Genomic DNA, 144,179 nt, shown 5'->3' with positions numbered 1-144,179 from the left:
GCTTCATAAACTTCACTTTTTTGTTCAAAACTTTTGTTATACATTTAAACATATATTAAATAGCATCTAATGTAAAATTGTTTTATACGAAGTTTCTACAGCAAGATAATTTTAAACAACAAAAACTAACAACTATATTTTTAAATTTTGTTGTGTTTTTTAAAGCTAGCTTCAATGTGTACAGGCCGCATGCCCACCCAAAAGTATGCAAACGCAAAAGAAAAAACACAAAAAAAAAGACTCAAAGCAAAACGGTTTAACGGGATTATGCATGGTAATTCGCATAATCGAGGAAATGTTGCCAACACCAACAGAGCGCGCAGGTCACAACAAACACGCGCCCAAAATAGAAAGCGTCGCAACATCGAATCATCAAGAGATGTCCCAGCGCCGTGTAATCTCGAGAAAACAGAGAAAAGTTATCTGATGCCCTCATTGCCGATTCTCTGTGTTCTCGATGCTTTCTACAGATGGAAGCCGCCGACCCGTTATCGTGCGCCCGACAACATCTCAGCTGTGCGCATCTGACAACGGAGCGCTTTCAAATGTCACCGCCGCGATTGATTGATGACTTTTCAGCAGATAGCCGATCGGCGGCGCGAGATCAAACGAATTGTCCCCGGGCGAAACGGCAAGTTCGCTGCAGCGTACCAGCGTTCAGAACACTCGAGGTCCTGCGATGAGGGCAAGAAGCAGCGCGCCATCTCTAAAGAAGCAAAGCAGGTGCGCGTGAACTTTTGACCCTTTCATTTTGTTTTCCGTTCTACCTGCGGTCGGCATTCTCCCAGCTCAACTGCACGCTGGTGATTAATGCGCACGAAATTTTTTTCGAAGGGTGATTTCTAGATCGGTTTCGGCGTGAAAAATTAAACTAGGGTTGAGAAAAAGCTTGCAGGTTTAAGCATCGTGTTTGATTAGTGTGAGTATTTGCTAATTGCTGCTTCCGATTGGGTGAAAGCTTATAGCGTGTTTATGTTTTGGTTACCGTTAATAGCTTGTTGCAAGTTGTTTTTAAGTACTTGTATGTGAAAGAAGAAATTAATCATTATTATTTTCACAACGGTTTATGTGTAGATGTCTTAAACAACCATAGTTTTGGTTTACAAACGTTTCTCGCTTACGCGATGATCACAAGCAAATAAACTAATAAGTACCAGTGGATAAACACTGTATATAGTCTAGCTATAGACCATCGCGTTAGCGAGAAACATTTGTAAAGCAATAAACTCAGTAGAAATTTTGTTTTAATCATATTCATTTAGGCTCCTTTTGTAAGTAGCTCTCTAAATTGTCTAACTCTCAAAATAAATAGGGTTATACATAACTTTATTAGTCAATTTTAAAAAATAAAAATATTTTTCTAGAAAACGTCTTCAATTATTTTTATATAAAAAAACTGATAACTTTATCATTTTATTTTGCTTTATGACTTTCAAATAACTTTCATTTTTCAATATCACTCAAAAAATGTTCAGCTTACTTAAAAATGTTAAATTTTGAGTTATAAATAAAACATAGAATAATTTTAAAGTTGTACTTATGCTTTTAGCCAACTACTTTTATTACACAGAGAATTTAAACCATCAGTGATTTTGAAAAATGCTAGACAATATATCTAGCTATGTAAATTGTACACCTTCTGGTAATTTAAAGATAAAATAATGAGAAAATGATTTGAGCAATGCACTTAAAGCTCGTTCATCGGTATCAAAATAAGCTTTCAACAAAAGTGTTAAACGTTTCAACTTTTGATCAGCGACCGCTGTGTTTATTGAAAAACAGTTTGTAGGATAAGATTAAAAGTGTCTTAAAACAAAGTCCACTGACACTAGTGCTAATCATTTTCCTTGCTCTTAGGCCGAACCGTGAAATTCGGGTCAGCTTCAAAAGGCTGAATTTATAAATAGAACGTTTGTGCTAAACTACCTCAATGCCGTAATAATCAACTGAAGTTTTTTGTACAAATTTTCATAACGTAATAATACACTCGAAAACATATTCAATATTAATATTACGGTTTACAATCTACGTTTCGAATAAAAGTTTCAGTTACAGTATTTTTTTTTTAAGAATCTTATTTTTTGTTTTAATTACTACATAAAAATTAACTTCAAAAGTTTGTATGGTCGGAATTATGTTTTTTATTTAATTCAATTCGAAAAACTAACTTAAGTTTTCGATTTGTTTTGTTTCAAAGTTATATAAAATGTAAGTAAGTTTAAATAATTTTATACTAAATGCTTTTTGTTTAGTTTATCTTAAAAACTAAGTTACCTGTGAACTGGTACTAAAACAAGTAAAAATACATATATATATATATATATATATAACTTACAATTAAAGTACCTTGCTAAACCTAAACAGATTACATACGAAGTTTAAAATTTTGTTCACTTAAACAAAAATTTTTCGACTAAAATAAGTATGCCGAAAGATGTATATGCATAAACGTATTTTATAAATTTTTATGACTTTTTGTTTAATTTTTATTTTTTATAAGAATTTTTTTTTCAAGCAAACTTATTTTTTTTACTTCTTTGTTAAGTTTTTTAAATATGTTACCGAGTCTTAATAAACTAACTTTTTCAGCTATAACCTAAGACTTAACATTAGTTTGTAATAGCTCAGTTAGTATAGCTTGTTAATTTAAAATGTGTTTGAGTTCTTAAGAAACAACTATTGCAGTAATATGCATTTATTTTTTTAAATAACATCAATATTATGACCTATGGTTACATGACAATTCAAGTTCTGAAAATTCAAACTCAAACAACTCAAATTTCTATTTAAAAAAAAGTTTTTAGGCCACATCTCAAAAACAAGTTAGTATTTGAAAAACAATTTCATTTTGGTCTAAAAAGATAGGTTATAATGGTTTTAAAAACATCTGAAAATCTATTTATAAAAACTGAAAAATAATAAGTATATATTTTAGTAAGTTTTAAAACTTATTCTAGCTATATTTAAAAAATTGTTTAAACTCGAAAAAAATAAGCAAAAATATTCTTGTAGATCTAATTAGTTAAACTATAATGGTAGAATGTTGATTTTTTTAATTTTATTCTAATACTCACCAAAAGTATAATTATTAATAGCACAGCATTATTAAAATTTTAACTATTGGAATTTTAATTGTCTTAACTTGGATGGTTGTGCACTCGAAACCAATATATGAAGTGTTAGAAAAAAAATAAAAGTTGAAAATATCTTATTTCTATCGACATCCTAAATTAAAAGTCCAGGATTCTATCTATAAAAGTTATGAAAATAGTAATTGCTTTATCTTTTATAATCCATTGACTTCAATATTTGTTTTATCAACGATATAGTGATAAAAAACTCAAGTTTAGCAAACGTTTTTTTTTACATACACAGTTTTAAAATTGTTTTTATTTGAGTAGTTCAATTTCTTCAAAACAGTTCTTATCGAAACATCAGTCTAGCGGTGTCGACTTTCAACGATGATATCAGTTACAGAATAAAAGAGCGAAAACTATTTCTTTTTTATTCTTCACCAAAAGCCATTACCAACTTCTAAGTCAACCCAGAAAGTGGGACGTTTTACATGTGAAAAAATCTCCACCGAGACTACATTAAGTGAGTGGAGGTCTAATTTTCAGGTCTTACTTTACGTTTTATCATTTCATTTTCTCAGCAATATTTTTTTTAACTATAACCTCAATGACTTTGTGCTTTTTTTATACAGCTAAATTTTGGATTATGCAAAGTCAACAAAATAAGTTTGAAAGCCAAAAGTCGTATTCTACAAATCTTTTACATCAGAAATATACGGTATTATAGACATATTTGAGCTTTTTACTAGAACTCTAAGACTTTATTAAGCTGATTGTGAGAAAACCATTTGCAAATTTTAATATAAAACTAACTCTGTATAATACTTAAAATTTAGAAAACCTTTTTACAGCGCTAGTACTTTTAAATTTCAATATTTTTATAAAATGTCTTACAGCAAAGCAAATATTCATTTAATTCAATCAAACTTTCTTACTCTTACCGATACTAATTTCAAAAACACTCCACCTTGTAATTCATTGTAAACTTTTATATTTTTCTAACATATCAAACAACTAACTTTTGAAGTCGGAGTTGCCGTGGCGCGGCTTGGTCATCATGACGTCATCGTTCTTCACCCACGGGTACACGGGGAAGTCCTTGTTCATCGGGTGCCCCATTGCCACGTGACCGCCGCCGATGACGTCACCCATCTTGCCGTCCACCGCCGCGCCGTACGGCTGCAGGCTCCGCGGGTAGCCGCTCGAGTCGAACATCAGCGCGGGGTCGGCGGGCGAGATGGCGGGGTGGCCGGGGTACCAAGGGCTCTGGTGGGGCATCACGGGGTAGGAGGCGGAGTGGTCGATGGGAGGGGGGTAGGCGATCGGGTCGCACCTCATCTGCTGTCCGAACATCTCGCTCTTGTTCGACCCGTTGTGCTGATCGAATCTTTGGCCGTTGGCGGGGCGAAAGTTTGCCGCGGAAGGGGAAATTTCCTCGACGTCGCCGACGCCATGTTGCTGGCTGAGAGTGCCGCTGTCGTGATTGGTCGCCGGGCTGACGTTGGCGCTGGCCGACGGGGGCGGCTGGAAGTAGCCGTTCTGGTGGAACTGGTCCGCGGCGTTCGTGGACGGTCTGGTTTGCGGAGGGGGGTAGTGGGGCAGGGAGGCCAGGTTGGCGTGGATCGGGAAGTCGTGGCTTTTTGTGACCGGGTTGTAGAACGTTGTGGAGTGGTTCGACATTGTTTTGCTGCTTTTTTATTTTATGCTGTAGGATTTTATTATTAGTTTTATGTATAAAAGCATGTTAATTACTGAACAAAAAGGTTAAAGCTTGAAATTATTTTAACTGATTTTTCCAACTTTCAAGAAAGTTTCTAAAAGGATGCTAAAAAAAGTACACTTACTAAAGAAAAGTTTGTACAAGAAATCTAAGCTTAAAAACCGTTTTGTTCATTGCTTTTTTCGACTCTTTTCGAAACACAATAAAAATTAAAGCAACACAATAAGTTTAAGGGTGAAGATTTTAAAAAATCTATGAAAAGTTTTAGTTTGTTGATTCTAAAGTTATCTGCAAAACTTTTAAGAATGAAAAAGTATTTTCTATTGAAAACTTAGAAAGTAAAAGGAATATTTTACACCTTTGAAGTATTTTTTACTTTTTTTTACACTAAATAACTTCGACAACTAACAAATTCTAAGGATAAATTACTAAATTTAAATTAAAGTAATAAGCATACAGAAATATTTAACATTTTAAAGGAAAATAGTTAAAAAGTTATAGTGTAAAATGAGAGTGAAATAATTTCGAAAACGTGGTTAATTTTTTATATTACCATTAAAATCACTTGATATGCGTTTTATTGTTCTGCTTGTTACGACTCATTAAATTGCACTACTATTCAAAGCACAGTGTATTGTCGCAAAACCTTGTATGACACAATAACAGTACAACTCAAGTCAACCGATTAAAATCTATAATAAGTCGAGCCACACCAAGTGCTGAGAAATGAAACTCTTATAAATAATTTAGCATCTTTTGTGTTCATACCTTTTGTTTTGTGTACACAACTGAATCAACTATTTTTACTCGTTTATGTATAATTGAATACGTAATTATATACTTTTTTAGCCAATTTATTAATACAGATGAGATGAAAAACTCTCAGCATCTAAATTGTAAAAGACAAAACATTTTGAACGGGTAAAAAATAAAGAAAGACTTCTTTAGTTACTACAAGAGTTAAAGTAGGTATACTTTTTTGTTTATCTTTCGTTGAAAAAACTAAAAGAAAACTAACTGAAATATTTAAAACTTTTAAAAGTTACTTTTCATTTATAAATGCACAAAACTAATGAAAAAATTAAACTGTCTAGCCTGCATTTATCTATTAGTTGTGACTTATAAAAAAAATTATTGATTGAAAAGTATATTTTTAAAGCTATGTGTTTATAATGTAAGGATTTTAGTAGACATTTTGCTAAAGTTAAAAGTTTTTGTTTGACTTTATCAATTTTTAAGTGCGGTAATAAATAGTAACTATGTTATTTTAGTAAAACAAAAAAACACCTGTAAGTAGCACGGATGTAAAAAATACTATATTTCTGTAAAATAATTCTTAACAATAATAAAATGTATAGGTACACTTTAGAGATTTTTTATACAAAATATAGATATTTTAATAAAGTTGTATACTAAACAATGTATAACATTAAAAAGACTACTTAGCTAATTTCGTTATATTATTTGTTATACTTATAAGCTTTTGAGATACTATTTAAAATATTTTTTACTAATAAACAACAATGTAAGACTACTACATCAGACAATATTTTTAACTTATTTAGTTTTTTACGGTCATTTAAAATACCTATCAATGTTTGTAAGCACCAATGCATTAAATTGTACTCTAACTATTGTTACTTTAACTTTAAAATAAATTAAAGATTTTAACTATAAATAAAACTTATTTGTTTTGCAAAACAACCTTTGTTTCATTAGAATATTTTGTTGTTGTTAAACATATATTTTATTGTGAATTTACTTATCAGAGGTAAAGGACTAACTTATCTTTAGTTTTGGAGGTGTTATTATTTTAAGTAAACACATTTTTATAAAGAACTATACTTAAGTAACTTTTGCTAACTATTCAAAATGTTTTTTTTATTTAGATCAAAATAACTTAAAACTCAGTTTAATAACGAAAGGTCTAAAAGGTAAGGATTGTTAAGCAATGTTTAATTTAAACATGCGCCGCCATTTTTTAAATTCAAACTAACTAAAATGCTGTAGGCCATTTTGTGTTATGCGCGTAAAATCATATTTGTTTACAAAGAGTTCATTAATCATCTTTAATTTACATTTAAATGCATAGTTTAATTGAAAGAGTCTTTATAGTCTATTTGTTTTATATTGTAACTAACAATGTTCTATAAGGAATTGTTTTAGAAACACTTTTTTTTTATTGTAATTAATATTATTTTTCTAGTTTGTTGTGTTTATTATCTAGCTTTTTTTAACTTACAAAATATAAATTGATATTTTTTATATATAGATAATTTTTTTTTTAAGTTAACTCATGTTAATAAATTTTTTGATGTATTATATTTATAATCTTCAGCTTTTAAATTTTTCTGAGTTTTTTAGATAACCTTAACAGAACTTTCCATTAATTTTACAAAAAGAAACAATCAATTTTTTTTAATAAACAACTTTTTTTACAAGAATTTCTTATTTACTAAATAAAATAAACCCATAGGTAAAACATAAAAGTTAAAAACTTTTACTTCTTCGGTATTTTGCTTTACTTTAAATCAATACTTAAGTTATTTTTACTACAACTTATTAAATTCGCATTAAAATTATGTACTGAAATTTTAATCCTATCAAAAATGTTCGGTGTTTGTTAGAGAAACAAAGTTTTCTGTTATACATATACAAACTTAAATTATTTTTAAACTGTTACTAAAGATTATTTTTCCGCAACTTCATACTATTATATCTACTGTTAAAAACTTACATGTTTTTTTTTGAGACATAATACATTACAGTGATAGTTTTTGGACTTTAAAAAGCTTAGCTTTAGTAGCATTTTAATCTAGGAAATTTCAAAGATAGTGTTCAGTTTAGAAAGTTTTTTTAAAGTGTTTATATAATTAAACTATTTAAGTATGCAAGTTCAATAACATAACATGTTTTTTATCTGAATGAATTCATACATGAAGAAAGTTTTTTATTTAGTAAAGGACTTTAGTATAATGATCTGTTATATATAAGTATAAATGAAACCAATTTCAAATTTTATTTCTTTTGTCATCTGCCTAACTCTTTTATTAGTTAGTTCAAGTTAAAAAGTATATTTCTAATTAGTATGGCAAAAAAGTTGACACTATCTTCTTAAGTATAAAAAAAAGTATACACCTTTTAATGTTTTTAGCTACTTAAAGTCAAAAAAACTTATTAAGTAAAACAAGAAAGGTCTTAACTAAACTAAAATTTTTAGTTTTTTTTTATCATAAAGACCTTTGTGGATAAGGTGACTACATTTAAGCTGTTTATATTTTGTATGTTTTGTATTTCAAAAAAGAGGTACTAGTCTTATTTAAGTATAAAATAGAATCGTAAATTTACAAAAGCTTTCGTCATATACGTGACCTCAAACGCTATTTATAAACTATCTTAAAAGGTTATCAGCTCCCATAATACATAGAAGCTGTAAGTTATTTTGGATTTGGTATTACCTAGAAGAGTTTCTTAAACAATTTTCAGTTGTGCACAAAATGTGCATAGAAATGGTTATACGGTGCACAAAAAATATTGTTATAAAAAATTGTTTAAAAAGCTTCGTATTCTTTTTTTAATTTGTTTATCCTGCTTTTTCATTCATATTTTTTAGCATAACTCATAATTTCAGTTTAGCATAAATTACCATTAAACCAAAATAACAGATTTTCATTAATATGTATCAATCATCTTGTTTTTAGATAACAATCATCAAAAAAGTTTACGGACTGCATTTATAATTCAAAAAGATTTAGAGACCAATTAGTTAAAATACAGCTTTGTTTTAGCCATGCTACTCATTCTAAATAACAGTTTTATAAAGTTTGTTACTTATATTTTATTTAAAACGGTGAGAAAACAAAAAAAAACTTACTTATAAAACAAAAACTAACATTTACTTTTAAACAAATACGCTTGAAACTCACTGATTAAAACGTAATAAAAACTCAACTTATTCTTAAAATTACCTAAAGTTATTAAATACAATTTAAAAGGTAGAAAATACTAACATTTTTAAGGTATGTCTCAAAAGGTTCACCTCGTCAACCAAACGCGTGCTTTTACCTTTGGTGAAACCAAGGAAAAAAATTGTGTCTTTGAGAGTGGTGCTTTCTCTTTTTTCGCTCGTCTTTCTATAAATGTTTAAACTAAACAAAAGTCGATGTACATGTAAAAACAAACCAACTGTAAAAAAAAGTAATTAACTAACAAAAACTTTGTACAAAATATAAGTAGTTTCAAAAATTTTCGATTTTCTTCTTTTTTTTTACATATGTTATACCATACTAAAATTGACAAAAACTAATTTAAAGTACCATGAAACTATAATTGTTTATCGATTATTTAATATAAACACCTTTTATTAGCATTCACAGTTTTTTTACCGCTTATTTAAATCTTTTTGGCAAAGAATTATGTTAAAACTGGCCTGGTCAATAAGAGCTTTTCAAAATAACTTTAGAATTTAGATAGTGCATTAAAAAAACTTATGAGCGAAACAAGATTTATCTTATTTGCTCAACAAAAGCTTTAATTAAAAAAAAAAGTTTAATACTAGCATGAAAAACATTAAAAATATTAATCAAAATGTTCAGTAGTAACAGAAAAACATTAAAATTATCTTTCTATTTGCTTGTACGTACCAAAAATGAACAATATATTTGTATAAAAATAACAAAAAGTTTTAAGTCCAATTAAAATTGTAGTCTTTTAATAAACGTAAAGAGCTTTACATTTGTGTTCATAAAAGTCGAAATTTTTTAAGAAGTTTTGAGAAAAAATCAAGATTTTTGAAACTAAGATATGTTTGATTGGAAGCCAAAAGTTAGACGTTTCGCAATGGCTTTTGTTTTCAAACACTCAAGCGGTTGATGTATCACTAGGAAGCCTGACGTTTAAAAATTAGCCGTAAGAAGATTACAAAGCAGCACATAGTATTTGACTGATGACCTGGTTTGAACAAAAAGATGCATCTGCAACTAAAATTACGAGTTTTAGAATGACTACAATAACAGGAAACTTAAAACGAAATAATCGGCGGTTCTTAATTGTTTAATGCGTTTATTTACTGAGTAGTTTCGATACAGCTTATTTAGCATTTTTGTAGGCGAACTTTAAGCTAAATCGATGTTAAACTTAGTTTTGTTATACAAATATATTTGCATATAGTTTTCAGTAACACTAATTTCTGTTTAACTTTAGCGATCTTGTACTCTAAATTACTAGGAGATTTTAAATGACTATCTAATATCATTTTATTACAACAAATTAAAGTTTTGCATTATTCAAGTATAGGATAAAAACTTATTGAATTTTTAACCGTAACAAAAACATAAACTAAACTGCTTTGGTTGGGATGGCAGGTATTGAAAAGTCTGAATTTTTTTAAATCTATTGCAATTTATTTAATACTTTATGTACTCCTTATTATATTACTAACAAGTTACATGCATTTTTTTAAGTTTTTTCATAATCAAAATTGCATTAAACTTCACTTTGATAAACGCTTAGTAAAAGTGTTTAAAATTTAAAGCTATTTTAGACTTAAAAACTACTGATTTTTTAGTTTCTTTAATTTTAATTAAACTACTCTTATGCTTACTTATAATAGAAAAACTTAAAGTTAAGGTCGAAGTATTTTTTATTAAAAAACATATTTAATTCTAACCTAAACATATTTCTTAAAAAATTTTTTTTTAGTTCTACGAGAACTTTCTAGCAGTTAAAGAGTTTGAAAAAATTCAATAATTTTATAGAAATTATGTTTTATTTAAACTTTGTATAACTTTTTAAAACCTTGTTATCAAAATAACTTTCGTTTGTTTATTTTTTGGTAAACTTTAAAATATAAAACTATCAATTTTCAAAAAAAAAGTTTGTTTGCATAAGTCAAATACAGAAAGTATAGTTTTCTTACTTTTTAAAAGTCAATGCCAATTTCGTCCTTTTAGAACTTAACTCTTTGAAAACTGTTAAATTGAAAAAATATGTTTTTAAATATTTTTTTAAATTTTGTTTTACTATTAAAAGTAGGGCTTTAAATTTTTTATAGCTGAAAATTATTTAAATTAATTGTATTAAAACTTCCAATAAGCAGTAATAAACACTAACTACCACTAAACAAACAGGTGAGTCATTTTATTTTTTTGTATTACTGTAATCGTTAAAACTTTAGTAAATCTAAAACATTTTATTACAACACATTAAAGTTTTGTATTATCCAAGTATGGGATAAGAAACTTATTGATTATTTAAGCATAGTAACAAAAACTTAAACTAAACTATTTCGGTTAAGATGGCAGGTATTAAAAATACTCGAAAATTTTTGAATTCTATTGCTTTCTATTTAACATTGTATGTACTCCTTATTACAATACAAACAAATTGCATGCATTTTTTTTTAAGTTTTCTCATTTTTAAAATCGCATTAAACTTGGCTTTGATAAACTCTTAGTAAATGTTTTTTCAAGTTTGAAGCTATTTTAGACTTAAAAACTATTGATTTTATAATTACTTTAATTTTAATCAAACTATTTTTATTCTTACTTCTAACTAGAAAAATTTAAAGTTAAGTACGAAGTTTTTTTAATAAAAAAACTTAATTCTAACCTAAAAATGTTTGTTATAAAATACATTGTAGTTCTACGAAAACTTTCTAGCAGTTATAGAGTTTGTAAAAATTCTACGATTATGTAATATTATGTTTTTTTTTTCAAGTTCGTATAACTATTTAAAACTCTATTTTAAAAATAGCTTTTGTTTATTTATTTTTGGTAAACTTAAAGAAATAAAATTATCAATTCTCAAAACAAAGTTTGTTTGTGTAAGTCAAATATATAAAGCTTTTTTTTTATACTTTTTAAAAGTTAATGCCAATTTCGTTCTTTTAGAACTTAACTCATTGAAAAATGTCAAAACAAAAAAATCTATATATAAAAAGTATTTTCTGTATTGAAAATTTTCTTTAACTATTTAAATAAGGCTATATATATTTTACAGTCTAAAACTATTAGATTTAATTATATTAAAGCTTTCAATAAGTATAATAAACACTAACTACCACTAAATAAATGGGTGAACCATTACTTTTTATATATTACCATTGAAACTTTAGTAAATCTAAAACAATAAGTCAGTTTAAATTTAGATTAACTTACACCAAACAAAATTTATTTAATTAATAAGTTGATTTGTAGTGTGATATTTAATCCACTAAAATGTTATTCCAACTGCAATTTTTTTTTTTGAAGATTTTCAAAAACATTGTGCTTAAGCACAAAATAAAGTACAATATAACTTTATCAAAAGTTAATTTAAAAAGTTGCTAAAGGATAAACACATAAGACACTTATGCATTTTTAACATAACACCTGAAAAAGTTAAGCTATGACTGAAAGTTCAGTTGTACAACGTATATAAAAAGTATTTTGTCGACAAGATTTCTTAAGCAAGCCTTTGATTAGAGTAATCACCAAACTAAAACACGCAAAAAAAAGCTCAACAACAAAAAAGCTCAACAACAAAAACGCTTCAGCAACAAAAACAAAACTTTGCAACAAAAACGGCTTAGCAACACTCGCAACAAAGCGGCTGTCAAATTAGCGGCTAATAAACGTTTGTCGCAATCAAGCTCGAAACCCCTGCGGCATGACACATCTCGCTCACCTGGTCGCTAAATATAGCATCAGAGTGCCGACATCAAAAAGAGTTGCCCTTTTTTTGAATGAGTGATGAACTTTTTTTGTATGAGTGGTGAACTCGCAAGGTATTTTAGGAAGATTTTTAGCGAGACTGACTGCGAATTTAAAAAAAAGTTTTGTTTGTGTTTCGGTAAGATTTACAATTGTTACATTTTGTTTTGTATTTGAACGAAAAAAACAAGGTTATTTTTACATCCATCTTTTATTAATTAAGTGTATGTGAAAAGTGTTAAAATTTGGTGTTAAATTTAATAACTTTAACAGAAGAATTACTAATTTATATTTACTGCAAAGTAGTAAAACATTACGTGTTATGATACGAATATACTTACAACGAAAAGCTATTATACCAGACTCTCTTAATTTAACTGAAACTTTCTTTTAGACAGCAAAACATCTTCAACAAGCACTTATTTTTAGCGCATCAAACATTTATTCATTTTAATCGACTAACTATCGCGTAATTCGAACACAAAAATAAAAAGCTCAATTCGAACGCTAATTGGCCGAAATCATGTTAAAGCCATTATCTCACGCTGTCGACCCGTTTGTAAGCAGTTGTCAGTTTCTTGATAATTTTCAACTTTGCAAGCGTGGTTTCTTGACAGGATTAGCTTTATTGCTGCTGGGCTGCGGCCGCTCATCGCTAATTTTTATCTCACAAAATCTGCGGTTTGGTTGTTTACGCATACACACACGCGAGATTATATTTTTGATATTTTTCAGCAAAAACTTGCAAAGCTAGGCGAAGTTTGTGTACGGTTTTTTTTTTTTTTTGCTATGTATTTTATGTAAATCCGTAAAGTTTTTAGATAGCAATCTGAAGATAAATAATCAGTAAAGTGTTTAAGTTTTAGCGAGTGTTTTTTGTAAGTTGACATTTTGAATTAGTAATCGACAAATTTTTAGTGTTAAATGTGCACTGCACCGTATAAATAATACGACGATATCTTAAGCCAACTTGATTGTTGATATTTTGTTTACAATTTTTAAGTAAAATTCGTAGAAGTTTACAAAATGAACAGCAGTTTTTTTAATTAGTTTTTTATCTTTATGAGCAGTTCATATTTTTATACAAACATTACTATTATCAACTTTTATTCGTTAACAACTGAAACAGTTTTTTATATGTTTTTACAACTCATTAATTTGAAACAAGCTTTTATAAGTTAAGCTTTAAATAAACATTGAAAAATAAAAACTACCCTATTCATCATCATTATACTTGTGTACTAAATACTTAATTTATCATTAAACTATACGACTAGTGATCTTCAGAAAGACTAATTTAAGTTAAATTTGTTAGAAAAAAAAGCTGATGGGTTCATATATAAGTTTTTTTTTAATTTGTGAGACCACAGTTTAATTTAAATTTTAATTATAATAAAAAAAATCTGCTCATACCGACCAAATATGTTAAAGAATCGGGTTTAGATACAAAAGGTTGTTTTAGGTTTTGTTGCTAATACAAAAACAAAAAGTGCTTAATTCCAAAACAGTTGAAATCTAAAAAAATAAGCGCGATCGGTAACTGATGATAACAGCCTTTTGTTTCGCCTATAAATAAAAGCTATTGCTGCTTCTACATTTGCCCTGAGTGACAAAAATTGCTTCAATTAAGTTTCAATTTTATGCCAACTTGTCCGAATGCAGAGAATTTTTTTAGTTCTAAACTTGTGGCTGGATAAAGCATACATTTCCTTTACTACTTGCTTCTTATCGTAGCACTTCAATTTGTAATTGAGCGTTAATTCGCGGCCAAGATCAAATTTCTGTGTCGCTCACATTCACCTTTAATTAAATTACGCTTGTAAAATGTCACTTAATCAAGAATTCGATTAATAACCGTTTAAAAGCGAGATTTAAAGATAAAATATTTTTGTAAGAGCAAGGTTTAGTACCAGAAAATTAATTAATGTCACAAACACCAACTGAATTAATGCCTGAAAGTATAAAAAAGCAGTAAAATAAACTTGTTTTACCTTCATATGCTGCTTTAAAATGTTGATGAATATTTATAAAAGAAAAATATAATGTAGTAGTAATTGTAATAATAATGACAATAATTTATAGCTATTATTTGTCGTTAAACAAAAGTACTAGTTGTTAAGAAAACTCTATTAAGTTAAAAAAGAATGAAAAAATAATCGGTTTACAGTTACGCTTTTGTTGACTAAAAAGTAGTCGTTTTTTTTTTTGTTTGTTTAAACTACTTCAAATAACACGATAATGTTGCTTAAGAGACTCAAATAACAAGTTTTTATGTTAATTATTTTTAAATAACTCAGTTTTCCAAAATTTGCAAAATAGTTAGATTTCCTTTAGTTGCTATCTATTTTATCAAACTTTATTTTATCAAAATTTGTTAGTTTACTAACATAATGTCAGTTACTAAAATATAAACGCACCAAAGTTAACTTTTAAGATTTTTTAATAAAAAATTATTTCTTGAGAACTAATAGTTATTTTAGTATACGAAGCAATTAATGTATAAAACTTTTGTTTTAGTTTATTAAAGTTACAAAAGAACTAATTGAGTCGTAATCAAAACAGTCGATTACAGTTATATTATTTTAAAGATTATTGTAAAACTTTGTTGTGTAAAATTTTGACTCTTTTTTTTTTATAAAGTACTTATCTCGACTACATAAATAAATAAAAGACTAAGTAGGTTTGGGAAGCTTTGCGTAACTATTATTATAGGTTTTAATTTATTTTTTTACAATTGATCAATTAACTAATTTGCATTGATGTTTCTAATAAATAATTTATAAAGTCTACTTACATCTATGCTGCAATTACTTACATGTACTACAATAAAAGTTAAAACAATTAAAATAATTAACTTTAGAACAAAATAAACTAAATTAACGTTACAAAAATGAAAGTAAACAAACTCTTATGTTTTTATATTATCAAAAATTTAGAAAATTTAAATTGACTTGGCTTGATAAAAATTTTGTACTACGTTGATCCTTATTAAAATAAAAAAATCATTTAGTTGATTTTAAACCGCATGGAAGAAATATTTAGCTTGCTTTCAATTAAAATTATTATGAAGTTTTTGATGTAGAGTATTAGATACGTAACTTTTCAAAACGATTAAACATGTTATAAATGTTAAACATGTTTAAATAGTCGTAATAGTAAAATAATAAAAAAATAGTCGTAGCTTGTTAGTAGTTTAGTTTTTATATTTTTAGAAGAATTTGTAAGAAATAAAGAAAGTATGAAAAAATCTACAGTCTGCTAGAAACTCCACTTATTCACATCCTTTAGATTTTTATTATTACAGTGATTTTTTTTTACTTTGTTACTAGTTTATAACTGTGTAGAATTAAAGACTTTCATCAAAATTTTGTACCTGCTATGAAGAACTTTATCTATCAAAACGTATTACAAGTTTTTACTCTTTTATTTCAAATTCAAAATAATTTATACTTTTAAGCTAGAAATATAAAAGAGCTCTAAAAATGTTAAATTTTAAAATAAGAAGGGACATATTTGTTTTAGTTTAATATGTTGTGAGTTTTATGAGTTTTAAAATCTGCTTAAGTATTTTTTGCTAGTTTATTCTGTATAAAGAATGCGAAGAATAAAAGTTAAGATAATTTTGTTATATAACTTCGATTACGTGACTATAAATATAAATAACTTGACAATTTTTTAGTAAGAGTATTTATTAAATACTGTAATTAATTTTTATCTTTATTTTTGTTTTAAAAGTAGTGAGTATGCATATGTATAAGCTTTATTGCCCAGATTTTTTAGAGCAAAATGTTTTAGAATTTTTAAGACTTTTTAGAACGCTTTTGTTAAAATTAAAATAAATTACAAACAAACCAGATAAAGTTGAACAAACAAAATGTTTTCAGAATTGAAACATATTATAAGAATATATTTATGTTAACAGACTTAGTATATACTTCTATATAATTTGGTAGTAAAATACTTTTAAAAAGAGTATTTTCTACTAAAACAGAGGACTTGACTTTAAAATAATAAGTAATAAAATATATTAAGTGTTTACAGTCACACACAGCTATGTACGTTTATATTATTAACACGATACTTAATTAAATACAAGTTTCAAAAACTTCTTGTTTTATTTGTGTTTCAACAGTTGACAACTATTTGAAACACATTCTAAAAAGCCTTCTGTAGCTGTGAAAATTTTTCGCACAGCAAGTTCATCACCTACCCACCTAATTATTTTGCAATCTTTTGAATCGAATACTTTTGCAGCCGTCATTTCGCCAGGGTGAACTTCGGACGAAGCTAGACACAAAAGATTATGGAACAGGTCAACAACAGGTTGACGCATTTATTTCTGCGCCAGGCATCGTAAAACTGCAAAATCAATAATTGCAGCTGTTTTAAAGCTATAGTAACTAGAAAGCTAAAGTAACAAATTAAAGCAAACTTTTTTTTCATATTTTACATTTTAGTAAATTTCATAACTTATTCTTTATCACTTTTGTTTTAATAAACTTACTACAATCTTAAAATACGTATTTTTTAATCTAATATGTATTAATTATTCGAATACCTTATTTGTAAAAATAAAACAGTTCATAATAATATTTTTAAATATTAACTTAACTTCTTTAATCTTTTTCAATAACAATCAATTAAGATGTTCTTAAGTGAACTTTTAGCTAAAAGGTTTAAAAATATATAAAATACTTTTAGTATAAAATAATTTTCTTCTATAACTTTGCCTTTTATTTAATATTAAGATTTAGTGAATACCATTTTGTGTATTAACATTTCTTAAAAGTTTAAAACATAAGTTCTTCAAAGTACAACAACTTTAAAACTTATTACATTATCTTTTTAAATTGATAAAACTTATAAAAAAAAATTTTTAGAGAAATACTTTAATTTAGTGTCTCATTTGTAAAATAATAAAAAAGTTTTGTTTAATGCATGCTTTGTTAAAAAAACGAGAGTTGTAAAATAGTAGGCTAATTTTTTTAGAGAAATAATTACATATTTTAAGTTTGTGGTTGTAATATAAATTATAGATCAAAGGTTAAAGTGATAAAATTGAAATGATTTTTGTTTTAATTATTTTTGATATCTTCAGAATGAGAAAATTATATATTATAACCATTTTTAAAGTTTATTAACCTTTAAGATTTAAAAAATCTTACTGCCGGGGATTTTTTGATAGTTATTTATAATTTACGGCACTGATTACTATCCTTTCTCCGCGCTGCGACGGGGGTTTTTCGCTGATGAACGGCATGTTTTAATTATCTGATTTCGCTAACTAGACAGTTTCTATACTAAGGTATATGACGTAACAATTACTAAAATATTGTTTACCCTTATTTTAATTAGTTTCAAAGTCATTTTGAGTATTAAAACTATTATGGTAAAACTTAATTTACCCACAAACCAAACTAAAAACCTTCCTATTGTTCAAGTGCAGCTAATTTATATTTTAAAAGCGAAACTTTCTTATTAGTTTTACTTATACAATAAGTTATATAATACAAAAATGAACATAATCTTTTAGTATGCATAGTTTAATCCGTGCTAGGATCTATAAAGCAAGTCAAATCTTCAAGAAGTTTTTAGTTTATATCAGTTGAGCATTGTTAACGTGAATGATTTTATAAATTTAGCTAGACTGCTACCCGTTAGACTCAAAATATAAAAACTGTGCTTTTTAGGGTATTTTTTAATTATTAGAGTTGTGATTAATGAAATAAGTTTATAATATTTCAAGAATAATTTTTTTCAAATGTTCGAAATAAACATTTTTTATTCAGGGTTAAGGAAATATTTAACTAAGATGAAACTTATTAAATAAAATATTTATAAATAAAATTGACGGAGGAAGTGGACTGTTCTGTTTGGTTATTTTAAAAAAGTTGATTGAAGTATAGAAAACTTAAACTTTTTTTAAGGTAGAAAACCATCAGACTTTCTCATTTCTCTACAACACTTATTGTTTTTGAAGGTCAAGCAAGCAAGTTGTCATCATCTGTAATTCTACCTGCCTCTTTAAAATTAATATTAAAGTACCCAAAATATAAAAGACTATCAATTTTACTGAAAAAAAGCCTTAGGTGACACTGTCATTTGGCAAACACTTACAAGGTTAAAATCTCAGCACTAAAAACAGGGTTCGTGCGCGTCAGGCTAAATCAGGCTAAGTCAGGCTAAATCAGTTTTTTCATTTAAAAATTTGAGAATATCAGTTTTTCTCAGTTCAAATGCTTAATAATTTTTGATTAAAAAAATTGAAAAATCTTTTTAAGAATAAATTGAGATGTGAATTTATTTCTAAATAAAGATTTAGTTATTAAATTCAAAATCAGTCTGTATTTGTAAAAATAAATGCTTAAAACCTTTTGTTGAAGCTCTGAAAGATTTTTAAGAACATTCAATATTTGTTTTGAGTAGATTATATTTAAGTTGTCATAATTATGAAAATTCACAAAAAAATACAGTTTAAACATCACAGTTTAGTTCAACAACTTGGCTATTTGTTTGAATTTGTTTACATCAGCTATGTTTTTCAAAGCTTAGTTGGTTAAACTGTTTTAATTTCTAATTTAAAGGCTTTATACCAAATACTTTTTAGGTTAAAACTCTTAGCAGTTTATTCATATATTTTACGGTTTGTTTAAAGTTATCAGAGATATTCACAACACTAAAACTTAGCTTTAAGATATAAGTACTAAGTTTTGTGGGAGTACAAATTTTAGGTACAATTCATATTTCTATACAAGAACAAAGTATTTAAGGTTTTTTTTTTAGTTTAAGTGTAAGCTTTTTAAATCTGGTATGACATCAACAATCACTATATTAATTTAGAGTTTAGGATTTACAATTATGTATCAACTTTAAGTACTAGCCAAAATACTATAAAAAATAATTTTTTACTTATTTTTAATACTCTTGTAAGCATTTCATTTTAGATTTTAATAAAACACGACAATGCACATTGTTTTATTATAAGTCTTCTGTTTATAATGTTTTTACTTAGTGCTTAACTAGATTAAAAAATTGTATTAAGTAATATATATTAAATTTTTACACTAGTAATAGACTAGATATAAAACGTATTTTAAAACTTGTCATTGAACTTGTTATGTTAAGGGGATGGGGGTCAATCACCTTTTTCACAATTTAGTCTTATTTTATTGAGTTGTAACTAAGCTATGAGTTGCTTTCAGCAGATTTTTAAAGCTCAAAATATTTTTGAGATAAAGCTAGTTGAAGTCGGAGACTACAATAGTACTAATCATGACCCCCCAATACCTAAAATGACTTCTAAAGGGGATTTCTTTTACTTTGAAAAAATGTCAGGCTAAATTGGTCTCAGTCAGGCTAAATGAAAAAAATTTCGCGCACGAACCCTGCAAAAACCACAAAGCATGGGAAAATCATAATGCTCAAATCCCCAAGCAAGTATTTGCTGACTGCAATATCAATAATCCTATTGTGTGGTCACTTCCACCAGTGTGAATTCACAATCAGCTGAACAAATTTAAATAAAAAATTGTCTTAGAAAATAATTTGTTAAAAAAGTATTTTGAAAACAGCATAAACTAAAATTTTTTTTAATTAATATTAACACTTATTTTCAAAAAATAAAAAATAATAACTAAGAAAAAAAAAATTATCAAATTTTGTGAGTAATATCTTGTTAACACAATCCTCAAAAAAAAAAATTGAAATAATATTTTAAATTTACCTCTAACTTGTAATAAAGAAAATTAAACAAATAATAAAATCAGCTATCTTAAATTCTAACACAGTAAGAAAACTAAAATAATTAAAATAAATATTATTTATAACTTAAATCTACTCTAATAATATTTTAACAGTCACTCTTTCATTAACCAGACATTTATAAAATAAAAAGACCCAGCACAATCTGGTGTACATGTAAACACATCAAATTTCACTGCACATAAAACATACATTTAAAAGTACTCTAGATCTTCTCCTCTAGATATAATAAAATAATTTACATTTGAAACTATCAGGGTTGCCAAAAAACATTGAAACCTAGATAAACCTGGAATTTGACAATTTAGGCTAAAAAACCTGGAAAAAACATTGAAATTAAGAAAGTTTGAAAAAAAACCTGGAATCGGAAAAAAAATCAATTAAAAATTCTTGAATTTTTAACAACTTTAACATGGTAAGTAGTAACATTTTAATTTGGCTCAAAAAATATATCTCATAGATAAAATATTTTTGTCATTATCAAAATGTTTTTTTATTTAAAAACACACTTAAAGAAGCTTCACAGTATCTTTTCAATGTTTTTATACTATTTAAGGGCATGGGGGGTCCACCTTGATTTTTACTAGTTGATCTCACTCTATAGAGTTTTATCTGAGCTATCAGAAATTTTTAACTGCTTGAAAAAATTCAAAGTAATTATTGGAAATGAGCAATCAAAGTTGGTGACCTCAATAGTTTCCTAATGGAAGGCACAAACTAAAAACGCAAAAAAAAAAGACCATTTCCCTAAAAATCTATCTCCTTCATTTTTTAAGCAATCTTCTTCAAATTTTCACAGCAAGTGTATTATTAGACTTTTAAAAGATTAAATGCAGGAATTTAAAAATTTTGCAAAATAGATTTTTTATTAAAAAAAAATTACTTAAATTTCAAAGTTTTTTTAATCTAAAATTTTTATTTTTTAATATTTTTTAAATTCCATCAATCAAAGTCTTTTAAACTATAAAAGGAACGTTTCCTAAAAGTTTGAGGTCTCTAACTCAAAAAATGAAGAAGAAGATAGATTTGCAGTCGATACAATTGTATAAGATTTTTTTTTAATTACAATATCTCAAATGTTACATAAAATTTCTTAATTCTATTAAAACTGGCTTGTAGTTTGTACTTCAAGCTTTTATATAAGATCCAATGTTATTTTTAGTAATAAATATGTCGAACTCCCCTATGCCCTTAACATAGTTTCTCACCTTAAACTTAACTTTAAATTAAAAATAGACCAAAAAATGTGTACTTTCAAAAACCTGGAAGAAATTTTGAACTATCTTTTTGCCAACCTTGAACTATCTTTTTTTAAGTTTTCAAAAGTTTCTGGGACATTAGGCCAAGTCTTGTTCCTATGTCTTTCATTTATAAAATTTAACTTCATTGAAACCTTGTATTGTGCAAATGAACACCAGATAAGGTCAATGGATTGGCATAAAAAAATATTTTAGGTCATTGAGCTGCACACCATTTGCTTGGAAACACTGTTTTGAACAAATAAAGTTGATACATTTGTATCCAAAACTTTAAAAAAATATATAATTCAAAATTTAAATAAGATTGTGAAATTTTTGATTTCATGTACTTTTTATCACTTTTTGTAGTTTTTATTGAATTTCCTGTTTTATTTTTCAAAAAACAAGAACTAAAAAACTAAAATTTTCTTTGAATCGTTATAAACTGTTCACAATGTGTCTGTGTTATAATTAGCCACATGTGAAAAATCTTTAAGCTTAAAACTCCAAGGTTGCATTTTTTGGATTCCATACATTTTCATACATTTTACATTGGGGTGGTTTTTAGAAAATTTGTTGGAGCCAAGGTGAAAGTTTCTACATACTGTATAAAATTTTGCACAGGGTATTTGTATGATATTTCCAAAAGATAAAAGCTTTCCCAGTGAGAAAATCTAAAGTAGCTGTAAAAATAAGCACCCTAGTACATATATATATAGTTTATTTCCAATATTTAAATTTAAAAAGAACATATGTTTCATAAAAACTATAAAATTATTTTTATTATTCAGCTCTTAATTTGAGTTTAATAGCACTGTGGTTTACACTCATACAAAAATTACACAAAAAGCTATGTTATGTCTACTGTAATTTAATTTAGAATTATTGACAATTTCGCATCATTATAGGAAAAAAAGCAATACTATTAAAAAAAAATTTTAAGGCCAAGGAAGGTCCAAAAAATTTTCTTACAAATTTTTACACCAGTTCTTGTTTTAACACTTAAAATATGATATTATTCCATAAAATTAAAAGGAAAACAATTAACTTTTGAGATGTAACCAGTTTTATATAAAAATTCAGTACAAATATATAGAATAATATTTTTCTATGGCTGATATTCTCATATTAAAAATAAATTACTGAACTATTTTATTTATTTTTTAGTTGTTTCTTCCTGATTTTGGGAATTATTTTTTAAATATTAAGAACAGCTTACATGAAGAATTTTTTTTAAACAAAAACTAAAAAAAAATTATTACAAAAATAAAAGAAATTGTTTATTTTTTATTATAAGAAAAAAAAAATTGACAGACTTTCAATATTTGTTAAAGATGAGACTAAGAAACTTTTAAAACAGTTGCTCAAAAACTTAAGGAGCTATCTTTTTAGAGAAATATTCTATTTTAACCTTATTAGTCACCTCCTATAAAGATCCTAATGACTTCACTAACTTTGATAACTAAGATATCTCAAAAATTACTTTGAATATCTAAATACAGTAAAAAACAGATGGTAGCTTATTTTTTTATAGAATGATAAGGCTAATTTTTGAAAGAATTATTTACCCTCCCTTTGGCATTAACTCTAAATGCATACAAATGATCAACTTTTAATTTTGTTTTTCAGTTTTTTTGCAAGAATTAGAGTTATTTTGTTTACTTATAAATTGTTTTATAAAGTTTGATAATCACCATTCTACCAAAGGCTCTTTGTTTTTGCACATAAAGCTATTTCTATCAATTTTTTATTCAGATCCTTACATTTTTCACAGGACATAATTTCAAATATAAGTATGAAAACCTGCCCACAAGACCGCCTTTCCCAGCTGGAAAGCCTCGAACTTTCAATAGAAGATGAGATGAGTGCAGATGACTACCTGGAGCTGTTGAGCTTATACCTGCTCACCAAAGACCCCATTCAGTTTGATCTTCTGTGGCATAGGATTCCAAAATCCTTGTGTTCCCGCTCTGAATTTCTTCACATCAAAGACGTTCACAACATGTTAGAATCTCTAAATTTCGCAAGTGTGTTTAGTTTTTTAAAGTTATCTGATTTTTTATTTTTATCCCTCTTTAGAATTTTACAGATTTTTATGACAGTTAAATTGTATTGTTAAAAAACTTGGCTATTATTTAAACAGCATGTTTATTAATTTTGCCTAGTTTAGTTCAATTTGTTACTCACAGAAACCTTTGATAGGTTGATTTTTCATACAAACATAGGCATTTTACACTCTTTTTTTTTTTTTTAAGGTATAAAAAAAATTAAATAATATTTATGATACAAATAACTTTGACTTGGTGCATGAACTTAGTTGTTGTATTAAGCTCTTTACACTCGATTGTACTTATCTTATTATATCTTGTTTTCATTTAGAAAGTGTTTGATAATTAGTATTTTTCATAATTTTATGGTTTCAGAAATTTCTCCTGTAATTGACTCTACCAACTGGCCAGGACCGTGTAAAGAAAACATGCTGAAGTTGAAGATGAGTTCTAAACACAATGCCTTAAAACTAGCTGCTACAGCATATAGCTGCATTGAAAAGCAATATTTAGCTGATATGATAGGTTAGTGTTGACTATCACACTTTAATTTTTATTTAATTTTAGGATGAGATCAAATTATTTTAATACAATTTTTGTACTTAACAAAAATACTTTTTACTTCTATAATTGCTTTTGTTTAATTTGTTTAAATTAATTTTGGCATAAAAGTTTATGTAAGTATTGTATATTTTTGAACTTTGAGATTAGGGTGAAAATTATAATAAATTTTAATTTTGCTTCTAAAGTTCTTCTGTAGGTGTTTATTTATTAAAATTGAAATAAAACGTTAATCTTTATTTTTCACACTACTTGTTTCAGGTGTTGACGTGAATGACTTGTCGAGCCTTCTAAGTGAGGACGAATCCACGAGTTGGCAGTCTTCGGAATGCGGAAGCTACCTGACTCCGGTTCAGAATCAACACAGCAGTTCTGAGAACACGCAGAAAAAATTCAAAGAAACGTTGAGCCATTTCGCCGATGTCATGCATTCTCTTCAGACGTAGTTTTTTTTTTTTGCATTTGAGATTTGTTTTTGATTGAGGTAGTTTTTATTTAACAGTAGCTGGATGTTAAAAAGTGTCGTGTAATCTTTAACGTAAAAAAAGTACCAACAATATCATAAAATTATTGCTTTATCTCTTTTAATATTCACTTGTTTTTTTTTTCTTTTAGATAAAAATGACTAATTAATACGGTTTTAAATATTTTTTATACTATTTATTATCTTAATTTTTAGTTTGAATTTCGTTTAGTAATAAATTTTTTATGTCATGGTTGCAAAATGTTTATCTCAAAATATTTTTGTGATGAATCTGCACTACTGATACTGATATTAAAAATTTTATATCAACTTTTTCTGTTTACTAAGATATATTATCTTGCAATTATTGTTTTAATATATTATAGAAAAACATAAATTAATATTTTTTTACTTTTTGTTCTGAAAAGTACGTTGACTGTTTGTTTTGTAAAATCAATTTTTTTAATTCAACGGGTTTTTATAGTACAGAATAATATTTTTTTTGTAATGATAGGTGTTCTTAGTAAACATTAATCTGACAGAATAAAAATAACAATACGGGTCAAAGAGATCAGTAGTTTTTACAGATTGTATTAAAAAATTTTTAAGTGCTATCAATTTTTTTTTTATAATTAATTTTTATTTTAGACCTCTTTTTTTGTACGCATATAGTCGAGCTTATACGTATGTTTTTTTTTTAATCGTTAATATTAAGTTTTTTACCCTTGGTGACCTTAGGGCTTCGATCAGCGATTCTTAACCTGGGGTAATTTTTCTTTATTACATATAGTGTAAATTAATGTTTATTAATTGTCTATTTAGTTTATAAGTTGTTTAACTGTATTTTTTTATAAGGTTAATAAACTCTTTAATGTTTACGATTCATTATATTTAATAAGCTTTAAGTAAAAAAAGTTTTTTTTTTCCCCTCAAAACTAAACACTATTTTGTACATTGGAGGTAAATTTAGTAATAACCTTCCAAAAAGGGGTAAAGCATGAAAAAGTGGTTAAGAACCACTGGCTTAGATTATCATAACTTTATGAAAACATAGAAAAAGATCAAATTTAAGTATAATAAAGCATAAAGTTCTAAAATAACAACTTTTATTTGTAATGCTTGTTACATGTTTAAAAAAAAATTAGTAAATAAGTATTAATTTTATTCCTCATCCATAAGTTATAAACTCAGTAATGGACAAGTTTCAGTTTTTTTTAGTAATTTAACTTTAATCACCTAAAAAATATATAATTTTTTAAGAAAAATCCTAAACAATTAAACTACAACAACATTTTTTTAATAATTCCGTTTAAAAGATGACCAGAATAATTTTGTAAACAATATAAAACTTTCAAATTATGTTTTAATTTAATAAAACTTTTGAATACATTCCTTAAAAAATTTTAATTGCATTTAAGAAGCTACTTAAATTGTTTTAAACGAAATGACTACTTTAACCTGTACTTTTCTCAACATAATTATGAACACGGAAGTTAGATTTGACAGTTAAAATGCGGATAACAGTTTAACTTCCTACTTCTATATTTCTACTATATACTACTATATTTCTAAAACTGAAAATAAGACAGATATAAATGTAAAGAGCATTCTGAAAACCACTAGCCAGTTTAAAAACGTAACATATTAATGCATAAATGCTATCAGAAAAACTTTACTAGTATGAGTTTAATTCTGCTACAACACCGACTTTTCCCATTAACAAAATTTGATGGCGGGGTAAAATAATGAACGAAAAAAAAAGATCAACAGTGAATCAAAATGGTTTAGTGCTCTATTGACTGCTTACACTAGCTGCTGCCGAAGCTTGATCCACAGAAAGTCTACGGATTGGTTGGAGTGCAAGACATTGAGTTCATCTCAGCCTTTCTATCGTCTTGCTCCCAACAAACATAGTTTTTCTAACGAACTTGCTTCAAATTTTAACTCAAGTAGCTTTAATATGTCAGCATGTATTTGAAGTTTCTGTTTTTGATGGTTATGATATGTTTTCAGTTACTTTATAAAGGCCGAGGATGTCGTTTGTTAAACTCATCAGCATAATAAAGTCTTTTTTTCTAGGTTAAAAAAAATGTTTTCAGTGTTAGGCCTGTATAAGTAGCAGAAATTATGTGTCATTATGTCAACAGTGGAAATTTTATTTACGGTGCTATGATATTATTAAACTGAGTTTTTGTATCACCTGAACTTGTACAACCAATCTTCTTTGAACAAAATACAGCTAAATAAAACACAAGAGGTCTCAGAGTTACTAAAAAAATCTTTTTTTTTTCACAATAGTGCGACCAAATCATAAATGATCTATTTAAATTTTTTTGCATCACTTTCACAGCCCTAAATCTGAAAATTTAAAAGTAGTTTCCATGTTTTTACTGTATTTGTAACTGTTTAAAAGCTTTAGATGGAAAAACTGAATTAGCAAGTATATTTTAACTCTATCAGAAATATAATAAAGTAATTTCAATGAGTCCTAGCCCCTTTTGAAGCTGCTTCTTTATTTTTTGATTAAATCATAGTAACATAACAGAGAAATCAGTAGTAAAACATTTTTTATCAGATCTTTAACAAACCTCGTAATAAGATCCGACGAATTTAAATCAATAAAAAGTTTAAATAAATTAAACAGCGATCTTTAAGTAATATATATTATTTCTTTTAAATGCGGATAAACAAACTAACATAAAAAAATTAAATCAAAAACTTCTCTTAGATTATTTACATATAAAGTTCTATAATCAGTATTAAACATATTAACTTATCAAAATAAACGCATTAAACATGTACTTAAAACATGTATTGTATTGGCAATGCTTTAAAAGTATGATTTGTTTAAAAAAAAGTGAAATTTTATAATTATTAGTTATTTACCTTCTTTGTATGTTATCAACTAAAGATAACAATCAAAATTAATATAGATTTACACTTTTTTGAAACTCATCAAAAGATAAAAACTTTAAAGTTACAAAGTTGTAAAAAAATCAAGCTTTTTAATAAATTAAAAGTTGCTTTTATAAATATACGAAAAAAATGGAATTTATGAATTACACGTGCTATTGATTTACTGCTTATAATAATGAGTTTTTTTACACACAAACACTAATTCTTAAAAGTTTAATTTAGTTTATTATCTCGAAAAATTTACTTCAACATGTTAAGATAATAAACTTACTAGATTTCAAACTTATAAGTTTTTAAGTTATAAGTTTTGTTTTTTCAACTTGAATATTTGTTATCGTTTTTAAATAATAAATAACTACATCAATAAATGAGCGACATACTGAAAAATATGGGAACGGGTCAAATATGCACGAAGACACTTTTACACGAAGGGAAGTTTTTGTAGAACACCTTTTCGCACGAAGACACTTAAAAATAGCTTAAATATATAACTTAAAGAAAAACAAAAAAGAAAAAAAATATAAAACGACCGAGGGTATGGGGTAACAGTGGTAATAAAAACAAAATAAATAAAAATTAATATTAAAAATAAAAATAAAATTATAATACAAATTTCCAACCCGTGCAAAACTGTCTAATGGGAAAATTAAAATACGGCAGAAGTTCTAAAAATGGCAATTCTGGAAAAAGCGTTGATTCAGTTGCTGTTTGATGAAAACTATAAAACTTCGTACAAAACTCATGGCCATCAGGTTTTAACGAGTTTTACAAATATTTTTTTGAGTTTTACGAAAAGAATTTTGAACTGCAAGCATAGTAAAGAACGTATCTGATTTTAAAGTAGACGATTTAATTAAACTTGGGTTAAAATCAAAATGCTAAATGACAGTATCTTTTACTGGAGAATGCCATGGTTACACATTAGTCGATGTACGCGATGATTTAGTTAAACTTTATAATCCTAACGGTAGGACATTCTTAAATTCTAAAAAGTTAATTTTAGAAAAAGTAGGCTGGCTTCTTATTTTTTACTTAAAAAAAACCTAAAAATAAAACCTCTAATTAAACTTAAGGATACTTGGTTGAATGATAGCTGGTCTACAAGGAAAATTAAAGGTAAATACATAAAGTAATAAGATTTGATAGTTAACGAAGATGAAACAGATGTCCTCGAGAAAGTAATATAGTCGGATAAGTTCTCGAGTGATAAATGTACTCGAGAAAGCAAATAGGAGAATGGGACACGTTCAAAGTCCACCCGCGATCAAAATCCACACGCGTACAAAATTCACCCGATCAAAATCCACCCAGTCAGATTCGAGAACCGCTTACCGATCGAGGTTTTGGTTAGGGGTAACAGTAATAGTGAAAAACAAATAAATTATAAATAAATAAAATGCAAAAACATAAAAAAAAAAATAAACAAAGAAAATATTTTAAAAAATTGGGTGGATTTTGAACGCCGGTGGATTTGATATATAGTATACCAGGAGAATAGATATTATATATTCTATTTTTGATTCGGGTATGGTTAAAAAATGCAATGCAGCTGATATTTGTCCAAATTCGATTAAAGCGAACTTGAATCGTAGAAAATACACAATAATGATTGAAATTGAAGACTGTACCAAAACTGAAGGTCGTGAAATCTGCTTAGAGTACATAAAAAATGGTGGATACAAATTTCTTTTTCGGTTAGCTGCTTCTAAACAGTGCGTTATGGACAAAAATAATTTTCGCGTAGAGCTTACTCTTTTTATAAAAAACATTTACCAAGATGTGTTTAAGTTATTATATACTTTATATTATTTAATATAAATATTTGTAAAAGTATAAATACTTGCATTTATGTAGTGATCCAACAAATCCTAAAACTTTTGTTTATCATTGGCTTATTTAGGTGCTTTAAGAGTCCATTTCCATATATGGTCATTGTTGTCTAGCGACGAGTAACTGCCGCAAGCGTAAAATATTCTCTTAAGTTATATAATACTTATTTCTTTTACTTTATTTCTTTACTTTGTTTAATAAACTATTTACAAGTTCACTATGGAAAATTTCAAAATAGCTTAGTTTTTTTAAACATTTGGTAGGCCAGCGGTTTATGACCACTCTTGTTGTTAAATCTAGGTAAGAAGATAGTTCAGGGTTGCCAAATGTTTTTTTGCAAATTTTCTCCAAGTTTTAAAAACTTCCTCAAGGTTTTTAAAAGTACACAAGTTTTGGGTCTTTTTTAGTTTAAAGTTAAGTTTAAGGTGAGAAACTGTGTTAAATAGTATAAAAACATTGAAAAAAGACTATAAAGCTTACTAAATGTGTTTTTTAAATAAAATAAATTTTTAATGATGACGAAAAATTTTTATTTATATGATAGATATTTGTGTCAAATCGAAACTTTACCAATTAACATGTTGAAATTTGTTAAATAAAAATTCCATTTTTTTAGGTTTCCAGGTTTTTTTGCAACACTGTTAGTTTTTTTTGCAGAAGTTTTTATTTTTGTCAAAAAAATTGTCGCGCACAATATTTTTATGTGGGCTAGGTCCAGCCCGCGGGCCTTATATTTTTTTACTTCGCTTACGATTATGTACTAGGATTTTGATAATTTGTTATAATGAAATAGTTTATTGATTTTCAGCTAAGATATCCTTGTTATAGAAATTGGGTTGAAAATACAATGCTTGCAGGTGTAATTTAGGTTGCAACTAAATTTTTAATGATAACATAAAAATAAAGTACTAAATAAAGATATGATAGAAAGAGGAAACGTTTCAAAATACACGAAGACATTTTTGAACGAAGGGTCAAACATACTCGAAGGAACACTTTTGCTCGAAGAAACTTTTGCACAAAGAGCCATTTTTGCACTTTTGTAAAACATAAACTTTGCATGTATTATAATCTGGAACTAGAAAAATAATTATACAACTTTAACTTTAAAGCATCCTACTAACTACTTAAGCAAATTAGTCTGTTTAAATGATATTTTTAATAAGCTGTATATTCAAAAATATATATAAAGGATTGTCATTACTTTAGGTGAAATATTTTTTTCTGAAATCTTTAAAACAATCTTAGTAAATCTGGCTTTGTCATAAAATGTATTGTTCTGACTTTTCAGTGTAATTAAGATTGACTATAAAATTGTTTATAAAATACTTAAAAACAGTTAGACCAGGGGATTGTTTTTTTTTTGGTAACACTATTTTTTATGTTTAGTTATAAATGGTTTCTGAAATAGTTTTTAATGAAATACTTATAAATTTGAAGTAATGAATAATAAAGTATTAAATAATTTGTTTATTATGGTGTAAGTAGTATTAAAAAAAATAATATTTAATTAATAGTAATGTTTTTTTAGTAATCCATAAATACTTAAAGTTTAATTTTCTCAAAAAAGTATTTTAAAAAGAGTGTCTTGCTCAATAAGCTAACCAGGATAAGTAAATAAATTAGAACAATTTTAAAAGTCATGTAGAAAATAGTGTAAGTAAAAATTAGCAATTGGTTAAAACTTCAGTATAAAACAAAACAAATAATATTTTTGAAACAAGTACTAAAGAACTTTTAGCTAAGTTATATATGTAAAGTTTGCTAGTATTGTTAACTGTAGGTTTAAGTTCAAATTTAAAACAAAAACAAGTCACCAGTATCATACAAGAACTAAAAAATCCGAAGTAACTAAGTTAAAAATTTACAACTTTTGATTGAAAACTTAAATACTAGTTTATTTAGGTTTAACTAATTCAAATTTTAAAACTCGAAAGGTCAATTTAAGAGTTTACTGTTTTTTTTTATTAGTGTCTTCAAAACATTAAACTACATTTTAAAAAGTTGAGATATCACTACGTTATTGTCGTGGTCGATTAGTTGAAATAACATGGTAAAAATTTTGTAAACTAAAACTTAAAAAAAAGTATTAAAATACATAGTTCATCCAAAAATTTTTTTGGGAATCAGGTTTAATACGACCTTGATGTTATTACAATACATTGAAAAGAATTAAAGTCTACTCTCTACAGATAAATTTTCATCGAAAGAATAACAAGCCTACATTAATTCAAAAGCTGAGCTGTAGACTGAACTAAAGAATTCAATAAAGCTAGAATTCAAAACAAATTTCAAACTGCAAAATATTTATATCAATCTGACTCGATACCACAGAGTTTGGACATCTTTACAGTGTATTTTACACTGACTAAAAAAGCAACTGAAATAACATTAGAACAATTTAAATAAACTTTCACACATACCTTTACTAAACTAAAACTAATTCAATATTTGTTGATTATGATCAATTAACACAGTTTCATTTTGATATTCATATATACTATGTTGGCCTTTAACAGAATGTATAATACGACTGATAAAAATAAAGTATTAAGAAAGTATAAAATAAAGCGTATAATAACAATATTTTCTACGCATAAAAATGGTTTTCTTAGTAAGATACAAATATCTTCTATTTTGACTAAATCGAAACTATTACTACCAGTTGCGTGACGTGGCCTTTTTGTTAGGAGTAGATGCAGATTAACAATTTCAAAATAAAAAATCCCCTAGTTTGAAACTTATGATAAAAATAAGGTACTATGAAGAATATACTTTTTAAGAAAAAAACTTTAGGAAATTTGTTTAAATAAATCTTAAATCAAAAAAAAAACTCTTTCGTAACAGCTAACATTAAAATCCAAAACAGTTTTTGTAATAGCTCAAAAATAAATTGACATAAATAAACAAGTCTATAAAAATTTTAGTTTGATAATAAATAAAGTTAAAGCTTAAAATAATTGAATAAGTTTCCAAAAATTATAAATTATTCCAATTCTATAACATTTGAATTTTATAATTATAGAGTCTAAACCTAATACATTGTAAATGACTAGTTATTACTCGTCCAATGATTTGATCCCTGAATGTTTACAGTATCATTTACTAAAATAAGTAAAGTATCTTAGGATTATTTGTTTATTTAAAGGCAAACTTGTTTAACAAGATTGTTAGTTTAAAAAAAATTAAGTATATTATATAGTTAAAAAATAACATTTTTATTTTTATTTTATTACAACTATAAAAAGCTGACCTGTTTTAAACGATTTTTAACTAGATTTACTATTCTCTACAGTTTTGAGCTTAGTAAGTATATGGCTATATATAAAGAAACAAAAGAATTTTTAGTGATTTAGGTTTTAGATAAAAATAAGTTTAGACGTGTTTTGAAATTAAATCGTTTAAAAAAAACTTTTTATATTTTACTATACTTTTACGAAAACATTTTTAATAATCTAAGTGCGTTTGCGACAGTAACGCAAGTAAACTTAAAAGACTCGAGTCGTACAACTACAAACTTCAATTAATTTTACCGAAATAACGTTAGACATAAAAACTTTAATCTGATTATTTTTAGTTTGAAAATTACACAACTTATGCAAAACATAACATTTTAAGCACAATGTACTAATGTAATCTTATGCAAAGAATTTTTTTTCTTTTATTAACGTTTACTACACACAAAAAATGTTGGTAAAACAAGTTATTTAAAGCATTGGAAATTTTAATATCTAGAACTGTTAGCCACTTTCGAAAACTTTAAATACTTTAAAATTCCGTAGTAAAATTTGATTTTAAAAAAACGTACTTGAAAACTTACTTCTGTTGTTATTTAAATTAAACTCCTAAAGTTAATTTTCTATACTATTGTTTTTATTGTTACCGTAATCGTTACAAACAAACATTATTATATTGTTAACCCAATATAAAGAATAGTCTGAAAATAAGAACTTAATACTTTCAAATAATTATTATTGTTTTAAGTAAACATCTAAAACCAGTTAAAATATTTTGCTCGCTGAAAACTTGCATTCAGGTTGTCAACATAGTTCTAATTTATATAACAGGAGTTCAAATGTATGTTATTATTTTAATTATGGAAATAATATCAGTTCACCTAAATCAAATTGTTTAATCCAAGTAAACAAACGCACAATCCACTTTGAAACTTAATGGAAATCCGAAATGTTCATATAATCTCTCGATTTTTTCAATTAGAGAAATGAAAAAAAGTCCATACGAATGCTTATAAAGACCTCAACTTTAATAAATACTTTTTTTCTTAGCAGCTAGTAAACATAAGTCGTAACAACAGCGGTGTTTATCAAGAAAATGATTTTGAAACTCAGTCAAGATATTTTTAATCATTATGTTTTCACTTTTATATTTTGCTGCGCTCGACATTTAAATAATAACGCTTCGTTTCTACTGCTTTTATTTTAGTTTATGTTTTCATGTCATGTATAAGTTTTTAACACTAGCAGATTTAATTTTCGCTAAAAAAAAAAACAATGAAAAATATTTCTCAACTTTCAATGAACTCAACCAGCTCTAACTTGATCGATCCCGATTTCAACCTTACTGTACCTGATTGCAACCTGGTCTCACCTTCCACCTTCGACACGACAGTACTCCCCACCCTCCACTTCCTCATATTCGTTGTTGGCGTGCTCGGCAACGGTTTGGTCCTCCTAGTGGTGGGCAGGAGCGTTTTAGGTAGGAACAAGTACGGTTCGAAGGCGTCCGTTACCAACGTGCTGGTGTTCAACTTGGCGCTGGCCGATCTCATCTTCGTCGCCACGCTGCCGTTTCACGCCGTTGAGAAGATCAAGGTGAACAGGTTCGTTGGGGATTTGTTTTCTTTTGATTACTGAAACATTTCCTTTTTGCATAAACATCCGTAAGAGTTTTGTATATTTTCCATAAGATTGATCACTTTTAAAATTATTTGATGCAGTTTTTGGAGTAACTTTTAAAGTAAAATTTTAACAGATAAATGTTTTTATTTTTTTTCATAATCATAAATAAAAAGGAGAAAGACAGAAAGGTAGTTAAAGCATACTCTATTTCTTAGTTTAGAAAAATTGTAAGTTTTAACAAAAACACTAAATATAATAAATGCAGCAAATAATCAAAATAAGGTGAACAGGTTCGTTGGGGATTTGGTGATAAAATATTTTTTTATCAATTTTTTTACTTTAACAGTTGCATACGTAAAAGCTTTTACAAGTTTAAGTTTATTGAACAAAAGAGGAAACAAAAAAATAAAAAACTAATAATCTAAGGACTGTCGTGTACGAAAAAATCTCTCAGTCATAACTTGAAATAGATTATTTGTTTAGTAGTAGCTTTTAAAGTAAACAGCTTTTATAAACTTTGCTAATTGCGATCATCATTTTACAAGGTAGAACTAGTTTTAAAGTATCAAAAACATACTTATTTGCTAGGTTTCTAAAATTTTAAGTATTATAAAAATATTTACCATTCAATACTAGATTAAGTTATGAAAAGTATTAGAAACACTACTTGTTTTTTTATAAAACTGATAGAGATTTTTTGTAGATTGTTGCGACAAAAAAAAAATTTTTTTTAACAAAAAGAAAAAAGAGTGAATTAACCTTTTAAATAAACTGATATCAAGTAGAAAAAAATTTCAAAAATGTAACTTTTTATACAACTTCAGTTTTGTCGAGTTTTGATAGCATTTTAATCTTGAAATAAAATAATTAAATAACGGCCTTATGTTTCAAGTCAACAACTATGTCGTTAATAATTAAACATAACAATTAAAATATGAATTAATAATAATATAATAATGTAAATAACATGTTGTGTATAAACAAAACTCTACATTCAACAACGGTTATTAAAGGAGACTGTTACAACAAGTTTTTATTGAAAAATTTTACAAAGAAACAGTAATAAGTTTAGACACCTACCATAATCGAAGTATATGAACAAAGTTGTATATTCTTGAAACAAAAAAAAATTATATAAACCAAAGAGTTATGACAAAACATAAAAACTCAATATAAATTAATAACTTAAAATTTAAATAAGTATAAAGCTTATAATAGCTTAAATAAGTAAAAAAAATTACATTTATAAATGGAACAATAAAGTGTATAAAGTGTTAAGAAACAATTTCCTGCATTGCAACACTTTGAAAAACAAAACCAAATTTTATTAAAAGTATACTTAAAAACAATAAAGATAATACTGAATACTTATTTTTAAAAAGTACTGAAAAAACTGATTTTAGAATTTTTAAACCAATAAACAAGTTATTTTTAAAAAATTAAAGAAACAAGTTTCGACAAAAACTTCACAAATTATTACTGACATGACGTGATTCTAGCGGTAAAATTGTTTTTCTCCTTTTAAACTTTTATTGAACATTAAATTACTTCCAACTTCATGCTTTCTGAAATTTTTAAATTAGTTTACAGAAACTTTCATAAAATTTTCAATTCAATTAAATACTTCCTTTTTATTGTATGTTAATTTTCTTACTTATAATACTTACTTTAAATAACTTAAAAGTTAAATTTCTCTAAAAACATTGTAAAATTTAGATTTTTTTTAGTTTTCAAAAATTTCAAAAATTAAATCTTTTCAGCTATACATGATAGGAATATCTAACAAATTGAATAATTTTTTGGTGTTTTGATCTATTAGGCTTAAGATACACATTATATCTTTAATAAAACTCTCGAAAAAAACTATAAGTTATGCCTTTTTTTAATGTTTAAAAGGTTTTCGCTGTATAAATCAAAAATTCCTAAAATAACTGTAAAAACTATTTAAGTTAATTAAACATCATCATTTTCTTTCACTAAAAACTTTCAACTAACTTAGTTTAAATAAGTTATTTCTTAAAACAGCAAGTTTGTAAAATTTCTAGGAACGTTTATTTATATCACTTGAAGTTTGATATATCATCAAAAATTTCTTTTTAAAAACAAATGGTTATATGTTCTTAAGACGTAAATATGAATATATTTTCATTTATTCTGAAAATAATTTACTACTTGAACTTAACCTTTTTACAACGATACTAGGGTTTCTAAATAAATATAAGTTTAATATTTTTACGAAAAATTGACAAAAATAAAGAAACAATACTACGAAAATCTTTATATAAAGCTCAACATAGAAAAACTTGTTTATGTATTTAAAACTTATAATGTTTCTTAATTAATTTTAAGTAAGTTTTAAAATGAACTAAAGTTGAATAGAATTTTTTGAGAAAAAATACAAACAAATTTAAAAATAATATTTTATAAAGTTACCATTCCGTAACTGTTACCTACTGCATTATCACATTAAGAAAATTTATTGCAAAATACTTTAAAACGGTTTTTATTCAATCTATAAGATAGAAGTTTGCGATTCTTTTAAATCGAAGCTGTTAAGAGAAAGCTGTGTATTAATAAAATCAATAAGTTCGATTTTAAACAACTTAAATGTTTACTGCGCATCGAAAGCAGCGAGCAATATTATTCTTTATATTTCAATTTTCATCAAGACTTGGACGTATTGTCACTGTAAAAATATAAGTGAGCTTAATTCTTATAAAACAATTATAATGGCCTCAGCGTAGAATAAATTAAGGTATATTGCTAGCTACTTACTAATTAAATGTTTTTCAATAGTTTTTGAATACGTTGTAATTTTTTTGTATTTAAAAACTTAGTTTTTCAACTTATAAAAATAAATTAGGTTAAAAGTAGCTTCTAACGTTTGTTTACTATATACTAATAAAAAGTTTAAATATATTTTTAACTATATTAAGTTAACTTGTGTATTTACGCCAATCGTAAAAACTTTAGTCTTAATTAACTTCTACAAGCCAATGAAAATTAGTTTCTATGGAAATAATTCTTTTTTAATATTTTTCTAATAGAAACCACTACAAGTTGTAAATTAGTCGTACTTCGTTATTGATGTTTAAAAAAAACTTTATAACAAACATATTTTAATGAAAATCATACAAAATAATTACTAAGTTAAACATTTTAAATACTAAATTTTAAGTTGCAAAGTTTTAACTAACAAATAAAAAAACAAATCATTATGCTTAAAAGTAGTACAGAGTGTTTATAAAAAAATCATAATTGGATTTAAGTTTTTAGCTGTAGACTAATAGGTAAAAATAAATGCTTGCTAAAAAAAATATAAAAAATAACAAAAGCGCTAAGACAACTGATATTTAATAAATTATAAAAAAAACTCTACTTCAATGCGGTAGAAATTTAAACTGCTTCAAATTTCCAAGATCTCATGTTAAAACCAAGTCATAAAGAAATTTATTAAATTAGTTGTTGAAACAGGTTTAACAAAAGAACTGACTTAAAATGAAGTTTCACGCAGTTAAGAATAATTATTTCGATCGATATTCTTGAAAAGATATTCCGTTTGAACAAGATTCGCTCAGCGGTGATGGTAACTGTGTGAATTTTGCAATAATAATAATTTTTTAACTACAACCTTCCGCACAGATGGATATTCGGGATGGTGGGCTGCAAGCTGGTGTCCTACCTCACCCTGGTCAACATGTACGGGTCGGTGTTCTTCCTGGTCGCCATGTCCATCGACAGGTTCCTTGCCGTGGTGATGGCGGTGCGGGCGAGGCAGGTGAGGAACTACAGGAACGCGTTCTTGTGCTGCTTGTTCGTGTGGGTGGCCGCCGTCTCCATCGCTTCGGAGGCGCTCGTACTGAGGAACGTCGAGGAGGTTGGATAAAAAAAATGTTTTGGTTGAATAAGTAGCACTTGACAGACATGGTGAAAAGCACTGTGCTTAGCGTTGAAAAATTCCCGGCAGTAGGATTTAGCATAGCTTTAGTAATATCTTCAAGCACTAAACACAGTGCTTTTTACCAAGTCTGGTGATTTGTGTTTTGTTTTAGTGCGTCAAAGTATTGGTTCAATAGATGAAGCGCTTGAACTGAAATATTTTGAGAACTAGTTACTTTGTAGTTTGTTTTCTAGATAATTTTATGATTGAATTTTTATGAGATTTAATCGTAATGATTAGCTTTGTAGGTTATCTAAATTTAAAAATATTCTAAAACTTTAGTGAGAAAAAATGTGTGTTTTTTTATATGTAAACACGTTGAGTTGTTAGTTAAATTGATGTAGCACTTGGACTAAAATACTAACAATATTTTTAGAACTTTTGTTTTTTTATTCAGAGAATTTATGTTAAAGTTTCAATTAATGGTTAAATAAATCCTGTTAGTTATATTTTGCTGGCAAGAAAGGTTTTTTTTTTAACTTAACATTAGCATTTAGATTACGGACTCTATAGACGCTTGCATAATGGATTTTAAAACTAATTTTTTTCAAAATATTTAATGTTCTTATTTTTAAAATAGTTTAAATTAACTTGATATTTACTTTTTTTGCTAGCTATTACGAAAAAAGTTTTCTCGTTATTTGATAGTGTATTTAAATACAAAGTATAAGTTTTACAATTTTAAATGTGTAAACTTTTGAAAACTTAAGCTGAAGATTTTCAAATGTTTATATCTCAACTTACAAACAACTCATTAATCAATAATTTTCCAAACAAACAGCAAAGAGGCTGTTTGCAGTAAAGGGTCAGAAACTAAACTTTAAGAACGGTTATTATAACAGTCAAATAAAATGCAATAATTCTGTTTTATTTAAAAGAAAAGCTATAATGTGTAATTTTACTGAATAATAAGTTCATATAATCCAGGGCTAAATTTTTGACTTTAAACGTTTTAAAAACAACTTGTTTTTGTAAGTAGAGTAGATTTTTTAAATTAAAACGTTTTACTTAAATTTAGCTATTTTGGTAAATATCATATTTTTTGGCTTTGAAATTTTCTTTTAAATCTAAATGTAGAAATGAAGAACAATTGAAAATTATAAAAATATGATGAAAATTTTAATTGATTTAACGGAAAAAATCTGATACAAACGCATTATAATATAGTTTTATTTGTATATTGATAGGAAAAACTGAAATTTAACTATAGAATAAAGTAAAACAGTATTATTGCAAAATCTTCCTGTAAAGTACAAACTAGCCTTTATAAAAAAAACAATTTGTAAAGTTGTTTTAAAGTTTAATTTTTTTTAGCATAGAACAAAAATGTTTTATCAAAAGTAAATAATAAATGCTTATTTATGAAAAAAAATATTTTACATATTTCCAAACTCAAAGTAAGTTTTTCAACAGGAAGCATTAACATTAATTTAAACTAATAACGGGCTTTTACTACTTCTACCGTTAGCACTAGTTTAAATTCAAACAAGATTATTCAAAACTTTCACAGTTAAAATTTGCGTGGAACTCGAATGAAATAATTTCATTTCCGAAGCCTTTTGTTTTTTTCTGCTCTGTTATCAGCTTTGTAAATCTATTATAATGCAATTTCTGCCGCATGTTAAACTTTGCTAAGACATTGAGTTTAGTGAAATATTTATTTTTTATTTTTTATATATTTTTTGTAAATTGAAAATATTTCTTTAAAAATGTTTCGTTTATATTCTTCTATGAAAAAATTCACTAATCTTTATGAGCTAATATCACATGGTTATATAATTCAGCAGTATAGTGAAATTAAACATTGCCTAAATAATCAGTTGGATATTTTTCAGTTTCTTAAAAGTGGACAGAACTTTTCTATATATTCATTAACACGTCAGTATCTGTTATTAGTCTACTGCAGTTGATTTACAAAAATTAAATAAACAACAAAAAATAGTTTTGTGCTAAAAAACAAATTTAGAAATATGAGTCTTTTCAACTGAAAATAAATATGCTTTTCGTTTCTCACCAAGTTCACGATCTAATGAAAAAAAAAAAATGGTTGAGTATATTTAAAGTCAAAATTTTGGCTATTTCAAATAAAAGAACTTATAGCTATAAACAAAACTTAACTACTGAACATTTACCAGAAAAAGTAGTCGTAAACTAAATCAATAGTTTCAAAAATACATAGCAAAATCTGAAATGTGCATTAAACAATGTGGTACTTAGGGATTATAAACAATTTTTCATAGATAAACTATAAAACAAAAGTATATGAGAAGTTTGCTCTTGACTGTTTATATTGATAAAAAACTATTCAGTCTTTTAATACTTTTTATACGTCAAAAATTTTAAAATACACGAAAGTTCAATACGTGCTTATTCGATAGTTTACAAACTATTCAAGACAAAGTTATTGCTTTTTAATAATTGAATTCTTTGAAAACTTAGTTTTATTACAAGTATATATTACACTTTGGTATGAATTACTTCAAAGACTGAAAATTTAATAGTTGTTATGTGACATTTAACACTATGAAAATAAAATTGAACACAATAGTTTGACATATTAGCAATTTACATACTCTATACGATTTTATTTTAACTTTCTTCCCAATCCAATAAACTGAACGATATTCAACGTTGATTTTTAATATTAGTTTGTAGTTATATAAAATCTAGTGATACAATAAAAACTGTACTGAACTGATGTTTTTTAAAAACCGCTGATTAATAATACATAACTGGTATGCCAACATACATACACTTAGAATAATTCTTTATGAATAAATTATTTTCTGAAACTCCATTTTATAACCTTACATAAAATCTGTCAAAATTTTATTTTCCAATATATTTTTTTCTTAAATAAACAACTGCTTATATAAAATACTGTTCAATCACAACTTTAAAAATCCAAATAGTTTTGTAACATTATTTAGAGTACATAAAAAATTGTTGTATTTATAAGGGTTATACTCAAAATTTTTAAAATTTGAAGTAATATCAACTATGATGTTTTTGGTTTATGAAAATGATAAACACTAAGATATTCTTGTGTTTATGAAACTCTTTTTCATTCTGAATAAATCCCACAATGTTGGTAAAAACAAACATTTACTTCTTATAGCTTCAACTTCAATATGTTCAAATTTTAACTACACTTTTAATAGTACTTTAGGCTATTTTTTCAATGTTTTACACATTAAATTCTGGTTTCAAAAGTGATTTTTTAGAAAAAGAAAGTATACAAATAATTAAGTCATTTTTATCTAAGAGAAAATCTTATATTACAAAATTTTTTGTGTTAAAGTTGTTTGAGATGACTTTAACAATTTAAAACAAAATAAAAACTTTATATTTACTTTTTGATAAAATTAACGACTTGCTTATTATAACTTTTACTGAAGAACAAATTACATATGCCTAACAACTTTAAATAATTTTTACAAAAAAAATACGAGCAAAGATCGAATAATAAAAAACTTTAACTAGATTTTGCAAATCTGCAACACAATATTTTTTATCAATATTCAGTTTAAACGCACATAATATGTCGGTCAAAAAGTATATTATATTATAAATGTATTTTAAAACACAATCGTTACAAAACAAATAAAACAAAAATAATTAACTTTTTTTTTAATTAAAAGATGATAATATACAATAGTTCATTCATAACCAAAAAACAAAGATAAAAATAACTAATATAAAATTCACTAATATACTACCAAACATGCCCTGCCCACTAAGTTTTATTTTAAAACTTTTTATTTTATATACTTTAACTTATTTTGTTTGAGATAAAAGAAAACAGTTTTTTGATCCAACTCAATTCAGCTGCGGTATGAAGTGCACTTTTTGCCAATAAAATAAGCTTTTTATTTTGTAAAATTTAGACTGAACTCAATTATATCAAAAGTATCTAATGTATGACAAAAAAACTCTCAGATCCATCCGGATTGCGGGCTGAGGTGCACGTGGCAGTTCTATGACGTCACGTGGATGAACGTCCACCTGTTCGCCAGGCTCTTCATCGGCTTCTTCATTCCCATCCTCATCATCTGCACCTGCTACCTGGTCATCTTCGTCAAGCTGCAGAGGAGAGCTTCGAACAGCGAGATGTCGCTGGGAGCCACCATACTGTCCAAGAAGCAGAACAGGGTAGGTTGTCGTTGAAGTTGCTTTCAGTCAATAAAATTAACAATAAACTTTAGGGACACATTCAAAATCCACCCAGTCAAATTTAAGAACGGCTTACCGATCGAAGGTAAGGGTTAGGGGTAACAATAACAATAAAATCAAAAAAAAAAGCAAAAAAAAATAAATATATAAATAAAGAAAATATAAAAAGATCAGGTGGATTTTAAACGCTGGTGGATTTTGATGGTATACCAAAATTTAGTACCGATTTATAATAACAAGTTATATGAATTAAATTGCAGCGTGTTAACTTATTTTCAATTTATTTTATTAAACAGAATTATTATAGGATAGAGAGCAATTTCAAATTGACTTAAAACACTTCAGATTAAAAAGCTTGAATGAATTAGAATTTTTAATAAATAGCAATCGTTAATTTTTCTTTAGTAATATTGTAAATAAATAGAACTGTATGTTTTATGGACTAATTTTCAAAGTTACCTAGAAACTATAACTAAAGTTAATTCGGACCAATTATTCATAACATGTTATGAAGATAGAATCGAAGGGTATCAAATTAACTATAGAGACAGTAAACTTTGTTTTAGTCTTTTTTGTTAAGTAAAAATATAAAAAACAACATTCGGTGTTTTTGAAAAGCATTTTAATAATCGTAAAACTTTTCTTAAACTGTTTCAAACAGAATTGTGTTTTAATTTTATTTTTTCAGCTTTTAAAACATCAAAACCAGACTTAATCCAAAAGCTTAAATCATATACCGATCATTTACTAAAGTATGAAGTAAATCTCTAAACGAGTGGTATAAAACTTTATTTTAGTACTATATTGTACAAACATTTATTTGGTATTAAAATGCTGCTTGTTTTATCATAAGTAAGGCTTAATTTAATATAACTAATGCATCTAAAAAAATTGAGCTTCTGTTCTTAGAACTACTTACATTTATTAAACACTTCGTCAATGGCGCTATCTATAGTACATAGAAACGTCATTAGTTTTGTTAAACCAATTACCTTTCAATTTTTATTTTTATAAAACTAAATCTAAAATTTAAACTTAAAATACATTAACATATTGAATTAACTTTCTTTTAATGCATAAAACCTTCTTTATACCTCTCAATTATTAAAACTATTTATTTTTTTATGATTGTTTTTAAGGTTACTAAAATAATAACAGCAGTCTGTAATGCGTTCATCGTCTGTTGGTTACTTAACGTTACTAAAGAATATAGTAAAGTTAAAAATGAGTGTTGTACCAGTTATTCTTAGGACTAAATTAAACATGTTTTTTTTTTTAATTTTGTTACTTAATTATACGTTTTTAAACTAAGGTTATACTTTCAAAAAGTAATCTTAACAATATTTAAAATAATAGTTGTAATGTACTATGCAAATCAAAATCAACGGAGTTCTTAATAGGTGTTAGTACTTTAAAGAAAAGCACACGTTTTTATCTTCTTATTTAAGAGCACTTAAATTATTAAAAACTCCGTCGAATTCGCTGTTTATAGAACATGGAAACTTCGTTACTTTTAATAATCAAACACTTTTCAAATTCAACTTTTTATAAAAATAAACCTATAACTTTATTTTTGTGAAACTATATTTTATTTTTTAGCTTAAAATAGATTAATATAACAATTTACTTAAGTTTAATAAATATGTAAATTTTTAAACACATTAATTATTAAAACAATTTATTTTATTATTATTGTTTTATAGGTCACTAAAATGATAACAGCAGTTTGTAGTGCGTTCATCGTCTGTTGGTTACCCAACGTAATTGTCAACAGTTTATTTATGGCTAAATTCAAGCTCAACTTAAGCGTTAGTTTATACATATTAAGTATTTTGTTCTTTTTATTGGAATCTAAAAAAATTGTTTAACGTTCAATTTCAGCTATTAAAGATTTTCAATAAAATGTTTGTGCATTTATATTCAGCAAAATTTTTTCATAAAAGTTAAATGATTTTTGTAAGTATAAGCTAAGAGTACTTCTATATATTTTTTAAATTACAACAAAAATAGGAAGCTCATACTTTTTTTAAGTGGTAATTTACTTAAAATTTATTCAAAAATTTTTTGTTAAATATTTTTTTTATTGTAAGAAATTTATATTAATACATAAAATATTCTTTAAACAAGTTTGAGTAGTAACTATTACAATTTAATACTTGTATAGCTTAAGTTTAATGTATTACTTTAGTTTCCATAACTATTTGTTAACCATCAGTTTTTTATATTACTTAAAAAAATATTAAACCACTAAAATGGATTTTTAAATAAAAACGATACGTTTGCACCTTCCAAAGCTTGTTTGTGGACGTAGACATACGCCGAGTAGTCCAAGAGTTTTGTCTAACTCTTCTAGATGAAGTTTCAGACGTTCAAAAAAAATTTTATATTAATTGTGCATACAAAACAGTAACAAATTTAGTCATTTTTTTCGGTCGAAGATTTTACTTGAAATCATAAAACAAAAACTGTAGAATGTGTAAAAAGGTGTAATTTTAGATTAGTGCTTTTCTTAAGTAAAACTGCATACTAGACAATAAAAAAGATAAACAAATTTTAATATTTGATAACAAAAGGTCTATTTTGTAATTTTTTTTGAAAACAAATTACCTTGAAGGACTTAGATAAGTGTTAAGTTTACTAAAATTATCCCTATTATTACCTGCCTACTAAATTTGACTATAACTCAATTTGTTGTCTAAAATTCATTGGTTAAAACAAATAATGCAACTTACTTATTTAAATTTTGTATAAGCTTCAAGTTGGTTTGATTGCTACCTTTGTTGACTAAAAATTATTTGTCAAATTTAAGTTTATGCATATCAAAACCTCTATTCAGAATTTTTCCTAACAACTGTAGCCTAAAAAAAAATAATTTATAAATAAAAGTTAACTTTTGATTTTTTATGGTTGTTGCTGTTTAGTTTAGTATTTTGCGTCAAAAACTTTTATTTTTGCACCTTTTTTAATTACATTTTTTCTAATTCTGATTTTTTTTCTTTATCTTTATTTTAAAAACTGCCTTACTGTTTAACAATGAACCGATATGCAAAAAAAACCAATCCATAAAAAAACTATTTACAATCTTTAAAAACCTTAAAAGTAATACTCCATGACTTTTCAAAAGTTTGTTGAAAGAAAAAATAAGCGACAATTACAACTAACATAAAAAGTTACGATTAGGCAAAAAATAAAAAACATATCACAACATTTTAGTGAACAACTCCAATAATAAAGTATTGTTTACAAAGAAAAAAATATATATTTATTTGTTAAAAGTTTAACTTCATATTTATTGTAGAGAGACTGATTCTGTATTTCAGTCCTTAATCCACTAATAAGCTTCTTTTTCTTGAAATTTAACATTTAAACGTAGCTACATGAAGTTTATATCATTAATATAAGATTTTAAACTTAATGTGTATTTAGATAACTTATTTTTTTTGTCTTTATATACAGGATAAAACAATCAATTTAAACTTTAAAACATTTCGTTTCACTTTCTAATAACATGATAGATAGTTGCTTGACACACTGCAACATTGGTCGTAATTTCTTTCCAACGTTGCATATAAGCCTATATAGATTTAACGCGCTCTTACTTTACATTTTTTGTTATTTCGTACTTTACTGTCCTTGAAATATAAGCTGTTTAAAACAGAAAAATATCTTTTTTGGAAATTGTTTGTCTCATATTTTTTCTCTACGAAGCTTTTTATTTGACTGCGGAATTTTCTATAATGATTTTTACAAATTTTTGATAACAAACATAGAAAAAACTTGCCGTGGACAAAACTTTAAACTGTGTCCGAGTGGTGTGCGTCTCGATAACCGAAAGTTTTTTTTTTTGTACACTAGGTTCTAGGACTAATTACTATGAGCGCTTTTATTTGTTTTCCAACTAAAAATAACATTTAAAAAAATTACATTTAGACCATAATTTATTTTGAAGTACAAAGATAAATAAAATGTTACCTTTTCTTTTATCAATTTTGCTTCTTTTAAAGATTTTAAAAACCTTTATTTAATTAATAGTAAAAATTTTATATTCTTACTTCAATTTTCATAAATATTAGTTTTTCACCAAACATATGTTTAATATAATTACTAAAAATTTACTTTGTTTTAAGAAGTCGAAGTGTAGTATCAAAGTTATTGATATTACTACTTGATAAGTTTAAAAAATTCTAGTCTCAAAAACTTTTTAAGAATTAAGCAAACTTTACAACATTGTTTAATTTAGTTTATGAATTTTAGTTTTAGCTTTGTAATACAACTTTCTGTTTTAGTAACTGTATAAACTTAAATGCCCAGCAAATTTAAATGAAAACTGTCTTGATTATTTGACGTTAAAGCTTTTGACATGTATTGATTTATGAAATTTAATCAAAGAACAGTACTTTGAATTAAGCAGTAATTATAAATTATAGATAAATATCAAAGTTTCAAAAGTGAATTAGTTGTATGTTAATTCTAAGATAAACACTCAATCCATAAAGGGCTAATTTTAAAACAAAAGTAAAAAAATATTTTTTATCAAAATATAGTACAAAAACTTAGATAGCGTTCTTAAAAATCGTTGCATAAAACATTAATTTTTTGTTTAGTTAAAAATAACGTTGCATAAACTGTTTAATATAGTTTTTAACTGATTGTTTTTCAAAGTATCATTTTACGTAAATGACAAAATTTATTAGTTTTTTATATCAAAAAAAAACAAAAAAATTATATCTTTTTTTTTCTCATTCTAGAATTTTGCTACGATTAGCCTAGTTTGCGGATTTTCTAATTCTGCGATCAATCCAATCCTGTACGCATTTATGAAATCTGATGTAAGAGCGGAAATCAGAAAAATTGTAAGTTGTTTTTGTGTTAGTTCATTTTATATAGTTTGTTAGTTATTAATAAAATGTCTTGTTCCAAATTCTTTTTATTATTAAAAATTAATGCAGTATACTAAGCTGTAACTTAAAAAATATATGTATAACGTTTTACATTCTAGTCAGTATATAAATAGCAAGTTTTACAGATATTTATCAAAAATTTCTATAACATAAAACAATTACTTTAAAGAATTAATTTTAGTGTAATGTAGTACATAACGTTTAGATCTTGTAAATTAAGATTATAAATTTTTGCGATTTAAAGTAAAATACTTTTTTAACTACAACTTATGTAATCATCTGTAACAAACAAACGTCTATAAGTTGTCTTTTTTAAAAATAAAAAACATAAAAAATTAAGTTTAATATTTTTTGGAGAATCGAAAAAAATTTCACAGTGTCGACTTTTTAATTAAGTTTACTTGCTTGGTAACAAGGTTATGCTTCAAATAAAAATCAATATTTACTTCATGGATCATAATCTTGTTTGCAGAATGTATAAAATATTTGTGATTTTTCAATCTTTAAGCAAAAAAAGGGAAAAACTTGTTGAGTAATAGTAACCATAAACCCGTGGAACATTTAAATTTCTAATGCGCACTATTTCTGAAATTTAAAAACTAAAATTTTCCGTAAACTAAAACAATGATGTGTTTATGTTATAAAGCTAACATGGTGATTTTTCAAAAACAGATCATTAACATTTTTTTTTGCTAAACGTTGTAAAATAACTAACCGACCAAAAACTAAAATTCTAGTGAAATTTAAACTATCTTTAAAATCATAACTGTAGATGTGTTTTATACATTTATTTAATTGTTTAAAACTAGCTAAAAATCGATTAAAAAATCTATGAGAAAAAAGAAAGATTGATTAACATTTTATGAAAAGTACACTGGTTTTTGCTTAAATTGATCTCTTTTTTGCTTAACCGGCTATACTTAAGATTAATCTTATTAGTATCATAACCTCTGTTGTAACTTTGAGTTTTTTCGCGTTTGAAAATCCTGTTACAACAATCATAAGCGAGTACGGTGAAGCTATCTTTTTATAAAAAGATAATAAAGTTTTTGATGTTGTATTTGGTATTTTATAACTATTCTTTAAACAAGTATGTCAACTTTTGTTAACATAAGCTAAAATTTAATAAGGTTTATACCCTGCAAAAAAATATTTAACAGAAAAAACTTAGTTTAAATTAATTAAATTAACTTTATTTGAAAGTATAAAATTAAAACGACTATAAACATTTTTAAAAACTTCGTTTTTTTGTAATTTTTTAAATTTAATAAAACTAGATATCAAATATTTTTGTTTCGTGCACTATTTATAATTATTTAGTTACATTATGCTAAAAAATAATTTAAATTTTATACTACTACTCGCAGGTGGCTGCAAAAAGTAATTGTTATACATTCACAAAAAATTTAATTTATATATATACATATAGTCTGTACGGCAAACTTTAGTTTTTACTAAACAAAAAAAAAAAAACAACAATTTTGCATAGGAAAGTTTTTTTTTTCCAATTTTAACGAATATTAAATATAATCAAATTATACATTACTGTCGGAACACAGTCATAAGGAAATAATAACAATAAAATTCATTTAAGTTTATTCTTAGCGATCATAAATAATACTAAAATTTTAAGCCTAACTTTTTTATGTATACTAGTTCTACCTAATTTTATTTATTTTAAGAAAAATTTTTGTTAAAATTTTTATTTTTGTAAACATTACATCGTCTTTATATACCAGTCGCAACATAAAACTAAACTCACTAAGACACTTATTATTGATTTTTAATTTTTGAGCAAATGTTTGATATAAACCATTTTACTTTTTATAAATATTTTATCTAGTTAAGCTTTCTTTAAGTTTAACAAAACTAACAAAGCCTTATAAGCTTCTTACATTAGTTGTAATTAAACTTTTTTAGTTTATTTTTAGTTTATACTTTTTGACATTTTAATTTATAAATTTTGTTGATTATTTACATAGTACTGGAAAGGTTTTATCAAGTTTTTTATTGTAGGTAAAAGCAAGTTTTTAAATCTTAAAATTAAAAAAAAATTTACTGACTTTGTATAGAGAGAAAACAATATGATAATTTTAATATTTTAAAAGTTTAATAGTGACTTATCACTTTAACCTTACAGATATTTCAAATTTTTTTAAATTTTAGAAGTTCCTTTTTTGCTTTAACCTTAAAAGAACTTAAAAAGATACATAAATATAATAATTTTGAAACTAGGTGTCTATTTTTTTAAATTAAGTGCTTTATAAAAATAGTATTTTAAATATTTTAGTTCGATACAGTTTACATTATGACGTTATTTAAAAACAAAACAAATTTAAAAACGTATTTTTTTTAAATTATGTTTTTAACTATTAACAAAAATTACTTTAACAGTATATTATCATACTACAATAAAGTATTTTGTATGTGCATTCTTTTATTTTTTAAGCTATTACAAACTCTATAGAAAACAATTATCATGTGGTAGAACAAAAAATACATAAAAAAATACGCATATTAAGATAATTTTAAACAATATTTTTAAACAGTTAAATGTTTGTTTTACGAGTAGGTTGTTAAAAATTACATGATAAGTTTTAAAAAACTTTTATAAAGTAAAGCTATTTTAGAATACATAAAGTTATTTTCGTCAATGTAGGTTTGTATACATGTGTAAAAATATATGTGGTAAAATTATTTAGAAAATTATCAATAAAGTATTCTTGCAGCAATTTAGGTTTACATAAACAAAACATTAATAAAAGTAAAAAAAACCTATGTTAATGTGCTTTTTATAAATTATTCGGATTATTTTGGTTAAAAAAAAAACAAAGTAGATTTTTGTAGAAGTTTAGATTAAAAAAAGCTTTTTTGATATTCTACAGACAATTAAGTATATCGATCGTTTTTACTTAATCTTTATTTTGTTTATTCGGTGAAAGGAAACAATCCAAAAGAATTTTTAAATTGAATGCATTATAGCACATAAAACTATCAAAACAGCCGTCTAGTATTTTGAAGAAAATAATCAATGTGATTGTATATTTAGGTTTTGAGTTTTCAAAACTAAACTAAACTTTTCGCAGTTATAGTTTTACTTAGTGAAGTATTTTTTATAGAGTAGTTTAATCAAAAGTTGTTTATTAAAACTTGATATCGTTTGTTTTTTGCGATAGGTGAACGAGTATTTCAACAAGTTTTGTGGAGTGACAGTCAAAGTAGCTGCAGGTCAAGACGAACAACTGCGACGCCTCAACACGGGACAAAGCTTCAAACTTAACGAAAAAGTAAAGTAGGTTTAAAAACAAAAATCTATACAATTTTAGTTTACTTTAACTACTCGGTAAAACCGTCGCTGTTTTTTACATTTTTTAGTATTTTTGTTTTTTTGAAAACTGATTTAAACTGATAAAGTATGTTTTTAGACATGTAGATTTACATTTCTTCTGTTTAAAATGACAGTTTTTGATAAACAGAAAATAAATAAAACTGTATTATTTTTAAATTTATGATGTTTTACTTCCACAGTTTCAAAAAATTACAACTAAAACTTTATGTTCACATACTTTCTTAAATTTGTTTTCGGTTAAAAAAACAAGTAAATAAAGAAAAAGTTTATAATAAACTAGTAAAACTTTAATAAGTTTGCATTCGTACGTAAAACATGACGACGCCTAAGTTCTGCTTAATCTGTCGACCGATTGAGCGGAAAAAAAGTGATAAAGTTAAGCACACTCAAAATATTATTTTAATAAGCTCTCTATAAGGAGCTATTGTTTGTCGCATTTTAAGCGTTTAGTTTAAACTTTCTAAAATTTTTGAATATTTTAAAGCCAAATTTTTTCAAAATGTAATTTTCTACATTTTACAAGTGAAAATTGTATAGCTTGCAACATCAAATATATTTAATATAACTTAAAAGGATACCGTGTATTATAAACTATAACTTATGCTCTTCTTAGATAATTATTTTTTGATGTTTAACGTAAAAGAGCTTTTTATCATTTTTTAGATTATTGAACTGCTTTCAAACTTTTAAATTAAAATTTTAATTTACAAAAATCAACAATGATGATACAGTGTAAATAATAAGTAAATATTAACATTTTATTTTTTAATATTTTCACAAAACATAAAAAAAAACACTCAGGCCTAATAGAAAAACAAAACCTTCAATATCAGATGCTCAGACAACGCTCACTGCACTTACAGAATTTAATGAAGGATAGTCAGTAACTTCTGTGAATAATCGTCGCTAAAATTTTATATACCAAGTCTATAACTGAAGTAGCAGAACCAGGAGCAGATAGCGCACCGGCCGCAGTCAAGACCAGGTCTAACCTTCCGCAGCAAGCCAACAAAAAAGGCAGAGCATCAGACTCACAGGGAAATGATAAAGATGGAATAAAAACGTACACTCGCAGGTGTATACACAACTACGTTCGTGATACTACGAGGACCACCTCTCAATCACTTTTGTAGCTTGAATTGTGTAGCTTAATGTATCTTGAAGAATATGATAACATTTACTCTTATGGATAATACAAAAAAATACAACTAACTTTTTTTTTTACATTAGAGAACAATGAATTTTACAAAATAACGAATTGTTTGATAAATATGTATTTACTTTAATGTTAAAAACTTATGTTAGAAAATATTTGTTTCAGTATCAACTATAATCTTTTTTCAATAGGCGAAAACTTTATTTTTCAACTAATAGTTTATCTGAAATATTTTAGTTTTTGAGTTAATGTAAAAAAAAAACAATTAGGCATATTTAAAATCAAATCTTATTGAGCTTTAATTTTTTTATTTTCGTTACACAAACAACAAAAAATATGCTAGTTTACTACTTTATTTATAACCGGTTTTGATTAAAAATAAAACCTGAACTTGGAAAATATTAATAAAATATTAATTTAATTTCTAACCGTTTTTTTTCACCTAAACCAGTCATAAATAAAATACTTAATTTTCATGTTTATTATTATATAAACAAGCTCTTTATTAAAAGATTGAGTAAGATTCCATAATAAACACAAAAAATTTTCATTACGATTAAATATATATATAATTTTTTCAAGATGTAACGTTAAAAGGCGTTAAATCCTGGAGATCCTGATAAGCTAAGCTTATCGGAATATATACCACAGATGTTCTTGTGCTAAAACTTTATTTCAACTAACGGCGTTTCACTGCTCTCAAATAAACTTAAGAACAGATCTACGGAGTCTCAAAAGCTTTTATTTTTAGAGCTTTTTGAGACTCTGTAGATCTGTTCTTAAATTTATTTGAGAGCAGTGAAACGCCGTTAGTTGAAATAAAGTTTTAGCTCAAGAACATCTGTGGTATAATTTTTACATTATTATAATTATACAATTTTCATTAGACTAAAAAGTACGTTAAATATGCTAAAGAACTGCTTGTATTCTCAAAAATTACTAAGGGTAACATAACAAAACAACTGTTATTGAACGGTAAAAAAGCGCTCAAAAAGTTTGGTCTAAGGACCCGGTGTACGAAAAACCCTTCGGTTATCGACGCGTACACCACATGTTTTTACAGTTTCTTACGAGCTACTCCACACAATTTTTTTTATCATCTAAAGTTCTTAATATTTAAATTTTTATCAATAAAGCAATCAATTAAACGAAATTAAAGAAAAGAAAACTAAACGAAATATAACTGAATGTTGTGTTTGAAAATTCACTTAAAAACTTGTTTAATACTATAAAAAGTTAAAAAAATATTTACAACTTTAAATTAATTTATAAAGGATATAAACAATACTAATAGCAAACATGTGAATACTTGAATGATAGGTTACAACTTTTTTAAAGTAAGTAGAAATATAATAAGCTGAAATATTTTTATGTTAAATTTTATCAGTATTTTGTGCTAAAAATGTATTTTTTTTTCATTAATAATTTTATTTGAACTGTAAAAACAATTTTACATTTGAGTTGATAAATAAAATATTGTGTAATTTCTTGTAATTTTTAAAAGTGAACTCTACCATATCTAAACTTAACTTTTATAAATGAAAATTTAAAGTCGATTTCTGTAACATTTTTGCACCTTATATAAAAAAAAATTAGAATGATTAAAAATAATAACAACAACAAATTTTTTTCTATTTCCAAATGTACTTTTTTATATTTTGAATACTTGTCTAAGTCTAATACTGTAATAATCAAAAGAAAACAATACTTTCAAAAATGGAAAAGAAGAACTGTTTTTTTTTTAGAAAAAGAGAGTTTTAATCATAACTATGCTTGAAACAGTTATCTCAGCTAATTCTAAATACTTAACTTTCTGTTAAAGTATATACATCTGTAACTTTTTTTTACATAGGCATGCTAAAAAAAACAAAAAAGGAAAAAGTTTTTAAGTACTCTGAGATTAACTGAAAACAGTAATCTTAAAAAATAATCTAAAGAGCAACCAGATAAAAAATGCTGCATTTTAGACTGAACCACTGTTATTGTAACCAAACAAACCAGTTTTTGAAGAAAAAAAAATTTTGGGTAATAAATGACAAATTCTATTAACTCCTTAAACAAAAGTAGATAGACTAGTAGCAATGATCACTGACGACCTTGTTAATCACTATTTAATAGATGACTTTAAAGTTCATCCTGGAGCTTTCAAATATGACTTATACTTTTCAAACACAATGGTAGCTTAGTCCATAACTTACTACCCCGGTAGGACAGCGTTTTATGACCTATTTGGCTGTTCAATCTAAGTAGGAAACAAAATTGTTTCTGAAGACCTCGTATGATAATAAGCTAGTAACAAGTTATTGTTAAATTTAAACTTAAACAGACCTAAATCATATAGATACAGACTTTCAACATCTACTTTTTTTCTAAATTCCCTTACATTAACATCATATTTTTTATAATGCATCCATCTAAGTGCCCTGTTTATCAGAACTTTGATATCATTAATACACTCTTTATTTTCTCTTCCCAGCACAACAAGCCATATCTAACATTGCTCATAAGCAAAAAAAATAAAGGTCAAAATATAGATTTCACTTTTAAGAAGTGTCGCCTTTAAATAATATACCCAATGTTTGTTGTAATTTTGTTTTTATACTTTCTATGTGTTCTAATTGTTTAAAATTCCTGTCTATAATTTTTCAAAACTTTTATAGCTATATGTCTTTGTTTTAACTGTTTTATCTATTTTTACATTAGGGTTTATATTTTTCTAAAAACAATTTTTTGATTGATATTGAATCATGCTTTTGGTTTTATTAAGGTTTAGTTCGAGTTTATTTACCATAAATCAATCTGATAACTTTTCCAGTTATGTATTAAAGCTTTTACTATCATTTAAGCATGTGTTTTTTGTGAATGTTTTGTATAGCATAGTGTCATCTGCAAAGTTGAGGACGCTAATACTAGTGTTATTCTGTAAGTCGTTTACATCTTTTAGGAATAGCAACGGCCCTAACACTGTGCTGTGTGGTACCCCAACTTCACTTTTTTCACAGTTTGACTCATATCCTCCAAAACTTACAAACTGTTTCCGTCCATCTGGATATGAACTAATTAGAAGATGCATGTTTCCTCTCACACCATAACATTCAAATTTCCTTTGTAAGATATTTCAATCTACACTATCAAGTATTTTTCGTAAATCCAAAAAGACTGCACAAACTGCACTTTCTTTATCAAAGTTGGACAGAACCCATTAAAAATTCTGACAAAACTAAAATAGTGGGATATCCCACTCTAAAATCAAACTGAGAACTATGTAAAACATTGTTGTCAGAAAAAAACTGTAGATACGATAATAGATTACTTTTTAAATTATTTTATTTAAATCAGATAAAAGTGAAATTGGTCTATAATATTCTGGTAAGGTTTTTAATACTGATTTTAAAATTGGTATAACTTTTGCAAGTTTTAGGGTACTTGGATAAACACCTTCATAAAATGCTTGGTTAATTAATTTGCTTAGTATTGGAGATATAAAATTGTTTACTTTCTTAACGATCTTTACAGATATACTATTCTCACCACTGGCTTGCATCTAAACTATTACTAATATTTAAAACTTCAGTATTTGTAACATCAAACAAAAACAAATTATTACTAACATTTCTCAGATTGTCAGTTAAACCTAGGGGGCTACCTTTTTTTGGTGATGTTTGCTTTTCAAAATGTTAATTTTGTTTACTATATCTATTATTTTTGTGTAATATTATTTATCCACATCTAGTCTATGTATAAAATAGTTGTCTTTCTTCTGTCTTTTACTGATGTTGTTTATTACTTTCAAAATTTTAGATGTATTTTTGTATAAATTTTCTAAAATATAAGCCTGATTTTTTAACAAGTTTTCTTTATAAAATGACATAATAACTTGAGGTTTATAATGCTTATTATAATTTTACATGGCCTAGCTTTTAAATGAAGCATTTAAATTTTAATCATCAATAAACACTTAAGTTAGCTTCAATGAAAGGTTGTAAACAAAAATTGCAAACGTTTTAATGAAACAAACCTTTGTAAATCTAAGGGTTCTAAATGTTTTATTTATTAACTTTTAGATAAATCAAACTTTTATGCATCTAGTTTTCTATGATGACTCTGCTTAAAATTAAATCGTTATTTATCGAGCCTATAATTCCAAATTCTTGATACCTAATGTTTCTTTTTGTAAACTTTTCACTTTTTCTCTGATCTCGACTCTATATTTAATATACACATGTTTGAATAAATTAATTGTTTTTATTTCAGTAGGTGGTTCAAAAACGACATTTTGTTCTTAGTTGAATTAAAAAAAATCTGATTTTAAAAGTTATCTTAGTTTGATTTAAATTTATAAGGGTCAACTTTAATATTATGTGTTTAATCTACAAGTTGTTATTATTAGGATACGAACATATCACTCTTTATGAGTTACGTAATATAATTTTTGTCAAAATTTTAAAAAAACTGTACATATCTTATATTTTTTAAAATAAATTTATTGTAAAGTTCACAATCTTTTACAGCTACGGTGTTTTTTCTTTTTTTTTCACTTAATTGCATCGTCAATTTAAATAAAACTTCTAAAAAATATTCCTTTGTAACACTTTCAAGCTTAAATAAGCAGTAAATAATAAAAAAAATTAAGAAGTTATGCAACTCTATTTTTTATATTTTAAGCTAGGTAAATATGTTGCATTTTAATATTTATTTGTGCATTACAAATGCGCTATGATTGACTTAAAGACTTAGCTAAAAACATGTTAAAAGAAATCAAAAGTATATAAATAAATAATACTTACAAACTTTAAACATTTTGTAGTTTTTCATCTTTATTTAAGTCCTGACTTCTTGTGAAATTAATAGAAAATATGGTAAATTAATAAACAAACAATGTGGTAAAATTTTAACTTTTATTCCTTTTTAACTTTTTCTTAAAACGTTTTATGGTATACTTTCAAAAAATACGTTTAGAGTTTTTTTTTTACTCTTAAGCTGTGATAATAGGCTGTTATCATAAAATAAAACTGTTTAGAGTAAGTAATAACTATTAAAAAATTAGTGATAACATAAAAAGTACTTTATAAAAAGGCTTAGTTTAGTTATTCTAGTAAAAGTAATACAGAAAAGGTATGTTCTATGAGCGAATACATAATAATCTAAATAAACTTATTTATTGCACGACTAAAAATCTGCTCCAAAAGTTTGGTCTAAGGACCTGGTTTACGAAAAAACTTTCGGTTGTCGAATCTAACACCATAGTTTCAGTTTAATGTCTTGTCCAGGAGGTCAATATATGTAAAAATACAACGTAAAATTAAACTCTATATTAACTCACAATTAGTAAGTTAAAACTTAACGTAGTTGGTAATGCGAATATATTTCAAACTTAAAAACTCTATCTGTAAGACTGTCAAGAAGTTAATCACTGAAAATTTTAGTGAAGTTTTCTATCCTTCATTAAATTCTGTAACTGCGGTGAGCGTTGTCTGAGCATTTGATATTGAAGGTTTTGTTTTTCTTTTCGACCTGAGTATTTTTTTTAAGCTTTATGAAAATGTTTAGAAATGAAACATTAATATTTATTTATTATTTACACTTTATCAAAATTGACTTTTTGTATTTATGACTTTTTGTTATTTTAAAACTTTAATTTAAAGTTTGAAAGCAGTTCAATAATCTAACAAATGTTAAAAAATTCGTTTACACTAAACAACTAAACAAAATTATCTAAGAAGAGCATAAGTTATAGTTTGTAATACATGGTATTGTTTAATGTTATAATAAACATGTTTAATGTTGTAAGCTATAAAATTTTCACTTGTAAAATGCAGTTATAAAAGAGAAAATTGCATTTTGAAAAAATTTGGCTTTAAAGTATTCAAGAACTTTAGAAATTTAAAACTAAACACTTAAAATGTTACAAATAATAGTTCTGAAACGTTTGTTCCGGGAGAGCTATACAAAAATAATATCTGGAGATTGCTTAACGTTTCACTTTTTTTTCGCTCAACTGGGAAACTTGTTAAGCAGAACTTGCCGTCGTCATGTTTTACGTAGAAAAGCAAACTTATTAAAGTTTTACTTGTTTATTAAAAACTTTTTACTAATTTACTTGTTTTATTAACCGAAACCAAAATTAAGAAAGTATGTGAACAAAAAGTTTTAGTAGTATTTTTTACGAAACTGTATAAATTAAATATCATAAGTTTAAAAAAAAATAAAGTTTTATTAATTTTCTACTTATCAAAAACTGTCATTTTAAACAGAAAAAATGTAAATCTACATGTCTGAAAACATACTTTATCAGTTTAAATCAGTTTTTAGAAAAACAAAAGTACTAAAAACAGTAAAATGCAGCGTCAGTTTTACCGTGTAGTTAAAGTAAACTAAAAACGTATAGATTTTTGTTTTTAAACCTACTTTACTTTTTCGTTAAGTTTGAAGCTTTGTCCCGTGTTGAGGCGTCGCAGTTGTTCGTCTTGACCTGCAGCTACTTTGACTGTCACTCCACAAAACTTGTTGAAATACTCGTTCACCTATCGAAAACACACGATACTTATTTTTATAAATAGCTCTTGATTAAACTACTTTATAAAAAATAATTCACCAAGTAAAACTATAACTGCGAAAAGTTTAGTTTAGTTTTGAAAACTCAAAAACTAAATATACAATCACATTGATTATTTTCTTCAAAATACTAGACGGCTGTTTTGATAGTTTTATGTGCTATAATGCATTCAATTTAAAATTATTTTAGATTCTTTGTTTTCAGAGATCAATCAAAAAAAAAGATAAAGTAAAAGCGATCAATATACTTAATTGTCTGTAGACTATTAATAAAGCTTTTTTAAATCTAATCTTCTACAAAAATCTACGTTTAGTTTTTTCAGCTAAATAATCCGAATAATTTATAAAAAGCACATCAATATAGGTGTTTTTTTAACTTTAATTAATGTTTTGTTTATGTTAACCTAAATTGCTGCAAGAATACTTTAAAGATAGTTTTCTAAATAATTTACCACATAAATTTTTACACATGTATACGAACTTACATTGACGAAAATAACTTTATGTATTCTAAAATAGCTTCAATTATAAAAATCCTTTAAAACTTATCATGTACTTTTTTAACAACCTACTCGTAAAACAAACATTTAACTGTTTAAAAATCTTATTTAAATTCATCTTAATTGTTTTATGTATTTTTCTTCTACCACATGGTAGTTGTTTTCTATGGAGTTTATGATTACTTAAAAGATATAAGAATATAAAAGCACATACAAATTACTTTATTGTAGTACAATAATCTACTGTTAAAGTAATTTTTGTTAATAATTGAAAACATAACTTTGTAAAAGTATGTTTTTTAAATACGTTTTATTTTTAAATAATGTCATAATGTAAACTGTATCGGACTAAAATATTTTAAAAACTACTTTTATGAAGCAGTTTATTAAAATGATAAACAAATAGTTTCAAATTTATTGTATTTATGTTTTTTTTATATTCTTTCAAGGTTATAATTATAAAATAATTCTAAAACTTAAAAAAATTCAAACTATCTGTTGTGCTAAGAAGATAAGTGACTAATAAATTTTGAAAATATTAAATCGAATATTGTTTTCTTTTTTTACAAAGTCAGTAATAATGTTTTAAATTTTAAAAAAACTTGCTTTTATCTATAATAAAAAACTTAATAAAACCTTTTCAGAACTATGTAAATATTCAACAAACATTATAAAGTAAAATGTCAAAAAGTATAAACTAAAAATAAACTAAAAAAGTTTAATTACAACTAATGTAAGAAGCTTTTAAGGCTTTGTTAGTTTTGTTAAACTTAAAGAAAGCTTAACTAGAAAAAATATTTTTAAAAAGTAAAATGGTTTATATCAAACATTGCTCAAAAGATAAAAATCAATAACAAGTGTCTTAGTAAGTTTAGTTTTTTGTTGCGACTAAATATAAAGACGATGTAATGTTTACAAAAACAAAAATTTATACAAAATTTTTCATAAAATTAATAAAATTAGGTAGAACTAGTATACATAAAAAAATTAGGCTTAAAATTTTAGTATTATTTATGATCGCTAAGAATAAACTTAAATGAAATTTTTTGTTTTTATTTCCTTATGACTGTGTTCCGACAGTAATGTATAATTTAATTATATTTAATATTCGTTAAAATTGGAAAAAAAAAACTTTCCTATGCAAAGTTGTTGTGTTTTTTTGTTTAGTAAAAACTAAAGTTTGCCGTACAGACTATATAAATATAAATTATATTTTTTGTGAATGCATAAGAATTATTTTTTCATACATTTGCAGCCACCTGCAAGTAGAAGTATAAAATTTAAATTATTTTTTAGTATAATGTAACTAAGTGATTCTAAATAATGCACGAAACAAAAATGTTTGATATCTAGTTTTATTAAATTTAAAAAATTACAAAAAATCAAAGTTTTTAAAAATGTTCATAGTCGTTTTAATTTTAAACTTTTAAATAAAGTTAATTTAATTAAATTAAACTAAGTTTTTTCTTTAAATATTTTTTGCAGGGTATAAACCTTATTAAGTTTTAGCTTATTTTAACAAAAGTTGACATACTTGTTTAAATAATAGTTATAAAATACCAAATACAACATCAAAAACTTTATTATCTTTTTATAAAAAGATAGCTTCACCGTACTCGCTTCTAATTGTTGTAAAAGGATTTTCAAACGCGAAAAAACTCAAAGTTACAACAGAGGTTATGATACTAATAAGATTAATCTTAAGTATAGCAGGGTAAACAAAAAAGAGATCAATTTAAGCAAAAACCAGTGTACTTTTCATAAAATGTTAATCAATCTTTCTTTTTTTTCATAGCTTTTTAAATCGATTTTTAGCTAATTTTAAACATGCGTATTGCTATTTTTTTAACAATTAAATAAATGTACAAAACATTTATAGTTTTGATTTTAAAGATAGTTTAAATTTCACGTAGAATTTTAGTTTATGGTCGGTTAGTTACTTTAAAACATTTAGCAAAAAAAAATGTTAATGATCTGTTTTTGAAAAATCACCATGTTAGCTTTATAACATAAACACATCATTGTTTTAATTTACGAAAACTTTTATTCTTTAAATTTTAGAAAAAGTGCGCATTAGAAATTTAAATGTTCCACGGGTTTATGGTTACAATTACCCAACAAGTTTTTCCTTTTTTTTGCTTAAAGATTGAAAAATCACAAATACTTTATACATTCTGCAAACAAGATTATGATCCATGAAGTAAATATTGATTTTTTATTTGAAGCATAACCTTGTTACCAAGCTAGTAAACTTAATTAAAAAGTCGACAATATGAAGTTTTTTGACTCGCCTAAAAATATTAAACTTAATTTTTTATGTTTTTTATTATTAAAAAAGACAACTTATAGACGTTTGTTTGTTACAGATGATTACATAAGTTGTAGTTAAAAAAGTATTTTACTTTAAATCGCAAAAATTTATATTCTTAAAATACAAGATCTAAACGTTATGTACTACATTACACTAAAATTAACTCTTTATAGTAATTGTTTTAGGTTATAGAAATTTTTGATAAATATCTTTACAACTTAGCTATTTATATACTGACTACAATGTAAAATGTTATACATATATATTTAAAGTTACAGCTTAGTATACTGCATTAATTTTTTTTTATAAAAAGAATTTGAAACAATACATTTTATAATTAACTAACAAACTATATATAATGAACTAACACAAGAACAACTTACAATTTTTCTGATTTCCGCTCTTACATCGGATTTCATAAACGCGTACAGGATGGGGTTAATCGCCGAATTAGAAAATCCGCAAACTAAGCTAATCGTAGCAAAATTCTAGAATGAGAAAAAAAAAGATATAATTTTTTTGTTTTTTTTTCAATATAAAAAGCTGATAAATTTTATCGTTTAAGTAAAATGATACTTTGAAAAACAATCAGTTAAAAACTATATTAAACAGTTTATGCAACGTTATTTTTAACTAAACAAAAAATTAATGTTTTATGCAACGATTTTTAAGAACGCTATCTAAGTTTTTGTATTATATTTTGAAAAAAAATATTTTTTTACTTGAGTTTTAAAATTAGCCATTTATGGATTGAGTGTTTATCTTAGAATTAACATACAACTAATTCACTTTTGAAACTTTGATATTTATCTATAATTTATAATTACTGCTTAATTCAAAGTACTGTTCTTTGATTAAATTTCATAAATCAATACATGTCAAAAGCTTTAACGTCAAATAATCAAGACAGTTTTCATTTAAATTTGCTAGGCATTTAAGTTTATACAGTTACTAAAACAGAAAGTTGTATTACAAAGCTAAACTTAACATTCATAAACTAAATTAAACAATGTTGTAAAGTTTGCTTAATTCTTAAAAAGTGTTTGAGACTAGAATTTATTAAACTTATCAAGTAGTAATATCAATAACTTTGAGACTACACTTCGACTTCTTAAAACAAAGTAAATTTTTAGTAATAATATTAAACATATGTTTAGTGAAAAACTAATATTTATGAAAATTGAAGTAAGAACATAAAATTTTTACTATTAATTAAATAAAGGTTTTTAAAATCTTTAAAAGAAGAAAAATTGATAAAAGAAAAGGTAACATTTTATTTATCTTTGTACTTCAAAATAAATTATGGTCTAAATGTAATTTTTTTAAATGTTATTTTTAGTTGGAAAACAAATAAAAGCGCTCATAGTAATTAGTCCTAGGACCTAGTGTACAAAAAAAAACTTTCGGTTATCGAGACGCACACCACTCGGACACAGTTTAAAGTTTTGTCCACGACAAGTTTTTTCTATGTTTGTTATCAAAAACTTGTAAAAATCCTTATAGAAAATTCGCAGTCAAATAAAAAGCTTCGTTGAGAAAAAATATTAGACAAACAGTTTCCAAAAAAGATATTTTTCTGTTTTAAAAAGCTTATATTTCAAGGACAGTAAAGTACGAAATAACAAAAAATGTAAAGTAAGAGCGCGTTAAATCTATATAGGCTTACATGCAACGTTGGAAAGAAATTACGACCAATGTTGCAGTGTGTCAAGCAACTATCTATCATGTTATTAGAAAGTTAAACGAAATGTTTTAAAGTTTAAATTGATTGTTTTATCCTGTATATAAAGACAAAAAATAAGTTATCTAAATACACATTAAGTTTAAAAGCTTATATTAATGATATAAACTTCATGTAGCTACGTTTAAATGTTAAATTTCAAGAAAAAGAAGCTTATTAGTGGATTAAGGACTGAAATACAGAATCAGTCTCTCTACAATAAATATAAAGTTAAACTTTTAACAAATAATTATATATTTTTTTCTTTGTAAACAATACTTTATTATTGGAGTTGTTCACTAAAATGTTGTGATATGTTTTTTATTTTTTGCCTAATCGTAACTTTTTATGTTAGTTGTAATTGTCGCTTATTTTTTCTTTCAACAAACTTTTGAAAAGTCATGGAGTATTACTTAAAGGTTTTTAAAGATTGTAAATAGTTTTTTTATGGATTGGTTTTTTTTGCATATCGGTTCATTGTTAAACAGTAAGGCAATTTTTAAAATAAAGAGAAAGAAAAAAAATCAGAACTAGAAAAGATGTAATTAAAAAAGGTGCAAAAATAAAAGTTTTTGACGCAAAATACTAAACTAAACAGCAACAACCATAAAAAATCAAAAGTTAACTTTTATTTATAAATTATTTTTTTTTTAGGCTACAGTTGTTAGGAAAAATTCTGAAAAGAGGTTTTGATATGCATAAACTTAAATTTGACAAATAATTTTTAGTCAACAAAGGTAGCAATCAAACCAACTTGAAGCTTATACAAAATTTAAATAAGTAAATTGCATTATTTGTTTTAACCAATGAATTTTAGACAACAAATTGAGTTATAGTCAAATTTAGTAGGCAGGTAATAATAGGGATAATTTTAGTAAACTTAACACTTATCTAAGTCCTTCAAGGTAATTTGTTTTCAAAAAAAAAAAAATAGACCTTTTGTTATCAAATATTAAAATTTGTTTATCTTTTTAATTGTCTAGTATGCAGATTTACTTAAGAAAAGCACTAATCTAAAATTACACCTTTTTACACATTCTACAGTTTTTGTTTTATGATTTCAAGCAAGATCTTCGACCGAAAATAATGACTAAATTTGTTACTGTTTTGTATGCACAATTAATATAAATTTTTTTTTGAACGTCTGAAACTTCATCTAGAAGAGTTAGACAAAACTCTTGGACTACTCGGCGTATGTCTACGTCCACAAACAAGCTTTGGAAGGTGCAAACGTTTTTTATATAGAAATCCACTTTAGTGGTTTACTAATTTTTTAAGTAATATAAAAAACTGATGGTTAACAAATAGTTATGGAAACCAAAGTAATACATTAAACTTAAGCTATACAAGTTTTAAATTGTAATAGTTACTACTCAAACTTGTTTAAAGAATATTTTATGTATTAATATAAATTTCTTACAATAAAAAAAAAATATTTAACAAAAAATGTTTGAATAAATTTCAAGTAAGTTACCACTTAAAAAAAGTATGAGCTTCCTATTTTTGTTGTAATTCAAAAAACATATAGAAGTACTCTTAGCTTATACTTACAAAAATCATTTAACTTTTATGAAAAAATTTTGCTGAATATAAATGCTCAAACATTTTATTGAAAATCTTTAATAGCTGAAATTGAACGTTAAACAATTTTTTTAAGATTGCAATAAAAAGAACAAAATACTTAATATGTCTAAACTAACGCTTAAGTTGAGCTTGACTTTAGCCATAAATAAACTGTTGACAATTACGTTGGGTAACCAACAGACGATGAACGCACTACAAACTGCTGTTATCATTTTAGTGACCTATAAAACAATAATAATAAAATAAATTGTTTTAATAATTAATGTGTTTAAAAATTTACATATCTATTAAACTTAAGTAAATTGTTATATTAATCTATTCTAAGCTAAAAAACAAAAAATAGTTTCAAAAAAATAAAGTTATAGGTTTATTTTTATAAAAAGTTGAATTTGAAAAGTGTTTGATTATTAAAAGTAACAAAGTTTCCATGTTCTATAAACAGCGAATTCGACGGAGTTTTTAATAATTTAAGTGCTCTTAAATAAGAAGATAAAAACGTGTGCTTTTCTTTAAAGTACTAACACCTATTAAGAACTCCGTTGATTTTGATTTGCATAGTATATTACAACTATTATTTCAAATATTGTTAAGATTACTTTTTGAAAAAGTCTAACTTTAGTTTAAAAACGTATAATTAAGTAACAAAAAAAAAACATGTTTAATTTAGTCCTAAGAATAACTTGTACAACATTCATTTTTAACTTTACTATATTCTTTAGTAACGTTAAGTAACCAACAGACGATGAACGCATTACAGACTGCTGTTATTATTTTAGTAACCTTAAAAACAATCATAAAAAATTAATAATTTTAATAATTGAGAGGTATAAAGAAGGTTTTATGCATTAAAAGAAAGTTAATTCAATATGTTAATGTATTTTAAGTTTAAATTTTAGATTTAGTTTTATAAAAACCAAAATTGAAAGGTAATTGATTTAACAAAACTAATGACGTTTCTATGTACTATAGATAGCGCCATTAACGAAGTGTTTAATAAATGTAAGTAGTTCTAAGAACAGAAGCTCAATTGTTTGAGATGCATTAGTTATATCAAATTAAGCCTTACTTATGATAAAACAAGCAGCAATTTAATACCAAATAAATGTTTGTACAATATAGTACTAAAATAAAGTTTTATACTACTCGTTTATAAATTTACTTCATACTTTAGTAAATGATCGGTATATGATTTAAGCTTTTTGATTAAGTCTGGTTTTGATGTTTTGAAAGCTGAAAAAATAAAATTAAAACACAATTCTGTTTGAAACAGTTTAAGAAAAGTTTTACGATTATTTAAATGCTTTTCAAAAACACCGAATGTCGTTTTTTATATTTTTACTTAACAAAAAAGACTAAAACAAAGTTTACTGTCTATATAGTTAATTTGATACCCTTCGATTCTATCTTCATAATATGTTATGAATAATTGGTCCGAATTAACTTTAGTTATAGTTTCTAGGTAACTTTGAAAATAAGTCAATAAAACATACAGTTCTATTTATTTACAATATTACTAAAGAAAAATTAACGATTGCTATTTATTAAAAATTCTAGTTCATTCAGCTTTCTAAACTGAAGTGTTTTAAGTCAATTTGAAATTGATCTCTATCCTATAATAATTCTGTTTAATAAAATAAATTGAAAATAAGTTAACACGCTGCAATTTAATTCATATAACTTGTTATTATAAATCGGTACTAAATTTTGGTATACCATCAAAATCCACCAGCGTTTAAAATCCACCTGATCTTTTTATATTTTCTTTATTTATATATATATTTTTTTGCTTTTTTTTTTGACTTTATTGTTATTGTTACCCCTAACCCTTACCTTCGATCGGATAAAGTTTATTGTTAATTTTAGTGACTGAAAGCAACTTTAACGCTAACCTACCCTGTTCTGCTTCTTGGACAGTATGGTGGCTCCCAGCGACATCTCGCTGTTCGAAGCTCTCCTCTGCAGCTTGACGAATATGACCAGGTAGCAGGTGCAGATGATGAGGATGGGAATGAAGAAGCCGATGAAGAGCCTGGCGAACAGGTGGACGTTCATCCACGTGACGTCATAGAACTGCCACGTGCACCTCAGCCCGCAATCCGGATGGATCTGAGAGTTTTTTATTTTGAATTAATTTTTTTTGATATAATTGTGTTCAGTCTTTATTTTACAAAATAAAAAGCTAATTTTATTGGCAAAAAGCGCTTTTCCTATCGCAGCTGAATTGAGTTGGATCAAAAAACTGTTTCTTTTTCTTAAACAAAATAAGTTAAAGTATATAAAATAAAAAGTTTTAAAACAAAACTTAGTGGGCAGGGCATGTTTGGTAGCATATTAGTGAAATTTAAATTAGTCATTTTTATCTTTGTTTTTTGGTTATGAATGAACTATTGTATATTATCATCTTTTAATTAAAAAAAAAATATTAATTTTTGTTTTATTTGTTTTGTAACGATTGTGTTTTAAAATACATTTATAATATAATATACTTTTTGACTGAGATATTGTGTGCGTTTAAACTGAATATTGATAAAAAATGTTGTGTTGCAGATTTGCAAAATCTAGTTAAAGATTCTTATTATTCGATCTTTGCTCGTATTTTTTTGTAATTTTTTTTTAAGTTGTTAGGCATATGTAATTTGTTCTTCAGTAAAAGTTATAAGATGCAAGTCGTTAATTTTATCAAAAAGTAAATATAAAGTTTTTATTTCGTTTTAAAATGTTAAATTTATCTCAAACAAATTTATAACAAAAAAATTTGTAATATAAGATTTTCTAACTGATAAAAATGACTTAATTATTTGTATACTTTCTTTTTATTAAAAATCACTTTTGAAACCAGAACTTAATGTGTAAAACATTGAAAAAATAGCCTAAAGTACTATTAAAAGTGTAGTTAAAATTTGAACATAAAGAAGTTGAAGCTATAAGAAGTAAATGTTTGTTTTTACCAAAATTGAGGGATTTATTCAGAAAGAAAAAGAGTTTCATAAACACAAGAATATCTTAGTGTTTATCATTTTTTTAAACTAAAAACATCATAGTTGATAGTTACTTCAGATTTTTAAATTTTGAGTATAACCCTTATAAGTACAACAATTTTTTATGTACTCTAAATACTATTACAAAACTGTTTGGATTTTTAAAGTTGTGATTGAACAGTTCATTATATAAGCAGTTGTTTATGTAAGAAAAAATTTACTTGAAAAAAAAATTTTTCGACAGATTTTATGTAAGATTATAAAATGGAATTTCAGAAAATAATTTATTCATAAAGGATTAATCTAAGTGTATGTATGTTGGCATACCAGTTATGTATTATTAATGAGCGGTTTTTAACAAACAACAGTTCAATACAGTTTTTATTGTATCACTAGATTTTATATAACTACAAACTAATATTAAAAAGCAACGCTGAATATCGTTTAGTTTAATGGATTGGGAAGAAAGTTAAAATAAAATCGTATAGAGTATGTAAATTGCGAATATGTCAAACTATTGTGTTCTATTTTTTTTATAGTGTTAAATGTCACATAACAACTTTTAAATTATGCAGTCTTAAAAGTAATTCATACCCAAGTGTAATATACTTGTAATAAAACTAAGTTTTTCAAAGAATTCAATTATTAAAAAGCAATAACTTTGCCTTGAATAGTTTGTAAACTATCGAATAAGCACGTATTGAACTTTCGTGAATGTAAAAATTTTTGACGTATAAAACGTATTAAAAGACTGAATAGTTTTTTATCAATATAAACAGTCAAAAGTAAACTTCTCATATACTTTTGTTTTATAGTTTCTTTATGAAAAATTGTTAATAATCCCTAAGTACCACATTGTTTAATGCACATTTCAGATTTTGCTATGTATTTTTGAAACTATTGATTTAGTTTACGACTACTTTTTCTGGTAAATGTTCAGTAGTTAAATTTTTTTATAGCTATAAATTCTTTTATTTGAACTAGCCAAAATTTTAATTTTAAATATACTCAACAATGTTCCTAAATGTTTTTTTTTACATTAGGTCGTGAACTTAGTGAGGAATGAAAAGCATTTTTATTCTCAATTGAAAGTACTCATATTTCTAAATTTTATTTATAGCACAAAACTATTTTTTTTTCATAGTTGTTTATTTAATTTTTGTAAATCAACTGCAGTAGACTAACAAAAGATACTGACATGATAATGAATATATAGAAAAGTTCTGTCCACTCTTAAGAAACTGAAAAATATCGAACTGATTATTTTTGCAAGTTTTAATTTCACTATACTGCTGAATTATATAACCATGTGATATTAGCTCATAGAGATTAGCTAATTTTTTCATAGAAGAATATAAACGAAATATTTTTAAAGAAACATTATTCAATTTACACAAAATAAAAACTTTATGAAAAGTAATATTTCACTAAAGTCAATGTCTGAACAAAGTTTAACATGCGGCAGAAATTGCATTATAATAGATTTACAAAGCTGATAACAGAGCAGAGAAAAACAAAAGGCTTCGGAAATGCAATTATTTCATTCGAGTTCCACGCAAATTTTAACTGTGAAAGTTTTGAATAATCTTGTTTGAATTTAAACTAGTGCTAACGGTAGAAGTAGTAAAAGCCCGTTATTAGTTTAAATTAATGTTAATGCTTCCTGTTGAAAAACTTACTTTGAGTTTGCGAATATGTAAACAATTTTTTCATAAATAAGCATTTATTATTTACTTTTGATAAAACATTTTTGTTCTATGCTAAAAAAAATTAAACTTTAAAACAAATTTACAAATTGTTTTTTTTATAAAGGCTAGTTTGTACTTTACAGGAAGATTTTGCAATAATACTGTTTTACTTTATACTATAGTTAAATTTCAGTTTTTCCTATCAATATCCAAAGAAAACTATATTGTAATGCGTTTGTATCAGATTTTTTCCGTTAAATCAATTGAAATTTTCATCATATTTTTATAATTTTCAATTGTTCTTCATTTCTACATTTAGATTTATTAAAAAATTTCAAAGCCAAAATATTTACCCGAATAGCTAAAATTAAGTAAAACATTTTAATTAAAAATTCTACTCTATTATAAAATAAAAACTGTTTTTTAAACTTTTAAAGTTAAAAATTTAGCCCTGGAATATATTTACTTATGTATACAGTAAAACTAAACATTTAAGCTTTTCTTTAAATAAAACATAATTATTGGAATTTAGTTTAATTTTATAATAACCGTACTTAAAGTTTAGTTTCTGACCCTTTGCTGCAAACAGCCTCGCTACTTTGCTGTTTGTTGGAAAAATTATTGATTAATGAGTTTGTAAGTTGAGATATAAATATTTGAAAATCTTCAGCTTAAGTTTTTATAGTTTTACACATTTAAAATTGTAAAACTAATACTTTGTATTTAAATACACTATCAAATAACGAGAAGAAGCTTTTTTTTCGTAATAGCTAGCAAAAAAAGTAAATATCAAGTTAGTTTTAACTACTTTAAAGAATTAGAACATTAAATATTTTGGAAGTAGTTAGTTTAAAATGCTTCATGCAAGCGCTTTAGAGTCAGTAATTCAAATGCTATTGTTGAATTAAAAAAAAACTTTCTTGCCAGCAAAATATAACTAAACAGGATTTATTTAATTACTAATTGAAACTTTAACATAAATTTTTGAATAAAAACACAAAAGTTCTAAAAATATTATTAGTATTTTAAACCAAGTGCTACATCTATTTAACTAACAACTCAACGTGTTTAAGTAAAAAAGCAAACATTTGTTCTCACTAAAGTTTTTAAATATTTTTAGAAGTAGACAATCTACAAAGCTAATCATTACGATTAAATCTCATAAAAATTCAATCATAAAATTATCTAGAAAAAAAACTACAAAGTAACTAGTTCTCAAAATTTTTCAGTTCAAGCGCTTCATCTAATGAACCAATACTTTAACGCACTAAAACAAAACACAAAACACCAGACTTGGTAAAAAGCACTGTGTTTAGTGCTTAAAAACATTACTAAAGCTATGCTAAATCCTACTGCCGGGAATTTTTCAACGCTAAGCACAGTGTTTTTCACCATGTCTGTCAAGTGCTACTTATTCAACCAAAACATTTTTTTTATCCAACCTCCTCGACGTTCCTCAGTACGAGCGCCTCCGAAGCGATGGAGACGGCGGCCACCCACACGAACAAGCAGCACAAGAACGCGTTCCTGTAGTTCCTCACCTGCCTCGCCCGCACCGCCATCACCACGGCAAGGAACCTGTCGATGGACATGGCCACCAGGAAGAACACCGACCCGTACATGTTGACCAGGGTGAGGAAGGACACCAGCTTGCAGCCCACCATCCCGAATATCCATCTGTGTGGAAGGTTGTAATTAAAAATATGTATTGCAAAATTACTGAGTCTCACCGCTGAGCGAATCTTATTCAAATGGAATATTGATCGAAATAAATATTCTTGAGTTATTTCTTTTATTTAACCTGTTTCAACTATTAAATTAAGTAATAATTTTGTTTTAAATTGGTTTTTACATTAGATCTTGAAAAATTAAAGCAGTTTAAGTTTTTTACCGCATTGAAGTAGATTTTTTACAATTTATTAAATATCAGTGGTCAGAGCGCTTTTGTTGCTTTTTATGTTTTTGTTAGCAAGCATTTATCTTTACCTATTAGTCTACAGCTAAAAACTTAAATCCAATTTTGATTTTTTTATAAACACTGTGTACTACTTTTAAGCATAATGATTTTATTTGTTATTTAAAACTTTGCAACTTAAAATTTAGTATTTAAAATGTTTTACTTCGTAATTATTTTGTATGACTTTCATTAAAGTATGTTTGTTATAAAGTTTTTTTTAAACATCAATAACGAAGTACGACTAATTTACAACTTATAGTGGTTTCTATTAGAAAATTATTAAAAAAGAATTATTTTCATAGAAACTAATTTTCATTGGCTCGTAGAAATTAATTAAGACTAAAGTTTTTACGATTGGCGTAAATATACAAGTTAACTTAATATAGTTAAAAAGATATTTAAACTTTTTTATTAGTATATAGTAAACAAATATTAAGCATCTACTTTTAAACTAATATATTTTTATAAGTTGAAAATATAAGTTTTTAAATACAAAAAAATTTAAAACATATTCAAAAACTATAGAAAAACATTTAATTAGTAAGAAGCTAGCAATATACCTTAATTTATTCTACGCTGAGGCCATTATAATTGTTTTATAAGAATTAAGCTCACTTATATTTTTACAGTGACAATATGTCCAAGTCTTGATGAAAATTGAAATATAAAGAATAATATTGCTCGCTGCTTTCGATGCGCAGTAAACATTTAAGTTGTTTAAAATCGAACTTATTGATTTTATTAATACACAGCTTTCTCTTAACAGCTTCGATTTAAAAGAATCGCAAACTTTTATCTTATAGTTTGAATAAAAACCGTTTTAATGTATTTTGCAATAAATTTTCTTAATGTGATAATGCAGTAGGTAACAGTTACGGAATGGTAACTTTATAAAATATTATTTTTTAAATTTATTTGTATTATTTCTCAAAACATTCTATTTCACTTTAGTTCATTTTAAAACTTACTTAAAATAAATTGGGAAACATTATAATCTTTAAATACATAAACAAGTTTTTCTATGTTGAGCTTTATATAAAGATTTTCGTAGTATTGTTTCTTTATTTTTGTAAATTTTTCGTAAAAGTATTAAACTTATGCTTATTTAGAAACTCTAGTATCGTTGTAAAAACGTTAAGTTCAAGTAGTAAATTATTTTCAGAATTAATGAAAATATATTTATATTTACGTCTTAAGAATATATAACCATTTGTTTTTAAAAAGAAATTTTTGATCATAAGTTAAACTTCAAGTGATATAAATAAACGTTCATAGAAATTTTCAAAGTAACTGTTTTAAGAAATAACTTTTTTAAACTAAGTTAGTTGAAAGATTTTAGTGAAAGAAAAATTATGATGTTAAATTAACTTAAATAGTTTTTACAATTATTTTTGGCATTTTTTATTTATACAATGAAAAACTTTTAATCATTAAAAAGAGGCATAACTTATAGTTTTTTCTCAAGAAATTTATTAAAGATATAATGTGTAACTTAAGGCTAGTAGATCAAAACACCAAAAAATTATTCAATTTGTTAGATATTTCTATTATGTATAGCTAATAAGATTGTATTTATGGATTTTTTAAAAACAAAAAAATTTCAGTTTTTACAATCTTTTAAGGGAAACTTAAATTTTAAGTTATTTAAAGTAAGTATTATAAGTAACAAAATTAATAGACAAGAAAAAAGAAATAGCTAATGAAATTTGAAATTTTATGAAAGTTTCTGTAAACTAATTAAAAAAAATTCAGAAAACATGAAGTTGGAAGTAATTTAATGTTCAATAAAAGTTTAAAAGGAGAAAAAGAATTTTACCGTTAGAATCACGTCATGTTAGTAACAATTTGTGGATTTTTTGTAGTAACTTTTTTTTTAATGTAATAAAAATAACTTGTTTATTGGTTTAAAAATACTAAAAGCAACTTTTTCAGTACTTCTTAAAAAATAAGTATTCATTAGTGTCTTTATTATTTATTATTTTTAAGTATACTTAGTTTTATTTTTCAAAGTTTTGCAATGCAGGAAATTGTTCCTTAATACTTTATATACTTTATCGTTGCAGTTATAAATGTATTTTTTTTACTTATTTGAGCTAATATACACTTTAGACTTATTCAAATTTTAAGTTATTAGTTTATATTAAGTTTTTATGTTTTTGCATAACTCTTTGGTTAATATAAGTTTTTTTTTTGTTTCAAGAATATACAACTTTGTTCATATACTTCGAGTATGGTAAGTTTCTAAACTTATTACTGTTTCCTTGTAAAATGTTTCAATAAAAATTTGTTGTAACAGTCTTCTTTAAAAACCGTTGTTGAATGTAGAGTTTTGTTTATACACAACATGTTATTTATATCATTATATTATTATTAATTCATATTTTAATTGTTATGTTTGATTATTTTGACATAGTTGTTGACTTAAAACATAAGGCCATTATCTAATTATTTTATTTCAACATTAAAATCCTATTAAAACTCGACAAAACTGAAGTTGTATAAAAAGTTACATTTTTGAAACTTTTTTCTACTTGATATCAATTTATTTAAAAGGTGCTTTCACTCTTTTTTCTTTTTGTTAATAAAAATATTTTTTTTGTTGCAACAATCTACAAAAAATCTTTATCAGTTTTATATAAAAACAAGTAGCGTTTCTAATACTTTTCATAACTTAATCAAGTATTGAATGAATATTATTTCATGATACTTAAAATTTTAGAAACCTAGCAAATAAGTATGCTTTTACTACTTTAAAACTAGTTTTACCTTGTAAAATAATGATCGCAATTAGCCAAGTTTATAAAAGCTGTTTAGTTTAAAAGCTACTACTAAACAAATAATCTATTTCAAGTTATGACTGAGAGATTTTTTCGTACACGATAGTCCTTAGATTACTAATTTTTATTTTTTTATTTCCTTTTTTGTTAAATAAACTTCAACTTAAACTTGAAAAAACTTTTACGTATGCAACTGTTAAAGTAAAAAAATCGATAAAAAAATATTTTATCACCAAATCCCCAACGAACCTGTTCACCTTGATCTTCTCAACGGCGTGAAACGGCAGCGTGGCGACGAAGATGAGATCGGCCAGCGCCAAGTTGAACACCATCACGTTGGTAACGGACGCCTTCGAACCGTACTTTTTCCTACCTAAAACGCTCCTGCCCACCACTAGGAGAACCAACCCGTTGCCGAGCACGCCAACAACGAATATGAGGAAGTGGAGGGTGGGGAGTAATGTCGTGTCGAAGGTGGAGGGGGAAATCAGGTTGCAGTCAGGTACAGTAAGGTTGAAATCGGGATCGATCAGGTTGAAGCTGGTTGAGTTTTCTGAAAGTTGAGAAATGTTTTTCATTGTTTTTTTCAAGTGAAAATTAAATCTGCTATTTTTATAAAGTTGTAATTGACATAAATAAATATTTAAAATAATGCAGCTAAAATTAAGTTTTAGTAAATAATTTTCGAACTCAACATTATATAAAAGTAAAAACAAAGTGGTTAAAATTGTATTGACTGAAATTTAAAATATATTTTGATAAACACTGCTGTTGTTACGAGTTATGTTTACTAGCTGCTAAGAAAAAAGTATTTATAATAGTTGAGGTTTTTATAAGCATTCGTATGGACTTTTTTTTTACTTCTCTAATTGAAAAAATCGAGAGATTATATGAACATTTCGGATTTCCATTAACTTTCAGAGTGGATTGTGCGTTTGTTTACTTGGGTTAAATAATTTGATATAGGTGAACTGATATGATTTCCATAATCTAAATAATAACATACATTTAAACTACTGTTTTATAAAATAAAACTATATTGACAACCTAAGTATAAGTTTTCAGCGAGCAAAATATTTTAACTGGTTTCAGATGTTTACTTAAAACAGCAAAAATTGTTTAAAATATTAAGTTCTTATTTTCAGATTCGTGTTTATATTGGTTTAACAATATAATCACGTTTGTTTGTAACGATTACGGTAACCATAAAAACTAATAGTGTAAAAAATTAACTTTAGCAGTTTAATTTAAGAAACAACAGAAGTATATTTTCAAGTACATTTTTTAGAAAACCAAATTTTACAACAAAAATTTAAAGTATTTAAAGTTTTCGAAATGGCTAATAGTTCTAGCTATTTCAATTTCCAATGCTTTAAATAACTTGTTTTACCAACATTTTTTGTGTGTAGTAAACGAGAATAAAAGAAAAAAAAAAAGTTGCATAAGATCACATTAGTATATTGTGCTCGAAATTTTATGTTTTGCATAAGTTGTGTAATGTTCAAACTAAAAACAATCAGATTAAAGTTTTCATGTCTAACGTTATTTCGGTAAAATTAATTGAAGTTTGAAGTTGTACGACTCGAGTCTTTTAAGTTTACTTGCGTTACTATCGCAAACGCACTTAGCTTATTAAAAGTGGCTTCGTGAAAATATAGTAAAAGATAAAAAGGTTTTTTGAATGATTTTATATAAATACACGTCAAAACTCATTTTTATTTTAAACCTAAATCACTAAAAACTCTTATGTTTCTTTATATACAGCCTTATACTTACTATGCACAAAACTGTAGAGAATAGTAAATCTGGTTACAAATCGACTAAGACATGTCAGCTTCTTATAGTTGTATTAAAAATAAAAAATAAAAATGTTATTTTTTAACTGTATAATAAACTAAATTTTTTTAAACTAACAATCTTGTTAAATAAGGTTGCCTTTAAATAAACAAATCATCCTAAGATACTTTAATTATTTTAGTAAATAATACTGTGAACATTCAGGGATCAAATTTTTAGACAAGTAATAACAAGTCATTTACAATGTATTTGGTTTTGACTCCATAAATGTAAAGTTTTAATGTTATAGAATTGCATAAATTTATAATTTTTGGAAGTTTATTCAAGTATTTTAAGCTTTAAATTTATTTATTATCAAACTAAAAATTTTATAGACTTGTTTACTTATGTCAATTTATTTTTGAGCTGTTACAAAAAATGTTTTGGATTTTAATTTTAGCTGTTCAGAAAGAGTATATACAGGTATAAACAGGTATAAAAATTTTCTTAAATATATATATCTTTTTCTTTGATTTAAGATTTGTTCAAACAAATCTAATAAAGTCTTTTTTTTAATATTTATTTTCTTTATACTACCTTATTTTTATCATTAGTTTCAAACTAGGTTTTTTTTTTTTTAGAAAATTTGAATCTGCATCACCCCCTAACAAAAAGGCCACTGGACGCCACTGTTAGTAATAGTTTTTATTTAGTCAAAATAGAAGATATTTATACCTTACTAAGAAAACTATTTTTACACGTAGAAAATATCGTTATTATACGCTTCAATTTATACTTTGTTAATACTTCATTTTTATGAGTCGTATTATACATCCTGTTAAAGGAAAGTTTCATAAAAGGCCAACAAAGTAAACATGAATATCAAAATGAAACTGTGTTAAGTGATCATAATCAACAAATAATTATATTAGTTTTAATTTAGTAAAACAACGAGAGGTGTGTGTGAAAGTTTATTTAAATTATTGTATTGTTATTTCAGTTGCCCTTTTAGTCGGTTTAAAATACGCTTGTAAAGATGCCCAAACTCTGTGGTAGCGAGTCAGATTGATATAAATTTTTTGCAGTTTGAATTTTGTTTTGAATTCTATTTTTATTGAATTCTTTAGTTCAGTCTACAGCTCAGCTTTTGATTTAATGTGGGCTTGTTATTCACTCGATGAAAATTGATCTATAGAGAGTAAACTTTTATTCTTTTTAATGTATTGTAATAACATTAAGGTCATATTAAACCTGATTCCCACAAATATTTTTGGATGAGTTTTGTATTTTAATACTTTTTTTTTAAGTTTTAGTTCACAAAATTTTTACCATGTTATTTCAACTAATCGACCACGACAATAACGTAGTGATATCTCAACTTTTTAAAATGTAGTTTAATGTTTTGAAGACACTAATAAAAAAAAACAGTAAACTCTTAAATTGACCTTTCGAGTTTTAAAATTTGAATTAGTTAAACCTAAATAAACTAGTATTTAAGTTTTCAATCAAAAGTTGTAAATTTTTAACTTAGTTACTTAGGGTTATTTAGTTTTGTATAATAGTAGTAACTTGTTTTTGTTTTAAATTTGAACTTAAACCTACAGTTAACAATACTTGCAAACTTTACATATATTACTTAACTAAAAGTTTTTTAGTACTTGTTTCAAAAATATTATTTGCTTTGTTTTATATTGAAGTTTTAACCAATTGCTAATTTTTACTTACACTATTTTCTACATGACTTTTAAAATTGTTCTAATCTATTTACTTATCCTGGTTAGCTTTTTGAGCAAGACACTCTTTTAAAAATATTTATTTTGAGAAAATTAAACTTTAAGCTTTTATAGATTACTAAATAAACATTATTATTAATTAAATATTATTTCTATTAATACTAATCACACCATAATAAACAAATTATTGAATACTTGATTATTCATTACTTCAATTTTATAAGTATTTCATTAAAAACTGTTTTAGAAACCATCTATAACTAAACATAAAAAATAGTGTTACCAAAAAAAAGAACACTCCCCTGGTCCAACTGTTTTTTAAGTGTCTTATAAACAATTTTATAATCAATCTTAATTAAACTGAAAAGTCAGAACAATACATTTTTAGATTTATGACAAATCCAGATTTAATAAGATTGTTTCAAAGATTTAAGGAAAAAATATTTCACCTAAAGTAATGACAATCCTTTATATGTTTTTTTTGAACACAAAGCTGATTAAAAGTATCATCATACACACTAATTTGCTTAAGTAGTTAGTAGGGTGCTATGAAGTTAAAGTTGTATAAATATTTTTTTTTCAATTTCAGATTAGAATAGATGTAAATTTTATTTTTTACAAAAGTGCAGAAATGGCCCTTTGTACAAAAGTTTCTTCGTGCAAAAGTGTCCCTTCAAGTATGTTTGACCCTTCGTTCAAAAATGTCTTCGTGTATTTTTAAACGTTTCCCTTTTCTATCATACCTTTATTTAGTACTTTATTATAATGTTATCATAAAAAATTTAGTTACAAGCCAAATTACACCTGCAAGCATTATATTTTCAACCCAATTTCTATAACAAGGATATATTTGGTGAAAATTAGTAAACTATTTCATTATAACGAATTATCAAAATCCTAGTACATAATCGTAAGCTAAATAGAAAATATACAGCCCGCGGGCTGGACCTAGCCCACATAAAAATTTTGTGCCCGAATAATTTTTTTCTAGAATAAAAGCTTCTGCAAAACAACTAACAGTGTTGCAGAAAAAACCGGGAAACCTAAAAAAATTTAAGTTTTACTTAACAATTTCAACATGTTAAGTAGTAAAATTTCAATTTGACACAAAATCTATCATATAGATAAAACTTTTTTTTCATCATAAAAAAAATATTTTATTACAAAAACATATTTAAAGTAGCTTAATAGTATCTTTTCAATGTTTTTATACTATTTAACAAAGTTTTTTTACCTTAAACTTAACTCTAAACTAAAAAAGACCCAAAACTTGTGTACTTTTAAAAACCTTAAGGATGTTTTTGAAACCTGGAGAAAATTTGCAAAAAACATTTGGCAACCCTGAATTATCTTCTTCCTAGATTTAACAACAAGAGTGGTCATAAACCGCTCGCCTACCAAGGGAGTAAATTATGGAATGAGCTACCATTATGTTTAAAAAAACAAAGCTATTTTGAAATTTTCCAGAGTGAACTTGTAAATAGTTTATTAAAGAAAGTAAAAGAAATAAGTATTATATAACTTAAGAGAATATTTTACGCTTGCGGCAGTTGCTCGTCGCTAGACAACAATGACCATATATGGAAATGAACTCTTAAAGCACCTGAATAAGCCAATGAGAAACAAAAGTTTTAGGATCTATTAGGTCACTACATAAATGCAAGTAGTCATACTTTTACAAATAGTTATATCAAATAATATAAAATAAACAATAATTTAAACACATCTTGGTAAATGTTTTTTATAAAAAGAGTAAGCTCTACGCGAAAATTATTTTTGTCCATAACGCACTGTTTAGAAGCAGCTAACCGAAAAAGAAATTTGTATCCACCATTTTTTATGTACTCTAAGCAGATTTCACGACCTTCAGTTTTGGTGCAGTCTTCAATTTCAATCACTATTGTGTATTTTCCACGATTCAAGTTCGCTTTAATCGAATTTGGACAAATATTAGCTGCATAGCATTTTTAACCATACCCGAATCAAAAATAGAACATAAAATATCTATTCTCCTGGTATACTATATATCAAATCCACCAGCGTTCAAACTTTACCTAATTTTTAAAATTATTTTCTTTGTTTATTAATTTGTTTTATATGTTTTTTGCATTTTATTTATTTATTATTTATTTGTTTTTCACTATCACTAATACCCCTAACCCTTAATCTCGATCGGTAAGCGGTTCTCGAATCTGACTGGGTGGATTTTGATCGGGTGAATTTTGAATGCGGGTGGATTTTGATCGCGGGAGGATTTTAAACGTGTCCCATTCTCCTATCTGCTTTCTCGAGTACATTTATAAGGACATCTGTTTCATCTTCGTTAACTATCAAATCTTAATATTTTATGTATTTACCTTTAATTTTCCTTGTAGACCAGCTATCATTCAACCAAGTATCCTTAAGCTTAACTAGAGATTTGATTTCTAGGTTATTTTTAAGTTAGAAATAATATTCCTGTCTACATTATCTAAAAAAATATTTAGAGAAAAAGAATGCCCTACCGTGAAGGCTGTAAAGTATTACTAAATCATCGCGTACATCGACTATTGTGTAACCATGGCATTCTCCAGTAAAAGATACTGTCAATTCAGATTTTGATTTTAACCCGCGTTTGATTAAATCGTCTACTTTAAAATCAGATACGTTTTTTACTATGCTTGCACTTCAAAATTCTTTTCGTAAAAATCAAAAAAAAATATTTGTAAAACTCGTTAAAACCTGATGGCCATGAGTTTCGTACGAAGTTTTATAGTTTTCATCAAACAGCAACTGAATCAACGCTTTTTCCAGAATTGCCATTTTTAAAGCTTCTGCCGTATTTTAATTTTCCCAGAAGACAGTTTTGCACGGGTTGGAAATTTGTATTATAATTTTCTTTTTATTTTTAATATTAATTTTTATTTATTTTGTTTTTATTACTACTGTTACCCCTAACCTTCGGTCGTTTTTTCTTTTTTTCTTTTTCTGTAAGTTATATTATTTAAATAAGTTACTATTTGTGTTAAATAAGTTATATTTCTTCGTGCTAAATTGTGTTCTACGAAAACTTCCCTTCGTGTAAAAGTGTCTTCGTGCATATTTGACCCGTTCCTATATTTTTCAATATGGTGCTCGTTAACTACTGTAGTTATTTATTATTTAAAAACGATGACAAATATTCAAATTGAAAAATACCTACAACTTAAAAACTGATAAGTTGAAATCTAGTAAGTTTATTATCTTAACATGTTGAAGTATTTAACAAAGAATTTAACAGAGAATTTAGCATGCCAGAAAAATAAAAAAGTTACAGATGTAAATACTTCAACAGAAAATTAAGTATCTAGAATAAGCTGTGATAACTGTTTTAAGCATACTTATGATAAAAAATCTCCTTTTCTAAGACAAACAAAAATCTTCTTTTATATATTTGCAAATATTGTTTGCTTTATTACAGTATTAGACTCAGACAAGTATTCAAAATACAAAAAAATTATTTAAAAAAGAAGGATATTTGTTGTTGTTATTATTTTTATTTATTATTTTTTTTTATATAAGTTGCGTAAATGCTCAGTACTCGACTCTAAGTTTTCATCTATAAAAGTTAAGTTTAGTTATGGTAGAATTCACTTTTATAAAACTACAAGAAAATTACACAACAGTTTATTTATCTATTCAACTGTAATATTGTTTTAACAGTTAAAATAAAATTATCAAAGAAAATATAAAAATTATATTTTTAGCACAAAATGCTGATTAAATTTAACGTAAAAATATTTCAGCTTATAACATTTTTACCTAATCTAAAAAAATTGTAACCTATCATTGAAGTATTCACATGTTTGCTATTAGTAGTTTTTATCTCCTTTAATAAATTAATTTAAAGTTGTATATATTTTTTTAGTTCTAATGTTATTAAAAAAGTTTTAAGTACATTTTTAAACACATATTTAGTTAATTTTCGTTTAGTTTTCTTTCATTACTTTTAATTGATTGTATTATTGATAAAGATTTAAATTTTTAGAAATTTATATGATTAAAAAAAAATCATGTGGAGTAGCTCGTAAGAAACTGTAAAAACATGTGGTGTACAACTCGATAACCGAAGGGTTTTTCGTACACCGGGTCCTTAGACCAAACTTTTTGAGCGCTTTTTTTACCGTTCAATATTAGTTATTTTGCTTTGTTAAACTTAGTAATTGTTTTAAAATACAAACAGTACTTTGGCATATTTAAAATACTTTTCAGTCTAATGAAAATTTTATAGTTATAATAATGTTTTAATTATATATAATTATAATTATAATGAAAATAGTTTGTGTTAATTATGGAATCTTACTCAATCTCTTAATAAAGGGCTTGTTTATAAAGTAATAAACATGAAAATTAAGTATTTTATTTATAACTGGTTTCGGTGAAAAAAAAAACCGGTAAAATTATTTTATTAATATTTTCCAAGTTCAAATTTTATTTTTCATCAAAACCGGTTATAAATAAAATAGTAAACTAGCAAGTTTTTATTGTTTATGTAACGAAAATAAAAAAATTAAAGCTTAATAACATTTGATTTTAAATATGCCTAATTGTTTTTTTACATTAATTCAAAAACTAAAATATTTCAGATAAACTATTAGTTGAAAAATTAAGTTTTTGCTTAATGAAAAAAGATTATAGTTGATACTGAAACAAATATTTTCGAACATAAGTTTTTAGCATTAAAGTAAATACATATTTATTAAAATATTCGTTGTTTTGTAAAATTCATTGTTCTCTAATGTACAAAAAAAGTTAGTTTAGTATTTTTTTGTATTATCCATAAGAGTAAATGTTATCATATTCTTCAAGATACATTAAGCTACATAATTCAAGCTACAAAAGTGATTGAGAGGTGGTCCTCGTAGTATCACGAACGTAGTTGTGTATACACCTGCGAGTGTACGTTTTTGTTTCATCATTATCATTTCCCTGTAAGTCTGATGCTCTGCCTTTTTTGTTGGCTTGCTGCGGAAGGTTAAACCTGGTCTTGACTGCGGCCGGTGCGCTATCTGCTCCTGGTTCTGCTACTTCAGTTATAGACTTGGTATATAAAATTTTAGCGACGATTATTCACAGAAGTTACTGACTATCCTTCATTAAATTCTGTAAGTACAGTGAGCGTTGTCTGAGCATCTGATATTGAAGGTTTTGTTTTTCTATTAGACCTGAGTGTTTTTTTTAAAGTTTTGTGAAAATATTAAAAAATAAAATGTTAATATTTAATTATTATTTACACTTTATCATCATTCTTGATTTTTGTTAATTAAAATTTTAATTAAAAAGTTTGAAAGCAGTTCAATAATCTAAAAAATGATAAAAAGCTCTTTTACGTTAAATATCAAAAAATAATTATCGAAGAAGAGCATAAGTTATAGTTTATAATACATGGTATCCTTTTAAGTTATATTAAATATATTTGATGTTGTAAGCTATACAATCTTCACTTGTAAAATGTGGAAAATTACATTTTGAAAAAATTTGGCTTTAAAATATTCAAAAATTTCAGAAAGTTTAAACTAAACGCTTGAAATGCGACAAACAATAGCTCCTTATAGAGAGCTTATTAAAATAATATTTTGAGTGTGCTTAACGTTATCACTTTTTTTCCGCTCAATCGGTCGACATATTAAGCAGAACTTAGGCGTCGTCATGTTTTACGTACGAATGCAAATTTATTAAAGTTTTACTAGTTTATGATAAACTTTTTCCTTTTTTACTTGTTTTTTTAACCGAAAACAAATTTAAGAAAGTATGTGAACATAAAGTTTTAGTTGTAATTTTTTGAAACTGTGTAATTTAAACATCATGAGTTTAAAAATAATACAGTTTTGTTAATTTTCTGTTTATCAAAAACTGTCATTTTAAACACAAAAAATGTAAATCTACATGTCTAAAAACATACTTTATCAGTTTAAATCAGTTTTTAAAAAAACAAAAATACTAAAAAATGTAAAAAACAACGACGGTTTTACCGAGTAGTTAAAGTAAACTAAAATGTATAAATTCTAGTTTTTAAACCTACTTTACTTTTTCATTAAGTTTGAAGCTTTTTCCCGTGTTGAGGCGTCGCAGTTGTTCGTCTTGACCTGCAGCTACTTTGACTGTCACTCCACAAAACTTGTTGAAATACTCGTTCACCTATCGCAAAAAACAAACGATACTTATTTTTAATAAATAGCTCTTGATTAAACTACTCTATAAAAAATATTTCACCAAGTAAAACTATAACTGCGAAAAGTTTAGTTTAGTTTTGAAAACTCAAAAACTAAATATACAATCACATTGATTATTTTCTTCAAAATACTAGACGGCTGTTTTGATAGTTTTATGTGCTATAATGCATTCAATTTAAAATTTTATTTAGATTCTTTGTTTTCAGAGATCAATCAAAAATAAAGTAAAAGCGATCAATACACTTAATTGTCTGTAGACTATTAATAAAGCTTTTTTGAATCTAAACTTTTACAAAAATCTACGTTTATTTTTTTTTAGCTAAATAATCCGAATAATTTATAAAAAACACATTAATATAGGTTTTTTTTTACTTTTATTAATGTTTTGTTTATGTTAACCTAAATTGCTGCAAGAATACTTTATTGATAATTTTCTAAATAATTTTACCACATATATTTTTACACATGTGTACAAACTTACATTGACGAAAATAACTTTATGTATTCTAAAATAGCTTTACTTTATAAAAGTTTTTTAAAACTTATCATGTACTTTTTTAACAACCTACTCGTAAAACAAACATTTAACTGTTTAAAGATATTGTTTAAATTTATCTTAAAATGCGTATTTTTTTATGTATTTTTTGTTCTACCACATGATAATTGTTTTCTATAGAGTTTGTAATAGCTTAAAAATAAAAGAATGCACATACAAAATACTTTATTGTAGTATGATAATATACTAATAAAAGTAATTTTTGTTCATAGTTAAAAACATAATTTAAAAAAATCATGTTTTTAAATAATGTCATAATGTAAACTGTATCGAACTAAAATATTTAAAAAACTATTTTTATAAAGCAGTTGATTTTAAAAAATAGACACCTAGTTTCATAATTATTATATTTATGTATATTTTTAAGTTCTTTTAAGGTTAAAGCAAAAAAGGAAATTCTAAAATTTAAAAAATTTTGAAATATCTGTAGTGTTAAAGTTATAAGTCACTATTAAACTTTAAAATATTAAAATTAATATATTGTTTTTTCTCTATACAAAGTCAGTAATTTTTTTTTAAATTTTAAGATTTAAAAAGTTGCTTTTACCTACAATAAAAAAACTTGATAAAACCTTTCCAGTACTATGTAAATAATCAACCAACTTTATAAAATAAAATGTCCAAAAGTATAAACTAAAAATAAACTAAAAAAGTTTAATTACAACTAATGTAAGAAGCTTTAAAGGCTTTGTTAGTTTTGTTAAACTTAAAAAAAGCTTAACTAGAAAAAATATTTATAAAAAGTAAAATGGTTTATATCAAACATTTGCTCAAAAGATAAAAATCAATAATAAGTGTCTTAGTGAGTTTAGTTTTATGTTGCAACTGGTGTATAAAAACGATGTAATGTTTACAAAAATAAAAATTTATACAAAATTTTTCATAAAATTAATAAAATTAGGTAAAACTAGTATACGTAAAAAAAATTAGGCTTAAAATTATAGTATTATTTATGATCGCTAAGAATAAACTTAAATGAAATTTATTGTTTTTATTTCCTTATGACTATGTTCCGACAGTAATGTATAATTTAATTATATTTAATATTAGTTAAAATTGAAAAAAAAAATTTTCTTATGCAAAATTGTTGTGTTTTTTGTTTAGTAAAAACTAAAGTTTGCCGTACAGACTATATAAATATAAATTATATTTTTTGTGAATGCATAACAATTACTTTTTTTTTACATTTGCAGCCACCTGCGAGTAGCAGTATAAATTTTAAATTATTTTTTAGTATAATGTAACTAAGTAACTCTAAATAGTGCACGAAATAAAAATGTTTGATATCTAGTTTTATTAAATTTAAAAAAACAAAACTTTTAAAAATATTCATAGTCGTTTTAATATTAGACTTTTAAATAAATCTTACTTAAACTAAAGTTTTTCTTAAATACTTTTCGCAGGTTATAAACCTTATTAAGTTTTAGCTTATGTTAACAAAAGTTGACATACTTGATTAAATAATAGTTATAAAATACCAAATACAACGTCAAAAACTTTATTATCTTTTTATAAAAAGATAGCTTCACCGTACTCGCTTCTAATTGTTGTAACAGGATTTTCAAACGCGAAAAAATTCAAAGTTACAACAAAGGTTATAATACTAATAAGATTAATCTTAAGTATAGCCGGGTAAGCAAAAAAGAGATCAATTTAAGCAAAAACCAGTGTACTTTTCATAAAATGTTAATCAATCTTTCTTTTTTTTTCATAGCTTTTTAAATCAATTTTTAGCTAGTTTTAAACATGCGTTCTGCTTTTTTTTTAACAATTAAATAAATGTATAAAACATTCATATTTTAGATTTTAAAGATACTTTAATTTTCACGTAGAATTTTAGTTTCTGGTCGGTAAGTTACTTTACAACACTTAGCAAAAAAAAGTTAATGATCTGTTTTTGAATAAGCACCATGTTAACTTTAAAACATAAACACATCATTGTTTTAGTTTACGAAAACTTTTATTTTTTTAATTTTAGAAAAAATGCACATTAGAATTTTTTCAAATGTTTCACGGGTTTATGGTTACTATTACTCAACAAGTTTTTCTTTTTTTTTTGCTTAACGATTGAAAAATCACAAATATTTTATACATTCTGCAAACAAGATTATGATCCATGAAGTAAATATTGATTTTTTATTTGAAGCATAACCTTGTTACCAAGCTAGTAAACTTAATTAAAAAGTCGACACTGTGAAGCCTTATGACTCGCCAAAAAATATTAAACTTAATTTTTTATGTTTTTTATTATTAAAAAAGACAACTTATAGACGTTTGTTTGTTACAGATGATTACATAAGTTGTAGTTAAAAAAGTATTTTACTTTAAATCGTAAAAATTATATTCTTAAAATACAAGATCTAAACGTAATGTACTACATTAAACTAAAATTAACTCTTTATAGTAATTGTTTTAGGTTATAGAAATATTTGATATTTATCTTTATAACTTAGCTATTTATATACTGACTACAATGTAAAATGTTATAAATATATTTTTCAAATTACAGCTTAGTATACTTCATTATTACTTTCTAATAAAAAGAATTTGAAACAAGACATTTTATTAATAACTAACAAACTATACAAAATGAACTAACACAAGAACAACTAACAATTTTTCTGATTTCCGCTCTTACATCAGATTTCATAAACGCGTACAGGATTGGATTGATCGCCGAATTAGAAAATCCGCAAACTAAGCTAATCGTAGCAAAACTCTAGAATGAGAAAAAAAAAGATATAATTTTTTTGTTTTTTTTTCGATATAAAAAGCTGATAAATTTTATCGTTTAAGTAAAATGATACTTTGAAAAACAATCAGTTAAAAACTATATTAAACAGTTTATGCAACGTTATTTTTAACTAAACAAAAAATTAATGTTTTATGCAACGATTTTTAAGAACGCTATCTAAGTTTTTGTATTATATTTTGAAAAAAAATATTTTTTTACTTGAGTTTTAAAATTAGCCATTTATGGATTGAGTGTTTATCTTAGAATTAACATACAATTAATTCACTTTTGAAACTTTGATATTTATCTATAATTTATAATTACTGCTTAATTCAAAGTACTGTTCTTTGATTAAATTTCATAAATCAATACATGTCAAAAACTTTAACGTCAAATAATCAAGACAGTTTTCATTTAAATTTGCTGGGCATTTAAGTTTATACAGTTACTAAAACAGAAAGTTGTATTACAAAGCTAAACTTAAAATTCATAAACTAAATTAAACAATGTTGTAAAGTTTGCTTAATTCTTAAAAAGTGTTTGAGACTAGAATTTATTAAACTTATCAAGTAGTAATATCAATAACTTTGAGACTACACTTCGACTTCTTAAAACAAAGTAAATTTTTAGTAATAATATTAAACATATGTTTAGTGAAAAACTAATATTTATGAAAATTGAAGTAAGAACATAAAATTTTTACTATTAATTAAATAAAGGTTTTTAAAATCTTTAAAAGAAGAAAAATTGATAAAAGAAAAGGTAACATTTTATTTATCTTTGTACTTCAAAATAAATTATGGTCTAAATGTAATTTTTTTAAATGTTATTTTTAGTTGGAAAACAAATAAAAGCGCTCATAGTAATTAGTCCTAGGACCTAGTGTACAAAAAAAAAACTTTCGGTTATCGAGACGCACACCACTCGGACACAGTTTAAAGTTTTGTCCACGACAAGTTTGTTCTATGTTTGTTATCAAAAAATTGTAAAAATCCTTATAGAAAATTCCGCAGTCAAATAAAAAGCTTCGTTGAGAAAAAATATTAGACAAACAGTTTCCAAAAAAGATATTTTTCTGTTTTAAAAAGCTTATATTTCAAGGACAGTAAAGTACGAAATAACAAAAAATGTAAAGTAAGAGCGCGTTAAATCTATATAGGCTTACATGCAACGTTGGAAAGAAATTACGACCAATGTTGCAGTGTGTCAAGCAACTATCTATCATGTTATTAGAAAGTTAAACGAAATGTTTTAAAGTTTAAATTGATTGTTTTATCCTGTATATAAAGACAAAAAATAAGTTATCTAAATACACATTAAGTTTAAAAGCTTATATTAATGATATAAACTTCATGTAGCTACGTTTAAATGTTAAATTTCAAGAAAAAGAAGCTTATTAGTGGATTAAGGACTGAAATACAGAATCAGTCTCTCTACAATAAATATAAAGTTAAACTTTTAACAAATAATTATATATTTTTTTCTTTGTAAACAATACTTTATTATTGGAGTTGTTCACTAAAATGTTGTGATATGTTTTTTATTTTTTGCCAAATCGTAACTTTTTATGTTAGTTGTAATTGTCGCTTATTTTTTCTTTCAACAAACTTTTGAAAAGTCATGGAGTATTACTTTTAAGGTTTTTAAAGATTGTAAATAGTTTTTTTATGGATTGTTTTTTTTTGCATATCGGTTCATTGTTAAACAGTAAGGCAGTTTTTAAAATAAAGAGAAAGAAAAAAAATCAGAACTAGAAAAGATGTAATTAAAAAAGGTGCAAAAATAAAAGTTTTTGACGCAAAATACTAAACTAAACAGCAACAACCATAAAAAATCAAAAGTTAACTTTTATTTATAAATTTTTTTTTTTTTAGGCTACAGTTGTTAGGAAAAATTCTGAAAAGAGGTTTTGATATGCATAAACTTAAATTTGACAAATAATTTTTAGTCAACAAAGGTAGCAATCAAACCAACTTGAAGCTTATACAAAATTTAAATAAGTAAATTGCATTATTTTTTTTAACCAATGAATTTTAGACAATGAATTGAGTTATAGTCAAATTTAGTAGGCAGGTAATAATAGGGATAATTTTAGTAAATTTAACACTTATCTAAGTCCTTCAAGGTAATTTGTTTTCAAAAAAAAAAAAAAAATAGACCTTTTGTTATCAAATATTAAAATTTGTTTATCTTTTTAATTGTCTAGTATGCAGATTTACTTAAGAAAAGCACAAATCTAAAATTACACCTTTTTACACATTCTACAGTTTTTGTTTTATGATTTCAAGCAAAATCTTCGACCGAAAATAATGACTAAATTTGTTACTGTTTTGTATGCACAATTAATATAAATTTTTTTTTGAACGTCTGAAACTTCATCTAGAAGAGTTAGACAAAACTCTTGGACTACTCGGCGTATGTCTACGTCCACAAACAAGCTTTGGAAGGTGCAAACGTTTTTTATATAGAAATCCATTTTAGTGGTTTACTAATTTTTTAAGTAATATAAAAAACTGATGGTTAACAAATAGTTATGGAAACCAAAGTAATACATTAAACTTAAGCTATACAAGTTTTAAATTGTAATAGTTACTACTCAAACTTGTTTAAAGAATATTTTATGTATTAATATAAATTTCTTACAATAAAAAAAAAATATTTAACAAAAAATGTTTGAATAAATTTCAAGTAAGTTACCACTTAAAAAAAGTATGAGCTTCCTATTTTTGTTGTAATTCAAAAAACATATAGAAGTACTCTTAGCTTATACTTACAAAAATCATTTAACTTTTATGAAAAAATTTTGCTGATTATAAATGCTCAAACATTTTATTGAAAATCTTTAATAGCTGAAATTGAACGTTAAACAATTTTTTTAAGATTGCAATAAAAAGAACAAAATACTTAATATGTATAAACTAACGCTTAAGTTGAGCTTGACTTTAGCCATAAATAAACTGTTGACAATTACGTTGGGTAACCAACAGACGATGAACGCACTACAAACTGCTGTTATCATTTTAGTGACCTATAAAACAATAATAATAAAATAAATTGTTTTAATAATTAATGTGTTTAAAAATTTACATATCTATTAAACTTAAGTAAATTGTTATATTAATCTATTCTAAGCTAAAAAACAAAAAATAGTTTCAAAAAAATAAAGTTATAGGTTTATTTTTATAAAAAGTTGAATTTGAAAAGTGTTTGATTATTAAAAGTAACAAAGTTTCCATGTTCTATAAACAGCGAATTCGACGGAGTTTTTAATAATTTAAGTGCTCTTAAATAAGAAGATAAAAACATGTGCTTTTCTTTAAAGTACTAACACCTATTAAGAACTCCGTTGATTTTGATTTGCATAGTATATTACAACTATTATTTCAAATATTGTTAAGATTACTTTTTGAAAGTCTAACTTTAGTTTAAAAACGTATAATTAAGTAACAAAAAAAAAAAAACATGTTTAATTTAGTCCTAAGAATAACTTGTACAACATTCATTTTTAACTTTACTATATTCTTTAGTAACCAACAGATGATGAACGCATTACAGACTGCTGTTATTATTTTAGTAACCTTAAAAACAATCATAAAAAAATAAATAATTTTAATAATTGAGAGGTATAAAGAAGGTTTTATGCATTAAAAGAAAGTTAATTCAATATGTTAATGTATTTTAAGTTTAAATTTTAGATTTAGTTTTATAAAAACCAAAATTGAAAGGTAATTGATTTAACAAAACTAATGACGTTTCTATGTACTATAGATAGCGCCATTGACGAAGTGTTTAATAAATGTAAGTAGTTCTAAGAACAGAAGCTCAATTGTTTGAGATGCATTAGTTATATCAAATTAAGCCTTACTTATGATAAAACAAGCAGCAATTTAATACCAAATAAATGTTTGTACAATATAGTACTAAAATAAAGTTTTATACTACTCGTTTATAAATTTACTTCATACTTTAGTAAATGATCGGTATATGATTTAAGCTTTTTGATTAAGTCTGGTTTTGATGTTTTGAAAGCTGAAAAAATAAAATTAAAACACAATTCTGTTTGAAACAGTTTAAGAAAAGTTTTACGATTATTAAAATGCTTTTCAAAAACACCGAATGTTGTTTTTTATATTTTTACTTAACAAAAAAGACTAAAACAAAGTTTACTGTCTATATAGTTAATTTGATACCCTTCGATTCTATCTTCATAATATGTTATGAATAATTGGTCCGAATTAACTTTAGTTATAGTTTCTAGGTAACTTTGAAAATAAGTCAATAAAACATACAGTTCTATTTATTTACAATATTACTAAAGAAAATTAACGATTGCTATTTATTAAAAATTCTAATTCATTCAGCTTTCTAAACTGAAGTGTTTTAAGTCAATTTGAAATTGATCTCTATCCTATAATAATTCTGTTTAATAAAATAAATTGAAAATAAGTTAACATGCTGCAATTTAATTCATATAACTTGTTATTATAAATCGGTACTAAATTTTGGTATACCATCAAAATCCACCAGCGTTTAAAATCCACCCGATATTTTTATATTTTCTTTATTTATATATATATTTTTTTGCTTTTTTTTTTGACTTTATTGTTATTGTTACCCCTAACCCTTACCTTCGATCGGTAAGCGGTTCTTGAATTTGACTGGGTGGATTTTGAATGTGTCCCTAAAGTTTATTGTTAATTTTAGTGACTGAAAGCAACTTTAACGCGAACCTACCCTGTTCTGCTTCTTGGACAGTATGGTGGCTCCCAGCGACATCTCGCTGTTCGAAGCTCTCCTCTGCAGCTTGACGAATATGACCAGGTAGCAGGTGCAGATGATGAGGATGGGAATGAAGAAGCCGATGAAGAGCCTGGCGAACAGGTGGACGTTCATCCACGTGACGTCATAGAACTGCCACGTGCACCTCAGCCCGCAATCCGGATGGATCTGAGAGTTTTTTATTTTGAATTAATTTTTTTTGATATAATTGTGTTCAGTCTTTATTTTACAAATTAAAAAGCTAATTTTATTGGCAAAAAGCGCTTTTCCTATCGCAGCTGAATTGAGTTGGATCAAAAAACTGTTTTTTTTTCTTAAACAAAATAAGTTAAAGTATATAAAATAAAAAGTTTTAAAACAAAACTTAGTGGGCAGGGCATGTTTGGTAGCATATTAGTGAAATTTAAATTAGTTATTTTTATCTTTGTTTTTTGGTTATGAATGAACTATTGTATATTATCATCTTTTAATTAAAAAAAAAATATTAATTTTTGTTTTATTTGTTTTGTAACGATTGTGTTTTAAAATACATTTATAATATAATATACTTTTTGACTGAGATATTGTGTGCGTTTAAACTGAATATTGATAAAAAATGTTATGTTGCAGATTTGCAAAATCTAGTTAAAGATTCTTATTATTCGATCTTTGCTCGTATTTTTTTGTAAATTTTTTTTAAGTTGTTAGGCATATGTAATTTGTTCTTCAGTAAAAGTTATAAGATGCAAGTCGTTAATTTTATCAAAAAGTAAATATAAAGTTTTTATTTCGTTTTAAAATGTTAAATTTATCTCAAACAAATTTATAACAAAAAAATTTGTAATATAAGATTTTCTAACTGATAAAAATGACTTAATTATTTGTATACTTTCTTTTTATTAAAAATCACTTTTGAAACCAGAACTTAATGTGTAAAACATTGAAAAATAGCCTAAAGTACTATTAAAAGTGTAGTTAAAATTTGAACATAAAGAAGTTGAAGCTATAAGAAGTAAATGTTTGTTTTTACCAAAATTGAGGGATTTATTCAGAAAGAAAAAGAGTTTCTTAAACACAAGAATATCTTAGTGTTTATCATTTTTATAAACTAAAAACATCATAGTTGATAGTTACTTCAGATTTTTAAATTTTGAGTATAACCCTTATAAGTACAACAATTTTTTATGTACTCTAAATACTATTACAAAACTGTTTGGATTTTTAAAGTTGTGATTGAACAGTATTTTATATAAGCAGTTGTTTATGTCAGAAAAAAATTTATTTGAAAAAAAAAGTTGACAGACTTTAAGTAAGATTATAAAATGGAATTTCAGAAAATAATTTATTCATAAAGAATTAATCTAAGTGTATGTATGTTGGCATACCAGTTATGTATTATTAATGAGCGGTTTTTAACAAACAACAGTTCAATACAGTTTTTATTGTATCACTAGATTTTATATAACTACAAACTAATATTAAAAAGCAACGTTGAACATCGTTTAGTTTAATGGATTGGGAAGAAAGTTAAAAAAAATCGTATAGAGTATGTGAATTGCTAACATGTCAAACTATTGTGTTCTATTTATTTTTATAGTGTTAAATGTCACATAAAAACTTTTAAATGTTGCAGTCTTTGAGGTAATTCATACCCAAGTGTAATATACTTGTAATAAAACTAACTTTTTCAAAGAGTTCAATTATTAAAAAGCAATAACTTTGCCTTGAATAGTTTGTAAACTAACGAATAAGCACGTATTGAACTTTCGTGAATGTAAAAATTTTTGACGTATAAAACGTATTAAAAGACTGAATAGTTTTTTATCAATATAAACAGTCAAAAGTAAACTTCTCATATACTTTTGTTTTATAGTTTCTTTATGAAAAATTGTTTATAATCCCTAAGTACCACATTGTTTAATGCACATTTCAGATTTTGCTATGTATTTTTGAAACTATTGATTTAGTTTACGACTACTTTTTCTGGTAAATGTTCAGTAGTTAAATTTTGTTTATAGCTATAAGTTCTTTTATTTGAACTAGCCAAAATTTAACTTTAAATATACTCAACAATGTTCCTAAAGGTTTTTTTTTACATTAGATCGTGAACTTAGTGAGGAATGAAAAGCATGTTTATTCTCAATTAAAAATACTCATATTTCTAAATTTGTTTTATAGCACAAAACTATTTTTTTTCATAGTTGTTTATTTATTTTTTGTAAATCAACTGCAGTAGACTAATAAAAGATACTGACATGATAATGAATATATAGAAAAGTTCTGTCCACTCTTAAGAAACTGAAAAATATCGAACTGATTATTTTTGCAAGGTTTAATTTCACTATACTGCTGAATTATATAACCATGTGATATTAGCTCATAGAGATTAGCTAATTTTTTCATAGAAGAATATAAACGAAACATTTTTAAAGAAATATTTTCAATTTACACAAAATACATAAAAAATAAAAAATAAATATTTCACTAAACTCAATGTCTGAACAAAGTTTAACATGCGGCAGAAATTTCATTAGAATAGATTTACAAAGCTGATAACAGAGCAGAGAAAAATAAAAGGACTTCGGAAATGCAATTATTTCATTCGAGTTCCACGCAAATTTTAACTGTGAAAGTTTTGAATAATCTTGTTTGAATTTAAACTAGTGCTAACGGTAGAAGTAGTAAAAGCCCGTTATTAGTTTAAATTAATGTTAATGCTTCCTGTTGAAAAACTTACTTTTAGTTTGGAAATATGTAAACTATTTTTTCATAAATAAGCATTTATTATTTACTTTTGATAAAACATTTTTGTTCTATGCTAAAAAAAATTAAACGTTAAAACAACCTTACAAACGTTTATTTTTATAAAGGCTAGTTTGTACTTTGCAGGAAGATTTTTCAATAAATACTGTTTTACTGTATTCTATAGTTTAATTTCGGTATTTCCTATCAAAATATAAAGAAAACTATGTTATAATGCGTTTGAATCAGATTTTTTCCGTTAAATCAATTAAAATTTTCATAATTTTTTTATAATTTTCAATTGTTCTCCATTTCTAATTTAGGATTATTAGAAAATTTCAATGCCAAAAAGTATGATATTTACTAGCTAAAACTAAATAAAACGTTTTATTTTTAAAATCTACTCTACTTACAAAAAAAAAACTGTTTTTAAAACGTTTAAAGTCAAAATTTTAGCCCTGGAATATATCAACTTATGTATTTAGTAAAATTACACATTTAAGCTTTTCTTTTTAATAAAACAGAATTATTGGATTTTAGTTGAATGTTATAATAACCGTTCTTAAAGTTTAGTTTCTGACCCTTTGCTGCAAACAGCCTCGCTACTTGGCTGTTTGTTTGAAAAATTATTGATTAATGAGTTTGTAAGTTGAGATATAAACATTTGAAATTCTTCAGCTTAAGTTTCCATAAGTTTACACATTTTAAACTGTAAAACTTATAATTTGTATTTAAATACACTATCAAATAACGAAAAACTTTTTTCGTAATAGCTAGCAAAAAATAGTAAACATCAAGTTAGTTTTAACTACTTTAAAAAATTTGAACATTAAATATTTTGGAAGTAGTTAGTTTTAAAATCCTTCATGCAAGCGCTCTAGAGTCAGTTAATTCAAATGCTAATGTTGAGTTAAAAAAAAAACTTTCTTGCCAGCAAAATATAACTAAACAGGATTTATTTAACTAATAATTGAAACTTTAACATAAATTTTCTGAATAAAAAAACAAAAGTTCTAAAAACATTTTAGTCCGAGTGCTACATCTATTTAACTAACAACTTAAAGTGTTTAAATTAAAAAAACACATCACAATCTCACTTAAATGTAAAAAAAAAATTAATTAGATAGTCTACAAAGCTGTGCAATGCGATTAAACCTAATTAGAATTTAATCATAAATCTATCAGAAAAAAAAATTACAAAGTAACTAGTTCTCAAAGTCTTTCAGTTCATGCGCTTCATCTATCGAACCAATACTTTAACGCATTAAAACTAGTGATGTATCGGACCCACAATTTCGGACCCGGATCCGGACTTTTTTTTTTTAATTAGGATCCGGCCGGACTTGGATCCGGACTTTTTTTTCAAATTAGAATCCGGCCGGAACCAGATCCGGATTTTTTTTTCAAATTAAAATCCGGCCGGATCCGGAACCGGATTCTAAATACTTTAAGTTATTTGTAATGTAAGTAGTATAAAAACTACTATGTACGATAATGCAGTTTTATATAAATAACTACTAACTAAGTATAATTGTGTGAAGTTTATCTTATATGTGTTATACCTAACTGTATACTTTTAAATTTTGAAAAATTATAGTTTAAAAAAAATTTAGACTAAAAGTAATAATGTGCTGCTAAAATAATTAAATAATAAGAAAGTTTATGATATGTTATTAAGGTCTAGTTAAGATTAACAGTTAAAAATTGTAGCTGGTATGTTTGCTAATTTTTTGAACAATATTTACATTTAGATTTTATTAAAATTGAAAGAACAAAAAAAACTTGAAATTGAAAGAACAGTAAAAAAAACTTCGAATTGAAAGAACAATAAAAAACACTAAAATATCTTTTTTTCTAAACTTATAAACTTTCCATGATTTTCGGCAATCAGAATATTACCTAGTTTTAGCTAATATCAGGGTTGCCACTCTTTGATTCAAAAAACTAACCTGAGTGATTATAAACTTTCCTGAGTCAGAATGAGGTTTTGGAAAACCAAAAAAATAATTACTTTAAGCTAATAATCAGTAGAACAGCTAGCCACAAGATTGAACATTTTAAGTAATGTTTACAACTAAGGCTATAGAGGGGTTATGCACTTTTTTACAAGTTAATCTTATATAATAGAATACTATGTTAGATACCAGATGCTTTTTATAGCGTTACAAAATTTAAAGTAGTTTTTGAGATATAAGCGGTCAAAGCCGGAGAGTTCCATAGGGACCTAATGGAATGCGCAGACTAAAAACGCGGAAATATCCATTTCACTAAAAATATATTTCCTCCTAGGTTTTTTAAGCTAGGTACCTCAAATTTCCAAAAAAAATTCCTTCACAGTTTAAAAGCTTTTGAGTGTTTAAATTTCAAATAATTGAATTTTACAAATTTAAGGTCTAAAATTCAAAAAAAAACACCTTTTTTTGAAAAAAGGGAATTGTTTCTCAAAATAAAATAATTTCCTACTATCTAATGATTTAAAATTTAGTAAAGAGTAAACTATGAAAATTTGAATAAGATTGCTTAAAAACTGTAGGAGGAGATAGATTTTTTATGAAATGGGTTTTTTTTTTGCCTTTTTAGTTTGCACCTTCTAAAGGAAGCTATTGAGCTGGCCGGCTTTGACCCCTTGTATCTCAAAGACTACTTTGAATTTTTTTAAGCTGTAAAAATTATTTGGTAGCTAAGATTAAAATCTATTAAATAAGATCAACTTGTAAAAATCAAGGTGGACCCCCCTATAGCCTTACCAATCTAAAATCGATTAAAATCAAGTTCTTGAACAAAACTAACAAGAAAATTACAACATATTGAAATCTGGATCATCTCAAACTCATTCAAAATCTGAAATAAAACTAGCCTAAGTTTTTCATAAAATCTTAAAACTAGCCTGAGTTTTTATAAAAAACTAAACTAGCCTGAGGCAGCCTTAGATTTTAAAAAATTCCCAAAAATTTTCAAACTAGCAGGGTTGACACTGTTTAAGTCAAAAAAGAAACTAGCTAGAGTGAGTATAAACTAGCCTGAGTATAAAATTACTTTAATCTAATAATCAGTAGAAGAGCTAGCCATAAGGTTGACAATTTGGTAGTAAAGCTTTTAATTTTACAACATAGGTAAAGAGTTGCATTTCTGAAATATTTGTTTCAGACTTTAAATGTAAACAAATGTAAATTAGTCACGTGTACAAATTGAGCCAATCACGATAGTTGTTTAATTTTCGAACGTATTTTCTGACGAAATTATTATCTTTTTAATTTACACAGGGTTTGTTTTTGAAAAAATACTTTTCTGTATGTTCTTTTTTACTAACTAGATCCGAATCGGCCGGATCTCTGTTAGGATCCGGCCGGACCTGGATCCGGACTTCTTTTTTTTCAAATTAGGATCCGGCCGGACCCGGATCCGGACTTTTTTTTCAAATTAGAATCCGGCCGAAACTGGATCCGGATTTTTTTTTTCATGTCAAGATCCGGCCGGATCCGGATATCAGACATAAATGGCAATTTCCGGCCGGATCCGGACCCGGATAGTGAGTCCGGTACATCACTAATTAAAACAAAACACAAAACATAAGACTTGGTAAAAAGCACTGTGTTTAGTGCTTAAAAATTCCATTTAAGATATTCATAATCCTACTGCCGGCGATTTTTCAACGCTACGCACAGTGCTTTTCACCATGTCTGTCAAGTGCTACTTATTCAAACCAAAACATTTTATCCAACCTCCTCGACGTTCCTCAGTACGAGCGCCTCCGAAGCGATGGAGACGGCGGCCACCCACACGAACAAGCAGCACAAGAACGCGTTCCTGTAGTTCCTCACCTGCCTCGCCCGCACCGCCATCACCACGGCAAGGAACCTGTCGATGGACATGGCCACCAGGAAGAACACCGACCCGTACATGTTGACCAGGGTGAGGAAGGACACCAGCTTGCAGCCCACCATCCCGAATATCCATCTGTGCGGAAGATTGTAATTAGAAATATGTATTGCAAAATTACTGAGTCTCACCGCTGAGCGAATCTTATTCAAATGGAATATCGATCGAAATAAATATTCTTGAGTTAGTTCTTTTATTAAACCTGTTTCAACTATTAAATTAAGTAATAATTTTGTTTTAAATTGGTTTTTACATTAGATCTTGAAAAATTAAAGCAGTTTAAGTTTTTTACCGCATTGAAGTAGATTTTTTACAATTTATTAAATATCAGTGGTCAGAGCGCTTTTGTTGCTTTTTATGTTTTTGTTAGCAAGCATTTATTTTTACCTATTAGTCTACAGCTAAAAACTTAAATCCAATTTTGATTTTTTTATAAACACTGTGTACTACTTTTAAGCATAATGATTTTATTTGTTATTTAAAACTTTGCAACTTAAAATTTAGTATTTAAAATGTTTTACTTCGTAATTATTTTGTATGACTTTCATTAAAGTATGTTTGTTATAAAGTTTTTTTTAAACATCAATAACGAAGTACGACTAATTTACAACTTATAGTGGTTTCTATTAGAAAATTATTAAAAAAGAATTATTTCCATAGAAACTAATTTTCATTGGCTCGTAGAAATTAATTAAGACTAAAGTTTTTACGATTGGCGTAAATATACAAGTTAACTTAATATAGTTAAAAATATATTTAAACTTTTTTATTAGTATATAGTAAACAAATATTAAGCATCTAATTTTAAACTAATATATTTTTATAAGTTGAAAATATAAGTTTTTAAATACAAAAAAATTTAAAACATATTCAAAAACTATAGAAAAACATTTAATTAGTAAGAAGCTAGCAATATACCTTAATTTATTCTACGCTGAGGCCATTATAATTGTTTTATAAGAATTAAGCTCACTTATATTTTTACAGTGACAATATGTCCAAGTCTTGATGAAAATTGAAATATAAAGAATAATATTGCTCGCTGCTTTCGATGCGCAGTAAACATTTAAGTTGTTTAAAATCGAACTTATTGATTTTATTAATACACAGCTTTCTCTTAACAGCTTCGATTTAAAAGAATCGCAAACTTTTATCTTATAGTTTGAATAAAAACCGTTTTAATGTATTTTGCAATAAATTTTCTTAATGTGATAATGCAGTAGGTAACAGTTACGGAATGGTAACTTTATAAAATATTATTTTTTAAATTTATTTGTATTATTTCTCAAAACATTCTATTTCACTTTAGTTCATTTTAAAACTTACTTAAAATAAATTGGGAAACATTATAATCTTTAAATACATAAACAAGTTTTTCTATGTTGAGCTTTATATAAAGATTTTCGTAGTATTGTTTCTTTATTTTTGTAAATTTTTCGTAAAAGTATTAAACTTATGCTTATTTAGAAACTCTAGTATCGTTGTAAAAACGTAGTAAATTATTTTCAGAATTAATGAAAATATATTTATATTTACGTCTTAAGAATATATAACCATTTGTTTTTAAAAAGAAATTTTTGATCATAAGTTAAACTTCAAGTGATATAAATAAACGTTCATAGAAATTTTCAAAGTAACTGTTTTAAGAAATAACTTATTTAAACTAAGTTAGTTGAAAGATTTTAGTGAAAGAAAAATTATGATGTTAAATTAACTTAAATAGTTTTTACAATTATTTTTGGCATTTTTTATTTATACAATGAAAAACTTTTAATCATTAAAAAGAGGCATAACTTATAGTTTTTTCTCAAGAAATTTATTAAAGATATAATGTGTAACTTAAGGCTAGTAGATCACAACACCAAAAAATTATTCAATTTGTTAGATATTTCTATTATGTATAGCTAATAAGATTGTATTTATGGATTTTTTAAAAACAAAAAAATTTCAGTATTACAATCTTTTAAGGGAAACTTAACTTTTAAGTTATTTAAAGTAAGTATTATAAGTAACAAAATTAACAGACAAGAAAAAAGAAATAGCTAATGAAATTTGAAATTTTATGAAAGTTTCTGTAAACTAATTAAAAAAAATTCAGAAAACATGAAGTTGGAAGTAATTTAATGTTCAATAAAAGTTTAAAAGGAGAAAAAGAATTTTACCGTTAGAATCACGTCATGTTAGTAACAATTTGTGGATTTTTTGTAGTAACTTTTTTTTTAATGTAATAAAAATAACTTGTTTATTGGTTTTAAAATACTAAAAGCAACTTTTTCAGTACTTCTTAAAAAATAAGTATTCATTAGTGTCTTTATTATTTATTGATTTTAAGTATACTTAGTTTTATTTTTCAAAGTTTTGCAATGCAGGAAATTGTTCCTTAATACTTTATATACTTTATCGTTGCAGTTATAAATGTATTTTTTTTACTTATTTGAGCTAATATACACTTTAGACTTATTCAAATTTTAAGTTATTAGTTTATATTAAGTTTTTATGTTTTTGCATAACTCTTTGGTTAATATAAGTTTTTTTTTTTGTTTCAAGAATATACAACTTTGTTCATATACTTCGAGTATGGTAAGTTTCTAAACTTATTACTGTTTCCTTGTAAAATGTTTCAATAAAAATTTGTTGTAACAGTCTTCTTTAAAAACCGTTGTTGATTGTAGAGTTTTGTTTATACACAACATGTTATTTATATCATTATATTATTATTAATTCATATTTTAATTGTTATGTTTGATTATTTTGACATAGTTGTTGACTTAAAACATAAGGCCATTATCTAATTATTTTATTTCAACATTAAAATCCTATTAAAACTCGACAAAACTGAAGTTGTATAAAAAGTTACATTTTTGAAACTTTTTTCTACTTGATATCAATTTATTTAAAAGGTGCTTTCACTCTTTTTTCTTTTTGTTAATAAAAATATTTTTTTTGTTGCAACAATCTACAAAAAATCTTTATCAGTTTTATATAAAAACAAGTAGCGTTTCTAATACTTTTCATAACTTAATCAAGTATTGAATGAATATTATTTCATGATACTTAAAATTTTAGAAACCTAGCAAATAAGTATGCTTTTACTACTTTAAAACTAGTTTTACCTTGTAAAATAATGATCGCAATTAGCCAAGTTTATAAAAGCTGTTTAGTTTAAAAGCTACTACTAAACAAATAATCTATTTCAAGTTATGACTGAGAGATTTTTTCGTACACGATAGTCCTTAGATTACTAATTTTTATTTTTTTATTTCCTTTTTTGTTAAATAAACTTCAACTTAAACTTGAAAAAACCTTTACGTATGCAACTGTTAAAGTAAAAAAATCGATAAAAAAATATTTTATCACCAAATCCCCAACGAACCTGTTCACCTTGATCTTCTCAACGGCGTGAAACGGCAGCGTGGCGACGAAGATGAGATCGGCCAGCGCCAAGTTGAACACCAGCACGTTGGTAACGGACGCCTTCGAACCGTACTTGTTCCTACCTAAAACGCTCCTGCCCACCACTAGGAGAACCAACCCGTTGCCGAGCACGCCAACAACGAATATGAGGAAGTGGAGGGTGGGGAGTAATGTCGTGTCGAAGGTGGAGGGGGAAATCAGGTTGCAGTCAGGTACAGTAAGGTTGAAATCGGGATCGATCAGGTTGAAGCTGGTTGAGTTTTCTGAAAGTTGAGAAATGTTTTTCATTGTTTTTTTCAAGTGAAAATTAAATCTGCTATTTTTATAAAGTTGTAATTGACATAAATAAATATTTAAAATAATGCAGCTAAAATTAAGTTTTAGTAAATAATTTTCGAACTCAACATTATATAAAAGTAAAAACAAAGTGGTTAAAATTGTATTGACTGAAATTTAAAATATATTTTGATAAACACTGCTGTTGTTACGAGTTATGTTTACTAGCTGCTAAGAAAAAAGTATTTATAATAGTTGAGGTTTTTATAAGCATTCGTATGGACTTTTTTTTTACTTCTCTAATTGAAAAAATCGAGAGATTATATGAACATTTCGGATTTCCATTAAGTTTCAGAGTGGATTGTGCGTTTGTTTACTTGGGTTAAATAATTTGATATAGGTGAACTGATATGATTTCCATAATCTAAATAATAACATACATTTAAACTACTGTTTTATAAAATAGAACTATATTGACAACCTAAGTATAAGTTTTCAGCGAGCAAAATATTTTAACTGGTTTCAGATGTTTACTTAAAACAGCAAAAATTGTTTAAAGTATTAAGTTCTTATTTTCAGATTCGTGTTTATATTGGTTTAACAATATAATCACGTTTATTTGTAACGATTACGGTAACCATAAAAATTAATAGTGTAAAAAATTAACTTTAGGAGTTTAATTTAAGAAACAACAGAAGTATATTTTCAAGTACGTTTTTTAGAAAACCAAATTTTACAACAAAAATTTAAAGTATTTAAAGTTTTCGAAATGGCTAATAGTTCTAGCTATTTCAATTTCCAATGCTTTAAATAACTTGTTTTACCAACATTTTTTGTGTGTAGTAAACGAGAATAAAAGAAAAAAAATTCTTTGCATAAGATATCATTAGTATATTGTGCTCGAAATTTTATGTTTTGCATAAGTTGTGTAATGTTCAAACTAAAAACAATCAGATTAAAGTTTTCATGTCTAACGTTATTTCGGTAAAATTAATTGAAGTTTTAAGTTGTACGACTCGAGTCTTTTAAGTTTACTTGCGTTACTATCGCAAACGCACTTAGCTTATTAAAAGTGGCTTCGTGAAAATATAGTAAAAGATAAAAAGGTTTTTTGAATGATTTTATATAAATACACGTCAAAACTCATTTTTATTTTAAACCTAAATCACTAAAAACTCTTATGTTTCTTTATATACAGCCTTATACTTACTATGCACAAAACTGTAGAGAATAGTAAATCTGGTTACAAATCGACTAAGACATGTCAGCTTCTTATAGTTGTATTAAAAATAAAAAATAAAAATGTTATTTTTTAACTATATAATAAACTTAATTTTTTTAAACTAACAATCTTGTTAAATAAGGTTGCCTTTAAATAAACAAATCATCCTAAGATACTTTACTTATATTAGTAAATAATACTGTGAACATTCAGGGATCAAATTTTTAGACAAGTAATAACAAGTCATTTACAATGTATTTGGTTTTGACTCCATAAATGTAAAGTTTTAATGTTATACAATTGCATAAATTTATAATTTTTGGAAGTTTATTCAAGTATTTTAAGCTTTAAATTTATTTATTATCAAACTAAAAATTTTATAGACTTGTTTACTTATGTCAATTTATTTTTGAGCTGTTACAAAAACTGTTTTGGATTTTAATTTTAGCTGTTAAGAAAGAGTATATACAGGTATAAACAGGTATAAAAATTTTCTTAAATATATATATTTTTTTCTTTGATTTAAGACTTGTTCAAACAAATCTAATAAAGTCTTTTTTTTAATATTTATTTTCTTTATACTACCTTATTTTTATCATTAGTTTTAAACTAGGTTTTTTTTTTTTTAGAAAATTTGAATCTGCATCACCCCCTAACAAAAAGGCCACTGGACGCCACTGTTAGTAATAGTTTTTATTTAGTCAAAATAGAAGATATTTATACCTTACTAAGAAAACCATTTTTATACGTAGAAAATATTGTTATTATACGCTTCAATTTATACTTTGTTAATACTTTATTTTTATGAGTCGTATTATACATCCTGTTAAAGGAAAGTTTCATAAAAGGCCAACAAAGTAAACATGAATATCAAAATGAAACTGTGTTAAGTGATCATAATCAACAAATACTTATATTAGTTTTAATTTAGTAAAACAACGAGAGGTGTGTGTGAAAGTTTATTTAAATTATTGTATTGTTATTTCAGTTGCCCTTTTAGTCGGTTTAAAATACGCTTGTAAAGATGCCCAAACTCTGTGGTAGCGAGTCAGATTGATATAAATTTTTTGCAGTTTGAATTTTGTTTTGAATTCTATTTTTATTGAATTCTTTAGTTCAGTCTACAGCTCAGCTTTTGATTTAATGTGGGCTTGTTATTCACTCGATGAAAATTGATCTATAGAGAGTAAACTTTTATTCTTTTTAATGTATTGTAATAACATTAAGGTCATATTAAACCTGATTCCCACAAATATTTTTGGATGAGTTTTGTATTTTAATACTTTTTTTTTAAGTTTTAGTTCACAAAATTTTTACCATGTTATTTCAACTAATCGACCACGACAATAACGTAGTGATATCTCAACTTTTTAAAATGTAGTTTAATGTTTTGAAGACACTAATAAAAAAAAACAGTAAACTCTTAAATTGACCTTTCGAGTTTTAAAATTTGAATTAGTTAAACCTAAATAAACTAGTATTTAAGATTTTAATCAAAAGTTGTAAATTTTTAACTTATTTACTTAGGGTTATTTAGTTTTGTATAATAGTAGTAACTTGTTTTTGTTTTAAATTTGAACTTAAACCTACAGTTAACAATACTTGCAAACTTTACATATATTACTTAACTAAAAGTTTTTTAGTACTTGTTTCAAAAATATTATTTGCTTTGTTTTATATTGAAGTTTTAACCAATTGCTAATTTTTACTTACACTATTTTCTACATGACTTTTAAAATTGTTCTAATTTATTTACTTATCGTGGTTAGCTTATTGAGCAAGACACTCTTTTTAAAATATTTATTTTGAGAAAATTAAACTTTAAGTTTTTATAGATTACTAAATAAACATTATTATTAATTAAATATTATTTCTATTAATACTAATCACACCATAATAAACAAACTATTGAATACTTGATTATTCATTACTTCAATTTTATAAGTATTTCATTAAAAACTGTTTTAGAAACCATCTATAACTAAACATAAAAAATAGTGTTACCAAAAAAAAGAACACTCCCCTGGTCCAACTGTTTTTTAAGGGTCTTATAAACAATTTTATAATCAATCTTAATTAAACTGAAAAGTCAGAACAATACATTTTTAGATTTATGACAAATCCAGATTTAATAAGATTGTTTCAAAGATTTAAGGAAAAAATATTTCACCTAAAGTAATGACAATCCTTTATATGTTTTTTTTGAACACAAAGCTGATTAAAAGTATCATCATACACACTAATTTGCTTAAGTAGTTAGTAGGGTGCTATGAAGTTAAAGTTGTATAAATATTTTTTTTTCAATTTCAGATTAGAATAGATGTAAATTTTATTTTTTACAAAAGTGCAGAAATGGCCCTTTGTACAAAAGTTTTTTCGTGCAAAAGTGTCCCTTCAAGTATGTTTGACCCTTCGTTCAAAAATGTCTTCGTGTATTTTTAAACGTTTCCCTTTTCTATCATACCTTTATTTAGTATTTTATTATAATGTTATCATAAAAAATTAAGTTACAAGCCAAATTACACCTGCAAGCATTATATTTTCAACCCAATTTCTATAACAAGGATATATTTGGTGAAAATTAGTAAACTATTTCATTATAACGAATTATCAAAATCCTAGTACATAATCGTAAGCTAAATAGAAAATATACAGCCCGCGGGCTGGAGCTAGCCCACATAAAAATTTTGTGCCCGAATAATTTTTTTCTAGAATAAAAGCTTCTGCAAAACAACTAACAGTGTTGCAGAAAAAACCGGGAAACCTAAAAAAATTTAAGTTTTACTTAACAATTTCAACATGTTAAGTAGTAAAATTTCAATTTGACACAAAATCTATCATATAGATAAAACTTTTTTTTCATCATAAAAAAAATATTTTATTACAAAAACATATTTAAAGTAGCTTAATAGTATCTTTTCAATGTTTTTATACTATTTAACAAAGTTTTTTTACCTTAAACTTAACTCTAAACTAAAAAAGACCCAAAACTTGTGTACTTTTAAAAACCTTAAGGATGTTTTTGAAACCTGGAGAAAATTTGCAAAAAACATTTGGCAACCCTGAATTATCTTCTTCCTAGATTTAACAACAAGAGTGGTCATAAACCGCTCGCCTACCAAGGGAGTAAATTATGGAATGAGCTACCATTATGTTTAAAAAAACAAAGCTATTTTGAAATTTTCCAGAGTGAACTTGTAAATAGTTTATTAAAGAAAGTAAAAGAAATAAGTATTATATAACTTAAGAGAATATTTTACGCTTGCGGCAGTTGCTCGTCGCTAGACAACAATGACCATATATGGAAATGAACTCTTAAAGCACCTGAATAAGCCAATGAGAAACAAAAGTTTTAGGATCTATTAGGTCACTACATAAATGCAAGTAGTCATACTTTTACAAATAGTTATATCAAATAATATAAAATAAACAATAATTTAAACACATCTTGGTAAATGTTTTTTATAAAAAGAGTAAGCTCTACGCGAAAATTATTTTTGTCCATAACGCACTGTTTAGAAGCAGCTAACCGAAAAAGAAATTTGTATCCACCATTTTTTATGTACTCTAAGCAGATTTCACGACCTTCAGTTTTGGTGCAGTCTTCAATTTCAATCACTATTGTGTATTTTCCACGATTCAAGTTCGCTTTAATCGAATTTGGACAAATATTAGCTGCATAGCATTTTTAACCATACCCGGAATCAAAAATAGAACATAAAATATCTATTCTCCTGGTATACTATATATCAAATCCACCCGCGTTCAAACTTTACCTAATTTTTAAAATTATTTTCTTTGTTTATTAATTTGTTTTATATGTTTTTTGCATTTTATTTATTTATTATTTATTTGTTTTTCACTATCACTAATACCCCTAACCCTTAATCTCGATCGGTAAGCGGTTCTCGAATCTGACTGGGTGGATTTTGATCGGGTGAATTTTGAATGCGGGTGGATTTTGATCGCGGGAGGATTTTAAACGTGTCCCATTCTCCTATCTGCTTTCTCGAGTACATTTATAAGGACATCTGTTTCATCTTCGTTAACTATCAAATCTTAATATTTTATGTATTTACCTTTAATTTTCCTTGTAGACTAGCTATCATTCAACCAAGTATCCTTAAGCTTAACTAGAGATTTGATTTCTAGGTTATTTTTAAGTTAGAAATAATATTCCTGTCTACATTATCTAAAAAAATATTTAGAGAAAAAGAATGTCCTACCGTGAAGGCTGTAAAGTATTACTAAATCATCGCGTACATCGACTAATGTGTAACCATGGCATTCTCCAGTAAAAGATACTGTCAATTCAGATTTTGATTTTAACCCGCGTTTGATTAAATCGTCTACTTTAAAATCAGATACGTTTTTTACTATGCTTGCAGTTCAAAATTCTTTTCGTAAAAATCAAAAAAAATATTTGTAAAACTCGTTAAAACCTGATGGCCATGAGTTTCGTACGAAGTTTTATAGTTTTCATCAAACAGCAACTGAATCAACGCTTTTTCCAGAATTGCCATTTTTAAAGCTTCTGCCGTATTTTGATTTTCCCAGAAGACAGTTTTGCACGGGTTGGAAATTTGTATTATAATTTTCTTTTTATTTTTAATATTAATTTTTATTTATTTTGTTTTTATTACTACTGTTACCCCTAACCTTCGGTCGTTTTTTCTTTTTTTCTTTTTCTTTAAGTTATATTATTTAAATAAGTTACTATTTGTGTTAAATAAGTTATATTTCTTCGTGCTAAATTGTGTTCTACGAAAACTTCCCTTCGTGTAAAAGTGTCTTCGTGCATATTTGACCCGTTCCTATATTTTTCAATATGGTGCTCGTTAACTACTGTAGTTATTTATTATTTAAAAACGATGACAAATATTCAAATTGAAAAATACCTACAACTTAAAAACTGATAAGTTGAAATCTAGTAAGTTTATTATCTTAACATGTTGAAGTATTTAACAAAGAATTTAACAGAGAATTTAGCATGCCAGAAAAATAAAAAAGTTACAGATGTAAATACTTCAACAGAAAATTAAGTATCTAGAATAAGCTGTGATAACTGTTTTAAGCATACTTATGATAAAAAATCTCCTTTTCTAAGACAAACAAAAATCTTCTTTTATATATTTGCAAATATTGTTTGCTTTCTATTATTACAGTATTAGACTCAGACAAGTATTCAAAATACAAAAAAATTATTTAAAAAAGAAGGATATTTGTTGTTGTTATTATTTTTATTTATTATTTTTTTTTATATAAGTTGCGTAAATGCTCAGTACTCGACTCTAAGTTTTCATCTATAAAAGTTAAGTTTAGTTATGGTAGAATTCACTTTTATAAAACTACAAGAAAATTACACAACAGTTTATTTATCTATTCAACTGTAATATTGTTTTAACAGTTAAAATAAAATTATCAAAGAAAATATAAAAATTATATTTTTAGCACAAAATGCTGATTAAATTTAACGTAAAAATATTTCAGCTTATAACATTTTTACCTAATCTAAAAAAATTGTAACCTATCATTGAAGTATTCACATGTTTGCTATTAGTAGTTTTTATCTCCTTTAATAAATTAATTTAAAGTTGTATATATTTTTTTAGTTCTAATGTTATTAAAAAAGTTTTAAGTACATTTTTAAACACATATTTAGTTAATTTTCGTTTAGTTTTCTTTCATTACTTTTAATTGATTGTATTATTGATAAAGATTTAAATTTTTAGAAATTTATATGATTAAAAAAAAATCATGTGGAGTAGCTCGTAAGAAACTGTAAAAACATGTGGTGTACAACTCGATAACCAAAGGGTTTTTCGTACACCGGGTCCTTAGACCAAACTTTTTGAGCGCTTTTTTTACCGTTCAATATTAGTTATTTTGCTTTGTTAAACTTAGTAATTGTTTTAAAATACAAACAGTACTTTGGCATATTTAAAATACTTTTCAGTCTAATGAAAATTTTATAGTTATAATAATGTTTTAATTATATATAATTATAATTATAATGAAAATAGTTTGTGTTAATTATGGAATCTTACTCAATCTCTTAATAAAGGGCTTGTTTATAAAGTAATAAACATGAAAATTAAGTATTTTATTTATAACTGGTTTCGGTGAAAAAAAAAACCGGTAAAAATATTTTATTAATATTTTCCAAGTTCAAATTTTATTTTTCATCAAAACCGGTTATAAATAAAATAGTAAACTAGCAAGTTTTTATTGTTTATGTAACGAAAATAAAAAAATTAAAGCTTAATAACATTTGATTTTAAATATGCCTAATTGTTTTTTTACATTAATTCAAAAACTAAAATATTTCAGATAAACTATTAGTTGAAAAATTAAGTTTTTGCTTAATGAAAAAAGATTATAGTTGATACTGAAACAAATATTTTCGAACATAAGTTTTTAGCATTAAAGTAAATACATATTTATTAAAATATTCGTTGTTTTGTAAAATTCATTGTTCTCTAATGTACAAAAAAAGTTAGTTTAGTATTTTTTTGTATTATCCATAAGAGTAAATGTTATCATATTCTTCAAGATACATTAAGCTACATAATTCAAGCTACAAAAGTGATTGAGAGGTGGTCCTCGTAGTATCAACAACGTAGTTGTGTATATTCCTGCGAGTGTACGTTTTTGTTCCATCATTATCATTTCCCTGTGAGTCTGATGCTCTGCCTTTTTTTGTTGGCTTGCTGCGGAAGGTTAAACCTGGTCTTGACTGCGGCCGGTGCGCTATCTGCTCCTGGTTCTGCTACTTCAGTTATAGACTTGGTATATAAAATTTTAGCGACGATTATTCACAGAAGTTACTGACTATCCTTCATTAAATTCTGTAAGTACAGTGAGCGTTGTCTGAGCATCTGATATTGAAGGTTTTGTTTTTCTATTAGACCTGAGTGTTTTTTTTAAAGTTTTGTGAAAATATTAAAAAATAAAATGTTAATATTTAATTATTATTTACACTTTATCATCATTCTTGATTTTTGTTAATTAAAATTTTAATTAAAAAGTTTGAAAGCAGTTCAATAATCTAAAAAATGATAAAAAGCTCTTTTACGTTAAATATCAAAAAATAATTATCGAAGAAGAGCATAAGTTATAGTTTATAATACATGGTATCCTTTTAAGTTATATTATATATATTTGATGTTGTAAGCTATACAATTTTCACTTGTAAAATGTAGAAAATTACATTTTGAAAAAATTTTGCTTTAAAATATTCAAAAATTTCAGAAAGTTTAAACTAAACGCTTGAAATGCGACAAACAATAGCTCCTTATAGAGAGCTTATTAAAATAATATTTTGAGTGTGCTTAACGTTATCACTTTTTTTCCGCTCAATCGGTCGACATATTAAGCAGAACTTAGGCGTCGTCATGTTTTACGTACGAATGCAAATTTATTAAAGTTTTACTAGTTTATGATAAACTTTTTCCTTTTTTACTTGTTTTTTTAACCGAAAACAAATTTAAGAAAGTATGTGAACATAAAGTTTTAGTTGTAATTTTTTGAAACTGTGTAATTTAAACATCATGAGTTTAAAAATAATACAGTTTTGTTAATTTTCTGTTTATCAAAAACTGTCATTTTAAACACAAAAAATGTAAATCTACATGTCTAAAAACATACTTTATCAGTTTAAATCAGTTTTTAAAAAAACAAAAATACTAAAAAATGTAAAAAACAACGACGGTTTTACCGAGTAGTTAAAGTAAACTAAAATGTATAAATTTTAATTTTTAAACCTACTTTACTTTTTCGTTAAGTTTGAAGCTTTGTCCCGTGTTGAGGCGTCGCAGTTGTTCGTCTTGACCTGCAGCTACTTTGACTGTCACTCCACAAAACTTGTTGAAATACTCGTTCACCTATCGCAAAAAACAAACAATACTTATTTTTAATAAATAACTTTTGATTAACTTAGTTTATAAGAAATATTTTACCAAGTAAAACTATAACTGCGAAAAGTTTAGTTTAGTTTTGAAAACTCAAAAACTAAATATACAATCACATTGATTATTTTCTTCAAAATACTAGACGGCTGATTTGATAGTTGTATGTGCTATAATGCATTCAATTTAAAAATTCTTTTAGATTCTTTGTTTTCAGAGATCAATCAAAAATAAAGTAAAAGCGATCAATATACTTAATTGTCTGTAGACTATTAACAAAGCTTTTTTAAATCTAAACTTTTACAAAAATCTACATTTAGTTTTTTTCAGCTAAATAATATATAATAATTTATAAAAAGCACATTAATATAGGTGTTTTTTTTAACTTCAATTAATGTTTTGTTTATGTTAACCTAAATTGCTGCAAGAATACTTTACAGATAGTTTTCTAAATAAATTTACCACATATATTTTTACACATGTATACAAACTTACATTGACGAAAATAACTTTATGTATTCTAAAATAGCTTCAATTATAAAAATCCTTTAAAACTTATCGTGTACTTTTTTAACAACCTACTCGTAAAACAAACATTTAACTGTTTAAAAATCTTATTTAAATTTATCTTAAATGTTTTATGTATTTTTCTTCTACCACATGGTGATTGTTTTCTATGAAGTTTATGATTACTTTAAAAATACAAGAATATAAAAGCACATACAAAACACTTTATTGTAGTACAATAATCTACTGTTAAAGTAATTTAATAGTTGAAAACATAACTTTGTGAAAGTATGTTTTTTAAATAACTTCATAATGTAAACTGTATAAAACTAAAATATTTAAAAAACTATTTTATAAAAAGTAGTTTATTTAAAAAAATAGACACCTAGTTTCAAAATTATTATATTTATGTATTTTTTTAAGTTCTTTTAAGGTTAAAGCAAAAAGGTAAGTTCTAAAATTTAAAAAAATTCGAAATATCTGTAGTGTTAAAGTTATAAGTCACTATTAAACTTTTAAAATATTAAAAAGAAAGTATTGTTTTCTCTCTTTACAAAGTCAGTAAATATTTTTTTAAATTTTTAGATTTAAAAACTTGCTTTTACCTACAATAAAAAAACTTGATAAAACCTTTCCAGAACTATGTATATATTCAACAAACTTTATAAATTGAAATGCCCAAAAGTATAAACTAAAAATAAACTAAAAAAGTTTAATTACAACTAATGTAAGAAGCTTTTAAGGCTTTGTTAGTTTTGTTAAACTTAAAAAAAGCTTAACTATAAATAATATTTACAAAAGGTAAAATGGTTTAAATCAAACATTGCTCAAAAGATAAAAATCAATAATAAGTGTCTTAGTGAGTTTAGTTTTATGTTGCGACTACATATAAAGACGATGTAATGTTTACAAAAACAAAAATTTATACAAAATTTTTCATAAAATTAATAAAATTAGGTAAAACTAGTATACATAAAAAAATTAGGCTTAAAATTTTAGTATTATTTATGATCGCTAAGAATAAACTTAAATGAAATTTATTGTTTTTATTTCCTTATGACTGTGTTCAGACAGTAATGTATAATTTAATTATATTTAATATTCGTTGGAATTGGAAAAAAAAACTTTCTTATGCAAAATTGTTGTTTTTTTTTTGTTTAGTAAAAACTAAAGTTTGCCGTACAGACTATATGTATATATATAAATTATATTTTTTGTGAATGTATAACAATTACTTTTTGCAGCCACCTGCGAGTAGTAGTATAAAATTTAATTTATTTTTTAGCATAATGTAACAAAGTAATTATAAAAAGTGCACGAAATAAAAATGTTTGATATCTAGTTTTATTAAATTTTAAAAAATACACAAAAAACGAAATTTTTAAAAATGTTCATAATCGTTGTAATTTTATACTCTTAAATAAAGTTAATTTAATTAATTTAAACTAAGTTTTTTCTTTTAAATATTTTTTTGCAGGGTATAAACCTTATTAAATTTTAGCTTATGTTAACAAAAGTTGACATACTTGTTTAAAGAATAGTTATAAAATACCAAATACAACATCAAAAACTTTATTATCTTTTTATAAAAAGATAGCTTAACCGTACTCGCTTATAATTGTTGTAACAGGATTTCAAACGGGAAAAAACTCAAAGTTACAATAGAGGTTATGATACTAATAAGATTAATCTTAAGTATAGCCGGTAAGCAAAAATGGAGATCAATTTAAGCAAAAACCAGTGTACTTTTCATAAAATGTTAATCAATCTTTCTTTTTTTCTCATAGCTTTTTAAATCGATTTTTAGCTATTTTTAAACATGCGTATTGCTATTTTTTTAACAATTAAATAAATGTACAAAACATTTATAGTTTTAATTTTAAAGATAGTTTAAATTTCACGTAGAATTTTAGTTTCTGGTCGGTTAGTTACTTTACAACATTCAGCAAAAAAAAAGTTAAAGATCTGTTTTTGAAAAATCACCATGTTAACTTTAAAACATAAACACATCATTGTTTTAGTTTACAGAAACTTTTATTTTTAAATTTTAGAAAAAGTGCACATTAGAATTTTTTCAAATGTTTCACGGGTTTATGGTTACTATTACTCAACAAGTTTTTCCTTTTTTTGCTTAACGATTGAAAATCACAAGTATTTTATACATTCTGCAAACAAGATTATGATCCATGAAGTAAATATTGATTTTTATTTGAAGCATAACCTTGTTACTAAGCTAGTAAATTTAATTAAAAAGTCGACAATATGAAGTTTTTTGACTCGCCAAAAACTATTAAACTTAATTTTTTATGTTTTTTATTATTAAAAAAGACAACTTATAGACGTTGTTACAGATGATTACATAAGTTGTAGTTAAAAAAGTGTTTTACTTTAAATCTTAAAAATTTATATTCTTAAAATACAAGATCTAAACGTTATGTACTACATTACACTAAAATTAACTCTTTATAGTAATTGTTTTAGGTTATAGAAATTTTTGATAAATATCTTTATAACTTAGCTATTTATATACTGACTACAATGTAAAATGTTATACATATATTTTTTAAATTACAGCTTAGTATACTTCATTATTTTTTTTAATAAAAAGCATTTGAAACAAGACATTTTATTAATAACTAACAAACTATATATAATGAACTAACACAAGAACAACTTACAATTTTTCTGATTTCCGCTCTTACATCAGATTTCATAAACGCGTACAGGATGGGGTTAATCGCCGAATTAGAAAATCCGCAAACTAAGCTAATCGTAGCAAAATTCTAGAATGAGAAAAAAAAAAGATATAATTTTTTTGTTTTTTATTTTCGATATAAAAAGCTGATAAATTTTATCGTTTAAGTAAAATGATACTTTGAAAAACAATCAGTTAAAAACTATATTAAACAGTTTATGCAACGTTATTTTTAACTAAACAAAAAATTAATGTTTTATGCAACGATTTTTAAGAACGCTATCTAAGTTTTTGTATTATATTTTGAAAAAAAAATATTTTTTTACTTGAGTTTTAAAATTAGCCCTTTATGGATTGAGTGTTTATCTTAGAATTAACATACAATTAATTCACTTTTGAAACTTTGATATTTATCTATAATTTATAATTACTGCTTAATTCAAAGTACTGTTCTTTGATTAAATTTCATAAATCAATACATGTCAAAAGCTTAAACGTCAAATAATCAAGACAGTTTTCATTTAAATTTGCTGGGCATTTAAGTTTATACAGTTACTAAAACAGAAAGTTGTATTACAAAGCTAAACTTAAAATTCATAAACTAAATTAAACAATGTTGTAAAGTTTGCTTAATTCTTAAAAAGTGTTTGAGACTAGAATTTATTAAACTTATCAAGTAGTAATATCAATAACTTTGAGACTACACTTCGACTTCTTAAAACAAAGTAAATTTTTAGTAATTATATTAAACATATGTTTAGTGAAAAACTAATATTTATGAAAATTGAAGTAAGAACATAAAATTTTTACTATTAATTAAATAAAGGTTTTTAAAATCTTTAAAAGAAGAAAAATTGATAAAAGAAAAGGTAACATTTTATTTATCTTTGTACTTCAAAATAAATTATGGTCTAAATGTAATTTTTTTAAATGTTATTTTTAGTTGGAAAACAAATAAAAGCGCTCATAGTAATTAGTCCTAGGACCTAGTGTACAAAAAAAAACTTTCGGTTATCGAGACGCACACCACTCGGACACAGTTTAAAGTTTTGTCCACGACAAGTTTTTTCTATGTTTGTTATCAAAAAATTGTAAAAATCCTTATAGAAAATTCCGCAGTCAAATAAAAAGCTTCGTTGAGAAAAAATATTAGACAAACAGTTTCCAAAAAAGATATTTTTCTGTTTTAAAAAGCTTATATTTCAAGGACAGTAAAGTACGAAATAACAAAAAATGTAAAGTAAGAGCGCGTTAAATCTATATAGGCTTACATGCAACGTTGGAAAGAAATTACGACCAATGTTGCAGTGTGTCAAGCAACTATCTATCATGTTATTAGAAAGTTAAACGAAATGTTTTAAAGTTTAAATTGATTGTTTTATCCTGTATATAAAGACAAAAAATAAGTTATTTAAATACACATTAAGTTTAAAAGCTTATATTAATGATATAAACTTCATGTAGCTACGTTTAAATGTTAAATTTCAAGAAAAAGAAGCTTATTAGTGGATTTTGGACTGAAATACAGAATCAGTCTCTCTACAATAAATATAAAGTTAAACTTTTAACAAATAGTTATATATTTTTTTCTTTGTAAACAATACTTTATTATTGGAGTTGTTCTCTAAAATGTTGTGATATGTTTTTTATTTTTTGCCAAATCGTAACTTTTTATGTTAGTTGTAATTGTCGCTTATTTTTTCTTTCAACAAACTTTTGAAAAGTCATGGAGTATTACTTTTAAGGTTTTTAAAGATTGTAAATAGTTTTTTTATGGATTGGTTTTTTTTGCATATCGGTTCATTGTTAAACAGTAAGGCAGTTTTTAAAATAAAGAGAAAGAAAAAAAATCAGAATTAGAAACAATGTAATTAAAAAAGGTGCAAAAATAAAAGTTTTTGACGCAAAATACTAAACTAAACAGCAACAACCATAAAAAATCAAAAGTTAACTTTTATTTATAAATTATTTTTATTTTTTTAGGCTACAGTTGTTAGGAAAAGTTCTGAAAAGAGGTTTTGATATGCATATACTTAAATTTGACAAATAATTTTTAGTCAACAAAGGTAGCAATCAAACCAACTTGAAGCTTATACAAAATTTAAATAAGTAAATTGCATAATTTGTTTTAACCAATGAATTTTAGACAATAAATTGAGTTATAGTCAAATTTAGTAGGCAGGTAATAATAAGGATAATTTTAGTAAATTTAACACTTATCTAAGTCCTTCAAGGTAATTTGTTTTCAAAAAAGAATTACAAAATAGACCTTTTGTTATCAAATATTAAAATTTGTTTATCTTTTTTATTGTCTAGTATGCAGATTTACTTAAGAAAAGCACAAATCTAAAATTACACCTTTTTACACATTCTACAGTTTTTGTTTTATGATTTCAAGTAAAATCTTCGACCGAAAATAATGACTAAATTTGTTACTGTTTTGTATGCACAATTAATATAAATTTTTTTTTGAACGTCTGAAACTTCATCTAGAAGAGTTAGACAAAACTCTTGGACTACTCGGCGTATGTGTACGTCCACAAACAAGCTTTGGAAGGTGCAAACGTTTTTTATATAGAAATCCAATTTAGTGGTTTGATTATTTTTTAAGTAATATAAAAAACTGATGGTTAACAAATAGTTATGGAAACCAAAGTAATACATTAAACTTAAGCTATACAAGTTTTAAATTGTAATAGTTACTACTCAAACTTGTTTAAAGAATATTTTATGTATTAATATAAATTTCTTACAATAAAAAAAAATATTTAACAAAAAATGTTTGAATAAATTTCAAGTAAGTTACCACTTAAAAAAAGTATGAGCTTCCTATTTTTGTTGTAATTCAAAAAACATATAGAAGTACTCTTAGCTTATACTTACAAAAATCATTTAACTTTTATGAAAAAATTTTGCTGAATATAAATGCTCAAACATTTTATTGAAAATCTTTAATAGCTGAAATTGAACGTTAAACAATTTTTTTAAGATTGCAATAAAAAGAACAAAATACTTAATATGTATAAACTAACGCTTAAGTTGAGCTTGACTTTAGCCATAAATAAACTGTTGACAATTACGTTGGGTAACCAACAGACAATGAACGCACTACAAACTGCTGTTATCATTTTAGTGACCTATAAAACAATAATAATAAAATAAATTGTTTTAATAATTAATGTGTTTAAAAATTTACATATCTATTAAACTTAAGTAAATTGTTATATTAATCTATTCTAAGCTAAAAAACAAAAAATAGTTTCAAAAAAATAAAGTTATAGGTTTATTTTTATAAAAAGTTGAATTTGAAAAGTGTTTGATTATTAAAAGTAACAAAGTTTCCATGTTCTATAAACAGCGAATTCGACGGAGTTTTTAATAATTTAAGTGCTCTTAAATAAGAAGATAAAAACATGTGCTTTTCTTTAAAGTACTAACACCTATTAAGAAATCCGTTGATTTTGATTTGCATAGTATATTACAACTATTATTTCAAATATTGTTAAGATTACTTTTTGAAAGTCTAACTTTAGTTTAAAAACGTATAATTAAGTAACAAAAAAAAAAACATGTTTAATTTAGTCCTAAGAATAACTGGTACAACACTCATTTTTAACTTTACTATATTCTTTAGTAACGTGAAGTAACCAACAGATGATGAACGCATTACAGACTGCTGTTATTATTTTAGTAACCTTAAAAACAATCATAAAAAAATAAATAATTTTAATAATTGAGAGGTATAAAGAAGGTTTTATGCATTAAAAGAAAGTTAGTTCAATATGTTAATGTATTTTAAGTTTAAATTTTAGATTTAGTTTTATAAAAACCAAAATTGAAAGGTAATTGATTTAACAAAACTAATGACGTTTCTATGTACTATAGATAGCGCCATTAACGAAGTGTTTAATAAATGTAAGTAGTTATAAGAACAGAAGCTCAATTGTTTGAGATGCATTAGTTATATCAAATTAAGCCTTACTTATGATAAAACAAGCAGCAATTTAATACCAAATAAATGTTTGTACAATATAGTACTAAAATAAAGTTTTATACTACTCGTTTATAAATTTACTTCATACTTTAGTAAATGATCGGTATATGATTTAAGCTTTTTGATTAAGTCTGGTTTTGATGTTTTGAAAGCTGAAAAAATAAAATTAAAACACAATTCTGTTTGAAACAGTTTAAGAAAAGTTTTACGATTATTAAAATGCTTTTCAAAAACACCGAATGTTGTTTTTTATATTTTTACTTAACAAAAAAGACTAAAACAAAGTTTACTGTCTATATAGTTAATTTGATACCCTTCGATTCTATCTTCATAATATGTTATGAATAATTGGTCCGAATTAACTTTAGTTATAGTTTCTAGGTAACTTTGAAAATAAGTCAATAAAACATACAGTTCTATTTATTTACAATATTACTAAAGAAAAATTAACGATTGCTATTTATTAAAAATTCTAATTCATTCAGCTTTCTAAACTGAAGTGTTTTAAGTCAATTTGAAATTGATCTCTATCCTATAATAATTCTGTTTAATAAAATAAATTGAAATTAAGTTAACACGCTGCAATTTAATTCATATAACTTGTTATTATAAATCGGTACTAAATTTTGGTATACCATCAAAATCCACCAGCGTTTAAAATCCACCCGATATTTTTATATTTTCTTTATTTATATATATTTTTTTTTGCTTTTTTTTTTGACTTTATTGTTATTGTTACCCCTAACCCTTACCTTCGATCGATAAGCGGTTCTTGAATTTGACTGGGTGGATTTTGAATGTGTCCCTAAAGTTTATTGTTAATTTTAGTGACTGAAAGCAACTTTAACGCGAACCTACCCTGTTCTGCTTCTTGGACAGTATGGTGGCTCCCAGCGACATCTCGCTGTTCGAAGCTCTCCTCTGCAGCTTGACGAATATGACCAGGTAGCAGGTGCAGATGATGAGGATGGGAATGAAGAAGCCGATGAAGAGCCTGGCGAACAGGTGGACGTTCATCCACGTGACGTCATAGAACTGCCACGTGCACCTCAGCCCGCAATCCGGATGGATCTGAGAGTTTTTTATTTTGAATTAATTTTTTTTGATATAATTGTGTTCAGTCTTTATTTTACAAATTAAAAAGCTAATTTTATTGGCAAAAAGCGCTTTTCCTATCGCAGCTGAATTGAGTTGGATCAAAAAACTGTTTTTTTTTCTTAAACAAAATAAGTTAAAGTATATAAGATAAAAAGTTTTAAAACAAAACTTAGTGGGCAGGGCATGTTTGGTAGCATATTAGTGAAATTTAAATTAGTTATTTTTATCTTTGTTTTTTGGTTATGAATGAACTATTGTATATTATCATCTTTTAATTAAAAAAAAATATTAATTTTTGTTTTATTTGTTTTGTAACGATTGTGTTTTAAAATACATTTATAATATAATATACTTTTTGACTGAGATATTGTGTGCGTTTAAACTGAATATTGATAAAAAATGTTGTGTTGCAGATTTGCAAAATCTAGTTAAAGATTCTTATTATTCGATCTTTGCTCGTATTTTTTTGTAAATTTTTTTTAAGTTGTTAGGCATATGTAATTTGTTCTTCAGTAAAAGTTATAAGATGCAAGTCGTTAATTTTATCAAAAAGTAAATATAAAGTTTTTATTTCGTTTTAAAATGTTAAATTCATCTCAAACAAATTTATAACAAAAAAATTTGTAATATAAGATTTTCTAACAGATAAAAATGACTTAATTGTTTGTATACTTTCTTTTTATTAAAAATCACTTTTGAAACCAGAACTTAATGTGTAAAACATTGAAAAAATAGCCTAAAGTACTATTAAAAGTATAGTTAAAATTTGAACATAAAGAAGTTGAAGCTATAAGAAGTAAATGTTTGTTTTTACCAAAATTGAGGGATTTATTCAGAAAGAAAAAGAGTTTCATAAACACAAGAATATCTTAGTGTTTATCATTTTTATAAACTAAAAACATCATAGTTGATAGTTACTTCAGATTTTTAAATTTTGAGTATAACCCTTATAAGTACAACAATTTTTTATGTACTCTAAATACTATTACAAAACTGTTTGGATTTTTAAAGTTGTGTTTGAACAGTTCATTATATAAGCAGTTGTTTATGTAAGAAAAAATTTACTTGAAAAAAAAAATTTTCGACAGATTTTATGTAAGATTATAAAATGGAATTTTAGAAAATAATTTATTCATAAAGGATTAATCTAAGTGTATGTATGTTGGCATACCAGTTATGTATTATTAATGAGCAGTTTTTAACAAACAACAGTTCAATACAGTTTTTATTGTATCACTAGGTTTTATATAACTACAAACTAATATTAAAAAGCAACGCTGAATATCGTTTAGTTTAATGGATTGGGAAGAAAGTTAAAAAAAATCGTATAGAGTATGTAAATTGCGAATATGTCAAACTATTGTGTTCTATTTTTTTTATAGTGTTAAATGTCACATAACAACTTTTAAATTATGCAGTCTTAAAAGTAATTCATACCCAAGTGTAATATACTTGTAATAAAACTAAGTTTTTCAAAGAATTCAATTATTAAAAAGCAATAACTTTGCCTTGAATAGTTTGTAAACTATCGAATAAGCACGTATTAAACTTTCGTGAATATAAAAATTTTTGACGTATAAAACGTATCAAAAGACTGAATAGTTTTTTATCAATATAAACAGTCAAAAGTAAACTTCTCATATACTTTTGTTTTATAGTTTCTTTATGAAAAATTGTTAATAATCCCTAAGTACTACATTGTTTAATGCACATTTCAGATTTTGCTATGTATTTTTGAAACTATTGATTTAGTTTACGACTACTTTTTCTGGTAAATGTTCAGTAGTTAAATTTTTTTTATAGCTATAAGTTCTTTTATTTGAACTAGCCAAAATTTTAATTTTAAATATACTCAACAATGTTCCTAAATGTTTTTTTTACATTAGGTCGTGAACTTAGTGAGGAATGAAAAGCATATTTATTCTCAATTGAAAGTACTCATATTTCTAAATTTGTTTTATAGCACAAAACTATTTTTTTTTCATAGTTGTTTATTTATTATTTGTAAATCAACTGCAGTAGACTAACAAAAGATACTGACATGATAATGAATATATAGAAAAGTTCTGTCCACTCTTAAGAAACTGAAAAATATCGAACTGATTATTTTTGCAAGTTTTAATTTCACTATACTGCTGAATTATATAACCATGTGATATTAGCTCATAGAGATTAGCTAATTTTTTCATAGAAGAATATAAACGAAATATTTTTAAAGAAACATTATTCAATTTACACAAAATAAAAATTTTATGAAAAGTAATATTTCACTAAAGTCAATGTCTGAACAAAGTTTAACATGCGGCAGAAATTGCATTATAATAGATTTACAAAGCTGATAACAGAGCAGAGAAAAACAAAAGGCTTCGGAAATGCAATTATTTCATTCGAGTTCCACGCAAATTTTAACTGTGAAAGTTTTGAATAATCTTGTTTGAATTTAAACTAGTGCTAACGGTAGAAGTAGTAAAAGCCCGTTATTAGTTTAAATTAATGTTAATGCTTCCTGTTGAAAAACTTACTTTGAGTTTGCGAATATGTAAACTATTTTTTTATAAATAAGCATTTATTATTTACTTTTGATAAAACATTTTTGTTCTATGCTAAAAAAAATTAAACTTTAAAACAAATTTACAAATTGTTTTTTTTATAAAGGCTAGTTTGTACTTTAAAGGAAGATTTTGCAATAATACTGTTTTACTTTATACTATAGTTAAATTTCAGTTTTTCCTATCAATATACAAAGAAAACTATATTGTAATGCGTTTGTATCAGATTTTTTCCGTTAAATCAATTGAAATTTTCATCATATTTTTATAATTTTCAATTGTTCTTCATTTCTACATTTAGATTTATTAAAAAATTTCAAAGCCAAAATATTTACCCGAATAGCTAAAATTAATTAACCATTTTAATTAAAAAATCTACTCTATTATCAAATAAAAACTGTTTTTTAAACTTTTAAAGTTAAAAATTTAGCCCTGGAATATATTTACTTATGTATACAGTAAAACTAAACATTTAAGCTTTTCTTTAAATAAAACATAATTATTGGATTTTAGTTTAATTTTATAATAACCGTACTTAAAGTTTAGTTTCTGACCCTTTGCTGCAAACAGCCTCGCTACTTTGCTGTTTGTTGGAAAAATTATTGATTAATGAGTTTGTAAGTTGAGATATAAATATTTGAAAATCTTCAGCTTAAGTTTTTATAGTTTTACACATTTAAAATTGTAAAACTAATACTTTGTATTTAAATACACTATCAAATAACGAGAAGAAGCTTTTTTTTCGTAATAGCTAGCAAAAAAAGTAAATATCAAGTTAGTTTTAACTACTTTAAAGAATTAGAACATTAAATATTTTGGAAGTAGTTAGTTTAAAATGCTTCATGCAAGCGCTTTAGAGTCAGTAATTCAAATGCTATTGTTGAATTAAAAAAAAACTTTCTTGCCAGCAAAATATAACTAAACAGGATTTATTTAACTACTAATTGAAACTTTAACATAAATTTTTGAATAAAAACACAAAAGTTCTAAAAATATTATTAGTATTTTAAACCAAGTGCTACATCTATTTAACTAACAACTCAACGTGTTTAAGTAAAAAAGCAAACATTTGTTCTCACTAAAGTTTTTAAATATTTTTAGAAGTAGACAATCTACAAAGCTAATCATTACGATTAAATCTCATAAAAATTCAATCATAAAATTATCTAGAAAAAAAACTACAAAGTAACTAGTTCTCAAAATTTTTCAGTTCAAGCGCTTCATCTATTGAACCAATGCTTTGGCGCACTAAAACAAAACACAAAACACCAGACTTGGTAAAAAGCACTGTGTTTAGTGCTTAAAAACATTACTAAAGCTATGCTAAATCCTACTGCCGGGAATTTTTCAACGCTAAGCACAGTGTTTTTCACCATGTCTGTCAAGTGCTACTTATTCAACCAAAACATTTTTTTTATCCAACCTCCTCGACGTTCCTCAGTACGAGCGCCTCCGAAGCGATGGAGACGGCGGCCACCCACACGAACAAGCAGCACAAGAACGCGTTCCTGTAGTTCCTCACCTGCCTCGCCCGCACCGCCATCACCACGGCAAGGAACCTGTCGATGGACATGGCGACCAGGAAGAACACCGACCCGTACATGTTGACCAGGGTGAGGAAGGACACAAGCTTGCAGCCCACCATCCCGAATATCCATCTGTGTGGAAGGTTGTAATTAAAAATATGAATTGCAAAATTACTGAGTCTCACCGCTGAGCGAATCTTATTCAAATGGAATATTGATCGAAATAAATATTCTTGAGTTAGTTCTTTTATTAAACCTGTTTCAACTATTAAATTAAGTAATAATTTTGTTATAAATTGGTTTTAACATGAGATCTTGAAAAATTAAGCAGTTTAAGTTTCTACTGCATTGAAGTAGAGTTTTTTATTACAATTTATTAAATATCAGTGGTCAGAGCGCTTTTGTTGCTTTTTATGTTTTTGTTAGCAAGCATTTGTTTTTACCTATTAGTCTACAGCTAAAAACTTAAATCCAATTTTGAATTTTTTATTAATACTGTGTACTACTTTTAAGCATAATGATTTGTTTTTCATTTACTAGTTAAAACTTTGCAACTTAAAATTTAGTATTTAAAATGTTTAACTTAGTAATTATTTTGTATGATTTTCATTAAAATATGTTTGTTATAAAGTTTTTTTTAAACATCAATAACGAAGTACGACTAATTTACAACTTGTAGTGGTTTCTATTAGAAAATTATTAAAAAAGAATTACTTCCATAGAAACTAATTTTCATTGGCTCGTAGAAGTTAATTAAGACTAAAGTTTTTACGATTGGCGTAAATACACAAGTTAACTTAATATAGTTAAAAAGATATTTAAACTTTTTTACTAGTATATAGTAAACAAACGTTAAGCAGCTACGTTTAAACAATTTTTCTATAAGTTGAAAAACTAAGTTTTTAAATACAAAAAAAAAATCAAAACATATTCAAAAACTAAAGAAAAACATTTAATTAGTATGTAGCTAGCAGTATACCTTAATTTATTCTACGCTGAGGCCATTATAATTGTTTTATAAGAATTAAGCTCACTTATATTTTTACAGTGACAATACGTCCAAGTCTTGATGAAAATTGAAATATAAAGAATAATATTGCTCGCTGCTTTCGATGCGCAGTAAACATTTAAGTTGTTTAAAATCGAACTTATTGATTTTATTAATACACAGCTTTCTCTTAACAGCTTCGATTTAAAAGAATCGCAAACTTTTATCTTATAGTTTGAATAAAAACCGTTTTAAAGTATTTTGCAATAAATTTTCTTAATGTGATAATGCAGTAGGTAACAGTTACGCAATGGTAACTTTATAAAATGTTATTTTTAGAATTTATTTGTTTTTTTTCTCAAAACATTCTATTTCACTTTAGTTCATTTTAAAACCTACTAAAAATAAATTGGGAAGCATTTAAAGCTTTAAATGCATAAACAAGTTTTTCTATGTTGAGCTTTGTATAAAGATTTTCGTAGTATTGTTTCTGAACTTTTGTCAATATTTTGTAAAAGTATTAAATTTACATTTGTGTAGAAACTCTAGTATCGTTGTAAAAAGGTTAAGTTCAAGTAGTAAATTATTTTCAGAATAAATGAAATATATTCATATTTACGTCTTAAGAACACATAACCATTTGTTTTTAAAAAGAAATTTTTGATCATAAATCAAACTTCAAGTGATATAGATAAACGTTTATAGAAATTTTCAAACTTTCTGTTTTAAAAAATAACTTAATTAAACTAAGTTAGTTCGAAGCTTTTAGTGAAAGAAAAATGATGATGTTTAATTAACTTAGATAGTTTTTACAATTATTTTTGGACTTTTTTGTTTATACAGTGAAAAACTTTTAAACAATAAATAATAAACATAACATATAGTTTTTTCTCAAGAGTTTTATTAAAGATATAATGAGTAACTTAAGGCTAATAGAACATAACACCAAAAAATTATTCAATTTCTTAGATATTCTTATCATGTATAGTTAAAAAGATTTAATTTTTAAAATTTTGAAAACTAAAAAAAAACTAAATTTTATAATGTTTTCAGGGAAATTTAACTCTGAAATTATTTAAAGTAAGTATTATAAATAAGAAAATTAACATACAATAAAAAGAAAGTATTTAATTTAATTGAAAATTTTATCAAAGTTTTTGTAAACTAAGTAAAAAATTTCAGAAAGAATGAAGTTGGAAGTAATTTAATGTTCAATAAAAGTTTAAAAGGAGAAAAACAACTTCACCGCTAGAATCACGTCATTTCAGTAATATTTTGTGAACTTTTTGTAGAAACTTGTTTCTTTAATATTTTAAAAATAATTCGTTTACTGGTATAAAAATTCTAAAAGCAGTTTTTTCAGTACTTCTTAAAAAATAATTATTCAATAGTATCTTTATTATTTTGAAGTACTTTTAATAAAACTTTATATACTTTATTGTTAAGTGATAAATGTATTTCTTTACTTATTTAAGCTAATATACACTTTACACTTATTCAAATTTTAAGTTATTAGTTTATATTAAGTTTTTATGTTTTTGAATAACTCTTTGGTTTATTTAAGTTTTTTTTTTGTTTCAAGAAAATACAACTTTGTTCATATACTTCGAGTATGGTAAGTTTCTAAACTAATTACTGTTTCTTCGTAGAATTTTTCAGTAAAAACTTGTTGTAACAGTCTTCTTTAATAACCGTTCTGAATGTAGAGTTTTGTTTAAACACAACATGTTATTTATATAATTATATTATTATTATTTCATATTTTAATTGTTATGTTTAATTATTAACGACATAGTTGTTGACTGAAAACATAAGGCCATTATCTAATTATTTTATTTCAACATTAAAATGCTATTAAAACTCGACAAAACTGAAGTTGTATAAAAAATTACATTTTTGAATTTTTTTTGTACTTGATATCAGTTTATTTAAAAGGTGCTTTCAATCTTTCTTCTTTTTGTTAACAAGAATATTTTTTATTGATGCAACAATCTAAAAAAATCTCTATCAGTTTTATATAAAAACAAGTAGCGTTTCTAATACTTTTCATAACTAAATCTAGTATTGAATGAATATTATTTCATGATACTTAAAATTTTAGAAACCTAGCAACTAAGTATGCTTTTACTACTTTAAAACTAGTTCTACCTTGTAAAATGATGATCGCAATTAGCAAAGTTTATAAAAGCTGTTTACTTTAAAAGCTACTACTAAACAAATAATCTATTTCAAGTTATGACTGAGAGATTTTTTCGTACACGATAGTCCTTAGATTATTATTTTTTATTTTTTTATTTCCTTTTTTGTTAAATAAACTTCAACTTAAACTTGAAAAAACTTTTACGTATGCAACTGTTAAAGTAAAAAAATTGATAAAAAAATATTTTATCACCAACGAACCTGTTCACCTTGATCTTCTCAACGGCGTGAAACGGCAGCGTGGCGACGAAGATGAGATCGGCCAGCGCCAAGTTGAACACCAGCACGTTGGTAACGGACGCCTTCGAACCGTACTTGTTCCTACCTAAAACGCTCCTGCCCACCACTAGGAGGACCAACCCGTTGCCGAGCACGCCAACAACGAATATGAGGAAGTGGAGGGTGGGGAGTAATGTCGTGTCGAAGGTGGAGGGGGAAATCAGGTTGCAGTCAGATACAGTAAGGTTGAAATCGGGATCGATCAGGTTGAAGCTGGTTGAGTTTATTGAAAGTTGAGAAATATTTTTCATTGTTTTATTTTAAGCGAAAATTAAATCTGCTAGTTTTAAAAAGTTATAACTGACATGAAAACATAATATAAAATAAAAGCAATAGAAACGAAGCTTTTTTATTTAAATGTCGAGCTCAGCACAATATAAAAGTGAAAACATAATGATTAAAATTGCCTTGACTGAGTTTTAAAAGCATTTATTGATAAACACTGCTGTTGTTACAAGTTATGTTTACTAGCTGCTGAGAAAAAAAAGTATTTATGATAGTTGAGGTTTTTATAAGCATTCGTATGGACTTTTTTTTTACTTCTCTAATTGAAAAAATCGAGAGATTATACGAACATTTCGGATTTCCATTAAGTTTTAGAGTGGATTGAGCGTTTGTTTACTTGGGTTAAATAATTTGATTTAGGTGAACTGATATTATTTCCATAATCTAAAATAATAACATACATTTAAACTTCTGTTACACAGGATAGAATTATGTTGACAACCTGATTATAAGCTTAAAGCGAGTAAATTTTTTTAAGTGGTTTTAAATAATAATTTTAAAACAATAAAAATTGTTTTAAAACATTAAGTTCTTATTTTCAGACTCGTTTTTATATTGGGTTAACAATATAATTGTGTTTGATAAAATGATAACGGTAACCATAAAAAACAATAGTATAAAAAATTAACTTTAGAAATTTGAATTAAATATAAATAGAAGTAAATTTTCAAGTACGGCTTTAAAAAAAACAAATTTTACTACAAAAAATTAGAATGTTTAAAGTTTTCGAAAGTGGCTAACAGTTCTGGCTATAACAATTTCCAATGCTTTAAATAACTTATTTTACAAGTACTTTTTGTGTGTAGTAATCGAGAATAAAAGAAAAAAAATTCTTTGCATAACATATCATTAGTATATTGTGTTTGAAATTTTATGTTTTGCATAAGTTGTGTAATTTTCAAACTTAAACCAATCAGATTAAAGTTTTCATGTCTAACGTTATTTCGGTAAAATTAATTGACGTTTTCTAGTTGTACGACTCGAGTCTTTTAAGTTTACTTGCGTTACTATCGCAAACGCACTTAGCTTATTAAAAGTGGCTTCGTGAAAGTATAGTAAAAGTTAAAAAGTTTTTTTTAAACGATTTTATTTAAATACATTTCTGAACTCTTTTGTTTAAATTTTAAACCTAAATCACCAGAAACTCTTATGTTTCTTTATATATATCCTTATACTTATTATGCACAAAACTGTATAGAATAGTAAATCTGGTTACAAATCGATTAAGACTGGTCAACTTTCATTAGTTGTATTTAAAAAAAAATATTATTTTTTAATTATATTACAAACTTAACTTATTTTTTAAACTAACAGTTTTGTTAAATAAGGTTGCCTTTAAATAAACAAAACATATTAAAATACTTTACTTATTTTAGTAAATAATACTGTAAATATTCAGGGATCAAATTAATAGACAAGTAATAACTAGTCATTTACAATGCATTTGGTTTAGACTGCATAAATTATTATTTTTGGAAATTTATTCAATTATTTTAAGCTTTGACTTTATTTATTATCAAACTAAAATTTTTATATTATGTTAAGTTATAAAATAAAATTATTATTTATGTTTTATATACAAGTGAAAGTTATAAATAAAACAGTTGTCAGCATAAACTGACATTAAAAACTTAGTTACTTTTAGGTATAAAGTTTGATAAAATTGTTTTATGATACGATCTAAATGTTTGTGTTTACCAGGTTAAAGTTTTATTTATTGACTTAAACTTGATTTATAACTAAAAAAAACTTCGTCAAATATATATTGTTCGCCATAGTTTTCTAAACATTAAAAAATGTTAGCTATACTTTTTGCTATGAGTTAATTTTTTAAGACGTTGGTAAATTATTCTGGTCATTTTTGACTTTGTATTAGTGTAGTTCTCAGCACAGTTTAGTATAGGTTTGATTTTATTATATAAGATCTTGTCTTAAACAGAGGTAGGCAACTTTTCTCGTCGACGGGCTGGATTTAAAATAAAAATATATTTGCTAAAACTTCTAATGAGGCGTGTAACTTTAAAAAATTGCACTATAAAAATAAAATGAATCTATAAAAAAGTGTATGTACAAAAAAACTTTTTTATAACAAGCACTACTGTTTGCTAAAAATTAATTAAAAAACATTTAAAAAAGTTGAAAATAAAATTTTCAATACTATATTCTTGCGGAATAATTTTCATAGTTAAATATAAGAAGAAATGTACAATAAAAGTCAGAAAAAAGAAAAGATCTTTTATTTACCTGTTGTTGTTCTTGAATAGGAATTATATTAATTATATTAATGAATTATATTAATCTGAACTTAACCTAGAAATTCTTCAAACATATCAAAGTTAGTAAAAAAAAACCTTGAATTAATCTTCTCAGGTGAGCAGTGTTTTTAGCATTAACGCTCTCATTTATGGATTATGAAGCTAAAAGTCAGTTAAATTGATAGGAATTAAAACTAAGATAAAATAAAACTAAAACTTTTTTTTTGTAGGACTAAAACTAATACCAATATTTATTACAATTTCACTAAAACAACAACTTTTTATTGTGTAGGACTAAAACTAAAACTAATAGATATTAAAATTTCATTATAACTAAAACTGGAGCCAGCAAACACTTTGAAACTTGAAACTTGGCTTGCTATCACTAACTGACTGCCGACCCTTGACTTAAAGTAACAAAACTGAAATGTCATAAATGAACTTTTTTTCTGTTTTAAGAAAAACAAAACTTTTAAAAAATAATTTTAAACCACTTAAAAGTATTAATTCTAAAGTTAATAAAAACAAAACTGTTTATCTAACTTCGCATGCGGCTTAATATATATTTGAACTTTGATTTTCCTAAATGATTTGAAAATTAAATTTAAATCTATCCTGTATTATCTTGTTGTATTTTTTTATATTTTTTCGTTGTCTGTCAATTATATTAAATATTGTTTGTAAAATTTTTATGTAATTAAAAAGACAGACTAATTAAGTTTTATGTATTTATGTTTGCTAAAGTTAGTTATAAAAAATTATCTGTTTGTTTAAAACTAAACAGTTAATTAAACTTATTAGAAAATTTATATATAAGTAGGATAACATACGATAAAAGAAAATAAAAAACTAGAAAACTTCTATAAATATAAGCTAAATATCTTTATGTATTAACTAAAAAATGACATCTTACCAGTAAATTTCAAATGTTATTTATAACGTATAGAAAAATTACTTAACCGTTCAACAAGATCTTTGCAAAGAAAATATATCTTACTAAATGTTATAAACATAAAAATAAATTGTTTCTTTTAGATCAAGTTAATCTGATCTAAATTTTGCTTTATTTTCCTTGATTATAATAGTTTTAGTTTTTAATGTTGGTAATGCTGTTTTTTTTTAAATAGCTCAAACTTTTAGAGTTAGTAAGTAGTGCTTAGCTCAATGACCCAAAGTTTTTTTCAGTTTTGAAAGTCAATTTCCTTATCGTATTCAATTTCATGTTCTCCGGGCTACTTGGGTCTCTAAGTTTATTTGAAACCGCCTCTGTAACAGGTTCGGCAGTTTCGACAGCAGCCAGATTAGTAGTAGCTTCGGGGCCATCTTTATCTTTAGTTGCTATCTCGGTCTGCGACCGATTGCAAGAGGGTTAAAGAGCTAATAACCTAAACATTCTACTTATAATATAAGTTTAAATATAGACTAAAAAGTATCTATATGCCTTATTATACAACAAAATCAAAGACACAATAAGTAAGGTTTACTACTTGAGAAGGCTTCTTGCATTTCACAATCTTAGTTGTACTTTAACAAATGGTTGCTCGTACAGTTTACTGGTTCAGAAAGTAAGACCTTATACTTCCTCGTTGACACCGGATAAAAAGCGCGCGATATAAAAAGATACAATATTGAAATAAACAAAATGAAATATAAAAGTAATAAACTATGCCACAGAATGCGTGGGATATGAATCAAGTTCAATGTTCAAATGGATCCAAACTGGAAGTTGTTGCTGGAGGACAGTTTGTCTGCTACAGTATGCGTAGGCTTATGAGTATGGCATATTAACAACTCGAATCGAGTTGTACGCCCCGTCCGACGTTGCTAAAGTAGGTATACAAAATGTATATAAAACAAGATATAAAAGCTACGAAGTTATGAAGTTAAATACAAAGTAAATTTTTCACACAAACAAACAAATAGTTGAATAAGAAAGTTTTGCATGAGATCATCTAACTTTTCCAAGAGGGCGACTTATGCTTATATTTACAAACAGCAGAGTTTCGCTTCGTGCTTGTTTCAAGGTAAAAAACCCCAATTCACGCTCTGATTCGACGTATTTATAGTTTTACAATTTTCTTTCTTGAATTTTCGATTGCCTAAAAGTTTCGCATGATCAAGGCATGATTCTAATTACAAAATGCTGATTGTAGCATGATACCCAGCGTGATTGGTAGTTAATTCTACATGGCATTAAGGAAAATGCGTCAAATAGCGGTTGTTATTATTTGTTTTGAAACAATAATTTTAAAAACAAAACTGTTTTTATCATAATAAGAATTATCAATAAAAAAAGACGATTTAAAAAAGAAATTATTTATAAACTCGACTTTTGGAATATCGAAGGGAAAATAATAAAGTTTTCATGTCGATTTCCAACGAATTTACTATAATGTAAACAGTGAGTTAAGTTAAAGTAACTTAATGATAATAGGCTTCTTCAATACATTTGCTGCAAAACATTAGCTATTATTGGCAATATACAAATAAAGCAAGGAACAAATTAAGATTTATAAAAATGTCATTTATAGAAATTATGTATGAAGACCATGTGCTATTTTGAGTTTAAATTTTTCTTAATGCTGCTAATTTTTTTTTTGTTTATCAGAGCCTGAATTTGATTCATTGACTCTTCAAAATACTCGAAAATTATAATACATGAAAGTTTAAGTTTATAAAAAACCTTTTGACAATATACATAAGAATTTTTTCTCATTAAAATAAAGAACATTTTTTGACCCCTAGAGGCGTTGATTGTATCTGAATTTTAAATATATAAATGTATAAATTGTAGTTTTTACATATTAAGAACAATTTTTTATTAGAATAAACTTTATTAAGATAAACAAATATTAAAAAACATAAAATTTGAAAATTTATTTTATTTTGTTAATTCCTATGCACACCACTGTACACAAATGCCCATTTTTAAAACTTTTGAAACTACTTTTTAAACTAATACTTAAGTTAGATTAAGTGTAATTCGAGCCCAATTTTCTGTTATACTTAATCTTAATTTAATTATTTTCAAGTATTTACAGACACATTAAAAAAAACTCATTTTTATATAAAACCAGTTGTTTTTTCATATCAAGTTATTCTGAACTAAATGTTTCATATTTTTTTAACTTTATTTATTCCTATTTATATAATAGTTATAGTTTTAAATGTTGGTTATGCTGTTTTTTTCTTGATCGAGCTCAAACTTTTAGAGTTAGAAATTTTAGTGCTTAGCTCAATAACCATAAGTTATTTCAGCTTTGAATGTCAATTTCTTTATAGTATTCAATTTACTAAAATTCAAACAGCGAGTTAAGGTATCTTAAGGATAAAATAAGCTTGTTCAATACAGTTTAATGCAAAACATTAACTATCATTGGCAACATACAAAGAAAGCGAGGAACAAATAAAGATTTATAAAGATGTCATTTATTAAAACTATGTATTAAGACCATATTCTATATTAAGTAATTAGTTGTCTTAGTGCTGCAAGTGTTTTTTTGTTCTTAGAGCCCGAATCTGATTCATTGGCTCTTTAAAATATTTGAAAAATATGATACATGAAAGTTTAAGTTTGAAAAAAGTATTTCGATTATATACAAACAAAATTTATTCTCATGAAAATAATGAACAGTTTTTGACCCCTAGAGGCGTTGTTTGTATCTGAATTTCAAGTATATAAATGTATAAATTGTAGTTTTTGCAAATAGAGAACAACATTTTTTATAGGAATAAACTTTATTAAGATAACCAAATATCAAAAACACATAAAGTTTTAAAACTACATTTTCAAATAACTTACAAATTATCCAGTTTTACAAAATGTATCCATTTCTGTTCTTTAAAAAAACTTAATTCACTTGAGTAATAGACTTGTTAGAACTTAAAACAGTCCAAAATATCAAAGATAACTATTTTTAATTAGGTAGGTGTCAATTTTGCACGAGCCGACAAAATTTCACGAGGGGACTAAATTGCACGAGTAGGAAATTGCACGAAGACACTTTTGCACGAGCAGACAATTTTGGACGGAGACATTTACGCACGGGTTGAACTTTTTGTTTATTTTTTAGTTTTTTTATCAAGTAAATCATCATTTTTATTATTTTTTTTACTATCACTTTTACCCCTAATCCTTACCTTCGTTCAATAATTTTTTTTTCTTGTGGTTTTTTTAGTTATTTATATTTTAGTTTAATTTTTTCGGTTTTTTTTTATATAGTTTTTTTACTCTCGTTCAAAAATGACATTCCGTGCAAAATTGTAACTCGTGCAAAAATTTTTTCGTGCAAAATTAACTCTTAGTGCAATTTTATCTTCGTGTAATTTATTCCCCTCGTGAAATTTTGATCCGTTCCCGTTTTAAATACCATAGCTATCTTTTTGTTTTAGTACATTTTTATTTTCAATTAGATTGTTTATTTGTACAAATAAAGACTAATCTATTTCTTATAATATATTTTGTAACAAAACAACCTAAGAGTAAATACAGTTTTTTCTAAGTACTTATTATTTCAAATTAAAAAAATATTTTTGTAACATATTTAGAAGTTATTTAGTTAAGAGATATTTTGTTATACTTGGTTAAATTATAGTCTTTTTTGTATAGATAAATAAACAAGGTTATTGCAAAGAAACTAAACAAGCCTGAGCCATTTTTTTACAACTAATTTACAAAATTTTAAACAAGATTACAAATGTCTTATGAGGTCAAAACTGTTCATATATGCAAGTTAAAGACCATGATAGACTTTATCTTGGTGTTATTATGAGCTTTTATTAAGAAATTTATTAACAAACAGTGCATAAAAAATTATTTTTGTGATTTTTTCGACTAAGACCTGTCAATACAATACCTTAATTCGAATAAACTGAAATACTTGAATATTATAAACATACAATTTAGAAACTCCTAGAACAGGGGTCGGCAAACTGCGGCCCGCGGGCCAATTGCGGCCCGCGAAGGGTAAATCTGCGGCCCGCGAGCACGTTATTTTTTTGAATGGAATGCGGCCCGCGAAAAAAAATTTTGTGGCCCGCGAGCATGTAAAAGTGGCCCGCTGAGCAAAAATATAATTCAAGTAAAATTTTTTTCGGTAATTCGATTTAATTTTTTTAGTTTGGTTTTAAGTCTCTGTATAACATTTAAAAATAATTAGAAGAAGTTACTACTTTAATTTAAAAATGTGAAAAAGACAGATTAGCATTCTAACAGGATATTTTTCTTAGTTTCATACTAACTTCTATTTTACAACAGCAAGTAATTATCTGAAAAAAGAGTGTTTGAATTTAATAAAATAGTTATATTATACCTTTTTATCACATAAACTAAATGCAAATGTTTTCCATTTTGTACAAAAGTAATGCACAGTAATTAACTAAAGTGACATTTCTTTATAACTTAGATATTTTTTTCACTGTTTTTTATACCTAAGTTTCTTTTATATATTTTTATTTGTAAATGTTATGTTTTTGTGTAAAAACATTTAAAATAACATAGTGATAAAAAAAAAAAGTTTATTTAAGTTTTGTATTGACACATTTAATTTTTTAGAAGTTTTCTTTGCACTTGAACTAATTTATATGCACACTAACTTAAAAAAATGCTCATATTTTAAACGGCTTTTTATAAAATACTTTAGTTAGTTTAAGTGTAGTTTGTGCATAATTTTCTAAGTTTGTTTTTTCTACATGTAATATCTAAGTTTGTACAGACACAATTAAAACAATATATATGACATAAACTAATATAGTTTTCGTTAGGTATACATTTTCATTTTTCAAACATTGATTTTGTCAAATTAAGTTAACTTTTATGCTTTGCATATCAATACCTACATTTGCTGTTTTTTGGAGCTACCTACTTAATATAAACTAGACTTAGGGATAGTTTATAAACATTGACACACACTCAGACTATCACTATTTGAAGACTTCAAATCTCAGGCCAGCTAAGTCATTTTATAAGTTTTTGGCTAGAATTGTTTTTTGTATACAAAAATATCAGGAATGTTTTTGTTAATTCAGGCTGGCTCTTTTGCTTTAAAGAGTGGCAAATTAAACTTATGATGTAAGTTTTGCTCAACCCAAAGTGTTAGTTTCAGTTATAATATATGTTATAATATATCAAATTATATGAACTTGAAAATTTATGCTTAAAAATTTTGTAAAAAAACTTGAATTTGAGAATTTTTGAAAAAGCCTGGAGTTTCAAACAATTTTTACATGTAAAGTAGTGAAATTTCGATTTGACACAAAAAATTTAGCAAATAAACATTTCTTTATTAAAAAATATACTAAAGTAGCTTAACAGTGTTTTTTAATATTGATATACTTTATAAGACTTTTTTTTAAACTTTAATTAAACTTTATACTAAAAATAAATGAAGGAATTGTACTTCTAAAAACTTTTGGTGCATTGCACTTTTACTTGTAAAATTTCACCGAGTGTTGTGCTTCGTGTTTGAACTAAACCAAGAAATTATACTAAAGTGTCAAAGTTAAAAAAACATCTCTAATAAAAATTCTCAGATGAGCAATAATTTTTCTATCAGTGCTCTCATCTTAACATATTGATTAAAGTCATAATTTGATTTATGCGACTTTATAACCTTAATGCATTTCCTAAATAGGACTTTTTGTTGTCATTGAAGAAATAAACAAAAGTTTTCCATTACTGCCAACAAAAATTCTTTAAAAAAGTGTTCAATTATAAACGGTATCTCTTTATTAATAATAAGTTTTGCTACTTTATAACTTGCCTTAACAACTTTTTTCTGATAATTCTGTAGTTACTGAAGATAATCATGTGCTTTGTTGGAACTGACTTTGGTTATTTGTTTTTTTATCGTTTCTCGCAATAACTCCTAACTAACGTTTTTTTTTGTTGCTCTTCTTATATTTTACAACTAATATTTTTAAATGCTTATTGCAGATAAAGAATTGTTGTAATGCTTAATAAAAAAGAGGTTTTACTCTTCGCTAATGACTCAATTAAGTTTTATACTTTTGTTAAAAATGTTTAAGAAAGTTAATTGTCCATTTCAGCTGAATATATTTTTTTGGCATGTAATTTGTTTACTGTTAATAAGTTTCGTTATTTCTTTATGTTGTGAACTTTGTTTTAACTGGGTTGCTACACAAACAGGCTATTTTAAAAGCTTGAAAACTCAGATGTGTGTGAAACTTTTATTTCAAACATTTTAAATAAATCTTAGAATTCCCAGAATAGTGTTTATGACTGTAGTGTAGTTTACTAATTGTAGTTTTTTCTTGTTTTTTTACACTTTGTGTTCTTTTCAATGATTATGATATTTTTACTAGGTACTTAAGCTTGATTTACAACGATTTACTAGCTTTTTAAACTTTTTATGAACTTAGGCTGGTTTGATACAACTCAGACATTTTTGCTTTTTAAAAGACAACCATGTAAAAGACTAGTTACTAATAAGATATTTTATTTAAGTATTCGAGAATAAATTATGTTAAAGAGTTTGTTCTAGCTTTCTATAATACAAATAGGTATTAATTTTATTAAATTAACTAATTACTAAATTTTTTAATGAATGTAAACTATTTAACACGCAAAAACTTTTTTTTAAGTTAATATTCTTAGAAATATGAAAAAAGGGGTTGATAATATAACAAATGTATAAAAGTAACTAATAAATTGTCTTTCAAGTTTGGTTTTTATAGAGAGTTAAATTGTAAGTAAAATTACAAAAGTATTAAATTTAACTTAGTAAGTGCTTATGAAAGTACATAGTTTATTAACACTTAAGTATATTAGTCAATGTAAATTTTATTCTAATTTTATTTGATTTAATTTAAACAGTCATTCTATGTATAGCTAAAAGTTATTTAAAATGATAAGGTGAATAAAAGTAAAACTTTTCTCTAGTGTGACTAAAACTAAAACCAAAAGATTATTCAAATGTCACTAAAACTAAAACTGCGGCCCGCGAAGACTTTGAAAACTTAAAATTTGGCCCGCGACCACCAACTGCCTGCCGACCCCTGTCCTAGAACATAAAATGTCAAATGGTCGGTTAAACACTTTAAATAAATAAACTAATTTCTTGAAAAGGGGTCGACAGGCGTATAATGGTTTTGATTAAATTGAAAAAGATCTCGCTGCATTTGCACATTAGTCACTAGATGATCCTTTTTTTAAACTTTTACATTCCACACCCAAGAATATTTAGTGTAAGTTTTAACAATTTCTGGTTTAGCTGACCAGATTTACCTGCTCGCGGACCGTAGTTTTCAAACCCATGAAACATAAAAAAACATTACTGTTTATTATATTTTTTATTTTGAACGAAAATTAATATTTGATTTAGGTTCTAAATCATTACATATTCATTGAATTAAGCAATATTATAATTAGTATTGTATTATACAAAACCAAAAATACTTCAATAAATAAACAAAATTAAATTTTCAAGACATATAGTTGTAAGAATTGCAAACACATAAACATTTTAATTGCTTTACAATTTTTATAAAAATAAACTATACCTTCCTAATCTTAAGAAAAAAAAACTTTATAGAAAATTTCTGCAGCTAACGTACTTTTTCTCAAAGATAAATCGATAGTGCTTGGTTAAAAGTATAAGTAGCTTTAATTTATTAAATCAATTAAGTAACGTAAGGTCTTGAAATTAATTAAATTTTAAGATGTTACCAAACATACAATTTATTTTAATACTTTGTTATATATGTAAGTATAGTGCATGTTTTGATTTGAAATAAAAGCATATTAATGAACATGATTTAGTTAGTACTTGTTAAGGTAATATCAAAAGGTTTGCTAGTAAATCAAAAAAAAATTAATTACTTCTAAGAAAAACTAAAATTAAAAGCATATGGTTCAACTGACAACTTGATATAATAATTTACAATAAGTTATCATTTACTTATGTATTATTAAGTAATATAACTGATGCAAAATTTTCACTAAAAGTAGTAAAATACAGGTTAAAATTTATAAAGATTTCGATTTTCAACAGTATTACGAAGCAAAAACTTATTTCTTCAAAGTATTGTTAACTTTCATTAGTTAAAATTAATAATTTTGTTTGTTAGAGTCCGAATCTGGTTCATTGACTCTTCAAAAGAATTAAAAATTTATGATAACTACATAAGTAGCAATTTTGGTATATACGAGGAGAATTTATTCCTAATGAGGTTCCTAAAAGATTTTTGACCACGAGAGGCGTTGTTTGTATGTTATCTGTATAGTGAAAAGTTTTTAAATATGAATAAAAGCTTTAGTTTTAATAATCAATAGTTTATGTACAAAATATATTAGTTTTTTAAATATTAAACAAATAGGACTGATATTTTCCTTTACAAACTTATTTACAAAGTTTGAAACAAAAACATAAAAGTTTTTCAATCTATTATTACGTTACCTATTTCTTAATATGATTTGGTTACTCTAGGTAAGTTTTTATGCTTCATAAAAAAAGCAGAAAATAAAACTACACTTAGTTGAACAAAAAACACAATGATATTTTTTATAAACTTTCTATATGCTATATAAAAAAGTTATAAATACCGTTGAACTATATTAAAATACTAACTAATTAAAAAAATTTGCTCTAAATTAAATTAGTTGTGTTAGATAAAATGATATAACCACAATTCTTGTTAAGAAAATTAAATAACTTTAATGATAAACTATCGAAATACTAAAGGAATTATTTGTCATTAATATTTTTTTAAACTATTACATAAAGAAGAATGTACATATTTTAGCTTAAACTAAAGAAGTTAATTAACACGATACTTTACTAAACTTTAACGTGTTTATAAAACAAATATAATATAAAATTCAAGACAAACTTGATTTTATAATCAAAAGAAATAAAATTGTTAGCTTATAACTAAACTAACTTTTTAGAGTAAAACTATTTATTAATCAAAAATTGCATGTAATTGTACATACCTATGATAATTATAAACAGCAACATATAATGAAAAAAGAAAAATTTAAGCATTTCACTTATTTTATTTACCAAAAGTAGGCTGGAAATGACAGACTTTCTTTCAGGTATACTTGAGTATCTACTATAGAATCATAGTTGATATATTTTTAAATATTAGAGCCCGAATCCGATTCATTTACCGTTCAAAATAATTGAAAATTCATGGTAGCACAAAGTTTAGTTCTAGTAAAAGCCTTCAAAAAATAAATGAGAAGAATATACTCTTGTTGAAAATGCTAAACAGTTTTTGACCACTAGAAGCGTTGTCTATATTAAAAAGGAGATTTTAAAGTATTAGCCGAATTTTTACCTGCTTTAAATCATTAAATTAGAAACAATTATTTTTCACAAAGTTGGTAAAAAACTTAAACATTTCAGAAGGTAGTGTAGAGAAAATACAGCTATTATTAGTTAAAAAAGTTCTCTCACTGATTTCAATAAAGGTATTAATTTTATTATTTTTATTATCATATTGTTTATTGTGCAATGTTGGACTAAGGCATCAAAACCTGAGCTACATAAACATGAAACACAATGAGAAAAACAAAAATAAAATAAAATACATTTTTATCTAATAAAAAAAAACATAAAAAAACTTTAAAAAACTCAGTTAAGATTATAAAAGATTAAGATTAAGAAAACATTATAAAAACTCATTAATAAGTTTAAACTTATTTGCTTGATAAAGGCGATAACATAGTTCATATAAACATATTTGTACAAAATTAATAAAATTAAATTAGTAGTATGTTAGTGGAAGGCGTAGGGAAACCAAGCTAACTAATATTACATAAAGAAAATGAAGAAATCACTAGTTAATCTATATAGGATAAATATTATAAAAATTTTATTTGTTTATTTTTCTGTGTTATTTTGTGGAGATTTACTGAATTTTACTGACATTAATACTACTCTAATTAAATCCCTTAGTTTTAAACGAAAATGTTCCACCCTCTCACATTTGAATAAAAGTTTTAGTTTTAGTAATCATTAGTTTATGTATAAAAACATACTAGCTTTTTAAATATTAAATAAATGGGACTTATATTTTCCTTAATTGACTTATTTACAAAAATTCAAACAAAAACAAAAAAGTTTTCAATCTATTATTACGTAACCTATTTCTTATTATGATTTGATTACTTAAAATAAGTTTTTATGTTTCATAAAAAAAAGCAAAAAGATAAAACTACGCTTAGTTTAAAAACAAACACAATGATATTTTTATTAAACTTTCTTTAAAGTTCTAATTTTTATATATGCTATATAAAAAAGTTATAAATACCGTTGAACTAAATGAAAATTCTAACAAAATAATAATTTTTGTGCTAAATTGAATTAGTTGTGTTAGATAAAATGATATAAGCCTAATTCTTATTAAATAAATTAAATAAATTTAATGATGAAAGCTATCAAAATATTAAAGGATCTATTTGTCATTAATATTTTATTAAACTATCACATATAGAAGAATGGACATGTTTTAGTTTAAACTAAAGAAGTTAATGAACACGATATTTTATTAAACTTTAACGTGTTTAAAAAAGAAGTAAATTATAAGAGTCAAGATAAACTTTTGTTCTATAATCAAAAGAAATAAAGTTATTAGCTTATAACTTAACTAACTTTTTAGAGTAAAACTATTTATTATTCAAAATAGCATATAGTTGTCCATACCTATAATAATTAAAAACAGCAACATACAAAGAAAAAAAGAAATAGTTAAACATTTCACTTATTTTATTTATCAAAAGTATGCTGAAATAACAGACTTTCTTTCAGGTATACTTGATTTTTTAGATTCAGAGTTGATGTAGTTTTAATTATTAGAGCCCGAATCTGATTCATTGACCGTTCAAAATAATTGAAAATTCATGATAGCACAAAGTTTAGCTGTAGTAGAAGTCTTCTAAAAATATATAAGAAGAATATACTTTTGTTGAAAATGCTGATAAGTTTTCGACCACTAGAAGCGTTGTTTATATTTTAAAGGAGATTTTAAAGTATAAGCCGAATTTTTACTTGCTACAATTATTAGAAACAATTATTTTTTCACAAAGTTAATAAAAAAATAAACATTTCAGAAGATAGTATAAAGAAAGTACAGCTAGTGTTAGTTTAAAAAAATATTCTCTGGCTAATTTCGATAAAGGTATCATTTTATTATCATTTATTATTATATTGTTTATTGTGCAATGTTGGACTAAGGCATTAAAACCTGAGCTACTCAAACATGAAAGACAATGAGAAAAGCAAAAATAAAATAAAATACATTTATATCTAACAAAAAAATAAAGATAAACAAAATTAATATTATAAAAAAAACTCATTAATAAGTTTAAACTTTTTGCTTGACATATAAGGCGATAACTTAGTACGTATAAACACATTTTTAAAAAGTTATTGAAATTAAATTAGTAGTATGTTTTTGGGAGGCGTAGGGAAATTATACTAACTAATATTACATAAAGAAATTAAGAAAATGAAGAAATCACTAGTTAATCTAGATGTGATAAATATTATAAAAAAATTATATGTTTATTTTTTCTGTATTATTTTGTGGAGAGTTACTGAATTTTACTAATACTTATACTATTTAAATTAAACCTTTTTAGTTTTAAGCTAAAATGTTCCACCCTCTCACACGATAACACATTCTGTGGTAACTTGTTCCACATAGTCTTTGCCGTGTGAAAAAAATGAAACTTGTCACTTAATGTTGTTTATATTGTGTTTATATTTATTTTTTTATTATTTCCTCTTAACTCATGATCTTGATTGGAAAATTTGAAAAATCAACTGAAAATGATCTTGTAATCGCCATTAATAATGTTATAAAGCCTAAATAAATCTATCTCCCATCTTCTATATTCCAGAGACTTTAATCCAAGTTTAACCAACCTATCATTAACGATCTATTAGATATGTGACAAGGACTACATATCAAACGGGTAAAATTTCTTTGCACAGACTCAATTTTGTTAATGTCTTTTTTTAAATAGGGTGACAAAATTTGTGTACTTAAATCAAATTAGATTATTGTTCGATTCTATTTTGGTTCATTAAACAACAATATCAATATCAGAAACATGTTTACGCTTTCTGGAAAAAATACAAAAATACTTAAGTTTTGGGGTCAAAAACAACCAAAAATTTACATAACATAAAAATTTATTGTACGAAAAAAAAAAGATATGTTTTAACTCACTAGACTATATAAATTAAGTAATAAACAAATATTACACAAAAATGCCGTATTGTAAATATGTTTCAATAATAAATATTTATATATTTATTAGTTAAAATAATAATAAATAAAGTTCTTTTGAAGTAAAAGCTAATTTATATTATAATGATAATATAACAAACTATGATTTAGTATATTCATTACACTGTAAACATAAAATTTCATAAGTATGGCTTTTCCTAACAAAACATATTTAAAGTAAAACATTTGTTTAAAGTACGATGAAGGTTTAAAAATTCGAAGAAAATGGTTAAATGTTTCGTATTATGTTAAAGAACTTGATATTTTGTAACAAAAAATATGATTTTATTTAAGTTTTAGGTTTTGTTGTTTCGTTAGCTCTAATTCGTTTTAAGGGTGTCGGTTTAGAAAAAAAATAGTGCAATTTTAAATTTATGTGTTACTATCTAGAATGATTTTAACAACCTTTTTAACTAAATATGTCCAGTTTTATCATCTTAACATATATCATATTCGTCTTATGCTTGATATTTTTCTTTAAATCGTTAAAAAAGATAGTATTTTTGGTTCCTAAGCAATTAAAATAAACTATTTCGTTGTTTTACTGTTAATAAATTTAATCAAACCTTATTATCAAAAACTTAATTTTAATTTTGTAAGTAAACTTAAACAACTTTTGAATTATGCACGTTTTAACGTTTTTGTTATAGATTAACGATTTCATTATGATGAATAATTTACGGCGAATGATGAATAACTACAAAACAAGGCTTACTGTAAAGCGTGTATTTAAATATATAAAAAGAGTCAATAACGGTTAACAAATTACTACGTAATTGATGTCTTAGTTTGTTAGTAAAATAAGATTTTTTTTGTAAACAATCTAAAAATTAATAAATTTACATGTCTTTATTGTTTGTTTTGTTTAACATGTGAAACAGCAGTTTATAGTTTGTATAAGAAGGATTTAAAAAGAACTGTGAAAATAAAATATCGTCTTTAAAATTTCGTAAAAGTATTTCAAATTTTCAACAACAGTTTGGTATTTTATGTTAATATATTTTTTTCTTGTTTTTGACTTTGTTTATAACGTATTTCTTTTACGTAATAAATCAAATTTTAAACAATTAAATTAAATTACTAAATTTGTATGGTTTTTTTTTAATTATGCTTGGTCATGTTAGGTAAAGTGTTGTTTTAGATTATTTTAAAATACAAATTGTTTAACCATTATGAATTATTTATTTTGTTTAAAACTATCTGTACGGTGCTGCATAAAAAGGATTAAAACAAATTTTGTTTTAAAACTGTTCTGTGTATCAACGAGCATCAACGAATAGAAAAAAACTAGGTTTATTTAAAACAAGTTCTTTTTGCAAGTTTATACTTTAAACTGATGTTATTTTGTTAATATGAGTATCACAGACAAAAGCATCGCTAAAAATGGATCTTGGTTTTTAGTTACATTGTCAGTTGTTTCAACTATATTTTGCTTAGTGTACCTATTGAAAAAGTTTAAATCGAAACGGACGAAAGAAAACTTTGTTGTGCTTTTGTGCTCTTTTTCGAGTCTGACATGCACTTTGTTCTACCACATGTATGAACTGCACTACTCGGAAGACAAAAGCATAACAAGTAACAGAACCATTTGCTTTGTAACGCCATT

General features: G+C 25.2%; 5 protein-coding genes across 5 annotated transcripts; 2 read left to right on the top strand and 3 right to left on the bottom strand.

Moving 5' to 3' along the window:
• Window positions 1-23,267: 23,267 nt before the first annotated feature.
• On the top strand, window positions 23,268-24,723 carry LOC145844557 (uncharacterized). The gene is made up of 3 exons (XM_082951955.1): window positions 23,268-23,511; window positions 23,908-24,057; window positions 24,355-24,723. Exons 1-3 carry the CDS (start codon window positions 23,280-23,282, stop codon window positions 24,537-24,539), a joined length of 567 nt encoding a protein of 188 aa, XP_082808081.1. The 5' UTR covers window positions 23,268-23,279; the 3' UTR covers window positions 24,540-24,723.
• Window positions 24,724-33,813: 9,090 nt separating this feature from the next.
• On the top strand, window positions 33,814-51,657 carry LOC145844910 (somatostatin receptor type 5-like). Its single transcript, XM_082952330.1, has 7 exons — window positions 33,814-34,142; window positions 37,804-38,038; window positions 42,041-42,253; window positions 43,978-44,082; window positions 47,023-47,160; window positions 50,352-50,462; window positions 51,451-51,657. Exons 1-7 carry the CDS (start codon window positions 33,814-33,816, stop codon window positions 51,655-51,657), a joined length of 1,338 nt encoding a protein of 445 aa, XP_082808456.1.
• A 6,427-nt stretch (window positions 51,658-58,084) lies between these two features.
• On the bottom strand, window positions 58,085-70,578 carry LOC145844909 (C3a anaphylatoxin chemotactic receptor-like). The gene is made up of 4 exons (XM_082952329.1): window positions 70,459-70,578; window positions 66,244-66,456; window positions 61,430-61,534; window positions 58,085-58,204 (listed from the first exon to the last, which is right to left on the bottom strand). The coding sequence occupies exons 1-4, from the start codon at window positions 70,576-70,578 to the stop codon at window positions 58,085-58,087; spliced, it is 558 nt and encodes a 185-aa protein (XP_082808455.1).
• An 11,532-nt stretch (window positions 70,579-82,110) lies between these two features.
• On the bottom strand, window positions 82,111-101,821 carry LOC145844908 (somatostatin receptor type 5-like). Its single transcript, XM_082952328.1, has 6 exons — window positions 101,493-101,821; window positions 97,963-98,197; window positions 91,475-91,687; window positions 86,621-86,725; window positions 83,305-83,415; window positions 82,111-82,317 (listed from the first exon to the last, which is right to left on the bottom strand). The coding sequence occupies exons 1-6, from the start codon at window positions 101,819-101,821 to the stop codon at window positions 82,111-82,113; spliced, it is 1,200 nt and encodes a 399-aa protein (XP_082808454.1).
• An 8,973-nt stretch (window positions 101,822-110,794) lies between these two features.
• LOC145844907 (somatostatin receptor type 5-like) lies at window positions 110,795-127,024 on the bottom strand. The gene is made up of 4 exons (XM_082952327.1): window positions 126,696-127,024; window positions 123,205-123,439; window positions 118,993-119,205; window positions 110,795-110,914 (listed from the first exon to the last, which is right to left on the bottom strand). Exons 1-4 carry the CDS (start codon window positions 127,022-127,024, stop codon window positions 110,795-110,797), a joined length of 897 nt encoding a protein of 298 aa, XP_082808453.1.
• Window positions 127,025-144,179: the final 17,155 nt, after the last annotated feature.

The sequence above is a fragment of the Thalia democratica genome, chromosome 9 (genome assembly GCF_965202585.1).
Source record: "Thalia democratica chromosome 9, ktThaDemo2.hap1.1, whole genome shotgun sequence".
NCBI classification, from domain to species: Eukaryota; Metazoa; Chordata; class Thaliacea; order Salpida; family Salpidae; genus Thalia; species Thalia democratica.
Note: the sequence above shows the minus strand (reverse complement) of the source record. Positions and strands in the feature narration are given on the sequence as shown.

Bases quoted from the DNA above. Each gene is read 5' to 3' on its own strand.
- LOC145844910 (XM_082952330.1), top strand. From the start codon at position 33,814: ATGAAAAATATTTCTCAACTTTCAATGAACTCAACCAGCTCTAACTTG. The intron at 42,254-43,977 runs GTAGGTTGTCGT...ATTGTTTTATAG, and splicing joins TGTCCAAGAAGCAGAACAGG to GTCACTAAAATGATAACAGC. The intron at 44,083-47,022 runs GTTAGTTTATAC...TTCTCATTCTAG, and splicing joins AATTCAAGCTCAACTTAAGC to AATTTTGCTACGATTAGCCT.
- LOC145844908 (XM_082952328.1), bottom strand. From the start codon at position 101,821: ATGAAAAACATTTCTCAACTTTCAGAAAACTCAACCAGCTTCAACCTG. The intron at 98,198-101,492 runs GTTCGTTGGGGA...TCTTCCGCACAG, and splicing joins GAGAAGATCAAGGTGAACAG to ATGGATATTCGGGATGGTGG. The intron at 86,726-91,474 runs GTAGGTTCGCGT...TTCTCATTCTAG, and splicing joins TGTCCAAGAAGCAGAACAGG to AGTTTTGCTACGATTAGCTT.
- LOC145844557 (XM_082951955.1), top strand. From the start codon at position 23,280: ATGAAAACCTGCCCACAAGACCGCCTTTCCCAGCTGGAAAGCCTCGAA. The intron at 23,512-23,907 runs GTGTGTTTAGTT...TTATGGTTTCAG, and splicing joins AGAATCTCTAAATTTCGCAA to AAATTTCTCCTGTAATTGAC. The intron at 24,058-24,354 runs GTTAGTGTTGAC...TACTTGTTTCAG, and splicing joins ATATTTAGCTGATATGATAG to GTGTTGACGTGAATGACTTG.
- LOC145844909 (XM_082952329.1), bottom strand. From the start codon at position 70,578: ATGGCGGTGCGGGCGAGGCAGGTGAGGAACTACAGGAACGCGTTCTTG. The intron at 66,457-70,458 runs GTTGGATAAAAA...AAAAACTCTCAG, and splicing joins TACTGAGGAACGTCGAGGAG to ATCCATCCGGATTGCGGGCT. The intron at 61,535-66,243 runs GTAGGTTAGCGT...TTCTCATTCTAG, and splicing joins TGTCCAAGAAGCAGAACAGG to AATTTTGCTACGATTAGCTT.
- LOC145844907 (XM_082952327.1), bottom strand. From the start codon at position 127,024: ATGAAAAATATTTCTCAACTTTCAATAAACTCAACCAGCTTCAACCTG. The intron at 123,440-126,695 runs GTTCGTTGGTGA...CCTTCCACACAG, and splicing joins GAGAAGATCAAGGTGAACAG to ATGGATATTCGGGATGGTGG. The intron at 110,915-118,992 runs GTAGGTTCGCGT...TTTTTGCGATAG, and splicing joins TGTCCAAGAAGCAGAACAGG to GTGAACGAGTATTTCAACAA.